The sequence below is a fragment of the Ambystoma mexicanum genome, chromosome 4q, assembly GCF_040938575.1.
Source record: "Ambystoma mexicanum isolate Mex_15411 chromosome 4q, UKY_AmexF1_1, whole genome shotgun sequence".
Lineage (NCBI taxonomy): Eukaryota > Metazoa > Chordata > Amphibia > Caudata > Ambystomatidae > Ambystoma > Ambystoma mexicanum.
In genome coordinates this window covers 867743209-867887387 of record NC_090928.1, presented here as the reverse complement: position 1 = coordinate 867887387, position 144179 = coordinate 867743209, and positions in this window count along the sequence as shown.

Genomic DNA, 144179 nt, shown 5'->3' with positions numbered 1-144179 from the left:
CTGCCTGAGTTTGGGCTGATTCAAGTGGCATTTTTGCATATTTTATCTCCATTACCGTTGGTGTAGGGTCTTTAGATTTTGATTTTACTTCCCTCATCTTAGATCCCTCCTCTCTTTGAAAATAGATAAACTTGTACAGCTTAGTCAACTGTTCAAAAATCCACTTGAAGGATTTTTCTCGGTCAAATTCACAAATTAACAGCGATATAATGGGCCTCGTTACGATTTCGGCTGACGCCGGAGTCTGTTTTGTTCCGGCTCCCGGGAATGGACAAATACTGGGGTATTACAACCCCGGTGGACCCGGCAATTGCCCATTCCCGGGTGCCGGAAATAACTTATCCCCATTCGTGAATAGTGCCGGTGCATCCGACATGGTTTCCTTGCGGGTGTCGGTCCACCCACCAGATCAGACCTGGCAGGCTGAAAGGCACCCGCTGGCAGAATTCGTAGTTTGCCGGTCCGGTAACAATGGTGCCGGTAGCTAACCAGCACCATTGTTACCGGACGAGCAAACTTGTAATGAGGCCCAATGTGTTTTTGGAGACCATAAAAGTATGCAGTCTTACATTCTGCAAAATTAGGACTAAGAAATACATCAAAACGGGAAAATGCTCTTTTTAATTTTTTTTGCGAGGGGACGTGTCTGGCTTCGCTGTCATGGTATACACTGCTTTCTTGGCATCATGCATTGACTGGTAATGTGAGAAATTATGTCTAACCTCTTTTTCAAAGCCTACCCATGACAGGGCTTCTTGTTCATTAAGGCCTGTAATGACATTAACAGTTGCAGAATCAAGAGTTAGGTGAAAATATTGTCTGTATTGTTACCTATGTATCTGAAGAGTTTTAACTCATGCACTGTTTATACGTGGTCTTCTATGCAACTATCACCTCCCTTTTTGAATGGTTTAATCAAAGTTTTGATGGATTTCATTATTTTGATGGGGCTACTTGGCGCAATGTTCGGGTGTGCATTATTCTGTCACTCATTCCTTTTCTCAGGTGGACAGGTTTGATGGTAACCACCGACGGTTGAATCAAATTCCCCCAACGGGCTACAACCAGATTTAGCCACAGGTATAGCTATTGCTACACTGTTTCCTCGGGTGGGGCTAATCTCAACTCCATTCAACATAATGCCCTGTTGTTTTTCTTCTGATTTGAAACCAAATATTTGCTGTTCCAAATCTTTGCACCTTTTATGAAGTCGGTCTGTCTCCTGACAAAGGTTAGAATTTTCATCACTAATCTTATTAATCATGGCTTGCATTTCATTTATTTGCATTTGGCACTGATTAAACTCCCTGTCCTTCCTGTCATTTTCTTCTAACATTTTACCCATTTCTTGTTCTATAGCATGAAATTCGTTTTCTCTCTCCATTTGCATCATTTGCATCTCCAAAATGGTGTCATCCTTGTCCTGTTTTATAGCATCTAACAAATAAAAAGTGAGCCAAAGCCTAATTTCCCCTATGCATCGTAGCAGTGATGGCTTTTGTCAATGATACACAATTGAGAACTCAATGTACAACAAAGAGCTGAAAGAGTACAAAAGGTCAAGACAAGAAACCAAATACAATTTATTTACACTGAAAGTTGAAAGTGTAGCTTATCCCGCAAATGAAAAGTTCAACATAATAAATACATTTGCAACTTGATTTTTTTGAACCTGTTTGATGTCATGGAGCACCAGTTGCTCATTGATCGACTACAGTATCTTGGATTTCTGGGCAAGCACTCCAAGTACCTAAAGTATTACTTCTCTTATCACAGTTAGATTATGGCTAGAAAGGATTTTGTCAGAGGGCTATACCTAATTTGGTGGTATTTTATTACCGTGGTAAAATGGTGGTAAAATGGACTAGCGTTATTATGATATTGCCCTATATGGTGTGACAAGACTCCCCTCTAATACCTCTATTCTATTTAGGGTCAACTCTAAACACAGAATAATAGGCTTCATACACGTGGAAACCCGACAGTGCTGTCACTCCAGCCACATATCTACGAGGCTGGACTACTGCCTTTGACAGATCTGTTCAACTGAAAGCATGCACAGCTGAATACCGAACACACACTCTTTGCCTAACTACTACCTACAAAGCATCACTTTAATGATAGCCTTTCCCCTCTTGCCATTATAAGCAGTTTAAACACAGTGGGCCTCATTACGAGTCACCCGGTCTGGAAATAATGGTGGCGGTAAACCCGCCGCCACCGTTGTTTCCAGACCGGGTGATCTCGAGTTCTGCAGGCGGGAGGTTTCATTCTCGCCAGGTCTGATCACGAGATGGTGCCAGTGTTTCCACTTCCCCATTCCCATTGAATCCTAGGGGGCTCAATGGGAATGGGGATTTACTGAATTCCGCCTCCTGAATTCCTGCGTCACCGGGGTCGTAATGTCCCGGTAATTCCGGGAATCACGGAGGTGGAATGGTAATACGAGGTCGGCGGTAACCTGCCGGAACTTCAGGCACAGTTACCGCCAGACTCGTAATGAGGCCCAGTAACTCAAATGTCACAAAAATGTTTCAGACAAAAACAGTTTTTTCAAAGTATGTTGATCTTGGTGGATAACTTACCACTGGTACGCAGCAATCATTACATGACAACATTCGCTAGTGCGAATGTGAAAAAGCAGTTACAGAAAAAACTGTTTAAAAAATAAACACCATTCAATGATAATGAATTGTAACCAGTTTCCCCTGACCTTGGACCGTGAGACTTGGGATAAGCCATACTAAACCAACTCTGGTGCCTTTTATAAATATATTTGCATGTAACATTGAGCAAATGCACATTGAAACTTCTGGCTGACTAAGGAAAAATGCATTCATTCTCACACATTTTATTGGCATGCTCACCTAGTACACAGAAGATTCTCTCTGTGTCAGCTTGACAGCAAACGCAGTCGACCTCCAGCCCCAGGGAAGATGCAAACTCTATGCCAGAATAACCGCTCCCCCATCTGTTGCCTGGAAATAACCTTTGCTCCTCTCCACTGCCCATCTGCCTGGATGTCTCCCGTTCTTCTCTAAACAACATCTGCCCACACCCTTCTGTCTCCTCAATTTATATGCTTTTCCTGTCAATCTCACTAAAAACCTGCCTCTAACATGACATGCATCATCACCTGATCTGGTTTCTCTGGAAGCAGAGCTTTATGAGTAGATTTGTAACAATAATTTCCTCTGGTACAATGGCGCTTTCTCCAGAGTGCATATTTTCCTTCACAGTGTGTACAATGAAATCACAGCCAGCAAACTGCCTGCACGTTTTGACTCCACTGCCAAAACAGCACATTACTTTTGACATGTCATCTGAATCCTTTTGCACTGCTTTGTTAAAGGTAAATTATCAATTAATGGGAACATGTTAGTTGGTTAGTTTTGCTTAATATGTACATAGTGCAAACTGGACAGATGATCTGTTCACCCTGAAGTGGATCACTTTAAAACGTGCTTACTACCAGAAAGTGCATTTCTGTTTGTAATGTAGGGCAACTATTTGATGTCTGTATTCTGTTTACCGCCTCCTCTGCATATACTGTCATGGCTCACTTACTGCCCCTCATATAAAGTATCCCTAACTCTACAGCATCTCTCCTACTCTCTCCTACATGGCCTACCTCTCTACGAATCATTTTCAATCCATCTGGATGGATTGAAGAACACCCAAAGGGTCTGCAGTTTTGTCTTTACTATTCAACCTTTATATAACACTGATGGACTAGGATTCTACATTTACACTGAAGACACATATTCTTGTCAGGCTTCATGGGGATTTCAAAATCATATCCACAAATTTCCAAGCTTGAATAAAATATATAGATAAATGGATGTGTCTGAATTATTTAATGCTAAATTGAGGAAATCAATGAGATATGCTAAAAATAAAGAGGAAGCACAGGCAATTGATTGCTGCATCCCCCCCCCCACAACTCCCATATAAGCTGTTCCTCAATCCCAGTACTCACAGTGAAAGAAACCTGAGTGCACAATTTTATGTGGCTCTGTCATTCGCACAACAGACTTAAAATATAGCAAAAGTAGAATGTTTCCTCTGTGGCTACTGATACTACACTACCAAAATAGTGAGCATTGTAATCCTACCAAAGGCCTTTGATACCTTTAAACATTGGGTATTTCTGAGCTTCATTGACAAGGTGGACAGTCATGGTCTGTGGAGGAAAGAATTTCCTTCCTCTGTTACTGACTGAATTCAGGCACTTGTTCATTATTTTACACCTGCCTCGTTTGTCATTGGGCCTCATTCGGACTTGGGCAGTATCCCGGTGGGAATTCCACCGAGCGGAATTAGCGTTATCACCGGGACCTGCAACGCAGTTAGTGCTGCATCACAACCTGGCATGAACACACGCACCACTTTGGTGGTAAAGCTAATTCTGTCGCTCTGAAACAAAGCACTCTGGCAAAATAACACCAGCGCAAATAGCGTCATCGCCAGAATCAGGAAGTGTGGCTGTGGCCAAGTTTAAAAACTGAATCCAACCTAAATCACCTTCTTCCTGCAGCCATCCGACCCTAAATGTTACTGGCAACATGTCTCAGGAGCAGACCTGAGGGAAGATGCCAGAAAATCATCTGCGTATGCCAACATTTCGTGAGGGAGAGCTAGTAGTCCTCATAGATGAGGTCGTAGTACACTGCAAGGAGCTGTATGGGAGCAGACAGCACATCACCTCAGGCCATTGCTATACCGCCATCTGACTGGAAATAAGCCAGAAGCTAACTGTGGTAGGCAGTGTCCCTCATGATGCAGCGGACTGCCACGAGAGATAGAATGTCCTAAAGGTCAGGGTGCAGGGACTCCTCTCCTAACACTGACAGGGGGCCATGGCAACAGAAGGCGGCACCACTGAGCCCCTAGCCCTGACACCATAGAAGGAGAAGTGCAGCAGTATCCTTGACATGGAGGGTATTGAAGGAGTCGGTGGAGTAGAGGTGGGTGCCAGTAGCCAGGAAGCAGGAGATGAGTCACCTCCCCAATCCACGCAGAAAATGACTATCCGTAAATGTTAGCCTAGCACTAAATGATGTAGTGGACACCGACACATGCCAGCTGGCCCAGCAGCTGGCATGTCATTTGGCCCCTACAGGCACTCAGGCAGCTCTGGAAGAATCAGAGGAGGATGAGGGGGTAGGCCAGTCTGCAACTGGTGCCTCCAGGCCCTCAAGGTCTACTACTACCCCTGAAGGGCAGACATATGCAAGGCCAAAGAGCAAATCCCAATAAACCACACCTGGCCCCAGCAACACCAAGCCTTCTGGTGGCAGCACAGGCCCTGCACCAACCCCACATGCCACCAGGAGCACCTCCACAACAACTGCCCCCACACAGCCAGCTGTAGTAGCTGTCAGTGAGGACACACCTGCTGGCAGGAGTTCTGATGGCTCCCAGGAGGAATCCAGCCAAGTGCCACAGAGTGATCTAGGGACACACAGCCCTGACAGCATTCTTCACCGCCAGCGTGCCCAAACACCCGAGCCTGGCATGAACACATATGGCTCTCTGTGCTAGAGCTGTGACTCTCTGCGGAGCCCCCAACCCATTCACCACCCACCAACAAGCCATTCCATCCGTGACAATGTGAGATGGAAGCCTTTGCCAACACTCACTCCCTACATTTCCAGGCCATATGTGACTGTATGCAGGGAGCCACCCACAAGATTGCCAGGTCAATGGAGCGCAACCGGGCACAGGTGGCTGCAAGTACTGACGCACTGACAGTCTATGGCCAGCGAGTGAGGGAGCTGACCAAAGGGATATCAGCATTTGCATAGTCCATGCAACAAACCCTTGAACTCACTCTGCAGCACATCTGGGGGCCATGGTCCATACCCTCAAGTTCAGCTACACCCTCTAAGGGGTCATTGCCCGGCACACCAAGGTGTCGGTCTGAGTGTCATCTTGGTCCAAATTCACTTGGGGCAGAGGCCACGCAAGCGGCAGTGACAAACTTGTTGCCCACAGTAGGCGTGCCGGGATGTTAGTGGGGGGGGCAGTAGGGATAGTGTGTTGGGGTGGCGGTGGAGGCTGAAGGGAGGCAGAATAGTTTGTGCACTTCAAAACATTAAACATAGTTACACTCACTCAGTCACCAAAGGAATATCACAATTTTTTGTATCTACATTATGACACTTGGCCTTACAGGAGTTTGCTGCAAATCCACGCGTGTTTTATTTTTCTTAAAGTGTCAAAATATATGTACATAAAATAGTCATATAACTGAGCCCCCACTTGACAAAATCCATTTAGGTTGGGTCTATAAGTTTTCTGAAAACTTTGGCCACATTCATCAAATGGCAACAAAGTATAATCCATCAAAAAATTTTGAGACCTCCTCGCTATTTTTGCCCCCTCTTGACAAAATCCCACCAAACATTGCAAAAACATTTATATCCAGGTCTAAAATCGTTTTGCAAACTTTTGTGCATTTCATCAAATGGCACCACATTTATCAGCCTTTCAAATATGTTGGCACCCCCCTCTTATTTTGTTCCCTCTTGACAAAACAGCACCACACTTTGCAAAACCATTCAGAGTCAGTTTCATTGAGTGGCGCCAACGTTATAAGCTATCGAAAAACTGCTTTTCACCAACCTTCAATGCAGAAATAGGCATAGATGTCCCTGAACATCTCAGATGTTGCCGAACATCACAGGACTGCCCCGGGCATCCGGACTGTTCACGGATGCCAGAGTTGAAAAGAAACCTGTTTTTTGGTCTTTTTAAGGCCATAGCCCATGCCATCCTCATGACCCCCTCACCTCCCCAGAGATTGTTTCATTAGTGTGAAAAGTTCAATGTTTTGTTTTTTAATATGTTTTCACCGCAGTGTTCGCGTACAGCGGCGGCTATCCGCAAATCCAACGTGGTGGCCATTTCAGAAAATATGACGCACCTAATGTTTTTTATTGACCAATCAGCAGGCACGTCTGATGTCCGCAGACACCACGCCATCGTCTGGACCAATCGGGACCAAGCCACCGCTCCTGCTGCAAATTTGGTGAAAATCTGTCCAGCGGTTTGGGCTGTAGGTGTGAGGAAAATCTTTTTTCTATTGTGTCTTTGGGAAAAGCCAGACATTTTGGGACCCCCCTATGATTTTGCGCCCCTCCATGAAACCTCACCAAACTTTGCAGAATCAATCTGACGGGCCATATACATTTTGCAAACTTTCATGAAGATTCGTCCAAGGGGGGCAAAGTTATAAGCCTCCCAAAAAGCGTTCTTCCTATGGGTTGAGCAACTTAACCATAACTACACGCCCGCTACCGCAGGCCATGTAATGTATGTCTTTTTATAAGTATAGCTTTCCATTCTGTAAAACAAAGGGTTGCGGTTGCAATAAATACAATGATTATTTATATCTACCAAATGTTTTACGTCTAATCATTTCAAACATGTCTAGATATGCAGGTTTTTAAAATGTAAAATAAATAAAATACAATTAAAAAAAGACTGATAAAGGCTTTTTGTTTAAAATCGCAAAATGTTTTTATTTCGACATGTACACAACTTTAGGGTGTGGTAACAAGGGTGCATTTCTGACAAGAACCAAAGACATTTACAGCATGTATGGGGTAAATGTTCTAGTTCACAAAAGCAGCCACCATCAGATCATTTTGCATGCAATCTAGTGAATAGGTTTGCATAACCTCCAACAGAGAATGTTTCTCAAACATTTTAAATACAAAGTAGAAGGAGTGATGCCCACACTTCACGGTTTCAGGATGTTGCTCCTGTGTTCTATTATAATGTATTACGGGTGCAATATGTTTAATATAGTCCAATATTGCACCTCTGTATATTGGGTGGCTTGGGAAAGACTGTTATTGCACCATTGTCTATAAACATTGCTATCCAGTGGGTGCCTTCCTGATCCTGGGGATCGATGTGCACCACAAGGCTGACGGGTCGCTCGCTACCTCTACCTCTTGAAAGGTTATCACATGAATACACACCCCTGAATGTTTTCTTAGCATGTTTGTCTTTACTCAGGAAATGTTTGATCTGGTAGTCCATGTAACTATAGGATTCATGGTGTTTGGTAAATTTGCAGCAAAACGTACCTTGGTGCGTAGATTACCATTCCGAATGAGATTATGATGGCCAGATGGTACTAGATCTGGTCTTAAATCAAAGGCCAACAGCGTGTAACCCCCCCTCATAGTCATCACACGGTATCACAAAAACTTTATCACTTAAGTGTTTACCACCGATGGAGACAAGACCCAAACACTCCCTAATTGTATTTTTGAGTTCAAAACTGGGGTTATAGGCTTTGGACGGTATAACGACCCCATCCCTATAAAAAGAGGCATAGTTGATGTTGTAGTGTTTAAAATTAAAAGGGTTGTTGTTGTAATCCCCAGAAAAAGCACTGTCGTCCACAAAACCAATGATAATTATTTTAGGTAGTTGCCCCAAGAATAAGTCATCTTGACTGGGAACACGGCTACCAGCGGGTACACTGAAGATTTTCAAGGATGTCCTCTCCACAGGGTATTTTTTTTATTGTACAGCATCTGCGTGACAGTGAGGGACACAGTGACCATCTTAATAAATAAACTTGCTGATACTATTACCAGTTTATAGGCTTCTGTGTCATCGCTGTTAAGGCAGAAGGCATCTTTATATCAAGAGAGTTTGATTTTCAGATCAACGCCGTTCACCATAATGTTCTCCTGGAAGAATAGATCGGAGTGTAGACGTCCTAGTAAATCAAATTGTCTGCTCCCTCTCGCATATGCTGCTCTCTTTATAAACTCTGTGTTAGACCATCTAGAGCATAATCCTCCTCTGCCCTGCTGAGTCCTTATAAAAAAGCCCTGCTGTGAGCAGAGGGTCCAAAACATCATTGCTGTAGTTCAGAATGCCTTCTTTGTACGCTCTATAGGAATACATATTGTCACTCTGCATAATCAGGCAGTTGGCTATAGTGCTGTCAACCTGATTAAAAAGGGTGGCCATTGGATAGTCAATCGTGGCTACCTTAGCAGCAGCTGTAATAGCTATCCGTCCGCTTTTGTTATTTTACAGGTCAGGTAAAGTAGAGTGCCATTCAGATCTAAGTACATTTCTATTGAGCCCAATATGAAAAACTCTATGGGAGCTAATGGAGATAGTGCAGCGAGGGGTGAAACCTCCATGAAAAAACAGTTTTCAATGCTCATCTGTGTTGAGGCTATGGCAAACAGGTCTAGTTCGTATTTGGCACAATGGATGAAGGTCAACTTTTAGAAAATATTGCTGGTGGGGCTGTTTTTATTTCTCTTGTTCAGTCTTTTCTTCCGAGTGAGTTTTCTCTTCTGAACTGCTCTTAATCTTTTTTTTTCATGCGGCTTCAGAGGCCCCCACCAGTGTGTTGCTCTCCTTTTTCTTTTTGATGGAGCTTTTCCCACATATACCAGGCCTGAACCCTCCTGCGTTGGTTTGCCGAAACGATTTGTGATGGCGGTTGTTGCACTAGTCACCACATCCTTAGCGATATTTGTAGCTGCGTTTTCCACATGCAGTTTGGCTAATTCAAACCCATTTTGCAGGAAGAGACTTCTAAAAATACTCCCTAAACCTGCTACATATATAACAGGTGCGACTTGCAAGTAGGGTTGATCGCCATTACCGGCTTGCCTATGGTAACAATCCCTAGAGACATATGGCCCCCCCCATAGTTCTTTATGGATACCATGTTTTAGTAGTCTTTCTCTCTCTTCGGGCACACGTGTAGTTGCACTAGGAACTTCATATGTTTAAATTAGACCAGTTCCCCCTGATTGCTCCTTATCTGTATATTCATGGTGTCAAAATGGCACTTACGAATGGGGATATATTCAGGCTTAATGTACTGTATATTAACAATACCATTATTTTCACCTTTGACTAGGGCAGTTCTCATTAGGGGGGTTTATCAGTCGCCAGCCGTTTGTTATTCTACTATATCACTGTAGATCAGGAGGCTGTAAAATTCAACATTAATATCGGCACATGTTCTGTCCAAAGCTTTATTACTCTTCACATGTTGAATGGTTCCCAACAACCTAGAGAGTTTCCCAGTACATATAAACTGTGTGGTAAAATCTGTCGATCTTAGAAATACTTTCCACTGAGTATTATCCAGAAAAAGCTGTGTATCAGAATAGTTCTCGTTGTTTGTGAGTGACTTGTTGATAGCATCTAACAGAATGTTTATGCTGTTGTACAAACCCTGAAAGAAACCCACATGTAACAGTTCAATAGGTCCGTCAAGCTTGATGGTAAACTTTGCCTCACTTCTATCAACGATGTCCCATGTATGTGGTTATTGAATCTCCATCAGGCCCGCTTCCCACAATCCTTGTAAATCAACTGGTTGATCCATCTTAACACAATAGTTTGATATTTCGTTGTTAGGGAATGTATCTAAAGAAGCGTTACTGGGTAAGGTGATGTAAAATGCAGTGTTTTCCATCTTCTCAGGGAGCTCCTAGACATTTTATATCCTTTATAGATGCAGTGCTGACCAAACTGTTACATTTCTCAGGCCAACCCACCCATTTCACGAGGTTTTGTTTCTTAGACCCTTTACCTTTCTTCTGAATAATGTCCTCGACCCTATAAAGATGTTGTGGATTATCTGTAACCCTCTGTAACTCCTTGATATAGCAATTACCGCATACAACTTCCACAGCATCATCAACCAGTTGGTAGATGTATATCCCCTTTTTCACAGAGACTTCAGCCACTATAAACATGTCATTGGTAAAGGATTGGTAATAGCCCTTTGTAAAGACACCTTTTAACTTTGAGACTCTGATGTGGTACCCTAATCGCAAGCATGTTTTCTTGACCTTATCCAATAACCTTTGAGCATACAAGTTTCTCCACACTTCTGATGAATTTTCAAGTATTACAGAATTTCAGAGTCATTTTTATAGACCAGCAATAGCTGTCGTCCATAAAAGGCTGTAATATGTCCACATAATTCATATTATTAGCTCCAGAGATTGTTTTATTAGTTTCACAAGTGCAATATTGTGTTTTTTAGTATAAGTTTACCGCAATGTAAATCATCAGGGCAGGGCGTTTCCCAAAAATATGATACACCTCAAGCTCTTCACCATCCAATCAGCGGATCAACCAGGGAAGTGAGCCTGCAGACCGAACAAAGATATCTCACATTTTTGTTACCTACTTTTGGGCTGTTATTTTAAAAAACTACGGGACAGATTCACACCAAATTTACAAAAGCACACTTTTAGGACCAAGCTGCCGCTCCTGCTGCACATTTGGTGAAAATCTGTCCAGCGGTTTGAGCTGTAAAATGTATTTTCCAATGCGTCTGTGGGATAAACCACACATTTTGGGAACCCTTTTATAACTCTGCCCCCCTGCATGAAACCTCTACAAACCTTGCAATATAAATCTGATGGGCCATACATTTTTTACATTCGTCCGAGGCGGGGTTGGGGGGCAAAGTTATGAGCCGTCCAAAAAGTGCTCTTCTATGGGTTGAGCAACTTAACCATAACTGCAGGGCCTCTACCACAGGCGGCCCTGTAATATATATATATTCTTTTTTGGTTTGAGTTTCCACTCATTAAGGTTTCCAATGAATTGTCAGCAATAAAATGAATAGATTCTCTTATGTTCGCATATTCAGTACCAACTGATAAATATCCACACTGTTTTGAGACTGTGCATATATATGTTAAGACACCTATATACAAGGCCTCGGCTATGTATATTCTGTTTGTGGGTGATACATGACATGCTATGTGCATGTTGATGACTGACGGGCTGTTGGCCTTTTATACCTGGCTTACTGCTAGCACCTTGACATTTTTACCTCTCTATATATCATAAACATGAACTTGTCATTTATCTGAAAGACAAGTTATAATTCTAAATACCTTAACGTATGCATTGTCTCTTTAAGGTAGTCAGTAATTATAATCCTATTAACAAATAAATAAAACATGTATTGTCCCTTTATGCATTCGGTGAGAGTGTGGAATGGTAAGCATGTTATTTTACATCTGCAGCACTCTGGTTCTTGCTTGCTGATAAATCAGCCTGGTTTGTATTGATGCAATGAATTGTATACAAATAATAATCCGTAACCATTACTTTATAGTCTGGTAGAAAATTTGTAAAATAAGTTAATATAGTTGATGATAAAATTATGCCTAAACTTGTAAAGCGCGATTAATACAGGTACTTGTAATCAGAGCAATTGAATCAGCGTACTCCATGAGTATTGTGTGTTTCCTTTTTCCACATGTGTTCACACATTTCTGATTTTCTTGCATGATTATTTATGTGAGAAGTAGCTCTGTTTTAGTTTGTTCGCATGCTTCTTTTTCTCTATGTGGTTACATATAGCTTAATGTTAATTTCTAAGTGTTGCAAATGATTTCACAAGAGAGCTGTAGTCAGTGGTGTTGCTAGATCCAGGGCTACGCTAATGTCGGGACTCAGGGCTAGCTGACCTTTTGGTTGTAGCCCCTTAGCTTCGATCTACAGCTACAGCTAGCTACATCCAAAAAGACCTGGGGGTATAGCCCCCTCAGCCCCTCCCTAGCAACGCCTCTGGCTGTGGTGCTTCTATTTTCCCCAGTTTCATTAATGATACTGTTGAGGGTTCCTCTTAAGGCTTTACAATGGAAAGTCGTTATTTCTCATGCAACCTATTGTGTTGGAGGCTGGGAGTGTGTTCAGTTTGCATGAGGATTTTCCAGTTGTTTAAACCCACAACCCTATTTATTAAGTGGAATCTTTTTTGTCTCTGTCATGTTAAGTGGGATACTTAGATGTCCTGCAGTCAGTTTTGAGGGGAAACCTCTCTGATCTATGCTTATTTGTCTGGGGAACCTTTCCTTAACTGATTTCTGAATACTCTGAATTGTTATTTCTTATGTAGGAAACTGTTGCTTGTGGTTCTTCCTGAATGTGCCTTTCTTGTTTTTCTAAGGTCTAGTGTCTGTTGTTTTGTGACTGCCAATTTATACCTGCACTTAATATTTGCCTCATACTGTTTTGTTATGTTATTTGAACTTTTAAAGCGCGCGTCACCAAAGGTATCTTGGCGTTGAGGAGGAGGTGAGGAAGACAGCCGGAAGAAACCTCATAGAATTAAGAACTGTGTTCTGCACTCTTTCCATTTCAGTACTGAGCCATTTTGGTTCTTCTTCTCTAATGAATGAATGTTCATGAGCGTTCTCAAAATATCATATTTTGAGGTCTCTTCTGACCCTAACAATTCTGAAGTGGACTGAACTGGGTTAAATGCTAGCGGTGCATTTACCAAGGCATTTAGTTGTAGCTCAGGTAAAGTAAATTGATCAGATTGGGCTGTTTGAAGTGTATAGTGTGCTAGAGAAAGTGGATCAGTAATTTTGCAGCTTGGTTGAATTGTTATTACCTGGTTTACGGGCAACCTCTTCTTTGCCAGTGGCCCATTCCAAGCCGCAATGTCTGGGAAATGTACGTTTCTGAATACTCTAGTATTTATATTATACAATCCATCCAGAGGATAATAAATGGTCTTGTTTAGGTCTTTGTTAAGAAATCGTTTTTTTCAAATCTGCCATGCCGTTTGTGGTCAGGTGTTTTAATAAATGTAACATTTGACGTTCAGGTTCCTTCACAGTAGAATAAACTCTTGTGTGACATCAAGCAGTCTAATTCTATCCATGAGTTCAAGAAAAGTCTGAAAACGAACTTGTTCAATCTTGACCCAGACTAGACTACCTTATTACAGATCTGTACAGACCTGTTCAGATTCGACCAGCGTCCTTATCTCCCCCTTTCTCTGCCATATGTCATGTCTGTTTTTTTTTTTTTGTGCGGTTTGAGGCCTGTGGGCGAGTAGCGCTTTATAAAAACTACGAATAAATACATTTAATATGTCCGAATCTAGTCAATCTAGTTTTTTAACCACCTCTCTGAATCTTGTATTTGGGGACTTTAACTTCTCTTAGGAGAAGCCACTTATTGAAGTCTGATAAATGTGCTACTAGCATTTCTGAGATTGGTCAGTTTGAGTCATCATTTCCTTTCTAGAATATACTAGATATTTTGTAGAATACTAGATTATAGTCCACTTGAACAACAGTCCCACACGAGTGACTCAAATATGATGATATGTATCCTAAAAGCCCACATTTTCTCTGTGTAAAAATGTTTCTCTATGAGGTTCTCTAGATTTTAATCATTTAATCTAGATCAGAGATGCTGTGCATTGGGTGACATGTCATGTATTTTCAAAACACTACCCAGTAAGCCGGTCTAATCCTCAATCCAGAAGTGGGCTGGCTGTTCTTCTGGGTTTGCAGCATTTACTTTAAGTCAATAGGGTTATTGTCTTATTCTTTTAATAGGTGTATTCTGTGATTCCCTCTGTGCATAGATTTCATCAGCAATACATTCTCGGTAGGCCTGTGGATTTATCTCTCTTTTAGGAGAACTGGATTTACCATGCCATTTTAGGCATGTGTGAATTCATTTCCATGTAGCATATGAACATGTGTAACAAAACACTTAGTCATGGTCATGCAGGTTTCATTTTGGACCGGTGTGCCTATGATAATGTGTGCCGAGTTCTGAGTCTATTGGGAGTGGGGTGGCGCTCGGGCAAAGATTTTGAAATCATTGTGCTGGATGCCCACAAGTCCTTTGACAGGGTGGATTGGGGCTATCTCTGTGAAGTTTTGGTGTGGTTTGGGTTTGGCCCGGGTGTTTATCAGCTGGGTAATGGCCATCTACCAGCACCAGTTTACATGCCTTAGGGTTAACGGGGCACTGTCATCCAGACTGTCAATTACCAGGTATAAGAGACAGGGCTGTCCGCTGTCTCCGTAGATTTTTGCCTTGTGTATGGAACCGCTTGCTAGCCAAATAAGAGCTAATGAGGCAATAGAAGGCATCCGGGTTGGGGAGATGGAATATAAGGTGTACCTTTATGTAGATGATGTTATGCTCTCCCTAAGTAATCACCATTCTTCTCTTGCTGAGGTGCTGCAGGAATTGGGTGGTTTTGGCTGGATATCTGGGTTCAAGGTAAACTATGACAAATCACATGGGCTGGATGTTTCTTTAAAGCCCCAAGATAGGAGTTTGATTGGGACTCTTGCCCCAATACAATGGCCCTGGTAGTCTACCCCCTATCTGGGGATACGTATCCCGAGGGGGATCTCAGAGGTTTTTCAGGCTAATTTCCCATTGCTCTTTCAGGAACTGGCTGAAGACTTATTCAGGTGGGGGCGCTAGGAGATATCTTGGTTTGATTGTATCGCGGTGGTCCGAATGAATCTGGTCCCGAGTTTGCTCTATCTGTGCTCGGCGTTGCCAGTAAGGATCCCTGACTCAGATCTCTGTACACTTCAGGGGAAGATCTTCAAATTTATTTCGGGGAACAAGCGTGCCAGGATATCTAGGAAAGTGCTGATGAGGCCAGTGGCTGTGGGTGGCTTGGGGGTACCCGATGTTTTTCGCTATAACCTAGCTGCACAGCTTTCTCATGTTTTTACCTGTGGTGAGACCGATTTGCAGCCAAAATGGAAACTAATCGAGCAAGCCCAGTCAGTGGTCAGCTTGACTCAGCCACCCTACATGGAGAGAGATACACGAGTCAGGAGTGGGGATTATCTTTGCTCGCAAGAACCAAATGAACACTATTATATGGGGAAGGCTCTCTGCAGATGGGGGGTGTCAATGGGAATGGGGCCTTTCACACCCATATGGGACATTCCAGGTTTTCAGCCTGGCCGTGACTGGGTGGTCTTTGGGAAATGGGTAGTGGGTGGCTGGTCGAACCTACAGCAGCTTTACAAGGATAATCGCCTAATGACGTTTGATTAATGTAAATGCGCCTTTACTCTTACGGAAACCAAACGGTTCCACTATGCACAGCTGCTGCATTGGACTTCTCACCCATTTACAAAGAAGCAGGGCAATAGGTCACTGTCTGCCCTTGTGCTATCAATACAGGGGGGTTTGTCATGGGGTCGGATCTCGAAGCTATACAAGTTATTGGACACAGGGGACCCTGTTGTGCGCCTACCATATATGGCTAAATGGGAAGCTGACCTGGGGGGGCCCATTGAGGATGTGGCATGGCTCAGAATATGGGGCAGGATGCTCAAGTCCTCCAGATATGTCACAGACGGGGAATACTCCTATACATTTTGTTACACGTGGTATCTCACCCTGGAAAGTTTGCATCACATTGTGAGACTATTCTCTGGCCTGTGGGCGAGGGTGTGACACTGTGGGTTCTCTTCTTCTATGGTGTGGTCTTTTCTGAAGGTAAGCCTTTACTGGAAGGAGTGCTCTCTAAAATAAAGGATAATACAGGACTGTCACTCCACATGGATCCACTGGTGGTAATCCTGGGTGATACGGGTTATGGACGATTCCCACTCACTGATGCAATGGCCATCCTAAATGGGCATTTTCTCCTTGCAATGAAACTGACCATCTCCCGAAACTGGAAATCGGTAGATTGGCCCGTGATTCAGATGTGGTGGGTTGAGATTTGGGACCTTTTGGTTGCTGACAAAATGACTGTGTTGTGTGAAGGACACTATGCCATGTATATCTCTATCTGTTGCACATTCATTGACTTTGCAGAGACTTATCCTGCGATCATTACCAAGCCCTACTTGTTGCAGCACTTTTCATCATTGTAAGACCTCTTGATACTTGGAGTGGGGAATGGGTTGGCATTGTGGGCATTGGAAGTTGGGCCTTACTTTACTATTGTGCTATATCTGTTTTGCATATTACTTTGTCGCCAAAAGTCTCTGAATTGTGCTTGTCATTCATATTTCTTTCTGTACCCACAGTACATTAAATACGTTTTTTGAGAAGAAAAAAAACACAGTCATTGATTTCTGATTTGGCATTTATTGAGTTAAAAATCCACATTGTGTGTCTTCATTTTTGTTCTGAATTTAGAAAGCTGTACATGATATGATAAGTCATTTATAATGCGCCTGTACACAAGTGTTTTTAGGTGTGACAAGAAAAGGAAGGGAGGACAGAGGGAGGACAAAACAACAATATTACTAGGCATTGTGTAATTCAGATCGCGCAAGTGCGAGGATCGGGAGGGGGAGAAGTGCCCGGGGAGGAGGGGAGTGCAGGTAGTTCAAATATGCTGCCGGTAAGTGGCTCATAAGTGCAGAGAATCAAGGGACTGTAGGGTAGCAGATACAGACCCATAAGTGCAAGGGAGGGCTGGAGGCAGTGCAAAGGCAACTGGACAAACAGGAGCCTGGACCCGAGTTCAGTGGGTGGCCTGGAGACCAGAGTGAATAGCAGTCATGGACATCAGCAAGGGAGAGGGAGAGAGAAAGCGGAAGTGAAGAGGAAGGTCTTCAGTTGCTTCTGGAACCGTAGGTGGTCCTGCCCAAGTATGAGAGAGGCAGTGAGGCTGTTCTAGAGGAAAGCCCCAGTAGAGGAAAGAGATCTACATCCCACCCTCTGTCTGGAGAATCGTCTGACCCTCAGAGAGTTGGAGGTGGATGATCGGAGGGATCTAGAAGGAAGATGCTTAGGAAGAGGAAGGAGGAGGAAGTGTGGTCCCCGACCCCAGAAAGCCTTGTGGACAATGCAAAGAGTCTTGAACTTGATCCTTGCAGTCACAGGGAGCCAGTGGAGAGATTTCAGTGCTGGAGAGATACGATCCCTGGGCTTGAGGCCAAGGATAGGTCTTGCAGTCCTGTTCTGGATAAGTTGTAAAGGGCGAAGAGTAGAGGCGGGTAGATTTAGAAAGAGCCTAGAGGGGACCAGGGCTCTGGAGACAGTGAGCTTCTGGTGGAAAAAGAGAAAAGGAAGAATACCTCTGAGGAGGTGCAGCTGATAGTGTGACTTCTTAGCGACGTCAGAGATGTAAGGAGGGAAGGAGTGGATGGAGTCGAAGATTATCCCAAGGTTCTTCGTCTCACCGGAAGGAGCAGGTAGAGGGCCCAGGGTGGGCGGCCAAAGTGAGAGAAGAAAGGAGGGAACAGGTGTCCCAATGAGGAGGATCTCTGCCTTAATGCCAGTAAGGCAGAGATCATTGGAGGCACACCATTCTTGAATTGCAGACAGGCAGTCTGGTATGAGAGAAGGAACAGAAGTGGATGAGGGGAGCCTGAAGGAGAGCTGGGTGTCATCCGCATAACACTGAAAGTTAGAGCAGAAGGTAGAGATGCGGTGGGCAAGAGGTGTCAGATAGTGCTTGAAAAGCCACGGAGAGAGGTATACCCCTGGGGAACAACACAAGTAGAAAGAGGGATAGAAGAGTGCAAAGACTCAAGTTGGATCTGGGACGGTCGATCAGTGAGAAAGGAGGTCAACCAAGCCAGGGCCTGACCAGAGATACCCAGGTTGTCGCAGAGGCAATAGAGCAGGATGGCGTGGTTGACTGTGTTGAAAGGAGAGGATAGATCAAGGGCAATGATGATGAAAGGAATGTTAGAGTCAAAATTAGAGAGCAAGTCATCACAGGTGTTAAGGAGAGCAGTTTCCATGCTTTTGGCTGCTCTGAAGCCAGACTGGTGGTCATGGAGATAACCAACAGATTCAGTATGTAGATTAAGCTGGGAGATGTCCAGCTTTTGCAGGAGCTTGCCCAGAAAAGGAGTGATAGAGATTGGGCGATAGTTTGCCGGAGATGAAGGATGAGCAGAGAGCTTCTTAAGAAGGGGGTCACAAGGGAGTGCTTAAGGGGGGAAGGGAAGGTTCCAGTGGCAAACAAGTGATTGCAGAAATCGGCCAAGGTTGGAGGAAGGGTGTTGATGTGGTCCCTGATGGTTCTGGAAAAGCAGGGGAGCAACTGCTTTGACAAGACTTTCATAGATCGGACTTGTCTAGAAACCTTGTCGGAGGGAACAGGGGAAAGGAAGAGAAAGGAGTAGGAGAGATGGACAAAGAGGGGACTGGGCTGGTAGAGGGAGAGGAAGGGAAAGTGGACAGGATGTCCTGGGTTTTAGTGGTGAAATAATAATAATAATAATAATAATTAGGCTTTTATATAGCGCTACAAACCCTCAGGTATCTGAGCGCTGCTTATTATTACCCACGGTGTGTGGTGCTCATTTATCGACCTCGGAAGGATGAAAGGCTGAGTTTGGCCCCGCCGGGATTCGAACCTGCGTTAACAGGCTCTGCACGGGTGTCAAAGCGGGCGCTCTACTCGCTGTGCCACTTGACCGGCTAGAGCCAGATGAGAAGCCAGAGCTGTACAGAGGGCCTGGGAGTGAACAGGAGAGGTAGAGACTGCAACAGAATTGGCCAGTTCCTTGCAGATTTTTAAAAGTTCGGCCGAGTGTTTAGAGGCTGCCAAGACGCGGGCTTGGATGTAGGCTCTCTTCTTCGAGAGGACAGAGAGTCTGTAATACCTTTGGAGCAAGCGGCAGGCCAGTTCGTCAGAGGGTATGCTTGATTCCCTCCACTTCCTCTCAGCCACCCTACACATGCGCTTAATGGTGGTGAGGTCGGAATCGTACCAAGAGTTGCACTTGGATGCAGGCTTCAAACAGATCCTCAGGACAGGGGCAAGGATTTCAAACGTGCTAGAGATGGAGAGATGAAGGTTGGAGAGGGCTGTATCATAGTGTGAGCTAGCTAAAGGTGTAGGAGGAAAGTGGTGGCAAAAGCCTCAACTGACACACGCTGACACACGATTCATGGGCTGGATGACCGAGAATGTGGGTGGCAGTGCTGGGAATGGCTTAACCTGAGGGGTAGAGAGACAAAGGTGGGAGGAAAGAAGAAAGTGGTCACCCCAAGAGATAGGAGTGGTGAGAGGGATCGAGAGGGGGACGTCTGAGGAGATCAGAGCATCCAGGGTGTGCACTGCAGAGTGAGTTAGAGCAGAGGGAAGAATAAAGAGAGAGAGAGCAAGAGTCGCAGAGGTTGTGAAAGAGCCCTGAAGAGGGGCTAATAGCATCAAGGGTGATGTTCAGGTCTCTGAGGAGGAGAGGTCAGCCCACTCAGAGAGGAAGAGGGCAACCTGGCCAGCTACCCTGTAGATAGTGGCCACAGTGACAGAGAGGCCAGGAGAGATAGAGAAAAGAGGAGTAGTCCAGCATTGGAATGACAGAAGCAGGGATCCACTCTGGGAAAATCAGGGTTATACCCCCGCCGGGACTGTTGGTTCTGGGTTCAGAGAGGATTGTGTTGCCATCAGGAAGGAGAGTGTCAGAACACGTGACAGAGCTAGCCATGAACCAAGTCTCAGTGAGACCAAGTACATCCAACTCAAGCTCTTCCAGGAGACGGCAGATGTCAGAGGAGTGTTTGACAGCGGAGCAAGAGCTAAGAGTAGCAATGTGGTACAGATTGCCACCTTTGCAGGATGTCCGTGGATCGGTAGGTACGAGGTAAGCCCTGCGGAAGTGTTAGAGGTGCCTGATAATGGGCAGGGGGGAAGGAAGAGATGGCGGGTAGTCAGAGAGGAAGAAGAGAGTGCTAGAGAGGTGGCTGAGGAGGAGTCAACAGGGCAATCAAAGAAGCAGCACCGGGTGGCAGAGAGGTGGCAGAGGAAGGGGGCAACATGGCGGCCAAAGAAGCAGTGTAGGGTGCCAGAGCGGTGGCGGAGGAAGGAGGTGGCAGAGGGGCCAGAGAGGGGTAAATAGGAATAGCAGGAGAAGAAAGGAAGTTGATAAATCATGTGACACGTCTATCGAAAAGAAGGATATTGGCCTGAGCGCCCTGCACCAAGACGGTATCATTTAAGTAGACATTAATGATGGTCTTAGAGGAGTGGAAAGGGGGATAGGAGGGCCTCCCACCGGGTGCCACCATTAATGGGAGAGGAGGAAAAAGGAGAGAGAACAGAGACCGTATGGGAGGTCCATAGTCCTGGAGAGAGAACGACAAAGTGGATGACAGTAAGGGTCTGTCATGATGAAGCACTGGTGTAGGTTTCAGTGATAGGGAGGCCTGGGTTGGAGACCAGGATGTCTCTTTTGAGCTTCTTCCTGACAGACTTAGTGAGAGGGATAGGATAGTCGCTAGAATAGCAGTTAGAGAATATAGGGGAGACAGAGAGCACCATAGAGGGTGCGGACGGAAGTAGGGGTCATCGGGGGATCCTGAGAAAGGGGGAGTCACACACAAGGGGCACACAGGAGGGAGGCATACAGGGAGACACAAACAGTGAGGGGAAACAGGTAGTATTCCACAGAACAAGAAACACTGGGGTAAGCCAGGTCCTGACGAGGGTAGAGGGACAATGCAAGCAACAATGACAGTACAGAAACCCGCTGGTGATCAGATGGCCGTACTGGGAAGAAGAGAATGCAGGCAATACAGCACGTGTTCAAAACAGCAGTAACACAACAAAATACAATACATGGCATATGATTTCTGAATGTTTTTCTCCTCTTCCTTCTAAATATGTTTACATGCGTAGAATCATTCAATTAAAAACCCTGTTAATTTCACGGCTTTAAAAACATTTTCTAAAATGAAGGTTGTCCCTTTCTTTAATAAGTGTTTGCTATTGTAAAGAGAATGTAACAATAACGCACAGCACATGGGCCATTAGCTTACTATATAAAACCACTTTCAGAAAGAGAAGAAATAGAGCGGAAAAAGGGGAGCGTTCAACTTTATTTCAGGAGCATGCTATTGAAAGGTGTGCCGAGCTATTTTCCCTGTTTCAGCGACCCAAGGAAGAGGGCCATTTTGTTTCATTTAAGAACAAACCCTTTATTTACGAAAGGCACTGTTCTCTAATTAGATAAGGAAAGTAAGGGTGAGAGACAGTGCTTATGCAAATGGCATGATGCTGACGATTTACTGCATTTTATGCAACTGTGCCCCGTCAATGCCGTTTTAAGATGGAAATATATGTTCCTAATGTTAAGAAACTTTGGGATGAGGCATTTGTACGTAACTTTTAATATGATCCTATCGCTGCCTGAGGCGAAATGTGCATGTAATATTTGGAACTAAGAGCATATTTGTTGCAGCTTAAATAGTTTTCAACTTTTTTAACATTTACATTTTGTATTAGTCTTGGTTGGATCTTTTTTTAAGCATTTATGGCCCTGTCAATGTTGTTGCCGTAATGTATAATTAATTATTTTCAATGGTTGTATTATTATCTTTTACGGGAATATCGTTCCTGAAATAAAGAACCTTCTTCTTCTTTCACATTATCTTTTAAAATATCTTCATGTATAAAAGTGGTATCCTTTCATTTTAAACTAACATTGTTCCTTTCAAAAACAGGTGTGTGTGTCTCTGTAACCAATGCATTGACATTGGAAAGAAAGAGTAAGACAAAGTCACAGGTGCTTGATCACTCACTATTAATATATCAATATATTAATGCAAATGGCAATGCTCCTATCTGAGATCGTGTGTATCTTAAACTGACAAACTGGGTTTTCAAAGCCATTCTCAACTATTTTGTGATGGCGGCAGAGAGTTACATGGTATGTTGGAGGATAATACTGTTGGTCCATTTTAGGATTTAAAAAAATATAATGTTACGTTTAGAATTGGTGTAGGGGGATGCTGATGGTCTGTGCTTTCGTTTTTAGTTTTCATATTATTAATCCTAGTTTTAATTGTTTCACTTTTTTGAATGGTCATTGGTTTACATGTTATTGATCTAGAAGATCTGTTGTCCGAAGCCACAAGTCTCTGGATTTCCAGACTGGGAGCATCATACTCGGCTTCCGCCGTGGGCATAGTGCTCTTGACTTTTGATTTTTCAGCTGCACCCTTCCACATCCAATTAGGTTTCTGGTACTCCTGAGGAAGGTCCAACATTTATTGTATTAAGGAATGAAACATGTAGGGTCAGGCTAATGCAAATAGGGCATTATTTCAATCAATCAATCAGGACATTGGTTGTTATTTTATGTGGGATTATTATTTGCACTAGTGTTTCAGGGTGCGATTTTTATGTTACGTTACCTGGTCTGTGGATTTTGTTGTTGCTTTAATAAAATGGTGTCGTTATTCACATATTGGGGCTGATTCATGGAATTATTTGCACCGAAAAACAGGGATTTGTGTGCCTTTCTGCCCACAAATCCCTGTTTGTGAAACAGGGATTTGCGGGCAGAATGGCGCTTAAATCCCGTTTTTTTTCAGCGCCAATAATCCATGAATTGTGTTTATGATTATAAATTGGTAATAATGTTTTCAAGTGTTTGATAAAGTATATTTTATATTTTTTTAAATATCTCTGCACCATATTTCACACTCTCTCCCCAGTTCTCCCCTTTGTTGTTTTGTAGTATCTTAAACTGACAGCATGACTAAAATGTAAGATAAAGTGGCAAATTAAGCGTAACCATTTATAAAGTACTGCTGTCTATCAGAAGCATATTTCAGCGAAATATGCATCATATTACAGTTGCTTTTATGTGCATGTGCTCTAATAAACACACTGTTTAAAACCATATTTGGAGATATTATGCAATTTTTTTCAATCTGCTGACAATCTTTCTTGAGCAGCTTAACTAAAATGAACAATAATCATATTTACCATTCATTCTTCAGCATGAAGAAACACAAAAAATTAGTTAAGGAATTAAGTCTTTTAATTTTAGTTAAGATTATTTCACTTTTTTATATTTCACTATCCAATAATGAATCAATTATATTTTAATTCAATATAATGATTAAACTCACAATACAAAGACACGCAAAATGAATAAATCCAACATCACAGGAATAGCTACAAAAAATGAAATCAAATTCACAATAATACAAAGAAGGATTCATCCTGACATCAGGTGTATTCCTCCTCCAAGAGACCGGAATGATGGATTTACTCCCTGGATGTGTTCCAGACAATCAGAGGAAGGCTGTACAACCTAATAGAAGAAGGCCCTCTGGGGGGCTACTCACAGGGCTTAAAAACCATTTTCCAATGAAAGAGTTTAAACTGAAGAAAAAAAAACTCAACATCTTGGCTGCTACCATAACTTTGCCCAGGGTTAATAAGCTGGAACACCTTTGCCTTCTTAATATATATAATCCACTAGGACAAGTATGTTTGGTTGCAATAATAAACATCTTGGAGGGAATTATCGCAGACTGGCTCTTAAAATGACCTAACACAGCCTACAGTACTGCAGGGAACCTAAAATGCCAGCTGTTGCATGGAAGTAAAAAGAGCACAACTATATGCTATAACATTCTTTTTAATCAATATGATATGAATGGTATAGAGCATATTCAGAATGTTTCCCCTTGTGGAGAAGGCCTATGGCACAAATTCCTTGCTACACAAGACCTGGTTCAACTCACTGGGATAACTATGGATCTGAAGTTCCCACTTTTACCTGGACTGATGGAAATAGAACCTCCTGGATAGACTTTGGGCCTCATTGTAAGTTTACCGGTATGGAAACAAGGGTGCTGGTAAGCTCACCGGCACCCTTGTTTCCGAACCGGCAAACTATGTGTTTGCCTGCCATGGCCGCTGTGCCCGGCAGGTCTGACCCTGCTGTACGCAGCAGCCATGGTAGGCAAACACTTCACGGAAGCGCCAGCACCGTTAGCAACGGTGCCAGCATTTCCATGCCCCCACTCCCATAGAGTCCCACAGGACTCTATGGGAAAGGGGACTTTCAATTTACAGGCACCTGACTTCCCGGGCCACCTGACTCATAATGAGCCAGTGGCACCGGGAAGTCATGTGCCAGTAAATTATTACGGGTCCGGCTGCAAGCTACCGGCAGGGTTACCGCCGGAGTCGTAATGAAGCCCGATATCTTGGTATGAGAAGGCTTACTGGAAAGTATTATGGATTTTCAGTTGGTTCTTAGTGATATCAGTAATCACAAAATCTTACAGTTTGGGATTTACCTGGACCAATATATAGAATATGATAAATTAGGGGGAAATATCCATGTCAACGAAGCGGGGAATCCAATTATATGAACTCAGAGCAATCTGACTGCCTTTAACGCTTGATGGTTTGATGGTAACATCTTTGACAATTTCCCCATTTTCGCTGAGATTAGTAAATATGAGCACATGATTGATACGGTGATGTATATCGCTGATATTGCTCAGTAATACTTTTTCACTGTAGATTGCAGGCTGGAAGAATGAACTATATGGCCATTGTAGAAAGGGAAAAGCAGTTGAAGATGGCCATTAAAGAAATAAAACAAATGCCTGCCTGTGAGCTTGAATGGTGAGCTTGCCCAATGCAAGACTGTGCATGAGAATGGATCCGTGCCCATAAATGTTATGTTGCCTCTGGCAGATTATCTTCCAGGCCCTTAGAAACACAAACTCAAAACAATTCTGGTCCCTCATAAAACAACAGACTTCTTCTGTCCTTTGAAAAGGGGAATTGACACCCATTCCAGAAACAACTTGGATTACTTATGTACAAGAGAAGTATTTTCAGGATATTCATGAATCAGAAGTTCCTATTTGTATGTATACTTTGTAGATGGGGACCTATCAGGTTCTACCATTGAGGATGTTGAATACAAAATAAACTCAATAATATTGTCCAGGACACCTGGTCCGGTTGGCCTGGCCAACGCTATAAAAAAAAGATCCTAGCAACTGGGCTATATTTCTGTATAAAATATCCTCTCTGGTAATTAAGACAGGAGATATACCCTTGAGTTGGAGGAAATCCATACTCATTGTGGTCCATAAGAGCAGTCCAAGGGAAAGATATTAGCTATGGTGGACCCAATGGCTGAGATATTCTCCACGCTCCTTTTTGACACACTTCATGGATTCATGGAACAAACGTGCGCCGAAAATCTTCGCGCAAGCAGGCGCAAGCAGGCGCAAGCAGGCGCAAGCGGAAAAAAACAGGCGCACGCGCACGTGTGCGATTCATGGAAGTCCCTGCGTGTGTACACCTCGGGATGTGCGCCAAACCCGTGCATGGCGCACAAGTCACTGCAACATCCCGAAAGGCGTGCGCGACGCGCACAGTGAAAGCGCACAACCTCGGCGCATACACCAGAAAGTGGGCGGGACACGGGGCGTAACGCGCGGAATGGGGAACAACGCGCGAAAATAAGGGCGTAACTGGGAAGCAGACGGAACGCCCACACGCACTCGAACCACACGTATTCATGGAATCGAATAGGGCAAAGCCACGCACAGCCAAAGGCACGCACAAGCAGAAACACGTCCGCCACACGAAGGCAGGCGGTAGAGTCCCAGCGCATCACAAAAGTGGCTACATACAGCAATTGGGCCTGTGCGAGCGGGGTACGTGTATTTCGGGGGCGCGCGGGAAGTTACAGACGCGATTGAGCGGGGTACGTGTATTTCGGGGGTGCGCGGGAAGTTACACACGCGATTGAGCGGGGTACATGTATTTCGGGGGCGCGCTGGAAGTTACACACGCGATTGAGCGGGGTATGTGTATTTCGGGGGTGCGCGGGAAGTTACACACGCGATTGAGCGGAGTACGTGTATTTCGGGGGCGCGCAGGAAGTTACACACGCGATTGAGCGGGGTACGTGTATTTCGTGGGCGCGCGGGAAGTCACACACGCGATTGAGTGGGGTACGTGTATTTCGGGGGCACGCGGGAAGTTCCACACGCGATTTCCACAGGGTACGTGTATTTCAGGGGTGTGCGAGAAGTTCCACACGCGATTTCAGCAGGGTACGTATATTTCAGGGTACGGGGGACGTTCCACACGCGATTTCAGCATGGTACGTGCATTTCAGGGGTGCACGGGAATTACCACACGCGATTGGGCCCGTGCGACCAGGGTACGCGTATCTCAGGGGTGCGCGGGAAGTGCCACACGCGATTTCAGCAGGCTACGTGTATTACAGGGGTGCGTGGGGAGCACCACACGTGAATTGCACAGGGGCCTACCCTGCACATGTCCTGCAGGCACCCCATCCACCATGGCCATGCCCCCCAGCCAACCCACATGTCAACTTGCACTACTGCCCACCAACGCATGTCCCCCTGCACCCCCAGTCACCAGGGGCAGCCTCCACCAGGCCCCCACCCATGTCTCCCACCCCCCCACCCACCAGCACTGTGGGGCAACTGCCACCAGGCCCCCACCCATGTCCAACGCATGTTCCCCACCACCCCCACCCCCCAGCAGTGCAGGGGCAGCCACCACCAGGCCCCCACCCATGTCTCCCAGCACCCCCACCCCCCAGCCACTAGGGGCAGCCTCCATCAGGCCCCCACCCATGTCCAACCCATGTTCCCCACCACCCCCACCCCCCAGCACTGTGGGGCACCTGCCAGCAGGCCCCCACCCATGTTCAACTCATGTTCCCCACCACCCCCACCCCCCAGCACTGTGGGGCACCTGCCACCAGGCCCCCACCCATGTCTCCCAGCACCCCCACCCCCCAGCCACCAGGGGCAGCCTCCACCAGGCCCCCACCCATGTCCAACTCATGTTCCCCACCACCCCCACCCCCCAGCACTGTGGGGCACCTGTCAGCAGGCCCCCACCCATGTCCAACTCATGTTCCCCACCACCCCCACCCCCCAGCACTGTGGGGCACCTGCCACCAGGCCCCCACCCATGTGCAACTCATGTCTCCCACCCCCCCACCCCCAGCCACCAGGGGCACCCTCCACCAGGCCCCCACCCACGTCTCCCACCCCCCCACCCCCCAGCACTGTGGGGCACCTGCCAGCAGGCCCCCACCCATGTCCAACTCATGTTCCCCACCACCCCCACCCCCCAGCACTGTGGGGCACCTGCCACCAGGCCCCCACCCATGTCCAACGCATGTTCCCCACCACCCCCAACCCCCAGCACTGTGGGGCACCTGCCAGCAGGCCCCCACCCATGTCCAACGCATGTTCCCCACCACCCCCACCCTCCAGCACTGTGGGGCACCTGCCAGCAGGCCCCACCCATGTGCAACTCATGTCTCCAACCACCCCCACCCCCAGCCACCAGGGGCACCCTCCACCAGGCCCCCACCCATGTCTCCCACCCCCCCACCCCCCAGCACTGTGGGGCACCTGCCAGCAGGCCCCCACCCATGTCCAACTCATGTTCCCCACCACCCCCACCCCCCAGCACTGTGGGGCACCTGCCAGCAGGCCCCCACCCATGTCCAACTCATGTTCCCCACCACCCCCACCTCCCAGCACTGTGGGGCACCTGCCACCAGGCCCCCACCCATGTCCAACGCATGTTCCCCACCACCCCCACCCCCCAGCACTGTGGGGCACCTGCCAGCAGGCCCCCACCCATGTGCAACTCATGTTCCCCAGCCAACATGTCATCACAATCTAGATCCCTGGTCCCTATGGTCAGCCTCCAAATGCAAAACACCCACCCGAGTATTGCATCCACCCACTCATAATTTGCAATTACATCACAGAACACCAATTGCAAGTTCCGAAACAAACACATTTCCCTCACATACACCCAATGGGTGTCAGTGAATCTCAAAACACATATCATGAAATGCATGAAACCAATGAGATACCACACATTGAAGTTCACCAAAAAAAATATGTATTAAAGGAAACATAAATAGAATAAAAAATGAACAGAAACGTGAATGTACAAAAATGAAAAGAAGCATGTCCGTTAAAAAAAGCAAAACCAAAAATAAAATTCCAAAGTAATGTTGTCCAAAGTCAATGTCCACAAAACAAAATCCAATGGGAAATAAAAAAGAAAGCCATTGCTCCATGGTTAAAAAGTGAAAAAAAAATACAATCCAAATGTGAACTATGTACATGGGAACAAGCCAGGGTCCATTATCCCAACAAAATAAAGGAAACCTATCTAACTACACTAACTAATAACATAAACTATATACAAAAATGTGGCCAATGTCCGAAAGGTCCAAATAAAATAAAAACAAAAATGAAACCTAACACTACCTACATAACTATGTACAAGGGCAGCGGGCTAGTTTCACGGCTCACTTGTGGATGTCCCGGGCCAGGGCATCATCGAACTCCCCCTCAATGTCCCGGAGGCGGTCCTCCTCCATGGCCCCGAGGGTCCGCAGGGCCGTCGACGTCTCCACCTCCAAACCCCTGCGGATTGCCTCGAGGCACTCGGCCCGCCTCAGGGCCCTCCGCATGGAGTTCTCCGCCCTGACCATTGTGAGCCGTGCCTCTTCCGCCCGCTGCCGCTCTGCATCTATGGCGTGGCCCAACCGCTGCCACACGGAAGACACTCTCTGTCCTGGGTCCTCCTGCCCTCCGGCCGATGCCTGCCCCTCCGATGTTGAAGGCCCCGAGCCTTTGTCGGGGGGAAATTCTGCCGGGGTCGGCCGGGCCGTCCGTAGACCTCGGGGCAGGGAGGCCCCAACTCCTCCCGTATATCCCAAAAGAGATAGAGTATGAGACACACGCAAGAAGCAAGGTGATTCTGCTGTTTATTAGACAAAACGGCAGGGATGGGTCAAGGATCGTACGCGTCCGTCCTGACACACACACAATCGTGGGGCTCGCAGGCCCTTTTTACCTTAGTATGACGCGCTACTTGCGTCACCTTAGAAAGTTTAGCAAAAAACCTATTTCCACTCTGGATTGGTTACTCGAGTGGTAGGGTTAGTATAGCATACATATAGAGAACGGTGTTAGTGGTTGAGGGTTAGTCAGGTGATATACTTGGGCTGTCCCTTCAATTTGATACATGAAAATTGTTACATGAAGACCTCTGAGGATTGGTCAATGTTAATGGCGTCAGTGATAAGAGCCCCATGTTCTGATTGGTCCGCTCGCGAGCCTCCCAGTCTGGGACTATCGCTGTTCCCAGCTCGCGGTGCACCTGTCATTTGCAACAATGTTTTACTATGGGTAGGTGTAAACAATGTGAGGATTTATTCATATATTGGGAGGTCGACTACTCCCACTGCTGCAGATGTCCAATGAGTCTTTTAATTGTATCTGCCTGTGTCTTGAAACATGGGATTCAGGCGTCTCCTTCCTCCTGGGCTTGGCATCCTGTCAGGTTTAGCTTTGTCACGTGAGGTGGGACCGTGTTTGAGGCAAAATTCAGCACAATTAATATTGTTTTTCCCACTGTGTGCCTGGTTTATCTTGCAGGTGCGACCTTGGCGTCGGCTTGCAGCGTGCGAGATTGCAACATCGTGCCCTTGGCTGTGTGCTTTCGCCGGGCTCATTCTGCAGGGTCAGCAACCGAGCTCTTGCTCATTCAATGTTCATGGAAGCTTTTGCTTGCGGCCTACTTGGGCTTGGTGCATAGGTGGAACCGTTTGATGCAGAGCGCTTTAGGTTACGGTATCATATTGCTCTATCCTCAGTATCGTGTCTCCGTTATATTCTTCATTATGGTACATGGTTCTTAGAAGAAGCGTGAGCAAGCCTTTTTAGATAAGTTCATTATGCATCTTGCGTTTCTGCATTTTGAGAGCCTATGTGGAAAATTATAAAGATGCACGTCCGTGGGTATGTCTGTCGCCTACGTCATAGCACTGAGTATGTTCTTCGTGTGGATTGGTGTGGGAGTGTCCGGTGTGCATGTTTGCACAGGTGTGCTGACCGTTGGCTAGGTCGTCATGGCATCTCTAACGACGTGTAGGTTTAGTCGAGTTGATCCATGCCGCAGGTGTCGGCATGGGCAGGGCGGGCTGCTGGGCAGGTAGGTGGGCACATGCATATGTTCCTGTACCAGGGTATTTGGTCGTCTGGTAGATAGGCAAACTCCTCTCGTGGCGGGTGTCTAGGCCGTGATCCTCTAGGCCAAACGCGAGAGGGGAAGGGCGGGAGCCTGTTCTTCCATTCTCCCACTTCAGTCCCCCCTCTGGTCGACTTGTCGACCACAAACATATCCTTTTCTTTATCTGCTCTCACTCTCCATATTTTAGTTATTCCTCCCAAATGTCCATAGTGGTTAACATGGTCTTCAAATGACCAATACATATATGCACAGGTTCCTCCAGGAGTGCAGTATACCCATTTCCCTATGTAGCTCCTTGGGTTTCTTGGGTTTTCGAGCTTCACAGATGGTGGGTCCAGGTGGTTGGTGATGATCTGGTTGCGCAACTTCTCTCTCTCTTTTATGATTGTGCCTGTGTGTTGGCCGTCATCTGTTGGCATCAAGAGGTGCATACCAACCATTTCGATCATCTCGTCTGTGGTACGTGCCTTCCGGGCCTTCCAAAATCTTATTATGATCAGTGTAGCTCCAGCCAAAATAGTACATCCAACTATAATCTTCAGTCCATCTGACAGCCAAGATGGCATCCATGACCATAATATTGAAAACCAGCTCTCATCCTTTTTCACACCTTTACTTTCATCCATCATTTTTGAGTGCATCTGGGCCAATTGTAAAACTGCTTCTGTCAGTGTACCATTGTCAGCATCGTTGGCAGGGATGAATGTGCAGCATGATTGTCCTATCTTAGCGCAAACTCCTCCTTCCATTGCTGTGAGGAGGTCCAGTACATATCTGTTCTGAAGTGCTACCATCCTCACAGCTCGCAGTTCCTCTTTTATTGCGTTGAATCCATTTACCGTAGAATTAATAGTCATCATTAGTTCCCATCGAGTTGTCTGGAGCCATTTTGCGTTTGCGTAAGCCTGTAGTCCTGGATGTATTATTGAGGAGAAGAACATTGCTGCTCTGCTGAATAGTCTGTGTTCTGGTGGAATTGAAGTGAGTGCTGTTTCCGACCTTCCCCATAGGTAATTTCCTGTCAGAGGTTCTCCTTGTCTTTTCTTTCTATTCAGGACAGTATTATTGCCGTCGGTTTTGCTCTCTGGCCCCTTCTGAGGTTGTACAGATCTCTTCTTCCTCTTGTTCCCTTCATCCATTTTGGGGAATTTCGCCACATTGACATGTTTCTGGGGTACCACTAGTGATGGTACATTAACGTGCACCATTGTGCATATACCATTCCACAGAGGGGGCAGTGTGTGGTATGCCTTTTTTCCACAGGCCCAGTAATGGTCCATTACTACTGCTGTTCCTGCTCCCCCCTCAGGTAACTCCATCACGCTTTCACAGTTGGTGTTGTATCCTACGTCCACTTCCCCTTTATGTTGGTAGCATACCTTAGGCGCAGTTAGCGGCAGTATTGTTATTGGGTCTTCATCCTTCTCCATCCACGTGAGCATGGGTACGTACTTGACCCAAGTCGTCCAACATCTATGGTTGTGTCCATCAATAGTTGAAATATTTTCTCTTGTTACCATGTTGCTGCCAACCACTCCTATGTCCCTTTTGTTGTTCATGTACACCTTCCCTGTTATTATCACCAGTGGTCTTTCCCAACATCCGTTTTTACCAGGGACTTCAGTGGCGTACCAATCACATGGTAGGTACTGTAGTGTTACTTTCTTTGTTTCTCCTTTTTCAGGACCACTTGTTATGTATCTGAATCCTTCAGCATGTAAACTGCTCTTGTGGTAACTCAAATAAGTCTTGAGGAAGTTGTTTTCATATGGATATGTATCTCGTGTTTTCCACACCAGTTGCACCACTGTCTCTTGAAATCTTCCTTTCGTCTGGAACAGTGCCAGGTATATTATACATCGTGCTATTTTTTCATCTATCTCCGTGGCAACAAATGTTCGAGAAGCGCTCATGGCGTATGGGATTAATGAGCAAACGTAGCAGCTGTCTTCTGTTGTCTGCTTACCTATGTGGGTCATGTGTTGGTACCATATGTTGTTTGAGATGTGTGCTGAATCTTGTATGTAGTTGTCAATACCTTTATTATCTGAGTATGTGCTGTGTTTAACTCTATTTTCCTTGTGTGGGATTTTACTAGTACCCCCTGACGTAACACCTGTTGCAGCTGGGGGTGGGGGTGTATTAGGTTTGGGTACAGCAATAATATTGATAGCATAGCTGTATGCCATACAGAGGCAGCCAAGAACCCGGTGGTCATTAAAATCCCTATCAATTTTATTACAGATGTTAATTTCACCGGCATTTTGCTCTGACCTTGCAGCAGTCCGGCAGCTTATTCTTGCGACGTTACAGTTGCCCGCCTGAAAATTCTTAATATGCTTGTTATTAGTGTTAGTTATCGTTTTTAAGCTCTCCCTATCAAGTAGTCATTCAGTGCCCAGGCGAAGAGCTGTTCCCACGCCAATCTAAGCGATCTATCTCTTAGGGCAGGCAAGTATGGTTGGAGGTGGGGCATTGAATGTTCTATGGCCAAGAGGAATGCTGTGTAGTAGACACGTACCCTCCTTTTTTTCAGGTACGTTGGCCTTTTTATTTCATATACAAATTGGTGTGACAATTCTTCTGGGTAATTATCGTCTGAGGGTACCATCTACTCCTGGGCAGTGAATTTGTTAGTTATCTACTTTCTTAGTAGTACAATAATACGCTGTACCTGCATGTGCGAGAGAAAAGAAAGAGAACATTCAGGTGTTTACATGTGTATATGTGCAATACAATGTCCTTCAGTTCAGTTATTACTGCAGTGGGTAGGGGGTCAATGGGCAGAGGGTTTGGGGCTCAACTGGCGGAAGTCTCTTTACTCTTTAATCGTGTAACCATGGGGTGGGCGGTATGGGGATCACCCCTTTCTTTTCTAGTAGTTGTCTCTGGGGAATCTGAGGGGTGGCAGGGTATGGGGACACTTAGGCCGTTAGTTGTGGTAGAAGTCTCTTCCTCCGTTGGTGACGCTGTTGTTGTTCTTCCAGTGGCCCTGTCGGTGGCGCTGGGGCGGGTCTGGGTTTTGTAGATCTTTACGTCGTGTAGGTGGTTCCAGGCACGTTTGTCCTGTAGCTTTACTGCTCTCGTTGATACCTCCTCTACCAGATGGGGGCCAGAGAAGTGTGGGCTGTTCCACTTTCTGTTGAAATTGCGAAGTAGTACGTGGTCACCTTTAGCAACTTTGCACAGTCTTTCCTTTTCCAATTCTTTATCCGTGTCTTCTTGTTGATCGCTGTTAGACCCGCCCCGCGTGCGCTCGAGCTGTTGAGACACAAACACTACACTAGTAATCAAAGAAGACACATATTGGTACATTTCATCACCAAGGACATTTGCAGTACTCTCGTGGTCGGTAAATGCTCTTGATGTTGGCGTTAGGGGAAGGCGCATTTGACGTCCGGTAACCACCTCGTGAGGGGTGAGGTGGTGGTCGGAACCTGGTCTATTCCTTAGCTCAAATAGGGCTAGTGGAAGGCAATACAACCAACTCTTCTTTGTTGTTTGCTGTATTTTTGCAATTGCCTCCTTTAATAGGCCATTCAGGCATTCACATACACCGTTGGCCTGTGGGTGGTATGCACATGCAAATTTATGCTTGATGTTCAGTAAGGATGTGATGTGCTGGAACATTTCGTTTGCGAAATGTGGGCCATTATCTGACCGCAGTACCTCGCACACTCCCCACCTGGGGAAGACCTCCCTCACTAGGAATTTAGCTGCTCTGAATGCATCTGGGTGTGAACAGGGCCCTGCTTCAATCCACCTCGAGAATGGGCATACTACTACAATCATATACCTATTTCCTTGACATACGTTGATCATATCAACATAGTCAATATGGAGATGTCGGAAGGGTCCCTCTGGCCGGGGTATAGTACCTCTTATCACCTTCAGAGTGTGACCGGCCGTAAACTGTTGACATGTGAGACAATTGCTGATAAAATTTGACACATGAGAATTTAACTCGAGGCAGAACCAGTCTTCCCTAATTCGTGCTGCAATTACTTCCTTGCCTGTGTGGGCTGGGTGGTGTAGTTGGCTCAGGGCGGTGTTCAATAGTGCCAGTGGTATTACAATCTTTCCAGTGTCACCCTGGCGCCATAGTGCGTCAGTTGGTGACATTGTGCATCCTCTTTTTACCCATATTTCTTTTTCTGCCATTGGTGCAGCCGCTTGTAGCTCCATTATCTGTGTGGCTGGGAGATGGGTGTACCCTTCTCTTATCAACATCTCCTTAGCCATTCCCCTCCCTCTCCCTCTCTTTGACTCTGGGGGGTTCCATATCTCACCAAAATATGCAGCATACTTTGCATGTGCGTCTGCTGCTGCATTCCCTTTTGAAATGTGGTCTTCACCATTGGTGTGTGCGGTGCATTTGGCCAACGCTAATTCTTGGGGGTCATTTATTGCTTCAATTAGTTCAGCCAATAGGAGGGCATGTGCACTGGAGTGCCATCAGCTCTCCTAAACCCTCTTCTTCTCCATTTCGACAGCCCTGAGTGGACAGTGGACGTAACATATGCGCTGTCGGAATATATGGTCACTCGTTTGTCAAAGCTTTCCTTCAACGCCAAGATTAGTGCAATTAATTCTGCTGCTTGAGCGGAATAATGCTGTGGTAGTTGTACACATTTCATTGCCACACACACCGGTACCTCCATCATTTTTACCACTGCTGCCCCAGTCCTCCTTATACCATCCCTTTGGTCGATAGTTGATGACCCATCAATGAACAGGAGCTCACCTCCCTCTAGTGCGTTCTCTTCAATCTTTCTAGTACATGAGTACATTTCAGTGATTTGCGTACAATCGTGTGCATAATCTCCTTCCTCAATTACTTCTGCTAGGAACCTTGCAGGGTTGACCGTGCTACACCTAACAATTGATAGTTCAGCTCTGGATAAGATGATCTCATAACATGATGCCCTTTGCGTGGTTAGGGTGGACTTAGGTTTATTCAATATTGCAAATAGTGCATGTTCCACAAACAGTGTGGTTGGGCACCCCATGGTGATTGCTGATGCTTTCTCTACCGCAAAAGCAGCTGCGGCGAGACCTTGTTCGCAAGGGAAATGACCTAACATCACAGGATCTAAGTGGCCACTGTAAAATGCTACTGGTTTGTAGCCCATGCTTGTTTTTTGAGCCAACACTGCTTTCATTACTGCTGAGTCGCAATGTGAAAATATAAAGAATTGTCGCTCATAGTCTGGGGTTGCCAGTACCGGAGCAGTTGATATTGCATCTTTCAGTTCATCAAAAGCCTCTTTCATTTCCATTGTCCACCCCAACTTTTTCTCCCCTTTATTAGCTTCCTTTAACGCCTCAAGTAGGGGTCCTATGTATGAGCTGTAATCAAATACCCATGCTCTACAGTAGTTGCACAGACCCAGGAACTGCTGCAGTTCCCTCACTGTTTGTGGCACTGGCGTTTTTGAAATGGCCTGTGCTCTTTGTGGTGCAATCTTTCTTCCATGTTGGGATATGAGCTGACCAATGTAAAGTACCTGTTCTTGACAGTACTGTAACTTTTCCATGTCTACCTTGTAACCTTTTTCAGCCAATATTGTCAGCATCTTTAATGAGTCCTCTCTGCATGTTCTTTCGTTTGTACTGCAAATTATTATGTCGTCGACATACTGGAACACTGTGCTTCCCACTTCAATGTTACCCAAATCCATCTGTATTATTCTGTTGAAGATTGAGGGTGATTCGCAGTACCCTTGTGGCAATCTGGTGTGTTTCCACTTTGTGTTTCTGTAAGTGAAGCTTGTCAGATCTTGTGAGTCTGGGTGCAATGGTATTGAGAAAAAAGCATTTTTAAGGTCGATCACTGTAAATCGTGATGCTTCTGCTGGAATGCCAAACAATATTGTGGCCGGGTTTGCGGCTATGGGGTATTCTGCTTCTACTATGTTGTTCAAGGGCCTGAGATCCTGTATGAAGCGCCAAGACCCCCCTCTAGCCTTGCGCACTGGGTATACAGCCGTGTTACATGGTGATTCTGAGGGGACCAATATGCCATTATCTATAAGGGCCGTTATGGTTTCATATATGCCCTCATCTGCCTCTTTTGATAGTGGGTACTGTTTCACTCTGGGGAGTATTGCACCTTTTTTCAATTTTATCCTTACTCCCCCTATACTTTTTATGCACCCCACGTCATAGGGGCTAGTAGTCCATAATGATGTGGGTACTTTTGTCATATCCTCCTCAAAGAAGGGAACTGGGGTGGATGTGGGTGCCTCAAGTGCCATTGCAATTTTCTGTGCCACTTGTTTGTATGCCACTCTCAGCCATATTTCCACACTCATAATAAACACCATTTCACCTTCCTCCTTTTCTTCTGAGAACAGCTCCTCATCTGACACCTGGGTGAGTCTACATCCTTCTGCTAGTGCTATCACTGCCCTCCATGCTCTTCCTTCTCTGTCTTGGGCATGTACCGCAATGTAATCAGCTGTTGCTATAATGCTCTCAATGTCCACTGGAACCACCTTTCCTTCTGGTTCATTGGCTGGTGTTTCTGGTCTGAACAAATAGGCTGCTGGCCTCCTCCAGATCTTTCCCTCTATCCCTGGCATCCATGCAAATGCCATGTCTGTCCCGTACTGGAATAGTTCGCCATCTACTGGCTCAGCCCTAATCGCTGTCTGTCCGCAGTATGCTTGCATAATCTGTCGTGCTGTGAGCATGTTAATTCCTGGAGTAGAGCAAATTATGCGTCCTCCGTAAAGGAGATCGTCATATTCAACCTGTTCATGATGTCTCTCCCCAGTATATTTACTGGTGAGGTACTATAATATAAAAGTGGGACTGACATGTCATAATCTCCTACAGATAAGGGAATGTTATCAGTAAAGGGAACCAACCCTTTAGCCCCAGAGAATCCTTGGGTGTTCATGGCTTCGCCCGACATCTTAAATTTACCTTCCCTTATGCAAGACCGGGTCGCCCAGGTGTCAACAAGGAATGATCATTTTTTGTCACCTATCGTTACCTCTATGCGTGGTTCCTCCGCACTATTAGGTGTTACTGACAGGATGGGACACACCAAGGCCGTCTGTGGGCTGTCCTATTGAGGGTACAACGATTGACCATTTCCTGTGTAAGGGTTGTGTCCCAGGACCGTCACCCTACCCAGTTGTGTTTGTTGTGCTTGGGGTTGTTGTGTTATCGCTACCTGTTGTTGTGGCAGTGAATATGTCTGTGGCTGTTGTTGTGTTATTAGTTGTTGCTGTTCATTTCCCTGTTGCAACGTCTGCTGTTGCTGTTTGCCCTGCTGTTCCTGTGTGGGCCTTGGTTGTCCCTGTTCGCTCCATGATGGTGTTCCTGGTCTTACTCTACACGTGCGTGACATGTGCCCTACTAATCCACAACTCCAACACACCGGTGGTTCCCTACTCTGCCATGGAAAGCTTCCTGTGTTGTCTTGGTATACTGGTTGCCCAGTGGGGTAGGAATTTCTAAGTCCTCCCACCTGCTGTTGTGTGTTATATCTGTATCCTCTCCCTCTCATAATTCCTCCTCTTCCCCTGTTATAATTATAATACCCAGCTCTTGGCATTGAGTATCCTCCTCCCATGTTGGTCGTGTATGGTTGGAGTGGCGGCACCTGTTGTGTTATAGTCTGTGAGGGTGGTATTTGGGAGGGATCTTGTGCAGCCACTACTTGTGTGGGGCTTTGGGTCATTGTTGTAGGTGTAGTTATTAGTGCCCCTTCCATTGTGTATTTAGTAAGTTTTTTCTGTACTAGTTTAGCCTCTTCCGTTTTCCTGTCCTCTTCCTTTTGTTTCATTTTTCCTTGCCATGTCCTGCAATGATGCACTATTGTCAGTTGTATTTCTGGCCATGCTTTTTCTTCCATTCCCACTACTTTCTTCAGTTGTTTCTGAACTCCTTCTGGGAGCCCTTGTACTAGTATATGATAAAATATTGCTGGTGTTTTGTCCCATTGTTCTCTAGTTTCCATGCGCCACTTCTCTTGGATTTCCTGGATATAATCAACAGGATCTTCGTCCTCACGCATCTTGCGTGAGGTGATTGCTCCTATGTCTGATGTGTCTGGGTACTGTACCCTCAGTGCCTGCCATAGTGCATGTCTGCAGTATGCGAATGGTGCCCCATCGTGCGATGTGTTTGCTATTGTTACCCCAGTGAATCCCGCTCTCTTCCAAATGTCATCCGCTGCATTCCCTAATATTGATATTAGAAGGCCCTTTACATCTCCTACTGCCAGTTTCTGTCCTGCGGTGTGTTTTTCCATTTCATATATCCATTTACCCGCACCTCCACTTAATGATGGGAGCCTGCACTTTATATTTTCTTTGTCTGTATGCTTCCAAGGGACGTATTGTGGTCTAACCCCTCCCCTCTCCAGAAGTGGCATTAAGTTGTGTCTCGTTTTACCCCTTGGGTTCCATAAAATCGAGTCCTCACACCCCTCCTCTTCTTCCCTCTCTCCTACATCGTCAATTTCGTCCATATTTCCCCTGCTCGTAACTCTTTCTTCTCCATCTTTTCCCCTTCTTCCATCATTTCCTGTATTTAATGTGGGCGTGTGTATTCGTCCTTCCTGCCTGCGTCTAGGGAGGTCTCTAAGCCTACCCGCATAGGGTGTCAGTTCGTTTGTGAAGGGCACGAGTTTGATTGTACGTAATGAGCGTGAGGTGGTTGAGCATGTAGGGTGGGATGGGAGAGGGTGTGATGGTGACGGTGTGGCTTCATGTGTCTGTCTTTCCGCTATTCCTTGCTCTTCCTCCTCACTTCTCTCCAGTTCATCCTTTCTCCTACAGATCCATGGTGAGTCTGTATTGGTCCGGGTGGTGTATAGTTTATCTAGGCTTTCCCTTTCACTGTTTCTTCCTTCCTTCTCCATTCCTTCTTCTTCCTCACTACAAAAGTCATTCGTAAATGGCAGCCCCCACTCTGTCTTTTTCCCCTTGATTGTTACTGTTTTTAAGTCGATTAGGTCCGGTTCTCCCTTTTCTCCTTTACCAACCGCTCCCCTTTGCGCTGATGTTGTTGCTACTTCTGTGTCTCTATATACATACCCCCTTACTTCACTCTCCCCTCTCCTATCTTCTCTTTCCCCTTCATTTCTCTCCTCCATCTCTCTACCAATTTCCTCCCTTTTCCTTTTTAATTCCTCCATTACTTCACTACTCATCTTTTCCAATATCCTTTCATCCTCTTTCTTCCTTTCCCATCTCACCCTCTCCCTTTCTAATATACTCCCTATCACCCTCCCTTCTTCGTATTTCTTAGTCGTTTCTGATAGTAATCTCTTCTTCGAAATTTCCATTTCTTTTTCTTTCTCTTCCTCTTCCTTTTTCCTCTCTCGTAGTACTGCTCTTGATACCCTTTCTGCTGCTGCTTTTACCCTTTCAGCTTCTCTCCTTTGCTCCTCAGTTCGTTCCCTTATTTTTTCCAATTTGTTCTTACCTTCTTTCCTTTCCCTCGCTCTCTCTCTTTCCTCCCTCTCGAGCTGTTTGATCAGTTCATTCTGCTCATCCCTTAACTCTGCTAGTCGTTCCTCCAAAATCTCTTCCTTTTGTCGTAACAGCTCTTCCCCTCTCATTCCACTCTCCCTGGTATTATCCTCGTCTATTTTCCTTACTACCTCCTTCTCTTCTCCTGTTAATGAACCTCGTAATTTTAATAGTATCTGCGCAGCTACCCACTCATCATGTCCTATTTCCACAGTTTGTTCTTCTCCAGTCCTCCCCTCCCCTGCTGGCATCTTCCTATGAGCCACATATGGTGGCGGGCTGTATGCCGGGTTCGAGTACCCCTCAGCCGCACTTAACTGTCCTCTTTCTATTTCTCCTAATTCTCTTAAAGGGTACAGCCCCCCTCCCTCTGTTTTCACTACCTTTGCTAGGGGTATATCGTTGCTCTGTTCCTTTTTTATTTCATTTTCTTTTGAGTTATTATTCTTTTCTCCTCTCTCTTGTCCGTTCCCCGTGTTCTTTGGGTCTTCACTCCCCTTTTCCCCATTCTCTCCTTCCTCCTTAATCTCTTTTTCTTCCGGTATTTCCCCCACAGTGAACATTCCATTTGGTCCTGGTCGGGACCCTTGGAACATCCTCCATAAGTTAAACACCTCCACGTGGTGTGTCAACTTCTTCCCTTTGTATGTATTATGCAGATGGTTTAATAGTGAATGTTGGGTATATGGATCGCAGCTACCATTAGGCGGCCATGGTGTTATCATTTTGTTGTCCGTCCCCTGTGTCCATTCTATGCTATACTTGATCAGTTTCTCCCTATGGGGTGACAATGTTGTACATATGTGTTGTAGTGGGGTAGTGAGGGTGTTCCCCCACCCTCCCGATCCTGTCCCGTATGACATAGTAGCGCTTCACTTGTTATCCTTCCCCTATTTGGTAGCTATTATCTTACTAACACTTACAATACACAGCCTTATACCTTTACCTGGCCCCGTAAATTTGGGGACTTGCGATAGTCCGCTAAGGAAAATTATTAAAATATAGTATTTACATTTTGTATATTTTCTTCTTTCTTTCTTGCTTTACACAACACCCTTACGGCCCCCTGCGGCCGAGGCGCACGTAGCCCCCTGCGGCTGCGTACCCCTTGTGACGTTCTTATACAGTCGTCCTATTTTCATTTGCTCCTCCTCCTTCTTCTACACTTGCCGTGGCCGGCGTTCTCCGTGCGCAGCCACGTCCCCCGCTTCGCCTTTCCCCGATCAACTCATTACCGTTTATCTCCGTTTCCACTCCCTTTCCACACTTCTCTTCCCCACCACTCTCAGAAAGAAAGATGCCTTGTGCTCGGGATATCCTATGAAAGCCCTACTGGTGACGTCACCGATCTCTTCGAACAACTGGTAAGTTCTTCATATATTTTTTAAGTCCAAAATACACTTGCAATCTACCCCCGTTAACCTCACAGCTGTCTTCCTGTCACTCCTGGAACAAGGTAATCAATAATATAATCGGACTGCACACGCTGCGTCACCTCGCGTGTGATACGCCCCTCGACAGGAGGGCTTAACGAGCCAATTATCTTCCGTATTGAGCAACTAACTAGCTACCGCCTACAGGGAAACGTCATCTACCTATCGAGTTTCTTGCTCGAACAATAGGGATTCTCATCTACTCATTGATCAATAAATGCCAAATCGTAGGAAACCACACACACACACCCTTACACGTAGTCGCGACCTAGGCCAATCAGTGTCTACGAGCGGCCGCACGTGATGTTTTCGTGCTCCACCCCGCTCTCTCGCGTAACGTAGCCGACTGCTCTCGCACTCGTTCGGCTACCATTCATTTCATTGCCAACACTAAATTGTCAAACCTTCGCCGCGCACCTGTGCAACACCTCCCACCTCCCGTATTTAATTCCTCCCCCCTCCCTCACAATTTCACATTGCTTGTTGTGCGTGGCATGCTCACCAAGTTCTCTTGATGCGGGGCCGCTCGACTGCGTGCACCCCTCCAAGCGGCTCGCCACCTCCCCTCGTCTGGACCACGTCTGGACACTCGCCAACTGCGGGCGGGATACTTCTCAACCGGCTCCCGAAGGCCAATATCCGGATTGCGCTGTCGGGTCTTCTCGCAGTTCCGCGATGGTCCTGTAGTCCTCAGAAGGGGGCAACGGCAGAGGGGGCCGCGCTGCCGGGCCTCCTCGCAACGGGAGTACCTGGAAAAATAAAAATAAAAAGCAGATCTTAAACAGATCTCAGCAGTGCCTCCAACTTGTCGGGGGGAAATTCTGCCAGGGTCGGCCGGGCCGTCCGTAGACCTCCGGGCAGGGAGGCCCCAACTCCTCCCGTATATCCCAAAAGAGATAGAGTATGAGACACACGCAAGAAGCAAGGTGATTCTGCTGTTTATTAGACAAAACGGCAGGGATGGGTCAAGGATCGTACGCGTCCGTCCTGACACACACACAATCGTGGGGCTCGCAGGCCCTTTTTACCTTAGTATGACGCGCTACTTGCGTCACCTTAGAAAGTTTAGCAAAAAACCTATTTCCACTCTGGATTGGTTACTCGAGTGGTAGGGTTAGTATAGCATACATATAGAGAACGGTGTTAGTGGTTGAGGGTTAGTCAGGTGATATACTTGGGCTGTCCCTTCAATTTGATACATGAAAATTGTTACATGAAGACCTCTGAGGATTGGTCAATGTTAATGGCGTCAGTGATAAGAGCCCTATGTTCTGATTGGCCCGCTCGCGAGCCTCCCAGTCTGGGACTATCGCTGTTCCCAGCTCGCGGTGCACCTGTCATTTGCAACAATGTTTTACTATGGGTAGGTGTAAACAATGTGAGGATGTATTCATATATTGGGAGGTCGACTACTCCCACTGATGCAGATGTCCAATGAGTCTTTTAAATGTATCTGCCTGTGTCTTGAAACGTGAGATTCAGGCGTCTCCTTCCTCCTGGGCTTGGCATCCTGTCAGGTTTGGCTTTGTCACGTGAGGTGGGACCGTGTTTGAGGCAAAATTCAGCACAATTAATATTGTTTTTCCCACTGTGTGCCTGGTTGATCTTGCAGGTGCGACCTTGGCGTCGGCTTGCAGCGTGCGAGATTGCAACATCGTGCCCTTGGCTGTGTGCTTTCGCCGGGCTCATTCTGCAGGGTCAGCAACCGAGCTCTTGCTCATTCAATGTTCATGGAAGCTTTTGCTTGCGGCCTACTTGGGCCTGGTGCATAGGTGGAACCGTTTGATACAGAGCGCTTTAGGTTACGGTATCATATTGCTCTATCCTCAGTATCGTGTCTCCGTTATATTCTTCATTATGGTACATGGTTCTTAGAAGAAGTGTGAGCAAGCCTTTTTAGATAAGTTCATTATGCGTCTTGCGTTTCTGCATTTTGAGAGCCTATGTGGAAAATAATAAAGATGCACGTCCGTGGGTATGTCTGTCGCCTACGTCATAGCACTGAGTATGTTCTTCGTGTGGATTGGTGTGGGAGTGTCCGGTGTGCATGTTTGCACAGGTGTGCTGACCATTGGCTAGGTCGTCATGGCATCTCTAACGACGTGTAGGTTTAGTCGAGTTGATCCATGCCGCAGGTGTCGGCATGGGCAGGGCGGGCTGCTGGGCAGGTAGGTGGGCACATGCGTATGTTCCTGTACCAGGGTATTTGGTCGTCTGGTAGATAGGCAAACTCCTCTCGTGGCGGGTGTCTAGGCCGTGATCCTCTAGGCCAAGCGCGAGAGGGGAAGGGCGGGAGCCTGTTCTTCCATTCTCCCACTTCACCTTCATGGCTCCCACCACGTTGCTGCTGCTGCTGTGCCTCTGCCCGTGCACTGCCTCCTGCTGCCTGCACATCCTCCACCGGCTGGGGTGCAGTCGTTGATGTGGCCACCCCTGCTGGACGTCCGACTCCCGACTGTGGCAGGGATGCCTCCTCCACCAGCCTGGCCGCACCGTCAGAGGCAGCTCCACAGGGCACCCAGGTGACTGATGGGTGGGAAGATGGCACAGAGGACGACTGGCGCGTAGGGGGTCCAGTTGAGGAGGGAGTCAGAGCAAGCCCCATCAGAAGGAGGAATCCGGGAATCCGGCCTGGGTGACCTGTCCCAGCAGGCTGACGTGGTCAACTAGCCATTCAAGATGACGTGCAGTCTCTTCATGAAAAGACTGCAGGTCACCTCGCATGGCCCGTTGACGCAACGCCACACCAGCCAGGACAGGCTCAACCCGGACCTGGATAGCCACGTCCGTAGGCAGAGGAAGGCCAGTTGACGTGAGCTCATCCCCTGCCTGAAAACGGGTCTGGACGTAGGCATCCCTGCTGGTGCAAGATGATGCAGGGACAGGATCAGGGACAGGATTGCACACAGGCACCTCCGCGGCGGCCTGTGCTGCCTCCTGTCCCTGGTCCTGCACTGCACCACTAGCACCAGTGGGATCCCCACCTCCAGACCCCGTCTCCGATGCTTGCACGGCCTCCTCCTCCACCAAACCCCCCACCAACCTGGATGACTCCGTGCCATCTTCCCCTGTTGGGCCCTGTGGGGTCCCAGCTGCCCCTTCTGCTGCCGAGGAGTCCAACTCCAACCTCCGCCTCTTGGACCTCCCCCCGGCAGCTGCGGCCTGGGACGCGGCACCGGACTCCTCACTCCCCGACGAGATGACAACATGGGAGGGGAGCCGGGCCTTGCGTCTCCGGCTGGCGGTGGGATCCCCGCCGCTGTGCTCCCCAGCACCTTCTCCGCCCTCTTCATCAGTTGACGCTGCAGACAGGGAGAAACAAAACACAGGCATCAGGGCACTGTACAATGGACACATACACACATGACAGTTGTACATGAGTGGCATTGGCAAACCTCAGACATGTCATCACAATCCCCAACACACATGTCATTACAACTCGCACACATGAGCCATACCACAGCCATATCGCAACTGCCACCACCATCCATACACATACAACAGCATGAGCAGCCAAAGGTGAGCGAGACATCACATGCAACACAGGAAGTGCACCACACATGTACACACACCACCACACTTGCATGCATGTGTACACCTCTGCCAAGTGTCGCAGTGTTCAGACGGGCATCCATGTCACATCTGCCAATCAGGCTTCCACATACCGCTGTCACATGCATCCATGTTGCATCACTGTTGCACCCTTGCAAATACACACACATGCACATGTACACAGTGCTGCTACATGCAGCCAAAAACAAGATACATGCGTGACATCACGGACATGTCTACTTAAATACACATTCATTCAAACATGTGTGCCCACACAACTGCATTTGGCATGCAAGCCTACACACACAAGCACCATCCATGACTCACACATTACAGCCCTCGCATGTGTCAGCCCCACGGCCCTGTACAACCCCACCCATACTCGACCCCATACAAACAGATGTGCAACCTGCACACTACTGAATATTCACCACACGCACTGCTCACAATCAGGATGCATGTACACTCACCGCTCGACTCCAGACGGGTCTGCTTCTCAAGGACCTGGACTTGGAGCGCTGGGGATATGCGTTCCAGGACCCTCATCTGTTCTTCCGACAAGTGGCCCCGGCGCCCCTTGGCATCCGCTGCCTTCAAGAGGCACCGGGCCTTGTTCAGGGTCCTGGACCTGAAGTCCTCCCAGCGCTTCTTGACATGTTGTAAGTCGCGGACTGCCACCCCCTCCACGTTGATGGCAGTCACGATGTCAGTCCAGATCTGAGTCCGTCCTTCCTTGTCGGCGCGGGAACTTCCGAAGAGGGCATCATACTGCCCCAGGACTTGCTCCAGCAGGACACCAACTTCGGTGGCACTGAAGCTGGTGCCCCTCTGCCTCTCTGGCCGGGGGTTGTCAGTGGTCCCAGATGGTATTTGCCCCGATATGACAACCCCAAAGGCAGGAGTGGGTGGGAAACTGGGTCCTGGGGCTGGGCTGTGGAGCGATGGAATCCCAGTCGGGAGTCTTCGGTTCCAGCAGGGGTGGTCACAGCAACAGCACCCCTGGCTGATGTGCAGGCAGCAAATGGCAGGGCACGTGGGCAGCAGGCAGTCAGGCAGCAGCAGATGGCAGGTGGGAGCGTGCTCGGGGCTCTGGGGGGCAGTAGTTCGGCCTTCTGGGCAGGAGCGTGGTCTTCCGTGTGCTTACGCGTGGCCAGCTTGATACTGAGTGATTTGGCACGTGAAAAATCTGCACGTCAGCGTGTAATTCGAGGAAAGGCCCTTAGCGCGTAAGCGCGTCTGCACGCATACGCATTTTCATTGGACCGAAGGCCCCTAGCGCGTGAGCGCCCCTGTGACGTGACGTGTACAGACGTGCATGGGCATTTCAGCGCGCGTGAAAAACTGCACGTTCACGTGTAATACGAGGAAAGGGCCCATGCGCGTAAGCGCGCGTGAAAAACTGCACGTCCGCGTGTAATACGAGGAAAGGGTCCATGCGTGTAAGCGCGCGTGAAAAACTGCACGTCCGCGTGTAATACGAGGAAAGGCCCCATGCGCGTAAGCGCGCGTGAAAAACTGCACATCCGCGTGTAATACGAGGAAAGGGCCCATGCGCGTAAGTAACGTGACGCGCGCGTGCGTTTCCCTCAGCACGGGTTAAAGGTGAGAGGGCCCAGCAGTTCGCTGTACGTGCCTTTCGTGGAGACCGACGTGTGTTGCTGCTTCCTGTTGTTTCGCGCGCCATCACAACTTCACAGCTATCAAGGACGTATCTCTTCTTTTGGCGGGGGTATTGGCTACGCGTGTTTTTCTGCATCGCGCTAGTCAGACGGTGAGTCGCACACACTCTTTTTCCCACTGCGGGTGCCCCTGTGTATCGCACCCATTTTCGATGTCATAGTAGCCTGCGTGTCCCACGCGACGCGTTATTCGTGTTACTGGGTGCCACCGCGTACTGCGGGAGGTTGAATCCACGCACGTAGGCTGCAGGGTTGCGTGCATGGTTTTACTGCAGTTTTGGGGTGCCTGAGCGTTGCGTGACCCGTCACCACATCACCGGGGTCACATACAGCCTTGCAGGTGCAGGGGGGCTGTTAACATCTTGCTTCCCACCCCCTTCACCCCAATTGCCCAGGTCAATTGTGGTGTACACCTCCCATTGGCACCACTCCATCTGTGCCAGCACTACTACATCTGTGCCATGGTTGGGAGGCCACCAAAGGTGAGGTGAGGGGCGCCTCAGCTGGGCGTACTCCTCGTGGCGGGCGTGGTCGGGGACGTGGCCGTGGTGACCAGGGAGTAGGGGGACTCCAGGGTGTCCAGGGCAGCCACAGAGGGGGAAGAGGCAGGGGTGCGCCACTTGAGCACAATGTTGTGCCATGTGTCGGTGCAGCCATGCCACCACCCCCTGTGGTTCCGGGGGATGCAGCTCCTGCATCTGGCACTGGCACCCATATGACCCGGCAGTCCGTTCCATCGACTGCCACGGGCCCAAGGGTAGTGGTAGCTGCAGGTGCAGCTGTGGACACCGCAACCCAGGCTCAGGGTCTGCCAGCGCAGGCTGCGTTGGCACTTGAAGAGCCCTTGGTAGATCTCCAACAGGCCAGGGGGGAAACCATAGGGGCAGGCCGGGCTGCTCAGACCAAGACACGTGTCCCTGGGGCAGTCATGTCATCTGCTGCCCCGAACAGCCGGGTGTTGGCAAGTGCAGGGGCAGATGCAACCAACAGCACCCCGGTTGTGAGTCTGCCAACCAGGACCGTTGCGGTCAAAGACCCTGCCACAGCTGATGTTGCTGCGCAGGGTCCATTAGTGGGAACCCAGCTGCCACTGACACAAGTCAGGCCTTTGGTCATCCCTCCACCTGCCACTCCCTTGGCTCAATCCACCAAACCCACTGCCCATACTGGTCAGGGCGGCATTAGCCAGCCAGGGTCTGCGCCACAGTCCAAGAGGAGGAAGGTTGCACCTGCAGCACAGGCTGGGACCCCACACACAGCCACGACCTCCTGCACATCGAGGAAGAAGCCTTTCTGTAAGCAGGAACTGGACTTCCTCGTGGACTATGTGCGGGGCCACAGCCGTGACATGCTAGTGGGTGCCAATAGTCAGACTACGGCTGCCCAACGTGACACCCACTGGAAGCATGTTGCGGAACATGTCAGTTCATTCGGCCATGAGGTGCGCACGGTGCAGGAGTGCAAAAAGCGTTGGAATGACATCAAGCGCAGCACTAAGGCCAAGCGTGCCTCAAATTACAACTGGACTCCGGTGACTGGCGGTGGGCCTGCACCAGAGGAGGAAGAACTCACTCCGCATGAGGCTCTCGTTGCGGAGTTCATACCACCTGAATTGGTCGGAGTGGGAGAGAAGCTGGACTTTGATGCCCAGTCCAGTGAGTGTTGATGCGTGTTTGTTGAGGACGTGTGTGTTGCACTTGTGGGATGTGTTGTGCATGATTGCTGCTACATGTGACGTGTACATGGTTCTGATGTGTAAGTAATGCAATGCTACCGTCATGCATGTCTCCTCTGCCTGCATGCGGGACTCAATGTAGGCATGCTCCCTTGCCCCTCCTCCACCACTCTGCACCCCAGTTCCACCTTTGCACTGGTCTGCTTCAATCTTGCCAATGTGTACTTTCTTGTTCATGTGTCCTGTGTAGATGCTAACTTCCAGCGTAGAATCTGCCAGACATATGCCGTGTGGTACAGCCTTAGTACTCGATGCAGGGTATCTCACTTGTACTGTGCATGGGTCAGATGTCCCGCAGGGACATGAGTGCCCATTCATGCTCCATGTGCATTGCACGCATGCCCCTATGTGTCCTTGACTGGATGATCACTGTAATATAAGTCCTTGGTTACATACATTGCCTGCCATCTCATCAGCCTTCCCATGTCAACTGTGGCTCAGTCCTGCGTTGCACACATGTTTACGCTCTGACAATCTGTGTGGCTCACAGGCCTCAGCCTGTTCAATGGCCAATGACTCTGTCCAACTCTTGTTGTGTCTACTTCACACGTGGGCGGCCTCCGGAGTTTCCATCATGTGTCCTGCCCACTGTCCCAGCATCATTTGTAGTGTTGTAATTTGAATCACATTAAGCTGTTGATGCCAGTCAACACTGCCTGTCAATACACAGGTGTATGGTCAGCCTTTTGATACCATGCTAGGCATCCCTGCTTTGGTACTGGGGTGGAGGGGTGCTTGGCTTCTAGACATGGTACACATTGAATGCACAATGCACGTGATGTCTGAATTTGACATTGCACTGCCTTCACATTTCCTGGCACACACCATGTAGTGCTTGTACATGTAGGTAGTGAGTGGCGTACACATTTTCTGCACCGCATAGACCCACTTCCATGGAAACTGCCACCTTTCAACAGGTCTGATCACAGAAGCTATTCAAAGTATACCCAGCATGCATGCCAGGTCATATGTTGTGTGTCACATGTCTGCTGGATGCCTTTGCTGTCGGTGTGTGTGTGTGTCGTGTGCTTCTGACATGTGTATTGACCTTTTTCTCTCTATTTTTCAGGTGATGACGCAATGGAGGCGGAGGATGGTGTTGTCATGCCAGACACAGGGTTGGTAACACCACATCAATCCAGCACTAGTGGGGGTCGTGGGGTGGTAGGCCACGAAAACCCACAAGTGCTGCAGTCCATCTTGTCTCTGGCTGCCTATGAGTCCAGCCTTGATGACGACTCTGACGTCCATGTTGAGTTGGATGAGCATCAAGTCCATGTGTCAGGGGTGAGTGATTCTGATGTGGACACTCCTCTGTCTGCGACACCTGCACTGAGGGATCAGACAGTCTTGGTTCCTCCGCCCGTGGTGGATCGGGACGAAGGGTCACCCTCCATACCAGTCACTGATGTGCCTGGGACATCACGTCGACGGGGGCATGTAGTCGTGCCGCCGCAGGCGGTGCCAACAGAGCGAGGACCCCCGGTCCTTGGGTCCCGCAGCGGTCATGCCCGGCAACGCGGTCGCCGCGCACAACCGCTGTATACTTAGTGGGAGCAAGACATGACTGCCAATTCCGAACGGCAGGGGGCAGCAATGGAGAACATCGCTGAGAGCATGGAGCGTGTGGCCCGATCTGTGCTCCCCACTGCTAGGCAGGTGCTTCTCCAGCAGCAGGCGGCACGGTCCACGGCACGCTCGCTCAGGCTGGTCATGGCGGCCTCAGACAGGGCACACCAGGCTGAAATGTCATCGCTGCGTCAAGCAATCGCTGCTCACGCAGAGGCGCACATGGATGCCCTGAGGGAGGAGTATGCTTCCCTCAGATCCACTCTGGGTGTCCTTATGATGTCCCAGAGGCAGCAGGCAGAGGAGAGGTTTGCACAGCTTGAGCGTACCATCTCGGCTGAGCTACAGGCTTGCCGGGAGGTGCAGCGGTTGTCCAGCCAGGCCTTGCAGGAGGAACTCCGTGTTACACGTGCTACCTTGCAAGAGGAAGCATGTGTATCACGTGAGGTTCTGCATGCAGACCTACGTCACATCGCCACACAGAACCAGGCTCACCCGTCCGGCAGACTTGCTGCTGACGAGGGGCAAGCTGCGGCTAGGCGTGGCCAGGCTACTGTGCCACGTCCTCCTTTCCAGGATGAGCCAGACTCGGACGACCATCTATCTCCCACATAGGTCGTGCTGTGCAGGCATTGAGCCCATGGAGGATTTTTTTTTTGGCTCAGCATCATCGCATGTGGATGTTGAGCAGCACCCTGTACCTCCCCCCTCCTGGGTGCCTCGCCTCCCCCCCGGGTCGTATGTGGCCATTTTTGATTTTTCTTCTAGTTTAGTTAGTTAAGTTTCTGTTTGATAGTTAGTTTAAATAGGTAATGTAGGTTTTCCATAGTTAGTGTAATTAGTTAATAGTTGATTTAGTTTAAAATTGCTAGTCTATTGTGCTTTCATGTGACGGTGCAGTGCTTTGTGGCTTTTGAAGGCATCCACTGTCTGTTCCAGCTGGGCCCTTCATGGTTGTCTTGTGTATGTGTTTGCTGCTTGGGGTCCTTTACTCACATATGCCACTCCTGCCTCCCTTATCCATGGGCTCGCAAGGATGGTTCGGTGTTACAGCATTTTACACAAGGGCATTGGACTGTCATATCTGTGGCATGTCTGGTGCTGTGTGACTTGTGTTGACACTCCTAGTGGGGATGATTTAGGTGTCATTGTCCACTGTTCAGCTTTTGCTAGATGGGGTGTGTCATGATTAATGTGGACATTGATTGATATGCATTGTGTAGTATGTTTCATATCTTTCCTGTACATGTGCTTGTTGCAATTCATGCTGTAGATAGTGTTCCACACTTTGGAGGTGAAAGACGGACTGATGGTGTGATTTGTGATGTGACTCTCTGACATGGTCAAGTAATGAGATGCCTGATGAGACACACACAGATGACTTTGAAGCATTAATCATGTGTTTCATGCCCTTTCTGCAGGGGGATGAGCCTCCAGAGCACCTTTGCCAGCAGACATGGCCCATTGGACGACAGAATTCTGGACCCGTTTGTTGGTGCCCACATGCACATGTGTGCACAAGCAGAGGCACAGTGATTGCAGACCCACATCCTAGAACTGCTGACATGTTCCAAGGAACTCCAGGCAAGGTGAGCATCACAGGGGGGCCACGACACAGCAAAGCTTGCACCAGGCGAGTTGCACATGCAGGCTTAGTCACAGCACTGAGGGTGAGCTTAGACGAATATTGGTGTTGAAGCACACAATGCAGCTCAGATGTGTTTGTGGACTGATGGCTGTTGATAGTAGGGTTGTCTGGGACACATGCAGGGGCAGTGGCACATACCCTCCGGTACACCAAGGTCCATTGAGGCACTTGTATCAACCATGTAGCCTTCCGAGACATGGAAAGGGGCAGCTCACAGGGACATACAGCAAGGGACATACTCGGGTGCAGTGCATGTCTTTTCCACGTACTTCATGATAAATGCACTGCCAACTTTGTTCCGGTCATGGTGGTACGCAACTTGCTCTGTAGTCATGGCTTGCTACATGGGTCTGTCTGCTTACCCAGGGAACATTGCATGTTGTGTGAATTGTGACACATTGGTGTTCCATTTGCCACGCACCCACCAGCGGCTGCCTTACTGCATTGACTGTGTATGACCCGTCACAGGGGTGATGTTATATATGGGTACGAAGCATCAACCACAGATCTGTGTTGTGTTTTTGTGTAATTGGCACGTACAGGTTGTTGACTGTGGCTCTCTTTGCAGCATTGCAGTGCTCCTGTAACCGGACCTGAGAGTGCGCAGGCAGGAGGCCAGCACTCAAAACCAGAGCTAAGTGTCTTGTTGTTTTTCTTACGAACTGCTCTGAGAGAGCACTGATGCATGGATGTCTGTGTGGTTCAATTTGGTATGTTTTTTTTCTCCCTAATCACCCGTGATCCTATGCAATTTTGAAACCTGTACCCTCTACCCGGTGTTCCTGCTTCCCGTGCCTATCCAAGCAACGTTCCCTGACCCTCTTTCCCCACTGGGGTTGCGGATGCCTGTGTAAGCCCCGAACTTGCAGGCGCCAAAACCCTAGAGGGGGTGGTTGGTTCGTACCACTCCTGAGCCTGGACTACAGAAGGCCATGACAATGATGTCCAAGTTTGTTTGGATTGTGCATGTGTTCATGCAGGTTGTACATTTTCGTGCATTCCCTAGTTTCATGTGTCATTCCTCCTCCCCTCTCCTGCCACTCATTCCAGTCATCCAGTGTGTCAACACCTGTCCCGACTGCATATCCCTGAACCTCATTCCCCACCAGGGTCTCAGGGGCCTGTGTGAGTTTGACCTTGCAGGCACCCGGGACATGGTGGGGGTGGTTGTTTCGTGACACTCCCGCGCCTGTACAGGGGACCTGTGACAGTACACATCCATTCATGGTGCATCATCCTATGTCATGTACCACACATGTCTCACATCCTGTCGTGACATTGTTTTGCTGTGCTACCTTGGTTGTTGCATCATTGTGGTAGTACTTGGCCTTTGTGAGGTACTGCTACATCAAGTCATCTACTGGAGGGTGTTCGGGTTCGTTTTTATGCCTTGGATTTTGTGATTTTGGAAATGAGTGTGGATTCCGAGGGTTCAGGCATCTTTTTACACACAAGGTGGGAGATGGTGACGAAGGGTAAAGGTGATCCTGTGGCCAGGTGGAATTCAGGTTTGGAGGCTCCATGACCCAGGTGCAGTTGTTCAGTGGGTCATGGTCATTTGTGAGGGAGGGGGGGGGTTGTTGTTGATAGTTGCCTTGCCCTGCAGTGTGATGGGAACTCCGACATAGTAATGGTGGTATCCTATGTACATGTTGTGTTCTGCTGATCAATGCCTGTTCATGTGTTGTGTTTTCCTTTCAGGTGCGAGGGGATAGTTGTGGTTTGACATGCTGGGGTGTACACATGGTTGATGTTCACATGTGATGTGTAGGGAACACTGATGGTCACTTGAGTGCACATGCATATGTGGAGTGCATGTCCTTGCAGAACCACACACTTGCTCTCTGATGCACTACATGTACTCCCACCCTTGCATATCCACGTGTACACTGTTTGCCTTCTGGTGCCCACTGTGTCCCGGCAGCACATGTTCTGTGACCGATCATGGATCCAGTACATGCCTAATTTGATGTTTGACGTGGTCTGTCACTTAGATGTGATGCTCAGGGTGTGCATCACACACAATGGCTGTTCACTGTGCTGTGCGCTGAGCAGTGTGATGCAGGAGTAGGACACTGCACACATGAGCTGCAGTGTTGATTTTGCAATGCATAATGTGCATGTAGACAGGCATTCATTGTGATGTTACGTCTACGACTGTTGTAATGCATTTGGAAATGACTTATTTTGGGTGGGAGATTTTGTTGATCTGTCATTTCATCTGATTCCGGGTCAGGCAGCAGTGTCCGATGCCACTGTACATTTAGGACATGGCAATGTGTACCTTATCGTTACTGCATTGGTGTATGGGTATTGCTTGCCCTGTCATGTTGATGTTTGGGAGGGTTTGAGTGACATGACAGTGATGGCCATGGCCTGTTTTGCAGGTGTGTGTGATGCACACCTTGCATGTCCGGGTCATCCGCTTCTCAGAGCAACTAGCTGGGGGTAGATTTCTCTCCGCAGCAGGGCCCTCCCCCTGGAACAGACTTCCGGCCTGACTTGAACTTGAGGGGTACCATCTCCAGTTCTGGAAGCACCTCAAGACCTTCCTCTTTGCTTCTGCTTACTGTCTGCCTCTCCCTTGCAGAATTCTCCACTGGAACTGCACAGGAGCTGCAACTGGGCCACTCTCACCGACCTCGGTCCCTGGCCCAGCCACTCTCCACTTGCACTGCCTCCCTGGCAACCCCTGCACTGCAGTACTGTCTCTCTATCCCTACAGCCCTCCCTTCCCAGCACTTGTCTGCACTTACCTTTGTAGTTGCCACCAGGCGACCTATGTATTATTTTTTTGGGCTACTTCCCCTGTACTGGACTCCTCCCCACCCTTCCCCTTGCACTTTTCCCATTCCCCCTACCCCTGCACTTGCACGATCTCAATGACACCTGGCCTAGTAGTACCGTTCTCTGTGTTCCCTTGTTCCCCCCTCCCTGCCTCATTGCGCCTTGGAATACTTGTGTATGGCCCATATCATGTCATATGTCATATGTGTGCCTTTTGGTCACACAGGATAGCTTGTGTTTAAGTAGCTAGGGATGCAGACGATGTGGCACTTCCATGGCAACTATCTCAGGGTGGTAGGGTTGTGACAGTTGACTGTCTCTTTGTCATCATCGATTGTCACCTGGTATGTGCCAGGCCTGTGTGCAATCCGCAGGGGTGGGAGTTTAGGTGAAAAATGTGGCCACAAGCTGGGTCCGGGCTTCCTCGCCACGTGCCCTGTCCCCTCCCATGGGCAGCGCCTGTGTCTGTGGTTGGGGATGTGTGGGCACCACCATGTCCACCGGGACGCCCTGCCGTGTTGCAACATTGTGCAGGACACATGCTGCCACAATGATCCTGCACACTACTGGTGGTGCATAGAGTAGTTGCCCACCAGAGCGGTCAAGGGAGCGGAAACGTGACTTGAGCACTCCGAATGTGCACTCCACTATGCACCTGGTTGCAATATGGGCGGCGTTGTATCTTACCTGGGGTGGTGTGGTGGGGTTCCGGATTGGCGTCATCATGTGGTTGCTCAGAGGGTAGGCACTGTCCCCTGGGGAGGTGATAATAGTTGAGATTATTAGGGTTTGGATATTTGTCTGTGTGTGACTTGCATGCATGTGCAAGGGCATTTGTACTGACCTAGGAGCCATGTGTCGCCATGCTGCCCAGCTTCCAGGGCCCGGCTCAGGGCGGACATTCTGTATATGAAACTGTCATGGGTGGAGCCAGGGTAGTTTGCATAGACAGAGGTGATGATTCCCTTTGCATCACATACCACCTGTACATTGATGGAATGCCAGTGCTTGCGGTTTCGGTAGATGTGCTCAATGGCCCTAGGTGGACGTAGGGCCACATGGGTGCAATCTATGGCACCGAGCACTTTGGGGAAGTGTGCCACCCTGAAAAAATCCAGGACAACGGCCTGCCTTTCTGCGGGTGTGCCTGCGGACTGAGGGGCGCGCTGTCATGATTGCCAGTACATTGGTGTAGGCAGCTTGACTGCGTGGCCTGTGAGACCCCCCCCAATATGGCAGTGGTCCGCTGAAATGACCCAGTGGCCAAAAAATGCAGGACATTGAGCAGCTTCTCCAAGGAGCTCAATGCTTGGGAGCAAAGGGTGGGGGATGTGAGGTCATCTTCCCACTCCCTGACCAGGTCTAGGATGATATGGGGTGGAAACCTATACCTGCCATAGACCTGGTCGTCAGGCATCCCAAAAAGGCTTGTCCGTGGTGCAAAAATGCGTGCCCTGGCTATTCTCCTCCTCCTGCGGTGTCCCACGATCAGTGCAGCGACAAATGGGGCATTCATCGTAGCTGTATATACGCGTTTGTTGTTTGCGTGCACTTTTATGCTGTGTGCGGGGACGGCTCCGCCTGCTTTTGTGTGGGCGGATGCGTTGACGCCTGTGCCCGTCTTTTGCCATGCGCGGGTTTCCCGTATTCGGATACGGTCCGAGTGTCATCGCGTGTGATCGGAGGGGAGTGAGCGTACACGCAACTGGCCTGGGTACGTGTGTTTTGGGGTGCCGGGAACTTTCACACGCGATTGGTGGAAATCCACGTGTGTTCTGTCATCACGTGCAATGAGGGAAACACCTGTGCGCATCACGTCACAGACGCGCTCACGCGCTAGGGGCCTTTGGTCCAATGAAAATGCGTATGCGTGCAGACGCGCTTACGCGCTAAGGGCCTTTCCTCGAATTACACGCTGACGTGCAGATTTTTCACGTGCCAAATCACTCCGTATCAAGCTGGCCACGCTTAAGCACACGGAAGACCACGCTCCTGCCCAGAAGGCCGAACTACTGACCCCCAGAGCCCCGAGCACGCTCCCACCTGCCATCTGCTGCTGCCTGACTGCCTGCTGCCCACGTGCCCTGCCATTGGCTGCCTGCACATCAGCCAGGGGTGCTGTTGCTGTGACCACCCCTGCTGGAACCGAAGACTCCCGACTGGGATTCCATCGCTCCACAGCCCAGCCCCAGGACCCAGTTGCCCACCCACTCCTGCCTCTGGGGTTGTCATGCCGGGGCACACAACATCTGGGACCACTGACAACCCCCGGCCAGAGAGGCAGAGGGGCACCAGCTTCTGTGCCACCGAAGTTGGTGTCCTGGTGGAGCAAGTCCTGGGGCAGTATGATGCCCTCTTCGGAAGTTCCCGCGCTGACAAGGAAGGACGGACTTGGATCTGGACTGACATCGTGACTGCCATCAACGCGGAGGGGGTGGCAGTCCGCGACTTACAACATGTCAAGAAGCGCTGGGAGGACTTCACGTCCAGGACCCTGAACAAGGCCCGGCGCCTCTTGAAGGCAGCGGATGCCAAGGGGCGCAGGGGCCACTTGTCGGAAGAACAGATGTGGGTCCTGGAACGCATATCCCCAGCGCTCCACGTCCAGGTCCTTGAGAAGCAGACCCGTCTGGAGTCGAGCGGTGAGTGTACATGCATCCTGATTGTGAGCAGTGCGTGTGGTGATTATTCAGTAGTGTGCAGGTTGCACATCTGTTTGTATGGGGTCGAGTATGGGTGGGGGTGTACAGGGCCGTGGGGCTGACACATGCGAGGGCTGTAATGTGTGAGTCATGGATGGTGCTTGTGTGTGTAGGCTTGCATGCCAAATGCAGTTGTGTGGGCACACATGTTTGGATGAATGTGTATGTAAGTAGACATGTCAGTGATGTCACGCATGTATCTTGTTTTTGGCTGCATGTATCAGCACTGTGTACATGTGCATGTGTGTGTATTTGACAAGGGTGCAACAGTGATGCAACATGGATGCATGTGACAGCGGTATGTGGAAGCCTGATTGGCAGATGTGACATGGATGCCCGTCTGAACACTGCGACACTTGGCAGAGGTGTACACATGCATGCAAGTGTGGTGGTGTGTGTACATGTGTGGTACACTTCCTGTGTTGCATGTGATGTCTGGCTCACCTTTGGCTGCTCATGCTGTTGTATGTGTATGGATGGTGGTAGCAGTTGCGATATGGCTGTGGTATGGCTCATGTGTGCGAGTTGTAATGACATGTGTGTTGGGGATTGTGATGACATGTCTGAGGTTTGCCAATGCCACTCATGTACAACTGTCATGTGTGTATGTGTCCATTGTACAGTGCCCTGATGCCTGTGTTTTGTTTCTCCCTGTCTGCAGCGTCAACTGATGAAGAGGGCAGAGAAGGTGCTGTGGAGCACAACGGCGGGGATCCCACCGCCAGCCGGAGACGCAAGGCCCGGCTCCCCTCCCATGTTGTCATCTCGTCGGGGAGTGAGGAGTCCGGTGCCGAGTCCCAGGCCGCAGCTGCCGGGGGGAGGTCCAAGAGGCGGAGGTTGGAGTTGGACTCCTCGGCAGCAGAAGGGGCAGCTGGGACCCCACAGGGCCCAACAGGGGAAGATGGCACGGAGTCATCCAGGTTGGTGGGGGGTTTGGTGGAGGAGGAGGCCGTGCAAGCACCGGAGACGGGGTCTGGAGGTGGGGATCCCACTGGTGCTAGTGGTGCAGTGCAGGACCAGGGACAGGAGGCAGCACAGGCCGCCGCGGAGGTGCCTGTGTGCAATCCTGTCCCTGATCCTGTCCCTGCATCATCTTGCACCAGCAGGGATGCCTACGTCCAGACCCGTTTTCAGGCAGGGGATGAGCTCACGTCAACTGGCCTTCCTCTGCCTGCGGACGTGGCTATCCAGGTCCGGGTTGAGCCTGTCCTGGCTGGTGTGGCGTTGCGTCAACGGGCCATGCAAGGTGACCTGCAGTCTTTTCATGAAGAGACTGCACGTCATCTCGAATGGCTCGTTGACCACGTCAGCCTGCTGGGACAGGTCACCCAGGCCGGATTCCTCCGTCTGATGGGGCTTGCTCCGACCCCCTCCTCAACTGGACCCCCTACGCGCCAGTCGTCCTCTGTGCCATCTTCCCACCCATCAGTCACCTGGGTGCCCTGTGGAGCTGCTTCTGACGGTGCGGCCAGGCTGGTGGAGGAGGCATCCCTGCCACAGTCGGGAGTCGGACGTCCAGCAGGGGTGGCCACATCAACGACTGCACCCCAGCCGGCGGAGGATGTGCAGGCAGCAGGAGGCAGTGCACGGGCAGAGGCACAGTAGCAGCAGCAACGTGGTGGGAGCCATGAAGGCTCGGGGCCTTCAACATCGGAGGGGCAGGCATCGGCCGGAGGGCAGGAGGACCCAGGACAGAGAGTGTGTTCCGTGTGGCAGCGGTTGGGCCACGCCATAGATGCGGAGCGGCAGCGGGCGGAAGAGGCACGGCTCACAATGGTCAGGGCGGAGAACTCCATGCGGAGGGCCCTGAGGCGGGCCGAGTGCCTCGAGGCAATCCGCAGGGGTTTGGAGGTGGAGACGTTGACGGCCCTGCGGACCCTCGGGGCCATGGAGGAGGACCGCCTCCGGGACATTGCAGAGGAGTTCGATGATGCCCTGGCCCGGGACATCCACAAGTGAGCCGTGAAACTAGCCTGCTGCCCTTGTACATAGTTATGTAGGTAGTGTTAGGTTTCATTTTTGTTTTTATTTTATTTGGACCTTTCGGACATTGGCCACATTTTTGTATATAGTTTATTTTATTAGTTAGTGTAGTTAGATAGGTTTCCTTTATTTTGTTGGGATGATGGACCCTGGCTTGTTCCCATGTACATAGTTTACAGTTGGATTGTATTATTTTTTTCACTTTTTAACCATGGAGCAATGGCTTTCTTTTTTGTTTCCCATTGGATTTTGTTTTGTGGACATTGACTTTGGACAACATTACTTTGGAATTTTATTTTTGGTTTTGCTTTTTTTAACGGACATGCTTCTTTTCATTTTTGTACATTCACGTTTCAGTTTCTTCATTTTTTATTCTATTTATGTTTCCTTTAATACATATTTTTTTTTGGTGAACTTCAATGTGTGGTATCTCATTGGTTTCATGCATTTCATGATATGTGTTTTGAGATTCACTGACACCCATTGGGTGTATGTGAGGGAAATGTGTTTGTTTCGGAACTTGCAATTGGTGTTCTGTGATGTAATTGCAAATTATGAGTGGGTGGATGCAATACTCGGGTGGGTGTTTTGGATTTGGAGGCTGACCATAGGGACCAGGGATCTAGATTGTGATGACATGTTGGCTGGGGAACATGAGTTGCACATGGGTGGGGGCCTGCTGGCAGGTGCCCCACAGTGCTGGGGGGTGGGGGTGGTGGGGAACATGAGTTGGACATGGGTGGGGGCCTGCTGGCAGGTGCCCCACAGTGCTGGGGGGTGGGGGTGCTGGGAGACATGGGTGGGGGCCTGGTGGAGGCTGCCCCTGGTGGCTGGGGGGTGGGGGTGGTGGGAGACATGGGTGGGGGCCTGGTGGTGGGTGCCCCTGGTGACTGGGGGGGGTGCTGGGAGACATGGGTGGGGGCCTGGTGGTGGGTGCCCCTGCACTGCTGGGGGGTGGGGTGGTGGGAGACATGGGTGGGGGCCTGGTGGCAGGTGCCCCACAGTGCTGGGGGGTGGGGGTGCTGGGAGACATGGGTGGGGGCCTGGTGGAGGCTGCCCCTGGTGACTGGGGGGTGGGGGTGGTGGGAGACATGGGTGGGGGCCTGGTGGCAGGTGCCCCACAGTGCTGGGGGGTGGGGGTGGTGGGAGACATGGGTGGGGGCCTGGTGGAGGGTGCCCCTGGTGGCTGGGGGGTGGGGGTGCTGGGAGACATGGGTGGGGGCCTGGTGGAGGCTGCCCCTGGTGACTGGGGGGGTGGGGGTGCTGGGAGACATGGGTGGGGGCCTGGTGGAGGGTGCCCCTGGTGGCTGGGGGTGGGGGTGGTGGGAGACATGGGTGGGGGCCTGGTGGAGGCTGCCCCTGGTGGCTGGGGGGTGGGGGTGCTGGGAGACATGGGTGGGGGCCTGGTGGTGGGTGCCCCTGCACTGCTGGGGGGTGGGGGTGGTGGGAGACATGGGTGGGGGCCTGGTGGAGGCTGCCCCTGGTGACTGGGGGGGTGGGGGTGCTGGGAGACATGGGTGGGGGCCTGGTGGAGGCTGCCCCTGCACTGCTGGGGGGTGGGGGTGCTGGGAGACATGGGTGGGGGCCTGGTGGAGGCTGCCCCTGGTGGCTGGGGGGTGGGGGTGCTGGGAGACATGGGTGGGGGCCTGGTGGTGGGTGCCCCTGCACTGCTGGGGGGTGGGGGTGGTGGGAGACATGAGTGGGGGCCTGGTGGAGGCTGCCCCTGGTGACTGGGGGGTGGGGGTGGTGGGAGACATGGGTGGGGGCCTGGTGGCAGCTGCCCCACAGTGCTGGGGGGTGGGGGTGGTGGGGAACATGAGTTGGACATGGGTGGGGGTCTGGTGGAGGCTGCCCCTGCACTGCTGGGGGGTGGGGGTGGTGGGAGACATGGGTGGGGGCCTGGTGGAGGCTGCCCCTGGTGGCTGGGGGGTGGGGGTGCTGGGAGACATGGGTGGGGGCCTGGCGGTGGGTGCCCCTGCACTGCTGGGGGGTGGGGGTGGTGGGAGACATGGGTGAGGGCCTGGTGGAGGCTGCCCCTGGTGACTGGGGGGTGGGGGTGGTGGGAGACATGGGTGGGTGCCTGGTGGAGGCTGCCCCTGGTGACTGGGGGGGTGGGGGCCTGGTGGCAGGTGCCCCACAGTGCTGGGGGGTGGGGGTGGTGGGGAACATGAGTTGGACATGGGTGGGGACCTGGTGGAGGCTGCCCCTGCACTGCTGGGGGGTGGGGGTGGTGGGAGACATGGGTGGGGGCCTGGTGGAGGCTGCCCCTGGTGGCTGGGGGGTGGGGGTGCTGGGAGACATGGGTGGGGGCCTGGTGGAGGCTGCCCCTGCACTGCTGGGGGGTGGGGGTGGTGGGAGACATGGGTCGGGGCCTGGTGGAGGCTGCCCCTGGTGACTGGGGGCGTGGGGGTGGTGGGAGACATGGGTGGGGGCCTGGTGGCAGGTGCCCCACAGAGCTGGGGGGTGGGGGTGGTGGGGAACATGAGTTGGACATGGGTAGGGGCCTGCTGGCAGGTGCCCCACAGTGCTGGGGGGTGGGGGTGGTGGGAGACATGGGTGGGGGCCTGGTGGAGGCTGCCCCTGGTGGCTGGGGGGTGGGGTGGTGGGAGACATGGGTGGGGGCCTGGTGGAGGCTGCCCCTGCACTGCTGGGGGGTGGGGGTGCTGGGAGACATGGGTGGGGGCCTGGTGGAGGCTGCCCCTGGTGGCTGGGGGGTGGGGGTGCTGGGAGACATGGGTGGGGGCCTGGTGGAGGCTGGCCCTGGTGACTGGGGGGGGTGGGGGCCTGGTGGAGGGTGCCCCTGGTGGCTGGGGGGTGGGGGTGGTGGGAGACATGGGTGGGGGCCTGGTGGAGGCTGCCCCTGGTGACTGGGGGGGTGGGGGTGCTGGGAGACATGGGTGGGGGCCTGGTGGAGGCTGCCCCTGGTGGCTGGGGGTGGGGGTGGTGGGAGACATGGGTGGGGGCCTGGTGGAGGCTGCCCCTGGTGGCTGGGGGGTGGGGGTGCTGGGAGACATGGGTGGGGGCCTGGTGGTGGGTGCCCCTGCACTGCTGGGGGGTGGGGGTGGTGGGAGACATGGGTGGGGGCCTGGTGGAGGCTGCCCCAGGTGACTGGTGGATGGGGGTGGTGGGAGACATGGGTGGGGGCCTGGTGGAGGCTGCCCCTGCACTGCTGGGGGGTGGGGGTGCTGGGTGACATGGGTGGGGGCCTGGTGGAGGCTGCCCCTGGTGGCTGGGGGGTGGGGGTGCTGGGAGACATGGGTGGGGGCCTGGTGGAGGCTGCCCCTGGTGACTGGGGGGGTGGGGGTGCTGGGAGACATGGGTGGGGGCCTGGTGGAGGGTGCCCCTAGTGGCTGGGGGTGGGGATGGTGGGAGACATGAGTTTCACATGGGTGGGGGCCTGCTGGCAGGTGCCCCACAGTGCTGGGGGGTGGGGGTGGTGGGAGACATGGGTGGGGGCCTGGTGGAGGCTGCCCCTGGTGGCTGGGGGTGGGGGTGGTGGAAGACATGGGTGGGGGCCTGGTGGAGGCAGCCCCTGCACTGCAGGGGGGTGGGGGTGCTGGGAGACATGGGTGGGGGCCTGGTGTAGGCTGCCCCTGGTGGCTGGGGGGTGGGGGTGCTGGGAGACATGGGTGGGGGCCTGGTGGAGGCTGCCCCTGGTGACTGGGGGGGTGGGGGTGCTGGGAGACATGGGTGGGGGCCTGGTGGAGGGTGCCCCTGGTGGCTGGGGGTGGGGGTGGTGGGAGACATGAGTTGGACATGGGTGGGGGCATGCTGGCAGGTGCCCCACAGTGCTGCGGGGTGGGGGGGTGGGGAACATGAGTTGGACATGGGTGGGGGCCTGGTGGAGGGTGCCCCTGTACTGCTGGGGGGTGGGGGGGGTGTGAGACATGAGTGGGGGCCTGGTGGAGGGTGCCCCTAGTGGCTGGGGGTGCAGGGGGACATGCGTTGGTGGGCAGTAGTGCAAGTTGACATGTGGGTTGGCTGGGGGGCATGGCCATGGTGGATGGGGTGCCTGCAGGACATGTGCAGGGTAGGCCCCTGTGCAATTCACGTGTGGTGCTCCCCGCGCACCCCTGTAATGCACGTAGCCTGATGGAATCGCGTGTGGAACTTCCCCTGCACCCTGAAATACACGTACCCTGCTGATATCGCGTGTGGAACTTCACGCGCACCCCGAAATACACGTACCCTGATGGAATCGCGTGTGGAACTTCCCGCGCACCCCTGGAATACACGTACCCTGCTGTAATCGCGTGTGTAACTTCCCCTGCACCCTGAAATACACATACCCTGCTGATATTGCGTGTGGAACTTCACGCGCACCCCTGAAATACACGTACCCTGCGGAAATCGCGTGTGTAACTTCCCATGCACCCTGAAATACACGTACCCTGCTGATATCGCGCGTGGAACTTCACGCGCACCCCGAAATACACGTACCCTGATGGAATCGCGTGAGGTACTTCCCGCGCACCCCAGTGATACACGTAGCCCGCTTGCTGTGCTGGTACAGGGATAGCGCAGCCCTTTGCGCTGGATTGGGTATATTGATGGCTTTTCCCTACGCGAGAGGCGTTCTTGGGGGCGTAACTGGCGCTGCTGCAGGGTCGCTGCGCCACTGTGCGCCACGGCTGGTTTTGGTGGCTGGAATCCATGAATACGCTGTGCGCGGAATTGGATTTTAGCGCACGCGGCTGGCGCAGGGATTCGCACGCGCACACTGTGCGCCAGCCGCGTGCGCCACTTGTGCGCTGGATTCTATGAATTACCCCCTTAATAACTGGATCAAAGAATACAAGTTACTCAGCAATCATCAGATAGGGTTCCCAAAAGGGTTGGGCACTTTGGCCTGCCTTTGGACTCTGAGGTACTTGAAACATAGGACCATGGAGGATAGGTTGTCCTCACTGTATATCTGCTTTATAGATTACAGAAAAGAATTGACTCTGTGACTCGGTGGAATAAGCTGGAGGTTCTGGGTATCCAACCCCAAATTCTGCTTTTCATCAGAATCCTTTATACCAACACCACTGCTCAGGTTAGGTTTACTCAAGAATGGCCATCTTAGCCAAACTATCCATACTAACCATGGCCTAAAGTAGGGGTGTACTTTAGCTCCTATGATATTTAATTTGTACACCTCTGATTTGAAGATCACCATGGCTAAGTGTAGGAATTTTGTTGTGCTTGGTTAGCCTAAGCAGATGACCTCCTGATTTTGGATACCACCCTCATTGGTCTTCATATGAGCCTTACGACAATAACTGAACATGCAGAGACCAATTACCCACTGGAAAAAAGGGATCACAAATTAATGTGGAAAATCAAAGATAAAGTCATCGAACGAGTTGAGAAATACATCTATATGTGTATCCCCATTACTGTTTTTTGTGATAGTAAATTGCCAATTGATACCACCAGGAAAATACTTTAAAAATTCAATGTAATAAAAAGGTTTTTCGCATATATGGGTGGCTTCTCCACCTAGGGTATGGTAAGGTCATACAAAAGCGGGTCCATACCGAGTGGCTTTTATGGGATGGAGACATTTAATAATGAGGAGGTTAAGTGGCTTCTGAAGCAGGAGGGTAGAGTTTTGCATGCCACACTGGGGCTGTCTCATCAATTCCTATTGAAGCAGTCTAGTGTGAATTAGGCCTTATATCTCTTTTCATGCAAAAAAAGATAGCCATGACCATCTTTTATCTAAAGATGGTTGTTGAAAGTTTGCTCCATACTTCCATCTATAACAACTTGAAAAGCTGCTTGATCTAAATACCACCCATAAGACATTAAAGAAATGGTTGGGAGACATTAAGATATTTTTCGATTTGATCAGTTTATAGATTATTTATCCCATTAACATCCCGGTTCCAGCCAAAGAAATAAAAAGTAAAGTGACCACTTGGGATAGAGACAGCAACATGAGAGAATTAGGGAACAAATCTCCTTTTGTTAACTATGTTAAACAAGGCCTCACAATACATGCTCGAGCCAAGTACATTATTAACATTAAAGAATTTAAATATTTTTTTTAGGGCAAGAAGATTCATCCATCAGCTCAGGGTGGAACAGCTACCTATTTGGTCTCAGTTGGGTGCCTGGCAGGGCCTTCCCAAACAGGAAAGGTTATGTAGATGATGCCGTCCAGAGATAGAGACCCCTAAACATCTTGTAACAGGCTGCCCTAATCTGACCAGAATGTACAGCAAACAGTATGGTGGTTTCGAGGGAATTGGTAATATTTGGTGTATATTTATTCAGGAAAAATGTACATCTAAGCTGCAATTTATATTATATGTGGCAACGTTTGACTAAAAGATTGATTAATTGAATATTTGATTTTAGGAAATCTTTTAAATGCTGAATTACGAATGCAATGTTTTAGCTAACAGGATTTTAATATTTAGTTTGAAGATTAACTAATTGCCATGAATTATTGCTTAGTGTATAAAGATAATATGTTTCCTTTTATATGTCTGTCCATGTAGTGTTTGAGGGTTTTGATTTTTAACCACAAACACTTTAATTACAAAAAGAAGGATTCTATGATCTCCACAAATTCATGAAGCAAAGAACACATATGTTTTGATGGAAATAAGGATGTGGGAAAATAACATAAGGTCAAGGAAATTATATGGATTACTAAAATCCCTCCTTGCCAAGGTTGCTTCTGTATCTTTGGATCTAAACAATTAAATTAGTGTTTTTCAAGTCATAATTGGGAGTGTGTAACCTACAAAATCAGAAAACATACTACCTAATGCAATGCGTTTTGTTCAACATAAGACATTATTAATTTGTCTAAAAAAAATTTAATGCCACTATTCAGCAGAACACAGAGAGTCATCAACCCACTTGCCATAATGAATCAAGCACCCATATTGAAAAATAATTCTAGAAAACAAAATACGACAAGGCAAGGAACAAAATGCTCACTTAAAGAACATCTCAAATTCGTGAACATGGATAGTCATGGTTACTATCTTCCAGGCAAATGGCAGAATTCAGAATGCTGGAAAAAAATACCAATTAATGTCACCTTTAGTTGTTAATTAGATGTTTCATGGCACCATTTGGAGGTAGCTCGCTAATATCTAGAGCACGGAACACAATGGCACACTAGCTCTTACCTAGTAGCAATCTCTGAATAACATTCCAGTTTGCAGTTTCAAAATAATCGCATATGTACATTTTCTACTCTTTTTAGTCCCAACACATGCTTGGAAAAAGAAAATAGGATAGAAATGCAAATGAACCCAATTACCTCGGACTGCTCATCTCAAATTGCAGACAATAATTCTGCAAGAAGGCCCAAATGAAGACAGCATGTACATCGGCAGTCGCCATGTTGTTCCATATATATATATAACGTAACGTGCATGTAGAGTAATCACGTAATAGCAACATCACCGTCATCATGTCCCGTGTTCTGTTTCGCGAATTTTGCAACAAAATGAAAGAAAACAAGAAGAAAGAATGGTCTTCCTTGTAGACCAGTGATATAGGAAAGTGCCCAATACAAGTCACTGATAACACAGGACAGATTCATAATAATCAAAATAGGTTATGAAAGGAAAGTTCCTAATAGAGAAAGGCAATATTGCATAGCAATAGTTTCCTGGTGTGGTGCCTTGCTTGGTCACGTGGTGTAATCATGTGCGGCATCTTAGAGATCAAGTTCAAGCATTCTCCTCTTTAGCAAGGTTGGGTGCATTGGAGTACAACGAAATTAATCTGATTGTTACAGTTTCTCTGCTTGTGCAGGTTCCAAAAGCAAAACAGTCCAGCGGAAGCAGAATGTTTTATTTTTCTCTTTGCAGGTAGCAGTCTCCATTTGCTAAACCAGTATCAAAAAATTACACCTCTAACTGCTAGTATGTAAATAGCTGGTGCATCACGAATTCAACATAAAATAAGGATCTTAACTCGTATGTTCCCCATGTCTATGTCTGACAAGTACAAGTTTATATGTATATTCAGTGAAAAAACTTTGTTAAAGTAACGTTATGGTTAAATTGCACTACGAAAAACCTATGAAATTCAGTAAAAAAACGTTGTTAAGGGACGTTATGGTTCAAAGTAAAACTGAAAAACCCCTGAAATTCAGCAGTTATGGTAAAATAAGCAACCATAACTCGCGCCACCGTGCACTGCTAACACTAACACCCAGGACATCAAAGATGACATCACAAATGTCATTGATGACATCACTGATGACATCACATGTGCATTTACTTTTCATGAAAACTCTGTACAAGGGATTCTTATAATGCTGACCACAAACTGTCAAGGATCATTGGGATAAATAACATGAGCTAATTAGTGCATTAAGCAATGCATTGATATAAATAGCATTCTGTTATGAAGTTCTATACAGTATACTAAACTACTCATGCAGAAACATAGGCAGTGTGTGCAGCATACATGATGAAGGTGCAATATTCATAATCTTGTCATGTTGAATAGTGAAATGATAACTGCTTTCTTATTAGAGTTTTGCGTACTGTGAAACATGTAATAAGTAGATAATAAAACCCACTTAATTCATAATTATTACAGACAAAACACAAAGAGACAACAACACATACAAATATGAGTATATACAGGGACAGTGAAGTAAACAAAAAAGCAGAAGTAGTAGCAGAAAGAGTTCATAACCTAACTGATTGTCTTTATGCAGAGAAACTATTGCTCTGTTTCAAAGCTGCTACTTACCATATGTATGTGTATCACATGATGTGACTGCACCCAAAGGAAAGGAGAGTGAGTACAATGTATACAAATATGAGCATATACAGGGAAGCTAGAGTAATAAAAATAAAACTATGAGAAAGTGCTGATAACCCTAATGATTATCTTCATGCACAGAAAGGATTGCTCTCTTTCAAGCCTGTGTCTTCCGCTATGTATATGTTTCATATGATGTGACTTGACCCTAAGTCTACAAATATAGTACCTTTTCAATTTTTACTTCCTGACTGTTACTGAAGAAAACTATGTGGCCTAGATATGTCAGTAAAGGGAAAAAAGGGAGAGCCAGACATGTGATGTCATCAGTGATGTCATCAATGACATTTGTGATGTCATCTTTGATGTCCTGGGTGTTAGTGTTAGCAGTGCACGGTGGCACGAGTTATGGTTGCTTATTTTACCATAACTGCCGAATTTCAGGGGTTTTTCGGTTTTACTTTGAACCAAAACGTCCCTTTAACAACGTTTTTTTTACTGAATTTCATAGGTTTTTCGTAGTGCAACTTAACCATAACATCCCTTTAACAAAGTTTTTTCACTGAATTTCATAGGTTTTTCGTAGCGCAACTTAACCATAACGTCCCTTTAACAAAGTTTTTTCACTGAATTTCATAGGTTTTTAGTAGCACAACTTAACCATAATATCCCTGACTTCATATACATGTAACATCGAACATATTGAACCCCCACGTAGTGATTTTGATGTCTGCGGGCTACCGCCATGTCCGCGGACATATCGAGAATCTGAGCGTGGTGAATGTAAATTTAAATAGTGTGCCCCATTTCCCCTTTGAAGTTGGCTCTGAAAAGAGCCGTTTTTTTGTTTTTTTTACAGATGCTTGACAGACACATGTTATTTTGTATTTTTTTTCTTGTTTTTTTTTCTTACTTTACTCCTAAAATCTTCACATAACCTTCTCCAAAGCAACCCTTACATTCCAAAATAGAAAGGCATTTCCCGTAAAAGATAAAGAGATGCCATCTTCTTTAAAATTAACAGTATTACTGGCATCAATATTCTCATTATTACAGAGGAACATACCAGCTCTAAGCATGAAGGCACACATGCCTCGGTTGATGACACATCTAGCAATGTTTTGCTGAGGACAAAAAACTGAACTATTGTCTCATATTGCCCTAGGTAGTAATCCAGAAAAAATTACGTTCGCATTTGGAAGGATCTTCATTACGGCTTGAACCAAACGTTCCAAATCAGCCAACAAAGTAGGGGCACTGACGTTGCCCAAATGGAAAGCACCATAGTGCAAAACCACCACATGCAGACTGTTCATCGTGGCCATATCCTCACAAACTTGTACAATTCCCTGTACATTGCAATCAGACACAGTGCTCCACACCACCTCCACTCCTTTCACATCAAAGTTCTTTTCAACATGCCTGCATCGAGCGTACTGTTGTAAACCATGCACAAACATATCTCCAAGCACCAACACCCTGACTTTCTCTACTTCTGCCATCTTCACCACACACAGTCTCTTTCAACACAAATCCACAACCTCGACATCTGATTGGCTAATCCGTACAGTCCTCTTTCCATGTTGTATTTGCTGGAAAACCCTGTATGTAGCACGCCCTGTCCACGGACAGCCGCAGTGTCCGCGGACCGCGTAACTCTTCGACACCCCTTCTACCATTTCCACTTTACTCTCTGTGCCATTCCCTCATTGCATACAGATAAGCAGTCACACAATACGAAGAACGTCCTCAGAACACCCCCATTTCGTTTATTTTTGAACATTTCAGGACAATTATCATTTCATTATTCAACATATTAACATTACAAATATTATACTTGCATCTTGTACGATGCACACAATGCTTTGTTTCTCCATTAGTAGCTCAGTATACTAGATAGAACCCAATAATACAATGCTATTTATATCAATGCATCGTTCAAAGCACTAATTACGGTATGATATTTATTGCAATGATCCTTGACACTTTTTTCGAAACATTATAATAAAAATCCCTAGTACACAAATTTCATGAAAAGTAAATGCACATGTGATGTCATCAGTGATGTCATCAATGACATTTGCGATGTCATCTTTGATGTCCTGGGTGTTAGTCTTAGCAGTGCACGATGGTGGCGCGAGTTATGGTTGCTTAGCTTACCATAACTGGCGAATTTCAAGGGTTTTTCGGCTTTACTTGGAACCATAACGTCCCTTAAACAAACTTTTTTTATTAGCACGCAAACAATATACAAAGATGTAGTGTAAACAGCAAGTTCTCACAGATGGCTTTACACAGAATGTTGCAAAGTAAGCATTTATGCTTCACAGTGAAGGTCAGCTGCTTCCATTTTTTTCTCGCGGCCCGGAGAGGTCCACGACTCCCAGTATAAGGTTCTATTTTTTTTTACCTTGACAGACAGAGATTGTGCTGAAAGACTTCTTTTGAAGAAGTGTAGCAGAAACGTAAGACACGATAAAGATGACATTTCTGAAACGAAACCACTTTTGTATATTATATCACTTTGAGAAAGATCGTTGGCACACGCAGAGTCGTATTTTGGGACTGCACTACACTTGGACAATGGAAAATGCAATTATAATATAAGCAACCCTTTAGATTATTTTATACCGGAATATAATAACAATAGCGTGGCATTAAAGCCCCGTCAAGTTGTACTTGTTCGTTCAATGTGGCATATTGTTTTCTACCGCGCACTATCACCGCCGAATTGATCCCCTGTCATTTAGAGGGCTCTGAAAAAGGCAGACGACACAGGATGGGTTAATAGAAATAATGTAACCAGTCAAACGCTCTACTCGCTGTGCCACTTCACTGTAGCCGGTCAAGTGGCACAGCGAGTAGAGCGCTCGCTTTGACATCCGTGCACAGCTTGCTAACACATGTTCAAATCCCGGCACGGCCAAACTCAGCCTTTCATCCTTCCGAGGTCGATAAATGAGCACCACACACCGTGGGTAATAATAAGCAGCGCTGAGATACCTGATGGTTCTTAGCGCTATATAAATGCAAAAATATTATTATTTTATTATTAACATACTCTGTTGCACTATCTTCGCTAGCAAATAGTTTCCCGCCCTAATAAATAAAATGAATATTTTTAATAAAGATCAGCTGGTGAGACTAATTTATGTTTTTTAAAACAGGTATGTTGCCCCATTTTGCCAATGTCACGATTTTCAGACTCCAGCGGATAGATTGTTCAACTGCCAGGTGCAGCTCCATGTAAGCAACTTCATGACCCTCACCATTTTATGGAACAATCGCCAAGGACCAATATGCCCTTACGCAGTACCAGCGGCTAGAAGCAACATACCAACCATTATGGTGGTCTAATGCCTCATTGTTGGAGCAACCTTCCGATTATCAGTGCGACCATTTACTGCTTTTATCATAAACCAAGCAGCCTATCTACCCCAAAGTAACAGCGCGTGGCTGAAAATAAACTTTTGCTGATCGACAGCAGAGACAATTGCAAATCGCTGAATATTCACTAAACATTTCATGTGAAATAAATGTACTTTACAAAATTTAAAATCTTGCGGTTTGCTTTTAAATCACAATTTCATATTCCGAATTGTGGCACGCTGTGTTGTGACATAATGTGTGTTGTCTTCCGGGTTCTGTGTAAAGTCGCGTAGGACTGGAGACGACTGGGCGCGTTTGATGACGCACCCTGTAACGTCACAGAGAGAGGCGGGGAATATGAATGCTTTCATAATGTCAGGCTTAGGGGCGGGAGATATGATTTAGTGTCACAAAAGCAAGTCAGCCAGGTCAATAGCGCCAGTCATAGGATTATCACATAATGTCGGCGCACACCATCCTGATTTATCGTTTCTTTAGTGGACAAAAAGTCGGGTGAGGCCCATAGGAAATTGTACTATAAGCGGACAAAAGGAGGGTTCGTAGAACACTTTCAACCTGACAACGAACAATACAAACAACGTTCTCAGAACACCCCCATTTTGTGTAATTGCAACCAATTCGGGACACCGCGAGTGTTCTTAGAACACATTCAACTTGACAGATTACAATACGGACAGCGTCCTCAGGACACCCCCAGTTTGTGTACTTACGAACATTTAAATACAACGCAAGTGTTTTTAGCTCAATTTTACCTTCCTTGCGAACAAAAAGGACACATACTCCGTCCTCTGAACACCCCACATTTAGTTTATTTACAAAATGTCAGAACAGCCGTGTTCTCCGCGGACAAATCGAACACAACAAAAGCGTATAGCACATAAAAAAACAAAACATTGAACCTATCTCATACTCCCCCACCCTCACCAAACATTCTTACACACCAACACACTCCACTAAATACAATTTTTAATCCAAGTTTCACCGCGCTGTCCGCGGTCGACGGCAAATACAAGATGGCGGGCGCCACAGAAAATCTGACGCACTCCACGCCCCACGCCGTCCAATCAGCAAACACATCGCATGTCCGCGGACATGACGAAAGCCCATGGGCCAATCGGGGTGCTGTTCGCGGAGCGAACAGGGAAGTCCGTCCGCGAAGCGAACACAGATATTACTAATTTTTTTGCCTTACATTTTGGTCATTTTTTTAAAAAACTACTGGACGGATTTACACCAAATTTGCAAAAGCATGCTTTCGGGACCAAGCCGCCGCTCCTGCCGCAAATTTGGTGTAAATCCGTCCAGCGGTTCGGGCTGTAGCCGTGCGCAAAGTTTTTTCCCGTTATGTCTATAGGAAAAAACAAAAATTTTGGGACCCCCCTATAACTTTGCCCCCCCTGGACCAAACCTCTCCAAACTTTGCAAAAATTCAGACTGGGCCATATACTTTGTTTGCAAAGTTTGGTGAGGATTCGTCCAGAGGGAGCGAAGTTATAAGCCACCCAAAAAGTGCTCTTCCTATGGAAAACCAACTTAACCATAACTACATGGACGCTCCCGCGTCCATGTAATGTTCATAACGTTCTAGTTGACAACATGGCATCAGCATGTTGCACTAGAGGTCCACACATTAGAAACACACTATGACACCTACTCTCCCTTGTCCTGTAGATTACTGCAGCCTGTCACACTGGCCATTTATTCTGAGAACAGCGAGACAGGCACTGCCATTTAAATCATTTTTGCACAGAGGTTTCAAGGTGGACCTCCCTTGTATTGCTCTATGTCTGTGCTTAGATGTTTCATCTGTGCTGCTTGAAATATCGCAGATTCCAAGTGACCATAGAATGGTTGTGCAACATATCTCAGTGTTAACAGCTCGTCCCTTATTTTATAAGTTTAATGTAGTGAAATAAATGCACAGAGGCAAACCTAACTCTATTCTTATGGAATGCAATGGACCAAAGTGAAGCAGCCCATTTTCTTGTTAAAATCAGCCTTTGGATCAAGAATGTAAATTCACTGGAATTCCAAGTTCAGTGGCAACAGGTTCAAATGGCGTGCAATGCACCTTACAAGGTTGTCACCCTTGTAAAATGCATTGCATGCCAGTTGCACCACCCTGTGATATCACAGGACATGGTGCGACACGTGTTTTAATCTTAATGCCACCACAGGAAGAGAAGTCAATGAAGTACCAACCATATATAAACTACTTTGCTGCAGTGATATGTCATTGATACAGTCGCAATATGACGATGCTTATTTAGCATTGCCAAAATAGGCTGCAAAACAGAGGCACTGCTTCAATAGTCCTATATAACACCATAGGGACAGTTACTCTCGCATTATAACATTCATAGCCACGCATGGAATCCTCTTATGCTACATAATTCTTCACATACCATATGCAGCCATAATATGCCAAGTGCATGCCACATACTGTACCTGGGAGTGGCATTTGATATCTCTCCCTTTTTTTTAAAACAGCACTTTCATTCACATTTATCATCACGATTTTAATTCTTAAATCACCCCAGAATGCCGCTGCGACAGCGACATGAGTCACTGTCTATTGCCACGATGTATCTTCTTGTGATTCAGCTTGGGTCATCGTGCCTGCACATGTTCACAAATTGTACAGGCACACGAACTCAGGCACATAAGTGCACATAAGCTCATCACAGCCAGAACTTTGGTGGGCTAGAGTTTAAAACATTCACCCTATAAAGAGAGCAACCATGAGTGCTCAGTTTGAGACTCATCAACAATGCACTTTTTTACTTTGTTCTAGTTCACTATTTGACCAGTTTGGTAAAGAGCTGCATGTTAAGAGCAATATTCTGATTATTAAAACGTATTGAACAGTTGGCACCTACAACCTGATGTGCAGATTCGGACTGGGCATTGGTAGTCTAGGTTAACTGATTCTTTAGAGGGTCAACATCAATCCAAACTCACAAATAGCTCACTAATTTATAGGGAATCTACACACGTGGGTAACAAGTGGCATTCATATATTTATTTCATGTTCAAAATGCGACACGGCGGGGTGCCCTGAAGAAACTCTGGCACTTACCTAGTTCGATCCCTCTACGTGACCAATGTTTGTAAAGCGGATCACGTTGTAAGGGGGCTGCAGGAAAATAGAGAACGCCATCATTAATCTAAATAAATAAATAAGCCATGTTCAAAACCCCCCATCCTAGCAACCAATGACACTTTCAAGATAGCAACAAAACATTCCATTCACTTAATGAATGTCACTGATCCAACAATACAGAGATAACAATGCAAGAGCCTTTCTTGATCATACCTATTTGTCTGGTGTTCTTAGGTTGAGACTTGTACATCAGCCCCAGTGAAATGTTGCAGCTGATATTGAGGTCCACTCCTCTCATGTCTTACATCAAAGACACTGCCCAGCTGTGAGCAGTGCAGTTAAAGACACGTGGAGATGGTGACCTTCATATTATCAATGCTTTATGGTGGGTCCGCTCTGCTTTCAATCTTGTGTTACCAACTATGAAGGTAGCATTGCACTTCAGGTGGTGGTGATTGTGCTCGAGACCTTAACATGCTGCCAACTTCTCCCAAGTACTGTAGACACTGTGGACAGGAGGGAGGTCAGTGTGAGGAATTCAACCATCCGCACAGGGAGTGGGTGCTCGCCTGGGCTATTTGATGCTTTGTTTAAAAGAATGAACGATGGGAGATCAACCTTAGGATAATATGTGGGGCCATTCCCCACATATTCCATGCTCACTGCACAGCAGAAAAATAGTAATGTACTCTGGGAGGACACCACTTACCAGCACCACCCTCACCTGTCATGTGTAGCTGACACCTGACAGCTGTGGGTACATCAAAAGCCTCTGGCTGTGGGCAGCATGATTACCATTTCAAGGCACGATGGATTAGAATCTGCATTGTTACACCTTGTTGGTGACAGCAAATACTGATTAATGTTAATTAGCAGGCCTCAAGGAGGCCTGGGTGCAGGGAGTGACAATGGAGACCAGCGACCAACAACTCTTTGTAATGCAATGTGTCAACTTGGTATTAACACCCCTCCTTGGTGTGAAAGGGCAGTAAATGTCCTGTCTTTAACCACTCCTTTCAGAGAAAGGAACTAAGTGAATTGTAGGAGATGAAGGTCTGCCTGCAACCCCCTACTTTAAAGGAGGCCCATATTGTGACAAGTACCGCATAGGGCTCAGTTAATTAGGGAGACACTTTGATGTACACCAGACAGGAAAATGGGTAGGACTTATAAGTATATGTTGTCATCTTTCCCCTGTCTGTGGCCAAGTGCCCTGATTCTGACCTGAAGCATCACTGAAGATTGTTGGTGGGAACCCAGGATTGGTTCATTAAGGCGGGCTTAGCCTACACCAATCACTGGGGCCCGTTTGGCTCTAAAAGAGGGCTGGGCCCCTCAATGATCAGATCATCTGAAGACTTCACAAGGAGTAAACATCTCCCAGGGAACAGTGGGAGATACCGGACTCTGAGGAACCGTTCAGCAGCTCCAGAACCAGTACCCAGCCAGCACACATCATGCCCTGCTAGGTTCTGACAGCAAGCTTCCTAGGTGGGAAGTGCCGGAGAGTCTCTGGACAAAGGACAAGGCCGTTTCCTGCTAACACCCTCCTGAGCAAGGACACAAGCCCTGCGAAGATGCTAGGAGGAGTGCCACACAAGTATCATCCAGCATTCATCTTAAGGACAATTTTGTGACAGTCGAGTCCTCGAACCACATCTGGCTGCACTGTTGACTGTTGTCACGCTGCAGTAACCAGAGCCGCCTGTGATGCCTCAACCAGCATTCCCGATCTGCCTACCGGCACAGAGACAACGATTCTTGGTCCCGAGCTGCTGCACCAGAAAGCCTGCAGATGTCTGTCCACCCTTGCTTGCCAAACTGCTTGCCACCTGATACCCGCCGCTTTCTCCCGCCACAAACTCTGTTTTGTGGGCTGCGACACTCCCTGGAACCCCCTTGGTGCTGTCGAGCACGAAGAACTTCTTCAGCACCAGGTACATTGTGGTTCTACCCCCCTGGTCCTTCTCTGAAGGTCCCTAGAGACAGTTATGTACCTTAGCCCCTTTGGTGCTGAAACCAAATAATCTTGAACTAGAAGACTGATTACTTTACCAACTACCCTCCTGTCAGTATCCAGAGTATATCTCTTTCCTTTGTGAAACTGGCTGTCCTCTGTGTCCCTTTATAGTGTGGGTTGTAATTGTAGTGTTCTAGTACTGTCTGTTGTAGTAATAATAGATTAGACATTTCTATACAACCTTGACTGGACAGTCCCTTTTATCATTGGGTAATAATTATATTTTCGCTGTGCTGCAACTAACCAACAATCCACGACCTTGCGGAGATAAGCCTGCCGTTCCATTTACATTACCAAAATTGGACAAGGAGGTCTTATAATTTATTTGTATTCCAATCTGTTAGGATCCCTACTGGTGCACTCGAGATGTGGGGTTTATTGATGGTTTAGAAACCGATATTCATCCCTGGACCAGTTGTGCCCCGAAAGTTATTTCGTCACGGTCAGTCCACCTGTTGTTGAAAAATTATATACAATTGTACTATCGACAGATGGATGGAACGTTTCTAATGAATAAGAGGCATAGGCATTGTTCTGGGCAACCCTATAAACTATTGTGTTTCAGCCTCCGGTGCCAGGGGAGAAGGGGAAAACCAAATGCCAACGAGGTTTGGTGCCACTCCTAAAGGAATGACTCTGATCATTTCAAACGTTTCTGCCATCACTCTTTATTGTTGCACAGGTGACCCACAAGCGATGGTTTTGCGCCCAGACATGGATACCAAGCTTGCAGTGCCTAGAGTGCCAAGCTTGAAGATTGTGAGCTATCAGTTCTGGCTAGACGACTCCTTTTGGTATCCGGCCAAGACTGGTTTTCATATTGTTTCTCCTTTATGGTCTGCCTCGGCAGGCTGACACATCATGGTTTGGAAGGATGACCAGAGCAATTCCAGTAATTATAATCCATTAAAAACCTTCCAAACATTGCTTTTCACTTATTCAAATAAAGTGCAATAGTCTGTTCTGTACAGTCTTGGGAGGATAGCTCAGGGGCAAAGCGCTCGTCTTGGAAGCAAAACGACGCACAGCAACACAGGTCCGATCCCCAGGTCCACGCTTAGAAACCTCTTGGTATTAAGCGCATTTTAAATAACCAATTACAATTACTTAACTTCAAACAAATGAGTCTGCAACACAGCTCTGTGAACCACACATGACTGCTGGTGTACCAAGTACTCCAACCGCCACTGCCAACAAAGCCTCCTGGATTATTGCTGTCACTGTCTGTGAACAAAAACAATGCACTCGTCACTATCGGGAATGGAGATCCCCGTAGTGCAATTGTTTCTATACCTAGGGGTATGTGTCAACTCAAGGAAGGTTGACACCGCCCGGCTTCAAATACTAAAAAAGAAAGTAATAAACTTTACAGGCTTAGGAAAAATCATCTTGAGACGTTACTGTGGCTTCAGCTTAATTCCACTAATCAAATTTTATAAGGCAAAGGTGATTCCAATCCTCACTTACGGTGCCGAAACTTCCTTTAATTTCAAAATCAAAAATTGGACAGCTCTAGAAGGTAATTTTTGGAAAAACACTCTCCGCCTTCCTAAAGCTACGCCAATACAAGCAATACGTAGAGAGCTCGGTTTAACCTCCATTCTAGCAATGGTAGAGTGGAAGATACTCTCATTCTACAGAAAGTGCAAAGAGGAAAACCCCAAAGGTGGCTTTCAATGTATCAAAAAAGCACTTATGTAAGAACAAGATCCGATATTGACCCTATGGCAAACAGAGTGCCGAAGCCTACTTGAAACTACAGGAGAGCAAGCTGAAACTCTGATTAACAACCCGGACAAGGTTAAAAAAAAGCTCTACTCCTGTGATTGGTTTAGAACTGAAAAAGAATGGTCAACATGCAACACATATGGCAAACCGTGGGAGGACAACAAAAAAACAAATTCTCTGCCCAGCTACTTAAGATTGTTTCCTCATTGGTACTTTAGAGATCAATTTCTCAGATTTCGGCTCAATCTAATTAAAACAAGAGAAACCATCTGGCCGCGGAACCACGTAGCTGGCCCTTCGACTTGCAGATTATGCAAAAATCCCAAGTCAATCGAAAATTTGCATCACCTGATGATGGTCTGTCCAATTTTATCGCCGCAAATGAACACTTTCATGATTCCCATCATTACAAAATACGGACACAGATCTCAAGATCTATGCTGGAAGATGCTGCAATCAGGAGAAAAAACGGCAATAACCTTGGCTGTCATCAAATTCTCCATTGCCATACAGAAGCAACTGTCTGTGCTTGAAGATTTGTAAATCTTATTTCAACAGAAAAGGTAAACTTTGGAAAACTGTTCTTAATTGAAAAATGTGATAAAAGTTTGTCAATTGTATAACCATATATCATAAATAAAAAAATTAAAAAAATAAGTACACTTTTACAAAAGTAATCAAGGCCGAGTTGTCCTTATGGTTGCATCTCAAGTGCATAGCACTTACACTTCCTTTGTAATAGTATGTTTTTGCAAATCTCATTGTGCGCTATAAATAAAACAAAATCAAGCTGTCCATTATTAACTGTGACACCTTTGTATACAGTTCAGAATCATCAAAGGCGCCATGCTTGCCAGGCATTGTGTGCTCCCACCTGACAAGAGGGGCTGCCCTGTGAAAAATAAAGTACCTGTTACTTGACTTCACTGGAGCAATATACACCCAGTTTGTGCCACTGCCCAAAACATCCCTGCCAACTCACTCTGCCCCCTCTCTGGTGCACTCTGTAAAGTAGCTGCTTGCAACATGTTTAAAACAATGAGAAGCACTACACATCTACAGCAGTCAGGGCACTGCACTTTCACTGAGGCACAGTGAGGGAACCACTTAAAAACCCCAAATCTGCCCATGGACAATATGGGGTCTGTTTGTCTAATGTGATGAGGGATACGGTATGACCAATCAAGTGCTGTGCAAGTAGATTGGTATATCAGTGCACTGTACTCCAATGCAGCGTTTGGACACCCAGGAGACTCAGGTAGATGGGTGATCCAGGGGCATTAGCGAATGGGGTCTCTCTGAAGGACCAGGCACTCCAACAGACCAGCAATGGCATGGATGACAAGCTTGATTTTTCCATAGATGACTATGCACTAGCTCGACCACACCCAGAAGCCAACCTAGTATTTTATAAAAAAGACGGTACAGACAGGAGGACTTAATAATGGTGATATCTGTATCTTATGTCACTCTTCTGCATGTAAATTGCATGTCAACTGTGTGTCAGCCATCGAGGCAGGTGTCCTGCACATTATGTACAGCAGAGCCCTCAACTGTAGACAGTTGCCCTGGGGATCGACAGGCTTCTTACATCATCCTTGCCCTCTCTTGCACTGCAACCCATAGAATACAGCTGAGTTCCATGACAGATTCGGTCCAGCTGTCACATAGTCACTGACACAGCACTCTTCACTATGCCTTTCCAATATGCGCTGCATGAAAATGGATTGAACATCGTCATCTCTGCCTATCGCCGGTTTGGAAATAATGTTCACGGGCATTGTACAGCTCTTCTCATTTACATATCTGCTGAAACCACAGTCTTCGAAGGGTGTACCCCCACTGCCATTGTTATTGCGTTCAGCAGTAGGTGCTATGCAAATATCAAATAACATAACCTATGTCATTGCCACGTATGGCAAAGCTGCAGCATAAGCAGCACAGCATTGCATATCTGTAAAATTCCAAAAATCAGTTTGAGAAAGGAGAGTCCGTGAACAGTGTTGGTATGTCCAATATAATTAAGCAGCACACCTCTGCCATGTGAGAAAGATAAATACTTTTATTCGGTTTTCACCTTTTACATGAAACAAAGTAAAATACTCTACAGTACAAAATACAAAGAGGTCAACATTGTAAACTTTTAACACATTTTTATTGCATATTTGAACATGCTTTTTTTAAAATTATGAATTGTATTTTCCTTGGGGGTAATCGTGACCTCTTTGTATTTTGTACTATATTTTACTTTGTTTCATGTAAATGGTGAAAACGGGAGAAAAGAAATTCAAACAGAGCTCTCACGGAGAGGGCCAAATTCAGCTCCAACGGCGTCTCCATTTTTTAAAGTCGCGTGTGCACTATACGACTGGTTAGGAAGAAGATACTAGCGTGTATATGCACAGGGGGCTATCTTGGGGATGGCATGCAGTGTCTGCACTGCATGACAGCAGTTCATTCAATACAGTGGGTCAGGGGAGCCGACTTATGAATTTGCGGGGGGGGGCAAATTCAGGAAGTGACATCACTGGCAGTTATAGGACCGCAAATTAGCATGTAGTCGCCAACTTGGTGCAACGGCGCGCGGAGGGGAGGGAGCTGCACGCAGCACAGAACAGTGGAAACATTGGCTAGCATGTACTGCATATACTAAAGTAAGAAGGAGATTTAAGCCTTCGAGTTGCATTCCAGTAGGCCATCACTGCCCCTACTCCACCCCTCTATAATCATCCAGGTTGTAGTAGCCCTCAAAAGGCAGAGCAACACAACTAGGATGGGAGAACGAAATGCCGTCCCATCCTGTGAGTGTGTCAAACATCAGAGAAAAGACTGTGCATGTGCCTCCTACCTTGGAGCACAATCTCATTAATTTGGTGCAAATCTCAGTAGTGGGAGCATGGGAATCCCCGCGTGTGTGTGGGCTGCAGACCCCGGATCACATGCTCACTTCTTCAGTGTGAAATTCTGGCCAAGGCTCTTTGGGCAAGCATTCAGGATGGGTCTCACACCTATAAACAGTGTGATATATTGAGTAGGCACCTCACTCCTTGGAGCATAGTATCAACCGTTGCTGGTAATCTCACAACTGAATGTACAGTTTCACTCTTGGTCATCTCAGTGACCCCATGTATATTAATGGAGCCAGTCTCCCATCTGGGAAGACAATTATATTTCTGTTAAAACACTCTGAATTGTCACTCCAGTTTTCTCAATCTATACATCCATACCATATTCATTCAGTGTGTGTGCAGGGATGATAACTTGTGGCTGAGAGAGCTCATTCTTTCATTCAGGAGAGATAAAGGGGTAACAACCCCCTGTATGTGGGATCAGGCTAATTTTGCCCCAAGGCCCCTCCAGAAGGAGTGAGCAGGTGTTAAGACCCTGCAGATTCTGCTATGTGACAGGCTTGAGCCTTCTATCCCTTGCCCCATCACGGCTCCCAACATCCTGAGTGGCAGCTTATGGACAGCAGGCAGCTCCGGACATGCCTGTTGCCAATTGAATGTAGCAGATCTACTATTTAGACACTGGGAGAGAGCCATGAATCCACATTGGTGGTGAAGAAGCACTCAACATACAGAACACAATGGTATAGTGTTGCAGTCCTGCTGAGAAATGACAATTCTGAGCATGTGAGCAGTAGGCTGCCCCATAAAAGGCGTAGAAGCCTCTGTGAGAAGTAACAGTACTGTCCCAACGGTGAGAAGTGTAGTATTTTCACATTAACTATGCTTAAGAACTTTGGGTTATTGAATAGTGCTGCTACATTCTGAGTAATTCCATCCCTTTAAATATATAAGCTCTTGTATAACCACAACAGTGTTAAGTTATTCTGATGATGACAGACTTGCTCAATAGTTCTGGTTCTGTATCATTAAATGTACTTCAGATCTCTAGAGTATCGGAAGGATAGCTCAGGGGCAACGTTCTCGCCTTGGAAGCAAGACGACACAGAGCAACACAGGTTCGATCCCTCGGTCCGCGCAACACAGGTTCGATCCCTCGGTCCGCGCAACACAGGTTCGCTCCCGCGGTCCGCGCAACACAGGTTCGCTCCCTCAGTCCGCGCTTAGAAACCTCTGGGTAGTACACACAATATAAATAACCAATTAAAATAAAAAGAAATACATCTGTTGAGAAGTGTTGGGGCCTTGTTAATAAGAGTGTAGCAGCTCAACTGAGAAGTGCTGATGTTGTCCCATCAAAAGTATAGCAGCCCCACTAAGATGAACTAAGCATAGTATTATCGCTGAGAAGATTCAACAATTATAGAAGCCATGTTACAGCAGTACTATCCCATCAAGAGTATAGCGAGCTAACAGAGGAGTACCAGCATTTCCCCATTTCAAATATGGCAGCTCTACTAGAAAGTGCTAGCTCATACGCCTCTGCTCCCCACCCATAGCATTCACCCTCACCACGTGCACACTCAGAGACATGCAAACATTCTCATTTGCCCTCTCCCTCCCCACTCCCTCGCTTTGCATCTGTACCTCCAATTTTTTTAAATCCTTCTGGGTTGGGTGTATCTCTACATCTGTTCACCCCTCTTGCCAAGAGGGGTGCACAGATGTACAAATACACCAAACCCAAAACGATGTTTAGAAATTGAGAGACAGACCTGTTTTGCATCTGTGCCTCCATTTCTAAAAATCGTTTTGGGTTGGGTGTACCTCTACATATGTGCACCCCTCTTGTCAACATGGGTGCACAGATGTACAAATACACCAAACCCAAACGATTTTTAGAAATTGAGGGACAGACTTGTTTTGCATCTGTGCCTCCATTTCTAAAAATCGTTTTGGGTTGGGTGTACCTCTACATCTGTGCACCCCTCTTGCCAACAGAGGTGCACAGATGTACAAATACACCAAACCCAAAACGATTTTTAGAAATTGAGGGACAGGCTTGTTTTGCATCTGTGCCTCCATTTCTAAAAATCGTTTTGGGTTGGGTGTACCTCTACATCTGTGCACCCCTCTTGCCAACAGAGGTGCACAGATGTAGAAGTATACCCAACCCAAAACGATTTTTAGAAATTGAGGGACAGATGCAAAGCACGAGCCTCTTGCTTTGTATCTGTCCCACAATTTCTAAACATCGTTTTTCCCCGGCTTTTTACCCGGGCCTCCAGAGAGAGACACAGTATGGATGGAACAAAGGGCCATCCATACTGCGTCTCTTCTCTCCGGCCGGGGTGGGTTTTGGGCTCGGCCCCGACTTCATTCTCCCGCAGCCCCCCACTCCTCCTGCAGTGGGCATTGCAAAGCCTAAAGCATTGGGAAGCGTGGTGCGTGCCTATCGCCACAGCGCCGAGAGAGTGGATCCGTGAAGTTGGCTTTCTTTTAGGCAGAGCAAAGAAAAGGAACACATCAATACATGTGTAGGCGATGGATTGTGAAGATGCAGGCTATTGGTATTGCGTCTGCAAATGGAACATTACATGTTACCTAATGTTACAAATGTCCATTTCAAGTACTTTAAATACAGGTTCTGCCACATACGCCTCCGCCAGACATTGTTTTCTATGTTAAGTGATTGACTGTCATGTTATACTGTTACTTGGTCTTAATATAGATCAGCTTGAGTGCTGCAAGAAAAAAGGATGGGTTCGTGGGCATGAAGCGGCATAGCACAGGCTTCTACTTGATGTTCTATGTGTGTCAGATGGGAAACTACTGTTGCCTGTGTGTAGGTGAGCATGGTTGCTTGTGTGATGTGTGTTCAAATGTCCTAGCTATGGTTTTCAGCAGGTTGGAACCCGATTGCCTGCATGTAAGTGAAGTTAGGGTGCGTGGCTGATGTCATGACGCTGTCGCTTGGTGTCGGTTCCCGGCAGGCGGGATCCCTTTACCTGCATGTGGACTGGTGGAGCAGTAAGTGAGGTCGGAGAGGCAGTGTGTGAGTGAGCACTTCCTGTATGTGGTTCATGTTGCAGTGTAGGTGAAAGAGTTTGGTGATGCATAACAGAGCACGGGTTACTAACATCATCTGCCAGCTGTAGCCATACATTTCTTAATGCTGCCATCATATGCCAAATGCAACCTAAAATGCCCAGGTACTGTCATCTTAAGCCAGATAAAGCCTCATGTGCCAGAAAGAGTAATCATATGTAAAGTACCATCTCACATATCCAGGTGTTTCCATCATCTGCCACGTGCATCATTAAATACCTAACTACTGCCATCTTCTCACAGATATAGGAGTTTATGCCTCTGATCCCCTTTAAGCTTAGAAGATGTCTGCAACCTGTGGCTCTCCAGATCGTTTGGACTACAACTCCCATGATCTCACACAGTTTAATATGCTGGATAGGGCTGATGGAAGTTGTAGTCCACAACATTTGGAGAGCCAAAGGTTGCAGACCCCTTAAGGGGGAGCCCTTAGATCTAGTATTCTGTAGGAGCTAGGAAGGATAGGCTCTAAAGAGCTGTTTGTCACTGAGCATTGCCACCCTCAGTTTGAGTTAGAGGGAGCATGAAGTCCATTGCATGCTGCCTCATCCCATTTGAATGGAGGAAGCCTTCAGAAGATGCATGGCATGTTACAGCATGCAATATGAACAGGTACCAGGCAGTTAACAGGGGGGCCGAGTAGTCCTGCTGCTCCTCTCCGCACTTGCCCCTTCCCACACACACTACATAAACAAATTCCTCTAACAGTGCTAGGGTGATATGATATGATTTGGTATGTATAACGCACCTGTACACAAGTGTTTCTAGGCACCACAAGACAAGGAAGGGGAGACAGAAGTAAGACGAGACAAACGATCCTACCAGGCCTTGTGTCATTCGGATTGTGCAAGTGAGACCAGAAGTGCAGGGGAAGGGAGGGGGAAGTGCAGTCAGGGAAACATGGCTCTGAGTAAGTGCCGCCAGGGCAGCGCAGGTCTGGGTAAGTGCAAGGAGTCAGGGGGGCTGTAGGAGTTGCAGTTACAGCCCCTAAGTGTGCAGTAGGTCAGGAGGCAATGAAAGGTTGACTGGTCATGGACAAGCCTGGTTACCAGTGAGGTTCTGAGGGTACCAAGCAACCAGTTCAGGAGAGCAGACAGGTAGGTTAGCAAGGAAGTGAGAGAGGGAAGGCAGAAGAGAGAAGTAAGGTCTTGAGCCGCTTCTGGAATTTCAAGTGGTCTGTCTCAAGTCTGAGAGGGGCAGGGTGGCCATTCCAGAGGGAGGCTCCTGCAGAGGAGAGAGATCTATCCCTGACTCTCTGCTTGGAGAAGCGTCTGGACCTCAGAGAGTTAGAGGTAGCTGAGCAAAGGTGTCTAGAGGGAAGGAATTTAGGCAGAGAGATTTGGATATAGGGAGGACCCTGGCCCCAGAGAACCTTGTGGATGATGCAGAGGGTCTTGAACCTGATCCTTGCAGCCACTGGGAGCCAGTGGACAGATTTCAGGGCTGTAGAGAGGTGGTCCCTGGGCTTCAGGTTAAATATACATCTTGCAGTCCTGTTCTGGATTAATTGCAGGGGGCGAAGAGTAGAGTTAGGCAGATTGAGAAACAGGCTGTTACAGTAGTCCAGCCTGGTGAGAACGAGAGCTCTGGAGACAGTGAGCTTCTGGAGGAAGGTGAGAAAGGGTAGAATGCCTATGAGGATGTGCAGCTGGAAGTGGGTCTTCTTGGCAAGGTCCATGATATGAGGAGAGAAGGAGAGAGTGGAGTCAAAGATGACACCAATGGTTTTTGCCTCACCGGAAGACGAGAGTACAGGGCCCAAGGAGGGCAGCCAGAGTGAGAGAGGGAAAGCAAGATCAGGGGTCCCAATGAGAAGGATCTAAGTCTTACTGGCATTGAGGAAGAGATCGTTGAAGGCGCACCATTCTTGAATCGCGGATAGACAGTCAGGAATGAGCGATGAAGGAGAGGAGGCTGAGGGAAGCCTGTAGGAGAGCTGAATGTCATCCTCATAGCACTGAAAGTTAGAAGAGAAGGTGAAGATGAGGTGGGCCAAAGGGGCCAGATAGATATTGAAGATCCAGGGTGAGGGGATAGAGCCCTGGGGGACACCACATGTGGAGAGAGAGGTGGTGGAGAAAAATAACCCAAATTGGACCTGGGAGGGCTGGTCCAGGAGGAAGGAGGTCAGCCAAGCCAGAGCCTAATCCGTGATGCCCACGTTCTCACAGAGTCAATTGATCAGGATGGCATGATTGGCCATGTCAAAAGCAGAGGAAAGGTCAAGGAGGATGAGAACAGGGGGAGAGCTGGAATCAAGATTAGAGAGCAGATATTCACGGGTGTTCAGGAGAGCAGTTTCCATGCTTCTGACTGCTCTGACACCAGACTGATTGTCATGGAGACAACCAACAGATTCAGTGTGACGTTTAAACTGGGAAATGGTCAGCTTTTCCATGAGTTTGGCCAGGAATGGAGTGATAGGAATTGAGTGAAAGTTTGCCAGACAGGTAGGATTGGCAGAAGGCTTTTTTAGGAGTGCTTGAGTAGAGAGAGGTAAGATCCAATGGCGAAAGATTGATTACAGAAATCGGCCAAGGCTGGAACGAGGGCTGCAATGTGGTCCTTAATAGTACTGGAAGAGCAAGGGAGCACCTATTTTGATGACACTTTCATAGATCGGACTTGTCTCAAAACATCGTCAGGGTTTTCGGAGAGAGGGAGGAAAGAGGGCGAGGAGAGTGAGATATGGCCAAAGGGAGCCTGGGAGAGATAGAGAGAGACAGAGGAAGAGGAAAGCGAGGACCGCATGTCCTCGGTTTTAGTGGTGAAATGAGAAGCCAATGCCATACAGAGGGCCAGGAAGGGAACAGGAGAGGTGGAGACTGCAGTAGGATTGGCCAGCTCCTAGTTTGGCTGTGTTATTAGAGGCTGCAGAGATGCAGGCATGAATACAGACCCTCTTCTTGGAGAAGACAGAGAGTCTGTATTGCCTTTGGAGCAGGCATCAGGCCAGTTTGTCAGAGGATGAGCCCAATGCCCTACACTTCCTCTCAGCAACCCTGCACTTGCATTTCAGTGCAGCAAAGTCAGAGTCATACCAAGAGTTGCACTTGGAGATAGGCTTCAGACAGATCCCCATGACAGGGGCAAGGATGTCCGAGGTGTTGTAGATAGAAAGATGCAGTTTAGAGAGGGCTGTGTCAGATTGGGTGTCAGTCGCAGGAGTAGGAGGCACAGAGAAAGTAGAGGCAAAGGTGTCCACTGACATTCACTTCATGGGCTGATTGACTGAGAAGGAAGGTGGCAGTGCTGGGGTGTGCTTTGCCTGAGGGACGTTTCAGGTGGGAAGACAGCAGAAAGTGGTCAGTCCAAGAGAGAAGAGTAGTGAGAGGGTTAGAGAGGTGGATGTCTGAGGAGTTAAGAGCATCCAGGGTCTGCCCAGCAGAGTGCATCAGACCAGAGGGTAGAATTGTGAGGGATATAGAGTCACAGGGGTAGCGTAAGAGCCCAGAGGAGGGGTTTGAAGCATCAAGGTGGATGTAAACTCTGCGAGGAGAAGTTGAGAGGTAGAGGCAAAGAGAGAAAAGTAGAGGTCAGCTCATTCTGAGAGGAAGAGGGTAACCCTGCCAGGTGGCCTGTAGATGGTGGCCACAGTCAGGGAGAGGCCAGGAGAGATAGAGAGCCTGCAGACCAGGCATTCAAAGGAGGAATAAACCTGCTTAGGAATGACAGAAGCAGGGACCCATTCTGTAAAGATCAGGACCACTCCATCTCCGGACCGTTTGGTTCTGGGCTTGGATAGGATCTTGTAGCCCTCAAGGAGGAGAGTGTCAAGACACATGACAAAGCTGGCCGTGAACCATGTCCCAGTGAGAGCTAGGACATCCAGGTCAAGATCTTCGAGGAGATGGCAGATGTCAGAGGAGTGTCTGACAGCAGAGCAAGAGTTGAGAGTATCTATGTGGTGCAGATTGCCACATTTGAAAGACTTCCGGAGTGGGGTACAGGAGTGAGGTACACCCAACGGAATCATCTGAGGGGCCCAAGAGTGGGCAGAGGCAGTAGACGGAGGTGGCATAGGGACCAGAGAGGAGGAGGAGGGGGTGCCAGAGAGGAGGCGGAGGCAGAGGATAGAGGTGGCAGAGGGGCCAGAGAAGTGGTAGAAGTGGTATCAGGAGAAGGGAGGAAGTTGATAAAATGTGGACGATGCATATCAATAAGGAGGAGATTGGGCTGAGAGCCCTGGACCATCATGGTACCATTAAGATAGACATTTATGATGGCTTTGGAGGAATGGATGGAGGTCAAGAGGACCTCCCATCGGGTGCCACCAATAATAGGAGAGGAGAAGGAGTGAGAACAGAGACCATATGAGAGGTTCATAAGTTTGGAGAGGGAACGACAAAGAGGATGTTGGTGAGAGTCTGGAGGAAGAGCTGATGTAGGTATCAGTGCTAGGAAGGCCTGGGTTGGAGACCAGGATGTCCCTCTTGAATGTTTTCCTTTCAGACTTAGTGAGAGGAATAGAATAGTAAGAGTAGGAGTTAGAGAAGATGGGGGCAATTGAGATCACCATAGAGGGTGCGAGGAGGAAGGAGGAGGGAGTGCGGGAGAGAAGAGGGAGAGAGAGAGGAGCACAGCCCAGTGATGTGCAATGTAGGAAGCACAGGAGGGAGAGATAACAACAGTGGGGACACAACAGAAGAAGCACAAGCAGGTAACACACCACAAGAGGAACACAGCAAAGACTAAGAACAAGGGGGGGGACTGAACAACCTAGGCGGGGGAATCAAGTGGATATAGCAGCAACCAACAGTAACCAACAGAAGAGTGGGAACCTAGAGAGGGGACAGAGCCTAGTGGAACTGTAGAAGTACAGTAACCAACATTAGAGTGGGAACCTAGAGAGTGGGAGAAAGCCTAGTGGAACAGCAGAAACACAGTAACCAACAATAACCAACAATAGAGTTTAAACCTAAAGGGGAAAGAAACGACCTAAAAAACACAACAGTTAGCAGTGTAGCAGCACAGCAGCCCCAGAACACAACAGAGACTCAGAAAACACAAAGTACGGCTAACCGCAAGAAGGGAAAGTGTAAGATTGCACAGAGAAAGAGCATGTTAATCCAGTCAGTAAGTAGAAGTACGCGGAAAAGCCAGGCATTTTAGTAGAGAGCAGTAGGGGCTGCTTCCTCTGCCTGCACCTTTTTTACCTTATGGTCGCTGCTGGTCAATGGCTGGACAGAATGCTCGCACTCTGCGCCGCTACTCCTTTGTCGCCAAACACCTCCGGCGCACAACACTGCGGCCTTGTCCTGCACGGGCTTTGCAGCAGAGGGTCCGATCCACAGCTCTTAAGGGATCGGTAACATGTACGTAGCGCAACATGCTACGTGTCGATGGGAGGCATCTCCTGTGGACCTGCAGCACACAACACTGCTGTCGTGTCCTGCGCAAGCTTTGCCCAAAAGGGTCTGATCCACAGCTCTTACGGGATCTGTAGCGTGTACGTAGCGCAACGTTCTACATGTCGACGGCAGCATCTCTTACAGACCTGCGGCGCACATGCATCCTTGTCTTGCACAGGCTTTTGGGTAAGAAAAGTATCCACTACTTAACCCTCTTTAGCTAGCAGCAAACAGAAGGCTGCAGCAGGTGTAAGGGTGGGTCAAAGGGCAGGAACAATAGTATTTTATCATGGTTCTCTGCTGATGGAATTGCTTATGAGACCAGAGATCACAGATTGCTCTAAGATTCATGTGCTATCCCCTGTTACCCCCAATACATGCCTCTACTCTCATCTCACAACCTCTTACCATCAGAGTTATCTCTGGCCTTTTGATGTTCCAACGGACATTCAACACGTATTCTTCATTAACGGTCGTTTGTTTGTTGTATGGAATGTAATGGTACGATTTCATCACCCGGACGCCATTTCCATTGCAAACTTTAAGTTTTGCAAGTAGACATAGCACACAAGTAGCCTCAACAGGAAATCACTACTGTGCAAAAACTGCAGCATGCAGTATTCAAAACCAGCACGTCATCGTGCTGAGTAACAAGTATGGCCGAGTTGGGCTTTTGTCACTTAAGTTACTTATAGTGCCATGAAGCGTTAAGATTACAACCCTGGCGTTAAGGAGTTAACGGCGCCGTAAAAGGCTGCGGCGCCGTTAAACCCTTAACGCCCGATTCACACTTTAACGCCTGCTTTTTGCAGGCGTTAAAGTCCAACCCGCTAAGGGACCTTGGTGCTAATTACGGCACCGTAATTTACGGTGCCGTAATTAGCGCCTTCCCCATTCCCATTGAGCCCTATGGGCCAAAAATGGGAATGGGGAAGGGGCCATGGTGAATGGGGATTTACCGCCCGCCAACCTTGGAATGGGGCGGTAAATCCGCCATCCACCATGGCGGAATCCGGCATGGACCATGGTGCTAATAGCACCATGGTCCAAACGCCAGGGTTGTAATGAGGCCCAAAGCCAGCAAGCGCTCTACGAACGGAATGGAACTTCTAGCGTCAGAATCTGCACTTCACTGGTTCATCAACCCGTGCAAGTGTAAAACCAGCCTGCTTTGCTTTTGAATCAATGTGTTTTTTGAATGAACGTAACGTTGGTGAGATGTGCCAGGTTGGCAGCAATGGCACCAACTGTCAGGCGTCAATGCCAAGTTTGACTCACGTGGCTGTGCCCAGGAGGTGCTTCCCTGCCACGAGAGAGCTGTGAGTCAGAGAATGAACACCTAGGCTTTGTTCTCATACTGATGATGGATGTTTGCTACTGTCAGAGCGCCGCTCCTCCTTATTTTGACACATCTGTTCCAGGTATGCAGAAGGTGCCAACATCGCCCATTGGTATTTTCTCCAGGCATTACAAGAAGCTGCTCTTTCATGAAGGGCCTGTAATGCTGCCAAGTGCCATGATCATCACCCCTGCAGGTCACGTACGCCTCATTCTTAAAGCATTGGTTGGCACACTGGCTCAACATGGATGACTTTCCCATGCTTAAACTCTTCTTAGGCCCTTTGCAGTCTCGGGCGAGGTCAAGGAGCCTGCAGTGAACTTAGTCAAAGAGGACCCTACCTCCATCCAGAATTACCAAGTGTCATGTTAGTACCGGAGGCCTGTTAGCCTTATTATGTGGGAGGGGCCAGTCGGGGTGCAGGGTGGAGAGAGGAAGTGACGAGGATTACTGCCGAAGTGGGTCAGTTGTTAAGAATAAAGTGCAGTGAGAAGTCACTGTGCCTCCTGCTCCAGTTGGTCACTTGCTCAACAACTGAACTACCCACAGACACCCACTCAGAGATGCAGGGATAGGCTGCCACACTTGCAATGAACAGTTTGAAATTGAAGATGTGGACTGATTTACATAGGAACATAGAGCAAAACATGTGTCAAACATTTTGTCCAGCAGAGCAACATCACCTGTTATGGCAAATTCAATGAAATCTGGTTTATTTGATATGACGTTAGAGCAATGATTTTGTGAAAGTGTTGGCTAATAACGGCCAATAGTTAGCCAATTTAGGTGCACACTGTACCTAAGTGATTTACTATTGCTATTAGTATGCTTGCTTTGATTTGATGCACTTGTATACAAGTGAACGTGCATGGGTACACTTATATTAAAGTAACCTGGTGATAATTACATGGGTACACATATAAGGGTATTGACGTGATAATATGCTTGGATTTTCATAAACATGTATCCCGGTGTTAATGTGAATGCGTACATGCATGACGGTATTGGCATGGATACCCATAGAGGTATTCAGTTGATAATGTGAATGGGTATGTATATGAAGATATCCTGATAATGGGCGTGGGTACACACATGAGGTTATCCTGGTGATAAATATGCATGGGTAATGACGGTATCCTGATGATCCTATGCCTGCACATAGAAATATATATGGATCAATTACCTTTACCCTCACATCCCAGTTTTTGCTTCCAGATTGGGTATCCACTTTCGTGTGTTTTACATTACCTTTTCTTGTATTAAGTCTATAACCAGAGCCGCATTTGCTAGTTCAAAATGAATACGAACCATGATTGGTATAGTCTATATCAGTTTGGTACTGGAAATAAATTTAATTATGAAACAAATACGTATTCTGGATGGACCAGTTGCCATGGTTGATGGATCAACATAGATGCCACAAGCCTTCAGCTCCTAAATGAACCTTTAAATCATTCATTACGCCCAGACCACTAATTTGACCCTTTGGCCCAAATCACCCACTAAGCCAACACGTGATTCACCTGTCTAGGTTTTCTCAAGGTGATAGTGATGATTCTTGTGTCTTAAATATGCGATTGCATAACATATTATTTGTCGCAATATTGCTTGTTAAGAGTAAGAACAATGTTGTACATTGCAAAATAGCTTAGGTGTACAAAGTTTTGTGATACATCTTGAATGCAAAGAAGGAAAATAAATTGTTTCCCCAATTTGTGATGGGCATTTAGTAATTATGATCTTGAAATGTTGGGTGTTGTCATTTCTGATAGATTTGGAGTGCCCTCAATCCTGTGAATAGGGGCAATCTGTGAACATGATTGTGTGAAATGTGATTTGGCCTCCAACGTCACACAGGACGTTAAGAATCCCTTCATTATCTCATGACCAATTCATACAATGAGGATCTCAATATAAAATTGATCAAGCAATGTAGCGATATTCACTTGTTGTAACGTGATAGGTTCAGGTTTTCCAAGCACCTGCTGTGTCATAAAAGTGTGCTCAATAATGCACTCACTCACTTTTGTGGCTCAACAAACTGTGAGTCTCCAAATTCCCTGAAGCTGTAACACAACTATAAAAGCCGGAATACCTAAAAAAGGATTAACATACTATGTAACCAAAGAATAATACAATACAAGGAGGATAAAAACAAAAAATATACCTAATTGTAAATTAATGGGTGTTATACCGCCCAACTGAATTACCGTTACTGCCACTTGGTCCGGGGGAATTATTGCCGGATTACAAGTAGCAGTAGCAGAGCTGATCCCCATTTTTTCAGAGTCCATTGGAGTCTATGAGGCTTTTTTGGCGGTATTACCGTCGCATTAATACCGCTGATTTTGCTGATTTTTAGTTGGACAGTGGGAGGATTTGCTTCCTGCATGTCCTGGAGGTATATCCCCCACTCCAGGGCCATACTCAGAAAAAGTGGTTGTAATTGCGTTACCGCCAATTTTTTCCCACACTGCCATACTTGTAAGGTGCCATTGTACTCACAGCAGGATCCACTAGTTATGTGCCTGGAAAAGTATAGGTATGTTTAAGACTTGTGAAACACAATAAGAGAGGCAGCTACATGGATGTCCAACACAAGAGAGTGCCGTTTTCTTGGTGCAGTGGCAGAAACAGAGCTTGAACTGAGAGCCCAAAGATCCTATACCCAGGGGAGTTCACTCTGTGGACATCGGCACTCCTTGTAATTCTTTAATCCTGCCATAACCCCTGCTCAAAGGCATTAATTTACCAGCTAAGTACTCAAGTACTGCCTGAGCAAGTGTCCTGAAAGGAGCACAGCATGTATTGGAAACCCGTTGAAAGTAAATGGGGAGCAAGTGAAGTGGGGGCGGGGGAATAGGAGTAAAGAGTTTGTATTTGTGAGAAGCATGATCCAACTGGACTGCTGAGTTGATATGGGTCCAGGAGGGGTCAGAGTAGAGGCTGCAAGGTCAATTGGCATAGCATTGTCACCAACCAATCAGCATAGTACTAATCATTGCAGAGCTGACTAGAGATGCCTGGGGGAGTAAAAGACATGTTAACTAAGGCTAAAGTTTGTGCTTCAACAGCTACATGGGGTGCTATTTTTGTGGACATTTCCATGTGTTGCTCAATTAAAAAACTGTATATTTGCAATACCTAGAGCTGACTGTATTTCAATATTCTGTAATGCCTATTACGAGCTAAAATTAAGATTACAGTGAAAGGTTTAACACTTTTTGAAAACAAAGGAATGTATATATTTCCTGAAGTTGAGTGAAATGGAGTTCCAGAACTCGGATACCAAAAATCTAAAAGGCCTGCCACCAATGCAGGATTTCTTACAATTAGGTCTGAACAGTCGAAGGACGGTGGGGGGTAATCGGCATCCTAGGGGGATACAGTGTTGCAAATTGTTCACTAAAAATGTGACCCACGTCCATAGAAGGTGTGGGGAACGGTGTCAGGGATCTTGAAATTAAATGTGACTTATCAGATCTTGAAAAAAGCAAATAAATACTCTGCAATTTGGGATGTTTTCAATGATTTGTACATTTGAAGTGTCCAACCCCTTTTTTTTCTTTCCTTTCTTCCTCTCTTTCCTTTTCTTCTTTCTCTTCTTTTTCTGTTGTTCTTCTATTTGTAGAAAATTGCTCACAGTGGATAATGTTTTGTTGTTGGTATTATTTTACTTATTTGTTCAGATTTATATTGGTCCTGTTTGCTTTACACTGAAAACTTAATAAAGACATTTCCAAAATTAACTTGTGAAGAGGCCAGATGCAGTGTAAGGTGTCGAGGATGGCGATGATGTGATCCCAATGGTTAATACACAACATTTCCAATCCTGTCGCATTCTGTAGTTGCTGCAGATGGATTGGGAGAGGCAGGGCGCCCAAATAGAAGACTGTTAGCATAATGGAGCCTAGAAAGGACCAGTGCCACCATTTTTTGGTCCCAGCCCAATAAAGGAAATAACACCATAAAGGTACGGAGATGCCAAAAGACTGCCTCAACTCCAGTGGTACACTGGGTAATTAGAGATATGTTGCTCACAAGAATACATCCCATTTCTTTCACATGGTTGGCTCGGAGAGGTTATGTGTCAAATTCTATGCGCAGAATGACAGGTGCCAGATTTAGGGCTTCAAGCCCGGTAATAAGAATTCTGACTGCAATGCGTTAAGTTTTGAGAGGTTGTAGCTCATGTAGGTATGTGTTGGATTGGAATGTTTTAGGATCATTTGCAAGTCATGGGCATGGTTAAAACTGAAATATGTACTAGAAGTGCACAACTGTGTAGAAAAATGTTCTTATTTATTGAAGGTAAACCTATGTTGTATCAACTCGGGGTGTGGCGGAGAGTGGAATAACCCTGGCAAACGGTAGGCTAATACAGAAAGGAAGGAAAGAGTCCTAGATTTGAGGACCTTTGTGTCCCCTACACAACACTGTACTGAATCAATTAGTCAATAATGTATGTTAGCACCATGGTGGTGGGAACCAGCCAATCAAGTGGCAAGGAACGCAAGCTTGAACTGCCAGTGAAAGCCCACGTTACCCCGCTGCCATCTTTCCTCACCCTCTGTTCTTTTTTTGTTTTTTCTCACCCCCCACTTACCATATTTTTAAAGCGGCGAGTTCCTGCCCCCACGGCAGCCAATCCTTCTCTTCGACTCTGGCTGGCCACCATGAAAAGGGAAGAGGGGGCACCGTATGGAGCCCTGCCTTCCCTTTCCATGGTGGCCATCTTGGAAAAGTATTTTTGCACCCCGGGTTTCCTCCTTGGCAACCCGGGGTGCTAACAGTCTCAATCCCCTATTCCAAGGGATGGAACGGGGGTAATGACCCCGGCCCTCGTTCTTCACCCTTGCTTTGCTCAGGCCAATAATGTGGGCTGCCGGGCTTTTACCCCCGTTCCATCCTTTGGAACGGGGTATCAACGCCATAAAATGTAAGGTATAAATACTAATTTAGGAATAAGTTGTAAGAGAAAAAGAATTCAAAATATAAAATTATTTTAATAAAACAAAATGTTGTTAAAGGTCGGGATTATTGCTCTATGAGTCTTGGGATACCACCCTTCGTCAGGAGCAAGTGTTTTACATCATTATTCCAGAATCTTATATTCATCATCTACAAAATAAACAAAATATTGAGAAAAATGTATAATCTTTTTGGTCACTCATTTTGGACTCAATTACACTCTAGCTGCATGGTTAGATATAGAAATATTCTCTCATGGTAGAGAGTTATAATTCAACTGGATTGTAACAATATATTGGGATACCACGCTTAACATACGGTGCCCCCCCAACTTAAGAGAGCCCACAACACACCATTGATTGGGATTCAACACACCCTACCTGACTCAGATAAAGCCACGGAGATCCCTCCATCTGTGCTAACAATGGGACAAGAACCAGGCAGGGGCATAGTGTAGAGGAGGAGCCAAGTACCCCAACTACACCGTCCCCGCCTACATTACCTGAAAAGTATGAACCAAAGTATGTGACATATACTGCTCCAATAAGAAAGCAAGAAGAAGAGGAACGACTCTGTGCAGTACCCATAAGAATACCTATACCTAAGAGAATATGGGAAGTAAAGTACCCATTGAGGAAACCATACCTACATACAAGAAAATATGATGGCCATTTGAATGCGATTCCTGATGAAACAAAGAAACTGAATGACCAGGATGAATGGTGACGTCATACGAAAGTGAATCGACTCCATATAGAAGATAACTAGACCAGAGAGGCAGACGATTTATGAAGTACAAATAAGTAGCAATGGTAAGGGACATCTTGTGATCAAGATAAAGAGACTTATGCCACAAACCTGATGAAGAAAGTTAGTTTAAATGTGTACAGATGCAATGAAATGCAAGCAGCGATGCAATCATGAAGCTAGCCACATGCTTTTAATTGTGAATAGACTGCGGCAAGTGCCAATATATACATCTATACCTCAGAGATACATATGGATTGAATAAAGAATGAATGTTGCACTACGTATAAAGCAGTCTTGAGCAACGAGGAAGGCCTCAATTCAGTGTCGCAGTTACAAAAGCAATTGAATTAAACAGAATATAGTGCAGGTAAGAAGTTGGCTGAGCCAAGAAAGCCAAGGTCTTATCAGAACTAGAAATTGGCTGACATTGGATACAATTAACGTGAAAAAACAGAAGCTCCTGTTCAAGAAGGTCAACTGAAAACAAAAAACGTCAGAGGACTATTGGAGAATAAAATCAAATACCTAAAAAATGCTCAAATCGTGGTATCCAGTCACGTGATGGAAGAATGTTGGACACATGAGAAGATCACACCTACGTATCGAAGCCAGACAGTACCCATACTCCTTAAAAAATCCCAGACAACAGTACAGACTCAAGGCCAACTATAAAACACTAATTGACACTGAACCATTGAGGTGATGATGGAGTGTACTTTTAATTGGTGGGAAGCTGGTATCAAGACAAGCTTGCCCACACCTGGTTCAGTCTGCGTGCTGCTCACGTAGGTGGAAAGTTATTGATGAGGGTTAGTAGCCAACCAATTGAAGAGGACCACTTAGTTGGGGGTCCTATAGTTTGTGTAGCCAATGGGACGTCATACATTTAGTGACGTTCATAGTGGCCATTTTGAAGGGAGGGCTTAGTCGCCCCACCTGATGTTGACTATCCAATTACCTCTTTTTGTTACTCTATACAGATATATCACCTATGCTTAGTTATTCATTTAGAGCCAATCCTGCATCCCGATAGGTTTGAGAAGTTTGCCACATAGGATGATGTTGGTAATGACGCAGGTCAGCACATCAGCTATGACCAATTTTGGGTTTAAGCACCCAGCTTTTTTATGAAATGTGGAGAGAGTTGAGTATTCAGTGATTGCTGATGTTCGTTGTACTCCCTGTTTTAGTTACTTGCATTAAAACAGACAAACTCTTGCCAAGCTATTTGTGTCATCTGAATTATTGATGTTTGATTAAAATCTGCATCCCCATCCATCTCCAGGGTATTGCTACTCATCTTAAAGCACTGGAAGCCTCCAGTTCGCTTGGTAGCAGAGATTATTGGTTAGATAAGATACCATCGGCCGTCGACATAAGTAACTTTAGAGTCTCTGCAATATCACACGACCTTTGCCTTTCAGCTGACAGGACGTGAAGCTCCCAGTAGATCGTGGTTAGAATAGGACAAAATCCTTACAAGGATGGTGTGACGGGATCCCTAATTTCAATAGAAACCCCTCCCACATCTACGCGAAGCGCATCAGAAAGCAGCTTGAAGAGGTGGTAACGAAGACGTTGATCCCGAGGGTCCGAAGATGAAAAACATGGGAACGGTGAGTGAATAAGACCAAATAGCGTGGAAAAAGGGATGCATGCGTAGTAAATAACGTAGAGTAACGGAGGGAGGCAGGATAAAATATAATGCAAGAGTAAGAGTGTAATATATATATGTATATGGGAAAAGATATTGACTTGAGGGTTGCCAAGTAATATATGAGGAAAATAGTCGTGAGGTGTAGCCACGCTATGAGGATACACCCTGTTCCTAGACTTTAAAGAGTGCTAGCAGAAGCTTTAATTCAGAACCCCCTTTACGAGGGACATATAGGAGACGAGATAAGTTTAAAGACTTTCTTAAGGGAATTAAGCAGCAGATTTTAGAGAGTAAGATGAATCCTAAGAGAGGATTTTGAGGTGCACATACATGTTTTATGTGGTTGTAAAGTGTGATGATGTCAGAGTTGAAAAAAAAAATGTTGTAAGTAATAGAGAAACGTGAAGTTAAGACGCCAAAAGTGATTATTTTAAGATTAAACTTTGATTGTTGTTTTTTAGCAAGATTAAAGTAAAAAATGGCATTGTGACGGAATTGGAGCTTGCAACGATTGGGGCTCGCTCATAAGTGTATGGTGATTGAGACATAAAATTGAAAACTGTAACTAAAGCATAAGCGAAGTGGTAGTAAAAGGAGAAGTAAAAGTTAGAAATGGAAGAAGTCACGCCATTAGTGCATCTTTGCAAACAGCTACCAAAGCACACGCTTAAACTTAAACAATACAGTGCAGAATGGGTTAAAGGGACCCCAGACAAAATGCTTGTGCCATGGCCACAAGACGGATCATTATCGAGAGCAATTCTACAGCGGATGACGACATATTTGCATGCTGCGTATACAGGAAAAAAGTTAGAAAAGCACATAGTGAGTCTACAGCTTTGGAAAATGTATGAACAAGAAAAGGAGGAGGAGCCTCCTTTAGATTGGATACTCAATATATGGAAAGAGGGGAGCGAAGAGCCTTCTGCTCCGCCCGCCCAGTCTGAAATGAAAGATGAGATTAAGAAAGACGAAGGATTATACCAATTCAGAGAACCTAAAGCAGCAAAGGGATATAGCAATCCGTCGTACGAGTCACCTACGCAAAGTAGTGACGAGGGCCCAGAGAAAGATACTGAGAAAGATATAACCTCCAAAGTCCCGGGGGACAAGGAGAGACACGATAAGGAGAGAAGTGATCAAGCAAGTACATCTCTAGACATAAGCAGATAAATAAAGAGATGGAAAGGAGACAAGGACAAATCTGACAAGCTATCGCTCATCCACAATGAATGGTTGGGAGGTCAGATTTTACTTAAACTTGAATGTAAAGGCATCGAAGATGTAAGACAAAGGGACGAATGATTGAAAGATGAAGTAGCGAAGAGAAAGGATAGACAAAGACGAGAACAGTTATATCAAGATGAGCAAGCTAAAAAACAAGAGAGAGCAGAAGAGCAAACAAAGCGTAATAATAAAAGAAGAAGAGCCAATGAAAAAGAAAGGCTGAAGGAGAAAAGAATAGAAGCTGATGAACAGGAAAGGATAAGAGAGAAAGGAATACAAAGACAAAGAGATGAAGAAATACGAAGGGCATATGAACAAAGGGATATGAAAAAGAAAGAGGAAGATAGAATAAGAGAAGAAGCGAGAAAGCGCAGAGAAGTCGATGACGACATGGAACGCAAAAGGAGACAGAGAGCATGAGATCTCGAGCATTTGGAAAGGAAAGTAAGAGATCTCTATCCATGAGTAGCATGGGAAGACATAGATTAATTCTTTCCCGAGTCATTACCAGGCACATCTAGAGTAAATCTAGAAGATGAATCTGACTCGAAAAGCATTGGGGAAACGATCTATAAAGTATACCATGAAAAGCCCAGAAAGAAGCACAAAGGAAGGAAAAAAATGATTGTCTTGAGAGTACTAAGTTGTATGACACAGAGGAAGCCTCAGGTAGTATGAGACTTTAGACAGATTAACATTAAATAGAGATGATGATGAGAGGAGTTGCACGAGTTGTGCACAAGAAATATCGGACGAAGAAAGGGAAACCTATTCGAGGGAGGATAGGAGTGATATATGTGATCTAGAAGAACATCCGGCTTTGGTTAAGGAAGTAAGATTGTCAGATTTAAAGATACCTATGTCCAAGGCATCAGAGCCACTGACACAGTCAGACCAACATAAGGGGCAACCCCATGGTCAGAGGGAGGAGTCCCCGCCCTATGTAAGCAGGCTAATGTCATTGCCAGGTAGACGACGATGTGGGAATATTACTCCAGCAGTAGATAGACAAATGATGACAGATGAGAATGAGTTTAGAGCATCACAGTTCCCCTTATTAGAAAAGGGAGGGGCCAGGCCACAGTATATACCATGGCCCCAGATGGACAGGGAAAACTTAAAATGTAAACTCCCAAATTTAACTTCCGGCGCTGGAAAATGGAGAAATGAGTAAGAAAAAATGACGGGAGGGAATGCATTAGCTATAGGGGATATTACATGTCTTCTTATTGCCATACTTGGTGGGATAGCTAATGGCATATGGACACGGGCAGGTTACCCTGGTGTGACTACAGTCAACAGTGCGCATGATGGAGCACCATTTAACAATTGTAGAGCAGCAATTTGGAAAGCGCTTCGAGTACTATATCCGGATACCTCCGATATGGGAGCTATAATGACAAGAAAAATGAAAGAAGGAGAGAACCCGTTGCTTTATATTCAAAATGTTCAAGATGCATTGGCGCTTGAAACGCGTGAGGCTTGGGGGAAGTCTATACCTGTATTCATCATATATTATATTAAGGGCTGCCAGAGCGGGTGCAGAAACAGCTCAAGAAATTAGTCAGAATAGAAGCAAAACCATGGTCGGAAATTCGGTTAACCTTTGCACATTATTGAAAAGAATTGCAAAAAAGACGATGCACGAAAAGTCGAAGAAGCAAAGTTAGTGCAAAAAAAGTTATCCAAGTATGCCATTGAAGGAGCAATGTTAACTAAGGTGGGTGGATCAAACTCACAGCAGGCAGTACCTATGCCACAAGTATATAACCAAAGACAGTTTGATCAGACAAATAATGGATATACTCCAAGAGGAAGGGGATATCGAGGGAGAGATTGGCAAGTTAATCAAGGGTATTGGCAGACTAATCAGGGAAGTTATCAGAAAAACCAGCAAGGGTTTCAGAATAGTAATCAAAACATGCAATATGGGCAGATGGGGAGACAACCTCTTGTATGTTGGACATGTGGAATGACAGGACACATAGCTTGTATGTGTAGAAGCCAAGGGATGATTCAGAACGCTCAGTTTTCAAAACAGGGAATGCCAAGTCCACCTGCATATTCGCAGCAGAGTTGAAATGGAGTTGTGCAAGATCAAACTGTGCAGCAGCAAGCGCAGAGAGTGCAGCAAAGCTTGCAACCACAGCAAGTGACAGGTAATCAACTGCAAGGACAATCGCAGCAACCTCCTATGCAACTTCAGCAGAACACAAACACAGAGCAACCTATGACGCGTAGAATAGGAAGTGTCACTGTTGATGGAGGAAATCCATTCACGAGTGATGGAGTGAGGCTGTACCCTCAATAGGACAGCTCACTGGGAGACCTGATGTGTTCAGTCCTATCTATTACGCAGAATCCTCATGAGAAGCCAAGGGTAGACGTAATTGTAGGAGGCAAAGATTTTTGCTTCTTAGTGGACACGGGTGCAACACGCTTGTGTATATGTGGGGCCAAATCACTGATGAGGCCCAACAAGGCTGAAACACGTGTATGGGGTTGCTGGTGGTACTCTTGTTCAGAGAGGAATTACAATAGCATTTCGGTGCTGGACTGCCCATGTGGGCGGGACAAAGACTGATATGCAAATGGATATTTCCCATCTGTGAAAGTTACAGTGAGCAAAAAGCATGTGCTGCAAACTCTCATCTCAGAACAGGTTATCATGCCATGTTCTTTCTGGAGAGGAGCGCCTGCTACCTTTTTAAAAATATTTGCAAGGAACTTGGGGTTGGTCACCCTGTAACGCTCACCTGGCTCCCACGGAGGCACTGGTCTGGTCAGGGTTGCTGTGGCCTCTTCAAGCGTGATGCGCAGAATTCGATTGAAAAGGACCCCCAAATCTTGCTTGTCTGGCACGTAGGAATATCCTTCTGCAGATGTGAAAGGGGATTAACTGTCTGCTGAATAGTGTGCTTGCTCCCCCCTTTCCCCCTTCGTTCTTCTCTGACTTCCTCCAAAACCCCCGGTTTAAGCTCACCTTATGGTTTGGAAGGATGAACTCTCCTTCCTGCTTCTGGTGCAGGGGCGCGCGTTCGTCCAGTTACTTCACTGGTTTTCAGAATGGCGCTGGCAAATCCACTTGACTTTTCTGAGCGATACGCCGTAAGTATGAAGATGCAAAAGTTCAAGTGTGAGCCTCCTTTTATGTTGTTTTTCCTTACCCGTGATCTGTCCTTTATTTCAGGTGCAGAGCAAAGGCGATGCGTTGAGGGGTTAAATTGCCGGTGGTAAAATCAGGTGAGTTAGTGATGAGGGCGACCCCTCTAAATGTCTTTATAATTCCCCAGTAATGCCTTTTGTCCTTTCCCCATAGGGGCCGGGGTGCGGTACCTGCCAAAGATGCAGCGCCGACCCGAGATGTGGAATGGTTCACCAAGAAAAGCCGGTAAGTAATATGACTGAAAATTCGGCTTTCCTCTTGTGTTCCCTTGCTCACCTTTTGTCTCTTCTTCTCTCCCCTAGGTGCAGAGATGTGGCGACCGGTGCTGAGAGCCGCGATGGAGCCGGGCGGCGTCTCGGGAACAGGTGAGTGAAGCGCGGCGCTGCAGCGAGCAACGCAGTGCTTTTAAATGGAAGTCTTCCTTCAGGAATGCTGGCGTGAAGATTCCGGATGCAGGTAAGAAGGTTGAATAAGTTCTTGGTTTTCACCTTTCTCTTCTCTTCTTTCCTTACAGGTGTTCCAGGTTCGAGGCGGGCGTGGCTGGAGTCCAGGTACAGGAGCAGACACGGTGAGCGTTCAGCTGCTGGGATGCAGAACAACGCGAAGCACGTGTGGCTGTCCGGGCGTGGCTTAAATAGCCTTGGAAGAATTTCCAGGTGAGTATTCTTCCACAGCCCCACCCAAGTAACAAAATAGTTCCTTCAGAAAAATAGTCCCTCCTAAGCCTCATTTGGCTTGGTTCTTCATGCAGCATGGTCTGCATCAGGTGAGTGTGCAGCATGGTCTGCTTCAGGTAAGTGCACCAAACACTTCCCCTTATGAGCCTGGCACCTATGGCGCCAGGACTGATGTCCAACATGAGCCTGGCGCCAACGGCGCCAGGACAGAGTCCAAAGAGCCCCTATAAAGGGCCGCTGGGCTTTTACCCGGGGGCGTGATGACTGCTCCCGGGGGTGCTGGGCCTGGCCTGGTGCTCCGGGGGTAGGCATCATGACACACCCTGAGTTACCTGGGGGCAACCAGACGTGGACTCCCTGCTCACTGTGCTCAGAGAGGCACAGCTTCACCTCACTGATGAGGCCCAACAAGGCTGAAACACGTGTATGGGGTTGCTGGTGGTACTCTTGTTCAGAGAGGAATTGCCATAGCATTTCGGGGCTGGACTGCCCATGTGGGTGGGACAAAGACTGATATGCAAATGGATATTTCCCATCTGTGAAAGGTACAGTGAGCAAAAAAGCGTGTGCTGCAAACTCTCATCTCAGAACAGGTTATCATGCCATGTTCTTTCTGGAGAGGAGCGCCTGCTACCTTTTAAAAAAAAAAATGTTTTAACTATTATAGAAATAATAATAAAATGATTACAGTCTTTTTTTTTAAAACAATGTTTTCTCTTGGTTGATCTGTTGTGTCTGTTTTGGGTGCTATTTCATTATAGTCTGTTTTTTCCTCATGCATTAAGTTGTATTGTTCCGCTTGACATGACCACTGTTTGAATAATATCTGGACTGTAGCAGATTCGAGGCATCGATTGGGAACTGGTTAATGAAGCAGAATTTATAGAAGCTCGCACAAATCATTTTTTTTCACGATAAAGGTACATTTGCACCACGACTGGTGAAGGAATTTGTTCCAGAAAGTAGTTAGTTGATCGAGGACGAAGGCTGAAGAAGACAACAAGTTTCCAGAAGCAATCTAAAAATGAAGTGTCATTAAGAAGTGTTTTTCATTCCTTAGCATCAAATGATCGAGATGGGGAATCAAAGCAGCAACTTTGTGTTGTCCCAAGAGGACAGACGAGCAAATTGTCCCAGAAGCAGATGCTGTAGGATCACCTACCACTGCATTGTTTACAGATGTATTGTATTCATACTCATATTGCTTTCAGTGGCAGTTAGAAATGCTTTTTATATAGAAGCACATGATGCAAAGATTCCTGTATATGTTTCTGAGTAGAAGAAAAAGGTAAATGTGGCGACTAGAAAGAAACCCAGGCCATTCATAGTCATTCCGATCCCTAGAAAAAATTGACAGAAATCTGAGATTGAAATGGATGTTATTAGTAATACATCACACACAGCACTTGTTTCAAACACTACTTTTGAACGCCGGAGACAGGATCGACGGAACAGGCAAAATAAGAGGTTGACAAAGGTTGGGCCCATACAGATAATACATGCAGACACACCTGGTCCAGTGACACGAAGCACAAGCACAAGTCTCACAGAAAAATCTAATGCTGAGATGATAGCAGAATCAATATGGCCATTCTTAGCCATTGCAAGAAATAAGCAGAGGGATAAAGAAAGACTTGCCGAACTTTCTTCTACGCAGATAACTCGGATGAATGTTCCTGCAAATCAACCAGCCAGAAGAAGTTATACCGATGTATTCAGAGGTGTGGTTATAGAAAATGACATGAGGACTTTGAGAATTAAAAGAAGCACGCAAGAAGACAATTATGAGCTGAGTGATTATCTAGACAGCATAGCACACTTGGGAAACAACATATGGTACCAACACATGAAATAAGTTGGTGGAAGGACGTCAGATGAAGAATGCTTCGTATATGCACTCGTGCCATACAGCATGGGGAAGTCAAAGATATTCATAGCAATTGAAATTGATGTCCAGACAGCTCATTGCCTTTCGCACATAGCACTTTGCAAAACAAGAGGTCAATTTATGGGAAGCGATGCTTCTCCTAACTTGGCAACTGAAAAGACAGATCCAGATGAAGATGACTACAAACATGATATAAAGACAAGAAACAGAGCCCATACGTGAAATCATGTGATCAGATATGAGAAAGCAGGAGTGAAAGGAGCTGGCATTAGATGGGAAGTGAACAAAAAACTTGATGTCAAAGGAAAATCTGCAGAAGACACTCGAAGCTGGAAAAACAGAGGACAAATGCAAATTTGGGACACAGTACTGTCACCAGACAGATGGGAAAAATGAGTGGTGATCTGCAGAGCATGTATGATCATTGGATACTACAAAGAAAATCGAACAAAGAGAGAGAACTACTTCTATGCTAAATCAATAGAAGCCTTTGATGCTATGCCGTATGAACACATGCTGTTCAGCCAGACCTCATCAGTATTCACAATGATCTTTATGCCAAGAATGCAGGTTGGAGCAAAAACCAAGTGGTTACAAATCACCAGATGGGAATTGCTGCAGACAATTAACACAACTATAAAAGGATTCCATGCAATCTCAGAGAAGAACTGAGAGCTGTAAGACTAATGGCTCTCCAGAACAGATACGTCTTTGACGTGATCACAGTAATGGATGGAGGTGTTTGTGTCAAAATTGGAGAATCATGTTGCACATTCATACCTTCTCACGATGACGAGAATGGAACTTTGACAGAGGCCATAGACATGTTGACGAATCTCCATGGTCAGATAATAGAAGAAGTAGAACATATTGCTGATGACAGCTGGATTGGATCACTCTTCTCATGGGTTCCACAATGGATGGCAGGTATGTTCAAATTTCTTGGAGCTTTGCTATTATTAGTGATGCTTGGATTCTGTGCGATCAAGATAATAATCTCACAATGCAAGAAGACAGCAAAGAAAGCCATAGGAATGAAGATCATGATCGATGTTGAACCATGATGGAAGCCTAAAGACTTGTCTGATGAATCAGAGACTTTGTGCAGTCTAGTATCCATGCACCCGAGGGAACAAAGTTCCTCTATCCAAAGGACCACAAGAAATATGTGGGAAGATGGATCTACTGCAGTCCAAGTGGACAGTGCATGCTCATGACATGGAGCAAGGATGAGCATGTGAAATCAGCCGGATGCCTGAAGGGAGTCATAAAAATATGGGTCCCTAAGAGGCACTTCTTCAGACAAGGATGTCTAAGAATAGAAGACGATGTGAGAGTGGTCAATAAATCGCCCAGTAGGGGGAGTGTAGAGGAGGAGCCAAGTACCCGCAGTTCACCGACCAACCCCGCCTACATTACCTGAAAAATATGAACCAAAGTATGTGACGTATACAGCACCAATAAGAAAGCAAGAAGAAGAGAAACGACTCTGTGCAGTACCCATAAGTATACCTATACATAAGAGAATATGGGAAGTAAAGTACCCATTGAGGAAACCATACCTACATCCAAGACAATATGATGGCCATTTGAATGCGATTCCTGATGAAACAAAGAAACTGAATGACCAGGATGAATGGTGACGTCATACGAAACTGAATCGACTCCATATAGAAGATAACTAGACCAGAGAGGCAGACGATTTATGAAGAACAAAGAAGTACCAAGGATAAGTGACATCTTGGGATCAAGATGAAGAGACTTATATCACAAACCTGATGAAGAAACGTAGTTAGTTTAAACGTATACAGATGCAATGAAACGCAAGCAGCAAAGCAATCATGAAGTTAGCCATATGCTTTTAATAGTAAATAGACAGCGGCAAGTGCCAATATATACATATATACCTCATAGATACATATGGATTGAATAAAGAATGAATGTTCCACTACGTATAAAGCAGCCTTGAGCAATGAATAAGGTCTCAATTCAGTGTTGCAGTTACATAAGCAATTGAATTAAATAGAATATAGTGCAGCTAAGAAGTGGGCTGAGCCAAGAACTAGAAATTGTCTGACATTGGATACATTTAAAGTGAAAGAACAGAAGCTCCTGTTCAAGAAGGTCAAGTGAAATCAAAAGACGTCAGAGGGCTATTGGAGAATAAAATCAAATACACGAAAAGGCTCAAATCGTGGTGTCTAGTCACGTGATGGAAGAAAGTTGGACGCATGAGAAGATCACACCTACGCATTGGAAGACAGACAGTACCCATACTCTTTAAAAAATCCCAGAGAACAGTACAGACTCAAGGCCAACTTGAAAACACTAATTGGCACTGAATCAATGAGGTGATGATGGAGTGTACTTTTAATTGGTGGGAAGCTTGTATCAAGACCAGGTCGCCCGCACCTGGTTTTTCAGTCTTCGTGCTGCTCACGAAGGTGGAAAGTTACTGACGGGGGTTAGTAGCCAACCAATTGTAGAGGACCACATAGTTGGGGGTCCTATAGTTTGTCTAGCCAATGGGACGTCATACATTTAGTGACGTTCATAGTGGCCATTTTGAAGGCAGGGCTTAGTCGCCCCACCTGATGTTGACTATCCAATTACCTCTTTTTGTTACTCTATACAAATATAACACCTATGCTTAGTTATTCACTTAGAATCAATCCCACATCCCGATAGGTTTTAGACGTTTGCCACGTAGGATGACGTTGGTAATGACGCAGGTCAGCACGTCAGCTATGACCAATTTTGGGTTTAAGAACCCAGCTTTTTTATGAAATGTGGAGAGAGTTGAGTATCGAACGATTACTGATGTTCATTGTACTCCCTGTTTTAATTACTTGCATTAAAACAGACCAACTTTTGCCAAGCTATTGTGTCTTCTGAATTATTGATGTTTGATTAAAATATGCATCCCCATCCATCTCCAGGGTTTTGCTACTCATCTTAAAGGGCTGGAAGCCTCCAGTTTAATAGAAAGAAAATATATTTATAATTTATGTTTAATAGATCTTTACTTGTGACACACACCACCTTCTCTGTGGCACCAACAAAACTTCAACAGTAAACAGGTAAATAGTTCTTCATAAAATTAACAGATTAACAACAGATTAACAACAAAGCACTGTTTTTAGTTTATTTTTTTAAACAGATCACACATCACAGGTATAATCCTTGATAGATGGGGCTTCTCTGCATACTTGCTAAATGCTGGCAGTTTTGAAAACACTGATTAGTAAAAATGCATGTGGCAAATAGCACAATGTTTCCTTTTCATGTTCACCAGCAGGAGAGAGTGTATATTGTTCAATGGAAATTACAGTAATTTCTCTTAGCAAAGCACTTATCCCTCCACCACCCAATGACCCAGGCATCAGTGATAGGCAGCACCCCTTTGTTTAAAGTCCAGATCTAGGGAGTGGGGACAGTTCAGGAATTTTGTTTGAGGCTAAGGGCACCCCTTTGTTTAATTCAATGTTTAAGCATGGTGACCATTGGGAACTTCGTTTTTGAAAAAACCCTTTTTATGTAAATACAATGTTTAAGGAGTGGTTTAAGGAGTGGTAACAATTGAGAATTTTGTTTTAGGGACAAGGACCTATCTGTTTAAATACAATGTTTAAGGCAAGGTTTGGGAATGAAACAAATACCTATTTATTTTAAAGGCAAAGTTTGGGAATGGTGACAATTACAAATTTTGTTTTTGTGGGCAGGACACCCCAGTTGCTTTATGTGACTGTAATATTGTTCCCGCTAGGAGCAAAGGTTTAAGTTTCAAACTCTTCCGAGCTCCACCCTGACTCAATCTGTTTGGGAGTTAATTAATATACAGTCAAATATTTTAAGGGTCTACATAATTTGCCCCCACCCACTATGAAGGGACGATAGTGAGGCAAGCAGATCCTCCACACTTAGTTTTGTTTTGAGCAAGTTACTTGCATGGGATTTCTCTAAGTTTGGTGCACATGAAAGTTAGCCAGGTTCGAGGACCCTCTCTGGTGGGAACTCAGGGATCTGGTCCTGATACTTCAGTCAAAGGTAGGCAGCAGCTTCTCCTCTATTGGCTCCCCTCAGCTTTAGGCCTCCCTTATAGCTGTCCTCCAAGGCAATAGTTAAATCTCCATTCAGATTACAGAGCCTTCAGGTGATTTTAGGCATGTGTCCCTAGATGATTTGAGCTCCTGTCTTCTGATGTTTTAATCTTCTAGGCAGCTTTTCTCCATGTCTGATCCCCAAATTACTAATGCTATCTTTCTCAATGGAGGATCATTCTCTCTTCCTCCTCTCAAGGATGCACCCCTCCCTGCGGATAGGCTATTGGAGTTCTGGGATCCAAGTGAAGTGGAGAGATTCATCCCTTTGTCATCTGCACATTTCTTTAGTTGTGAGCTTTTTACCCGAAAAAATCCCTACATTGCAAAATGTTGTAATTTTCCAATACGTGCCATGTTGTATAGTTATTAATATTCCCCTCCCCATGACGGACCAGTAAAGGTTATTTTTATTTCGGCATGCTATATCACGGGCGTGCTATGGTTTTTTGCCCTTTACACAAAAAGTATAATATGAATATGAAATTTAATATCAGGTACCTAAGTTAACATGCCATCGGCCTGCCAATTTTCATATCCAGGACATTTACAAGGTAAGCTAAAAACACATTTTAGGTGGTAGCTGAAATTCCCCCAAATGACACAAGAGTGACAATTATATCAATATCACCACCTTCAAATTAGCTTCAAAATGAAACCGGAATGAACTTGGTGTGACGTATTGTTGCTAAATAAATCATCAGTTATGATAGTCCATTTAAACTAATGGGAAATCTTCAACATGTATGCAAATCTTAACTCCTATTTTGCATATAGGTTTCATTTCTCTTGAAATGCTCCCCCGAGCTCTGTGGCCTCATTGTTGGTTCAGCCTGCAATAAACCCATCAGCTTTCTTCTCTTGAGGGTTGATAGGCTGAGGAGATTCTTTTCATACACCAGATGGTCTCTGAAATCAGGAGGCCTTGCTGGCATCTCCCCTTTTGTCCTGTAATCTTAAATTGACCACAATTTTGATCTAATACTCAGTAATTCCAAGCATTTTCACCCACCTAGGCCTGGGTCTGTGTTGATCTGGCACTGTCGTAAATACTTGGTGTACATCAGCTTCTCAGAGATTTCCTTTCCAGATAAGCAGTCAGGCAGGCCTGCAATAGGGGAGGGTACTTGAGAATCTGTCCAACAATAAGAAGCATTTGCCTGCATATGAAAGAAAATACATTTTTCAATGAGTGCCTGCTTTTCTCAGTCGCCACATTTTATGTCACAAACTGAAAGTAAAGGGCTGCTACAGTTCATTTTGGTCACTCACAGTGTGCATTTCCATTTTTAAACTTGCAATCTAATTTTACTTTTCCACATACTTTGTGTTTCAACTGCAAAAAGACATGCACTTTCCTTCATATACTGTTCCTTGTGTCATCTTCCAGCAAGACACATATTTTCATAATTCACCAGGCCCTTTCGCTGTGTTAAGGTTTGGGCTGGCAAGCATATTTCAGTGTGTCTTTTCCCATTAGAACAATGTAGTTCAATTCAGAGGCCTAACACTGCCTTTCAGTTATGTCATTCTGGCTGTCAGTAAACCCACATATACCCACCCAGCTCTTTCCTGCTGATCGTTTGTGAGAAAGAGTAGGGGAGAGTGGGATTTTTCTCTGAAGTCTGACTCCATGGATGCGACAGGTAACCGGTACTGTTTCACAAATACTGGAGCCATCTCAGGGTCTGTTGGTATGTTTGTTTAATAAATGGATGTGTATCCACAGTTGTATGCGTCCACTTAAAAGATATCTTGGAATTCCAGGAAGACCTGATTCAGCTTTTGTCTTTGCTCCTTGGTCTTGCAGGCATCAGCAAGAATGATTCTTTCTTCGACCATCTGCTTGAAACCTGTAAAGACCTTGGGCTTGGCAATTTCAGCGATATCCTCCAGTTGGGTGGAGAGATCTCTTTTGATGGTGTTGACCTGGACAGGAGCTTTCAGGGATTCGAGGTAGTAGTTTTTGACTCTGAATACTATCTCATCCCTCTTGATGTCACAGGTCTCCTGTTCCACCCCATAAAGGCAGGAAGAGTACACCAAGAAATTCCCCCCATGCCTGGTCAAAATCTCTTCTGTAACATAGCTGAGATGTCGGAACAGTCATTTATGATTGGTCCAATGATTTAGTTACCTAAATCAATAGAATAATGTTGGCCATCAACCGCCAGATTGTCAGAGGTGTCAGATTTAAAGACAAACATTGGTGTTGGAAATGGGAACTCAAATTTATATGGGTGTACTGATATTTGAGGGTATGTCCTCACTTAATTTGGAGGGGAATTGTGAATTGTCGCACCTGTCATGGGATGGTAACCTCTTCTCGCACTTGAACTACAACCACGTAAAGCAACAATTGAGCTGACCGGAATGCTTTTTCGGTGCTGTCAAAGCCCATGGGGTTATCCCCGAGTCGTGATCAGGCTTTAATATTAATTAGATCCAAATTGATTGTGAATCGGTTGAGAGTGTCACTGCCTAATTAAAAGACGGAAGGGACATCTCTCATGACCCAACAATTATGCTCTGTGCGTTTTTGCCAATGGACATTTTTAGCATACGCCTGCTAGGTAGGAACTGTTTGGAATTTTGAGATTCCAGACCTACTTCCTCTTTGTTAATTAATTTAAATGTGGGAATGGTCTGATCTTTTGGGAGTTTCATGAATAATCCTTCGCTGATGAATGCGTCTTCCATCATTCAAACATACTCTGGCAAGCACAGGCTCCTCCCCCTCATTTATCTGAATGGGGAAAAACAACTGTTTGGCCTTTTTCTGAATGTCTGTCAGGCTTTGAGCCGGTTCTTCATTGTTTTTTTTCACAGGACTCAAGGTTTCTTTTAAGACTTTGGACTGGTGTAACATTTCAGAGTGTTCCCTTCTAGTGTGGAATGCTTCTTAAATCGGGGAGGAAGGTTGATTTTCAAGAATGGAAAAGGGTTCCCATCACCAGCTTGTTTTCCTACTGAGATGACGGGGATGTCTGGGACCTGGTTATTCTTGAAATGGAATTGTACGTTCTTGAACCGTTGGTCAATTAAATGGCAGGTACCATTCATGCTGACATAATGTGTACTCATTTTTTGTTTGATAGGCTGGTTACTCTGTGTCCAGAAGACCTTGTTTACACAGTCAATCAGAGGTGATAACCTTCTCAGGAGATCGTTCCCCAGTAAACAAGGTGTGCCCGCTGGAGTCACGACTATCACCAGGTGCTTCAACCAGTGTTGCACAATTTTTATTTCCAGATTTGCAGTCCCTTTGACAGAAATGAATTGTCCGGGAAGTGGTGTGAGGGGATTTTGGTGACCCTCCCCCGTCCTGAGTTTAGTTGGTCACAGGCCTTTTTGAACAGGAGGGTAGCTTGGGATCCAGTGTCCACCAGAGCTGATAATTCACACTGACACTGCACCTTGACTGGCATATCAAATCTGCCTTTTTTCTCCCCCACAGTGCAGAGAAAGTCTGAGTAATTTGCCAGCCCGGTGGCAATTTTCTTAATATTGAACTCTGACACTGTGTGATATTGGGTGATATTTTGTGTTGGAGAGCATGAATCTGTAAGAAAAGCTTTACAACTAACAATGGGTTGTTTTGGGAAATCCTCTTTCTCCCCTGATTCTTTGCTGTCCCCCTTTATCTGGAGACAGTTCTCAGAACCCGTTTTGAGAAGGATGCCTCCTCTGTTTTTATTCTGTCTGGATCACATATTTGGGGTTGAATAGTTTCTTGTTCTGGGTCAGTCTCCCTAGTTACCCTGTCCAACTCAGGATCTTTTGGGACCCATTTTCTTTTGGGTGGATCACCCCGTTCCTGAAAGAGAAGGTTAGCTTACTGAATCCTATAGGTACTCTTCTCTTTCAAAGGGGATGATCCTAAGTTCTTCCACAAAGCGGGTTCTTATTTGGCCTCTCCTCTTACTCTTTGCTCTTTGGATTCTAACTTCCTGGGGGTAGAAGAATGACTTTCAGGCTGAGAGGTTTCCAGGGGTTTTATCTGGGTGAGAAAGGGAGCTTCCTCTAGGGCTGGGCATCTCCCCTACACCGGCCCCCCTCCTCTGGAACCTGTGACTTGTGAGCCGTTTCCTCCCCAGAGCATAAGAACTGGGTTTTGGGGAATTCTGGGAAGCAGTATTAGTTTGAGAGTTGGACTGAGCCCTCAGCATGTGCCCCAGACCGTCATTCAGTAGCTGGACCTGTCGCTCCAGTGCAAGACATTTTCTGGATTATATGGAGATCTTGAGTCATACCTCTCCTGCTCCCGAAAAGGGTAACTGTCTCTTCTCCCGGAGTAGCTTTGGTACTGGAAATTTCCCCCATAATTTTCCATCCTGAGTCTCCCTTCTCCTGTGTTCAGGGATCTATTTTCCTGGAACCGGGTAGCGAGAGGAAGATTGCTCTAGAAGTTATCATTTGCGGAGTATCTGTGGAAGAAGTCCATATTGGGTGTTGGAGTGATACTTCTCTCCTGAGGGAAGATTGGAGGGATGTTTCCTAGGGCGTTACTTACCTGTTTGTGTCCCCCCTTGGGCCGGGGGAGTGTATACATAGCCCAGGATCAGTTTGGCACCTTTATACCTAGGGCTTACAAAGGTGGCAGGGTCAGAGGGATCATTGTTCTGGACCCCTGCCTGATGTAAGGAACGCATGGTGGCAGCAGTAAAGACAAACACAAGTGATCACAGTACAAGGGAGTTTATTAAACGGTAAATGTGGGTTGGAAAAATGCCTAATTTAAACCTCAATCTAAGATGGGAGCAAGCTACAACCATCAATTAATAATAATAAGGCAGTCCTTGTGGTGTCTTGTCAAAATAAAAGTGCCTGTACTAAGAAAAGACCTATTGCCAATCCTTATGATAAATACACACAAAGAGTGCGGGATGAGGTTCATAAAGAAAGAAAAAAGTGTTCACAAATGATAAGTTAGGATGTGTTAGCCCGGGGTCTCCCTTCCCCACATTTTGAGCACAGAGCAAGGTGGGATTCAGGAGTACACCACATGCTCAAGCTTTCCCACCACAAGCCAACAGTTCTGCTCTCATCTATCAGAGTCTTTGGTGGTTAAGTCTCTTTTCTACAAAAAGTCTCTTGCCTCAGAGGACCTGATGTATTCCAAAATAATAAACAAAAGTTCCTTTCTGCTTGTAGATTGGGTGACGCCTTTTCACCCTTGGATCCCCCTCTTCCGGGCTCAGACTGCTCTCGAATATCAGCCTCCCTCCATTGGGTTCACCCTGGCTTGTATTCAAAAGATTTCTCTGTTACTTTGACATGTCAGTGGGGTGATGGCTTTGTCAAACCGGATATTAAATTATGCCTCTTATTACAAACGATTTGTATGTATATTGGCCTACGCAAAGTTTCTTAAAATTGTACGCGAATAACTCTCTGCGGCAAGGTCTTGACCTTTTGGGGTTTTTACAAAGTCACCCTGTAATCTAAAATGGCCGTCTCGTGTGTCCTTGTTCTTGCCTTAACCTCTCCAACCTCTGTAGGGGAGTTAATGTCCAACCTGCCCTCAGGCTCCATGTTAGGGTCATGTAGACCTTGTCCTTTGTTGACCTCGGGAGCAGGGGATTACTTGAATTAGCAATGTTAAACTACAAGTATACAAGAACAGTAATGCTATCTGAATATAATATGCGAAACATTGTGTGGCCTGTATTAAAACAATATGTAAAGAGTGTAAATGTTAAAGTAAAGAATAATGGAGTGTGTTAGTAAATGTATTGAAAAAGTAAACCATAAGCACAGGATATGTAAATTAGGAAAATGAACCTGGCGCGACCCTAGCCCAGTGCATGATTAACCTGTAAAGGGGCTGGACATCATTTTACAAATTGTATAAATGCATTGATGTCCAGCTAGGAAACTATCTCACTGCTCACATTGAACCCTGCTGGTGGTCTCTGTGATCTATTGACAGCCAAATAGCTATTTGTGTACTTTGTTGAATACTGTTCAGTTTTGTAATAAAGATTCTGGGAATCTTTATCAGCCCGTGTCGGTGTATTTTCCTTTGCTCGGTGTAACAGCTGTAATATTGTATTTTTTCTGATTCCACAGATGGCGCCCGAATAGGGACCCTCAAGATTGACTTCATCTCGTTGAAGGTTGGCTCGGCTATCGGACCGGGATCGGACGGTGCCAACAGAACCGGCCACTCTAAGACGAGAAGTGAATTCTTCTACGAAAATTGCACGATCCGATACCTGGACGGTGAGCTGTAGCCCGAGATGACGTCTTGACGAGGGTCCATATATTTGAGGTGGGTAAATTTGCCGAAAATCACCAGACACGTGGGTCCTTTGCAGTGTCCTTAGTAACCCGATCGGGCCTCCCAGTCCTTTGGTCAGGTGAATCGTGTCCCGATTCTTAATTTAACCCTGACAAATTTGAATTTGGAGTATTGTACTCGCGAGCACAATTATTTAACCAGGTAACACCAGAACTTTGATATGCCTGGGAAATTGTCTGCCTGCTTTAGGGCATTTTTCCACAGTGACAGACAATCTTTGGAAGATAGCCGTCCCGCACCACAGGAGGGGTCGCCGGCATGTACTATGTACTGTAAGAAAGGCTTTGGTAGTATAGCATTTAATGACATTTGGCACAGACAAACCAGACATAATTCTAATCTTCGGTGGCCAACCAATGGTAGTTTTGAAATCCCTCGTATAGAATATTTAGAGTCTGTACTAGTAAAGAAAAGGCTAGGCCTGCAGCATTTGACGCGTTGCACAGTTGGAAAACAGAAGATTTGCAGCAACAAAAGAGTAGAGAGAAACACATGCGTCAACATATGACGAGTGTCGAAAAGGCACGGTTATATGATCAAAATAAACAATTGGAGTCAGTTAGGAACACGGACAGGGCATTTCAATTAGACATTCAGAAAATCTACCCTTCAAAAGATTTTCATACGTCAGACAAATTGATTAATAAACTCTTGCATGAACGAAGGCCTGATGCCTCCGCGCCACCTCCATATGTCCCTCCTCCTGGCGCTTTGCCCCTTCCTGTTGTAGTTCCCCCTCCTATGGTTCCTCCGGTCCTCCCTGTTGTTCTTCCTGTTGTTCTTCCAGCCGTCGCCCCTTTGCCTGCCCCCTTACCTTCACCTGTTGTTATTCAGAATGTACCTACTCTTCCTCTTCCAAGTGATCCTGCATCGCTTGTAGTAGACCAGGGAACAAGACCAAGGGTTTTGACTCGTAATACTGTGTCACCAGACAAGAGGAGTAAATTGACTGCTTGGGCTAAACATTGTATGGAGAAGGGTGAACAAGCTGATGTTTTTTCCACACTAGAAAATGTAAAAGATATTCCTTAGAAAAAAGTTTTTATCGAAGGATTAGGGACTCATTTAAGTATAATGTGGAATAGACTAAATGATGTAGATTTCCCACAAGGGTTACGGGATTTGAACGCCTTAGCGTTGTCCAAAGATACTGCAGAGAAGGTATATGAGCATGTTGAGAGGATTTTTGAGTATAGGAAGGAGTTGGAAGAGTTACAGAACGAGGAAGTAGATGGTGATAGTTTAGGTATTATGTACTTACAGAAATGGTTTTCTCCTCGTCGAGAATTAAAAGGTGAGGAAGCACGAATTTGTACAAAGGACGCGATAAGATGGATTTCAGATATGTCGATAACTCCAGATGAAGTATATGACACATACAGTCAATATACGTTAGAAATGCAAAAGAAAGTGATACAGGTGATGGTAGAGCACCTCCAGAATGAGTGTGTAAGAAGAAAGATTTGTTGTCCCGCAGAATTGTTGAGTGTTTATAAGAGAGCTTTTTCGATTGATACTTCTTCGACTGCCTTAGCGCTTGATTTGGCTCTGTTGCTTAATAAGCGTTCGGAGCTGCCTACTTCTCAGTTGCCTATGAGAGAGGTCCCTCTGACATTTGTCCCAAAAGTTGAGATTGCTGCTGATGCTGCACGAGGTATAGTAGCCGGAGAAATTCCTGCACATTACGTTTCACAGTTTGTTCACATCCCGTTTTCAAGACAGGAAGTGAACACCATAAAGCAATCTATTCCTGATATATGAAAAAATCCGACCGGATTCTATAAAGAAATAGAGTCGGTCTTACAGTCGTCGGTATTCACTCTAAGTGATATTGACCTATTATTTCCCGTACTCCTGCCAGTTGATTTGTGGAAGCAGATTAGGACTATAGATGACATACCTGGGTTGGGAGATACATGGGATAACATGACTAGGCTAGACAGAGAAAGACCAGCTGGCGAACGACCACCTCAAGTGATATTAACCTTGCCTGATAGAATTATTGTAAAATTGAAAACTATGGTTCCAGAAAAAAGAATCATATGGGACAAGCTTACGGCCTGTGTCCAAGGAAAGTCTGAGGGTGCTACCGATTTTTTCAATCGGTCCGAGCATGTATTCTCGGATTTCAGTGGACAAGACTTGGGCACAGAGCCAGGGAAAAGGTTGTTTGTCGACAAATTTGTACGTGGATTGCTGCCTGACATCCAGTTACAGATTATGTCCTCTGAAAGCACTTGGCAGGCGAAGTCCCAATTAGAAGTATTGCATATGGCTCAGTATTATGAAAACCGTGTAAATACTGAAAAAGAGAAACTTGAGAAAAAAAAGGATGACTTGAAAACTAAAGTTTTATTGCAGCAAATTGTTAGAAACCCTAGAGGGGGTAATCAATTTAGAGGTCAGTACATTCCATAGGGAAGTACGCCCTTGGCTCCGGTAACCATTAACCAGTGTGCCTATTGCCGGCAGGAAGGGCACTGGCGCGCACAATGTCCGACCTTACAGCAAAGGTCATTTGGGAACATGGGTAGACGATCCAGAGGTCACCCAGGTGCAGGGGGCCCTGGCAGAGGTCAGTTTGCAGCAGACTCACAGCAACCTTCTTCACAAGATAAGCAAGATTCGAATGTGGATAATAGAAACATTTTTGATCACCCTTCTGCCGCATACCTCTCTGAAGAGCTTCCTTTTGATAATATTTTGTTCCGCTAGGATTGCCCGAAACAGGATTTGGAACCTACGCCTATTCCCGTTCATCAGAAAGGCCCTTACGTTGAGATGGCGGTGGGAAATAGGAAGCATCTATTTTTAGTAGATACGGGAGCACAGAAATGTTCCATTGACCATTCACGGGTTCCAAATATTCCCCTGTCAGGGCAATCCAACGTTTCCATAGGGTTTTCAGGCACACCTGCAGTTTGTCCGGTTTCTTTGCCGGTACCGATAACACTGGGTCCCTTCACGGAACAGTGTCCATTCCTACTTACCACAAACTGTGGGGAGAACTTGCTGGGGCTAAATTTGTTGAAGGCATTACACGCAGTAATTCATTGTTCTCTGGATGGAATTCGGCTAACAATTTCACCCCAGCAATCACTCGCCTCTCAGTTTTTGACTCGACCTTTACCGCCAGAATTTAGTAATGTTCCAGAATGCTTATGGGCAATTGATGATAATGATGTTGGCATTCTCCAGATTGAACCTGTTAAAATTATTTTGAAACATGGAGTAAAATTGCCTTGCATCCCGCAATATAAGATCTCAGTTGAAGGCGAACAGGCTTTGAAACGTATAGTTTCTGATTTTGTACATCGTGGAGTAATTGAGGAGATTACGGGTAGCATATGTAACAGCCCCATTTTGCCAGTATACAAAAAAGGTGATAATGCGTTTCCCTTTCGTTTTATAATTGATTTACGCGCTATTAACAAAATTGTGGCTCCTCAATTTCCTATTTTACCTGATGTTACAACGATATTAACCATGATTCCGGCTTCTGCCACTCACTTTAGCGTTGTTGATCTTAAAAACACGTTTTTCAGTATTTCCATACACAAGGATAGCAGGTATTTGTTTGCGTTTACCCTAGGTGGACGCTCGTTTACATTTACTCGTGCACCACAAGGGTACACTGAGAGTCCAAGTATTTGTAGTAGGGCATTGAAAGAGCAGCTTGATACCCTCGAGTTGCCTACTACTTGCACGTTACTACAATACGTAGATGACCTCCTCTTGGCTGCTGATTCTGAGAGTGCCTGTAAAGAAGGCACCGTGTTGTTGCTTTGTCATCTAGCAAAACATGGCCACAAAGCTTCACTTAAGAAATTCCAATATTGTTGCCAGGAGGTTGCCTATTTAGGCTATCTCCTGTAAAAGGAGGGAAGACGGTTGACACCTGAACGAATAACGACCATTTCTGGTATGCCTGTCCCAAATACGCAAAAGGAAGTTAGAGCCTTGATAGGTATGGCTTCTTATTGTAGATTGTGGATCCCGAATTTTTCGTTAACGATTAAACCAATGTTGGCTTTGACAAAGAAGGGCATTTCTTTGCCATTGCCATGGACCTTGGAACACCAGACAGCATTCGATTTGCTCAAATCTGCGCTGTGTTCGGCGCCGGTTTTAGGAACTCCGAATTATGATAAGGCCTTTGTATTGTTTGTGCATGAACGTGATGGATGTGCTTTGGCTGTGTTAACACAGGAACATGGAGGGAAGAATAGGCCGTGCGGCTACTATTCCTCTGCCCATGATCCTGTAGCATGCGCTTTGCCAAGATGTTTGCGCGCTGTTTCTGCTGCTGCTGCGTCTGTAAAACAGAGTGAGGGAATGGTCCTGGGTCATGCGTTAACCCTAATGGTACCTCACTCTGTAGATATTCTATTGAATAGAACTCAAACGCAACACCTCACTTCTGCACGATTGACAAGATATGAACTGATCTTGTTTGCCCCCCACATTCAAATTCGGAGGTGTTGCGTATTAAATCCGGCTGAACTTTTACCTGCCTCACAAAATACTGTTGATGATGACGATACGTCACACGATTGCCCTTATATGACAGAACAAGAGACTAAAGGCAGAATCGATTTGAAAGACACACCTTTGAATAGCCCTCAAGGAGAGCTATTTTGTGATGGCTCTTGTTTTAAACTTCCAGACGGAACATCCACGGCTGCTTATGCTCTCACTACTTTAAGCACGTTTGTGGAAACTAAAAGAATTATGCATAACTCTGCGCAGGCCGCAGAAATTATAGCGTTAACTCGGGCTTGTGAGCTTTCTGAAGGGCGTACAGTGAATATATATACTGACAGTCAGTATGCCTTTGGGGCGGCCCACAATTTCGGTAGACTTTGGAAAGAACAAGGTTTCTTGACCTTGCACGGAACGAAAATCCAGCACGGCACTTTAATAGTGCAATTACTTTCAGCACTTGCACTCCCTGTTCAGTTAGCTATCATAAAATGTTCAGCACATCAAAAAGTTACAGATGATATAGGAAAAGGGAATGCCTTCGCTGATCAGATAGCTAAACAGACTGCCACTGAATGCAGTTCAGAAATGTACACTTTAAAAGAAGTTGTAAATGTTTGCACTTTGGGAGAAAGTATCGATGTTGTAAAAGATATTCAAGCAGATGCTACCATAGAGGAAACTAAGAGATGGATCGAGGGTGCAGGGAGATTGGATGATGATGGGTGTTGGATAGACAATTTTGAAGGGAAATGGTTACTTCCTGACGCCTACATTACAATGATGGTTATTATGGCTCATGGTCCGACACATGTGTGTGCGCGGACGTTAACAAAAATGCTACACAGTGTATGGGCCAATGATAAGATTTTCAAAATTGTGGAGCGTTTTGTCCAGAACTGCATGGTTTGCTTGCAGCACAATGTAGGAAAAGGTACCTCGACTCCTAGAGGAAGTTTCGCTCCACCTTCTGTCCCGTTTGAGGTTATTCACTTTGATTTTATTGAAATGGAACGGTGTTACAATCTTAAATATGTATTGGTTGTTATTTGCGCCTTTAGTAAGTGGGTTGAGGCCTTTCCGGTTAAAGATGCAACGGCCATAACCACGGCAAAAACTCTGTTGAAAGAGTTTTTTCCTAGGTTCGGGCTGCCGAGAGTCATCTGGTCTGATAATGGGCCACACTTTATTGCCACTGTAATCCTGCAAATTTGCAAAGGATTACAGATTGACAAGCGGTTCCATTCAGCTAGACATGCCCAGAGTGCCAGATTAGTGGAAAGGCACAATGGCATTATAAAGAACAAACTCGCTAAGACGTGTGCTGGCACCAAGCTAAAATGGCCGGACGCCTTACCGATCGTGTTACTATCGATGAGAACGACCCCTCAAACTAAGACTGGGCTCTTTCCCTTTGAGGTGGTAATGGGGAGACCTGCTAATATTTGGGGTATGCCAAAAAGTCGCTCATTACGGGATATAGAAAATGTGCTTCTTTCAGACTACTGTAACCAGTTGACTAAAAATCTGTTTTCAATTTATCACCAGGTACGAGAGGCATTACCTGTGCACTACAAGGGTCCCGGTCACAGTCTACGACCGGGGGACTGGATCCTCACGAAGGTTTTTGAGAGGTCATCTTGCCTTGCACCTCGGTGGAGGGGTCCCTACCAAGTCCTGCTCGTCACCCAGACTGCCGTGCGGGTAGCGGGTCGTAAACACTGGATCCATGCGATGCACAACAAACGGATCCCACAGCCAGTGCCATACGATACAGAAGATACAGAATCTCTTCCCAATCCTTTCTTGATCCCATTTCCGTCCGTTCGCCACTTCCAGGAGGAAGTGACAACACTTTGTTCCCACCAGAAACTACAAAATATAATTTGCGCCAAAAGAAATAAATGTACAGCATGCTCTGACTGTGCGACTGAAAAAAATCATTTGAGGGCTTATCTTTTGGCCCGATTGTATGAAAAATTCTGTTGGCTAAGGGTTGTGGGAAAGACATTAAGAAGACGCGCGACTGGAGTCGCCAGCAAACGAACAATTGGTGTTTTTTCGATTGAAGACCACGATGCCTGCACCCGCCACCGCTCATACTGAACTTTTAGATAAAAATGTGACTAGCAGAGACAATGATCAAGTATGTAAGGGACCCCCAAAGTGTATTGTTGCCTTCTCGTACTCATTTCTGGAATTGTAATGATTTTTGGGTTTGGGTTATGATATCTGGAAGAAGCATATCCGTTGGAGGACTTTTTTCCTATTGAAAATGTATCTGTGATTCCCACTCCCTCTGTGCAATTGCATACTTTGTCGCCTAGAGATTCTTTACATAGACGGAATTATCAGAATAATACCCTTTTGTTAATAATGAATGCCACTCATGCAATTTTTAATAAGACCAATTGCTGGATCTGTACACATCTACCGCAACATGGGGATAAGGGGCTAGGTTGGTATATTTACCCTTTGCCTCTGACAACTGCCTGTTACACTTCTCTTAGAGCACGATTTTTTGGTCAATGGAATGACAGCATCTCAGGGAACTTTGATGGTACAAATTTAAATAGTTTTGAAAAGAATGTTTTGATGCCCCTGGGATGCTCACTTTTTGCAAATAGAAGTAAGCCAAATGTTGCTTCTGTTAGGCCCTCTGATAGATTGTCTCGTCCTTTTCAGTCTTTAATCTCTTTCAGAATGGCTCCTATAGGCAATAAGGATGCCACTCCTCCATCTTATTCTGTTAATCACAGCCCCGATTCAGTATCCTTCTGCATACAGAGGAATGGAACACGGTCAATGGGTAATTTTAGAAAGTGCGCCAACGTTGTGAATTTGACTAGTGAAAACAGACCTCTGTACATAGGCGAACCTGTCTATTTCGTTTGCGGTAATGTGGCATTTCCGTGGTTGCCCAGGGATTGGCAAGGAACCTGTTATTTTGGGATTCTATTACCTGGGGTATTTATTGCCAGTACTACAGAAATTCCAAAGACTCGTCCACGACGAGGTGTAAAAGGGGATACTCCAGCACAAACTTTAGGAGATATTATGAAATCCTTTGTGCCATTTGTTGGGCAAATTACGAATTCAGAGGATATTAGGGGACTAGCGAGAGTATTGGAGAGAACCATCAATCGGACCACTGACATACTCTATAATGTGACGTTAGAGCAGAGAGCGATAAGATTAGAGGCTCTTCAGAACCGGATGGCATTAGATGTCATCCTGGCAGGGCGAGGAGGAGTATGTAAATTAGTGGGGTCTGCGTGCTGCGTTTACGTTCCAGACTCCTCTCCAACGATCTTTAGGGCGATCCAAAATCCACATGTTCTTAGTTCAGAAGTACATGTTCCTGAGGGAAATTGGGAACTTGGTACATGGTTTTGGGACCTCCTATGGTCATGGGGATGGAAGTTGTTCTCTGCCCTACTGATTATCTTTGGAAGTTTCCTGTTTCTTTGTTGTTGTTTACAGTGTCTCCCTGGTATATGCTCAGTATTAGGGGGATGTTGCGCGCAAGCAACAAATGTATTAGGGAATAAAAAATATGCCCCAAAGGAGCTCTCCAAAGAGTATGTGTTGAAAGAAACTCTGGTATCAGACCTAATGCCGATAGATATGTCCAACAATGATTCGGGGTGTATGGACGATGACGCATGGAGTTATTAGCAAGCAAATCAGAGGTAGTATTAGCACTTGGCATAGGCCAAAAGGAGGGTTTGTCAAAACGGATATTAAATTATGCCTCTTATTACAAACGATTTGTATGTATATTGGCCTACGCCAAGTTGATTAAAATTGTACGCGAATACCTCTCTGCGGCAAGGTCTTGACCTTAGAAATTGATGTAAGCCGCCATCTTGAATCAAGCCTCCATTTTAGGTTAGAAACCGCCATTCTGGGGTTTTTACAAAGTCACCCTGTAATCTAAAATGGCTGTCTCGTGTGTCCTTGTTCTTGCCTTAACCTCTCCAACCTCTGTAGGGGAGTTAATGTCCAACCTGCCCTCAGGCTACATGTTAGAGTCATGTAGACCTTGTCCTTTGTTGACCTCGGGAGCAGGGGATTACTTGAATTAGCAATGTTAAACTACAAGTATACAAGAACAGTAATGCTATCCGAATATAATATGCGAAACGTTGTGTGGTCTGTATTAAAACAATATGTAAAGAGTGTAAATGTTAATTAAAGAATAATGGAGTGTGTTAGCAAATGTATTGAAAAAGTAAACCACAAGCACGGGATATGTAAATTAGGAAAATAAACCTGGCGCGACCCTAGCCCAGTGCATGATTAACCTGTAAAGGGGCTGGACATCATTTTACAAATTGTATAAATGCGTCGATGTCCAGCTAGGAAACTCTCTCACTTCTTACATTGAACCCTGCTGGTGGTCTCTGTGATCTATTGACAGCCAAATAGCTATTTGTGTACTTTGTTGAATACTGTTCAGTTTTGTAATAAAGATTCTGGGAATCTTTATAAGTCTGTGTTGGTGTATTTTCCTTTGCTCGGTGTAACAGCCGTAATATTGTATTTTTTCTGATTCCACAGCTTCTCACCCCTGGATCCCCCTCTTCCGGGCTCAGACCCCTCTCAACTGTTTTCCTTCCCTCCATCGGGTTCAATACGGCTTTCAACACAATCTCATCTCTGATATTCATAAGTCTGAATGCATTTTTAAACAGTTAACTGTGGACATCCCTCTGCTGGTTTCACTCTTGTCAACACACTATTCATTGGGACTTTTGGCTTCACCCCCTCTTTATCAGTATCCCTCTGTTGGGTTCACACCCGCCAACATTGCCAGTTACACAGTTTCTTGAACAGTTGTTATGATGTGGGATTCACTTGACTTAGCTTCACAATCATCTGTCGGTCAAAGGCTTTGGACTGTACAGAGGATTTTACTAGACCCCTGTATGACCACTTTGACCGCTTTTACGCCTTTCCCAAGGCCTTCTGGTAACGGAAGTTTCAACAACAGTATAGTCGCACAGAGTTTCCTGAGTGAGCACCCACATGGTGCTGACTAAACTGAAGCGGGTTTTCCCCTGCTGTATCAATGGTTCTTTGTAGTTTCTTCAATTAGCCGCTTGCTACTTTCGTTCAACACAGTTTAGTTTCTTATCGGTTTGTCCCTCGACTCACCAGCTGCGAGGCTGGTACCACGGTGGCAAACGTCTCTACCAGGCCTGTTTATCAGCGGAGGAGGGCCCCATGTACCGTTGACATCTGCAGCAACACACGTTGGCTATTGTTTGCGGTCGTACAATTCCTTCCATGGAGGATTCACAGGCCTTCTCTCCTTATCACCCTCTCAATTTGCACCGTCTTTCTCCTTCGCTTGAAATGCGGTGTTGAGTTCGCTCTCTCGTCGTGCAGTCTGCCTTGCTCGTATTGTGCTCTCATGCTCCACCTTTTATCGCTGTGGGGTAGGGAAAGGGCCGTCAAGTGTGTGTGATTCTGGTCAATTGCCAGACTTTGCCTGACCCTTCTGGTGGGATATGGCAGGTAAACGGCTCTGGTGTTTGTCCATCTTCTTTCTTGGTGTGCAAAAGTGTTCGTGTCGGAAAAGGGGTGGGGGTATAGTGTCTGAGTATCCTACGGGATAGGATGGGGAAAAGGTGTTATAAGAAGGGGGCTACCATGTCTCATCCGCCAGTGTCCCACTTCCACTCGCAAGGACCCCCCCATCCAGGTGATTCTCTCACACTGGTCCACCCCCAGAAACTGGATCCAATAGTGATATGTCCTGGCCACTTGGATGACAGATCCCCGGGGACTAGCAAGTGAGACACCTTCAGGTTTCTCAGACTGACTACCCTTTGATTGGGCTGGGGCGTGTGGTCCCTTCTGTCTTCCATTTTGCTTGCTGGTAGGAGGGCTATTTTTAGCCCCCATCTCCAGGTCCAAAGGAGGGGTAATTCTCACCTTTGCCACCTTCGCAGCAGCAGGTGTGTTAGATGGCTTAGGCATTTTGGGGGTGTTTTTGGGGCTTCTGGACCTCATAGATCCTGGTGGCTAATATCCTGGTGGCTGATATCTCCCACACTCATAGGATCTGGACTCCTATCACCTGGACGGCAGTAAACTCTCAGGTTCACATTCCCTGTAGTTACATTTAGGGCCATGATAGAACACAGTTTAATCATCCCTCCTTCCCGGGAGTCTGGGGACATCCGCCATTCCCCTGAATGTATGGCGGTTTTTAGTATGCCCTTCCTAGGCTTAAGCTCTGGCTTTTCTTGTCCAGAAAAGAGGGCTGGTTGGTCCCTTTGTAATATCATCTTCAGCCAATCTAACTCCCTGATTTTCAAATCAGGAGTTTTCGTGGTCTCACTGTATTCCTTTTTCATCTCCCAGGACACGCTAGTCTGGCCCCTTCCCTTCTGTGTCGTAGAGATGAATACTCATCAATATCAGACAAGGACTGGCCTTCTGGATCAGTTAAGCCTGGGGAAGTCCAACTGCCTCATGTTCCCCTGTTTATCGGTGGCATTCATGAGGTCAGTTGCCATTTGTGCATGGGAACTGGTGAATATTTGACCTGATGTCCTTAATAGCAGGGGCATCTCTCCTAGATCAGAAGGCCCTACCCCATATCCAGATTAGTCAGGGTGCCTCAAGGCCTGTTTATATTTTTCAATTTCCTGTTGGTCTTCAGAGAGCTGGCTTTTTAATTCTGACACCATGGAGTGACTAGTCTCTAGCACCCTGCTCTGAGCCACCAATTGACCCTTCATTTGCTGCAATTCCTCCTGAAATGGTTCCTTTTCTTTCTGGGAGTCTTGTATGTGTATTCTTTTTTTTTATATACATTTTTTTTATTGTTTTATAGGTGCAAACAAACCTAACATTGACTAATGAACACTTAGTCAATACATTAAACACACAGGTATACACTTCTTCACAAAGCTTGAATTCTTTCTCCTTTCCTTTTATACTGTAGATCTGTTATGCTCGATGGCTTTTAGGATCCTGTATGTGTATTCTTGATGCTTGTACTAATCTCTACCTCCAACGTGCCCATTCAATTTGCTAACCAGTGAAAGGTCAGCTTCTGCTTGCTTCACATGCTCCATGTCTTCCGCTCATTTTCTAGTCAGTTCCTGAGAGCCTGACAGTTCCTTTTCTGCATCATGGTCTTTGATTAGCTGTAAATGCTGTTGCTTCAGAATATTTACATTCTGACGCATTTCATCACACTCCTGCTGGGAGTCCATCCCTTTTATGATGAACTGACTGTTTTCCTTTTCGTTTTGATTTGTTGTTTAAGGGCCATAATATCATCTAACAGCCCTCTGTTGTGACCAATCTGGTCATTCAATTTGCAGTGCAACTGGTTTACAGTTTCTGCACTCTTTTTGCATGTGTCATGCAGCGCAGCAAAACATATGTCTCGCTCTGCACTAGCATGTTGGTGTTTTTCCCCTCATTTTGTAATTGTTCAATGAGGTGTTGTTGTTTTACTTCACAAATCTGACTCTGTTGTGCTTTGCCTTCTAACTGTCTGATTTCTTTCTGGGCCTGTTTATATTTGTCAATCTGGCTCAGCACACAAGCCTCCATATTTTGCACTCTTCCACTAACTGCAAGTGGAAATATAAATAAACTGTGAGATGAGCCATTTGTATTAGTTCTCCACAGGCATTCTGGGTCATGGCCTTTAATGCTTCATGAAAAAACCCATATTCCAGTCAAATGTTGGTGCTCACTGAGGTAACCTCCTGCATGATTCTGGTTTGCGAGTTCCCAACATTGCTCTGACTCCATTCTCCTTGAATGAATAGCTTAGCTCGAGGATGCTTTCTGACATCACACACTTCTACAGTAGTCTTTTTAAAATGGCTTTTTACAACTTTGTAAAACTTTCTTTGCGCTGGGACAAAATCACCCTGGTCCTGCTTAATTTCCACACACAAAGCCAAATCACAAATCATTGCTTATCAATCTGCTTCTTGCATTGGTACTCTACACAATCTTATTTTTCTACCCCTATACACCACCCTGTAACTCAGGGTTCAAGTCAGAGTGGTATTTTAACTGAGCAAAAGGAACTTTCTATCCACCTCAATGCAATTACACCAGAATGAATAGTCTGCCACAAAGCACTTGTCATGATTCAAAAGACAATAAGTGAAATCCCAGCAGGAGCCCCCCCCTTTGTAACGATATATTAGGATACCACGCTTAACATAGGGAATTCTACCCCCCACTTAAGAGAGCCAACAACACACCATTGATTGGGATTCAACACACCCTCTCTATGGGCCTCATTATGAGTTTGGCGGTAACCTGGCAGTGCAACCAGTGGCTTGATGTCAACCCGTAACACTGAATCCGACACCACCGGGACAATACAAGTCCCGGCAGTGGGGAAGTCAGGCACTGGCTTCTGTAACTCCCCATTCCCATAGAATCCGACAGCACTCTACATGAGTGTGTAGACAGAAGCACCAACACCGTTGCTAATGGTGCCAGTGCTTCAGTGAAAAGTCTGCCTACCTGGGCACTGCGCCTGGCAGGTCAGACCTGCCAGGTGCAGCGGCCCCGGCAGGCAAACTCATAGTGTGGTGGTCCCTTGTTTCTGGACGGCAACACTCATAATGAGGCCGTATGACTCATATAGAGCCACGTAGATTCCAGCCCCCCATGCTAACAATGAGCCAAGAAACAAGCAGGGGCATAGGCAGAAAATGTATGTATTTATATTTATGTTCAATAAATCTTTACTAGTTACACATGCTGCCTTCTTTGTGACACCAACCAAACTTCAACAATAAACAGGTAAATAGATAAAACATTTTAAACAGGTCAAACATCACAGGTAAAATGGTTGAAACAAGGGGTTTCTCTGCACACTTACTAAATGCTTGCAGTTTTGAAAACACTGATTTATAAAAATGCATGTGGCAAATAGCACACTGTTTCCTTTCCACCCAGCAGCAATGACAAAATCGTTCCAGTGTCAAGGTTACTTACTCACTGTAGGGAGAGAGTGGATATTATTCAATGACAATTACATTTTTTTTTAATTTGAATTTGTGTTAACAATTTTTACAAAAATATAAATATGAAATAACAGTCTTTTCACTCTCCATCCTTCTTCATTCCTACAACTGTGATTTCATTCCAGTTATTAATCGCGGCTTTGGTTGATCCTCCATACTGTGATCACACTGTTATTTATTCCGATTCCAATTGGTGTAAAAAAGTATGTGTCATCGATACGATTGCTATCACCCAGGATGTCTTTTCTCCGCTGACAAGAGCGGCCCAACGGGATTCCTCGTCCATTGTCCTGTGGTTTTCCATCAGGGGGATTAGAAACTTGTTTCTGGAGTCCTGCAGTTCAGCACAATATATCAAGAGATGCTTCATGGTTCCTGGCTGGTTAGGCTCAGTACAGAATCAACAGATGTTGGTTTCTGATTTGTCATGAATTTTGTTGATCTCATTTGTTTTTATCAGATTCAGCCGCATTCTCATGAAGATTGCTCTATAGACTTTGTCAGGACATTTTAAGAGGTAGCTCCTTGTCGCATCAAGCTTGAAGTTACCTGCAGGGAAGTCCTTAGTCAACGTACATTTTGCCGCAGCTTCAAGCGTATTGATCCAATCCTGCTCAAAGAGTTTATTTTTTCACCCTGTCAGGATTCGCTAACAGGATTTCTTCAAAAACAGCCTATGGAATCCTGTTAGCGAGTCAGGATTCGCTAACAGGATTTCTTCAAAAACAGCCTATGGTAACCAGGGTCTCGCGTCTTCTGGCTTAAAGGTAGTAAGATCTTACAGAATAGAGTCAAGCTATTACATTCCACAATGGCAGCCAAGGATGTTAAACACAGTTCTCTACGAATCAGTGCGAATGCTACTGAATTCGGGAGGTTGAAGGTTTTTTGCCATACTAAGCCCTCTAGTTTAGGCCAGGTTTTTGCAGGAACTATTGGGATAGCTTCCATCCTGTACAATAAGGCTGGGATCACATTAGCTCAATAGAATTTTATAGCTGCAGCCACTGAAAACGTCCACATTTCACATACATGAGGTGCATCTGCGTGGCCAATGAAATTTGAAATTACATTAACTTTTCTTTGCAAAGCACTTTTGTCCCGGCACCCAAAGACCGAGGCATCAATGATAAACAGCACCCCTCTGTTTAAAGACCATATCTAGGCAGCGGAGACAGTTAAGGAATTTTGTTTAGGGCCAAGAGCAACCCTTTATTTAAATACAATGTTTAAGTAGTGGTGACAATTGGGAATTTCATTTTAGGAACAAGGACCTTTCTGTTTAAATACAATGTTTAAAGCAAGGTTTGGGAATAGAACAAACATGTTTTTCTTTTAAAGCCAAGGTTTTGGAATGGTGACAATTACACATTTCACTGTGTTGGACAGGACACCCCAATTACTTTAGGTTACTATAACATTATTCTCGCTACGAGAGAATTTGGAAGTTTTGAACTCTTCCAAGCTCCCTCTTGTATCAATCTATTTGAGTGTTACCTAAATTAAAATATCATCAAATATGCTAAGGGTTCACACAATTTGGCCTCCACCCACTATGAAGGAAAGATATTAAGGCAAGCAGATCCCCCACACTTAACTTCGTTTTGAGCATGTTACTTTCATGGGATTTTTCTGGGTTTGGTACAAAGGAAAGTCAAAATCCTCTCTGGTGGGAACTCAGGGATCTGGTCCTGATACTTCAGTCAAAAGTATGAACCATCCCCCCCCTCTCTTTTTTTCACCTTAGCTTTAGGCTTCCCCAATGGCTGTCCTCCTGGAGAAGGGTTAAAGCTCAGTTCAACTTACTGTGCTTTCAGGTGATTTTAGGCAAGTGTCCCTGGAAGATCTGAGCTCCTGTCTTCTGATGTTTTTTTTTTTAGGCAGCTTTTCTCCTTGTCTGATCTCCACATTCTGCTGTGGTCATCCCCAAATTCTGCTGTGTTCATCCTGTCTTTCAAATAGCAAGTGCTTTTTAATGTATAAGCCACCCCTCAGATTATTACAATTAGAAGATGCCAGTTTACGAATGCTAACTTTATCATTGGAGGATCATTCGCTCTTCCTCCTCCCAAGAGCCCACCCATCCCTGTCGATAGGCTAGGGGAGTTCAGTGATAAATGTGAAGTGGAGAGGTACACCCCTTTGTCATTTACACATTTTATTAGCTGTCAGATTTTTACCCAAAAAGTCCCTACATGGCAACATTTTGTAACTTACCAATATATGCCATGATATATAGATATTAATATTCCCCTCCTCATGATGAATCAGTAAAGATTATTTTTGCTTTGTCATGCTATAGCACGGGCACTCTATATTTTTTACACAAAAAGAATAATAGTAATGCCATCAGCTCGCCAATTGTCTGAACAGGGACATTTTTGGGGAAGCTAAAAACACATTTTAGGTGGTCACTGAAATGTCTGAAACCACACATGAATGACAATTATATCAATAACACTACCTTGTAATTAGCTTTAAAATGACACCAGAATAAAATTGGTGCACATAACATCAAATCACCAATGGCTAGCCACTATATGGAAAAAAGGCACAGAGTGGGTCAATTATGCTGTGTTATACTAGAAGTAGTAGGTAGATCCCAGAGAAGAGGCAATCTGAACAAGAAATTGACATAGCGAGCACTGATGTGGATAGATACACTCGATTCCCTGCAACCTACAGGGATGAACAAAGAGTTCTATCTTGGGTCCTTTTTATGAAGAGGTGCTCAGCCATAACAGCCATGTATTACTGTTCTGATATTGAATTTGAATTAACTCCTCTCATGTCTGTAGAACTGTTTCAGAATAACATGTTCATGACGGCTAGGGCAGATGAGAACCATATGTTTCCCTTATGGTACATGATTATACTAAATATTTGAGCTCCAGTGGAAATGGATCGTAATATATGTAAACATATAAAGTCAGCATCTGCTGATTTGTCCCATCCAACTTATGGTTATACAATTGCCTGAAAATAATATGTTATTGACAGCCATGAACACTGAGAATACTATGTTTCAGATTGTATGAGATAGAAATGGACCAAATGATGCACACTGCACGGAGTTAGCATCAGTGGAATGCACAGTTCAAGTCATACTGATAGATTGTGAACATGGCATGGCTGTTCTCATCCAACTGGATTGACAAAAAGATTCATTTAACTATTTACCAGGTTATCCTGAGTTTTAATTGTGGACTGTGCATTAGTGAGTGCTTAGACTATTTTACCTTACCTTGAGTCATAGTGATGGACCATAATATCTAGACCCTAATGTGTTTAATAAAGCCCATCTGTGATGAGAGTAAACCACTGTTATCTGTCAAGGTATACTCCTGTGTAGACAAACTTCTTACCACTCAGAATGACATACATTGAGGCATTGGAATACTGGTAATCCATCTGGTACCCCACTGCTATTTACATAATCCCATATAAACAGCGGATTGGCCCATTAACTATCCCTTATTTATGATATTGTATTATGCATAGATACTTTTGTGATGTAACTCTAGCATATTTACTATAAGATTTATTAAAGGATCATGTAAAGATTCTTATTTGATGTAATTCCAGCATAAAGGATCTTCTTATGAGTGGGGCGCTCTTGCATCCTGCTCTGTTTACATCTGATGTCATCACGTGATGGTGTGATGACGTCAGAGAGCATGCAATTGAAATAGCAGCCGTTTCTGAAACACCAGCTCCCACAATTGTGAGAGATTGGCGTTCCTACAGCTTGCATCAAGCTTCAGGTGAGCTCTTCTCAACCCCATACAATGGAATGCTTGTGGTTCCAGTTTTATGTGGTACATTGTGGACCTGACTCCTCCCTTTGTTTACACTAATTTTCCCTTCTCTGTATATCTTTTTATATACAGAGAAACTCTACAGTAAGGCCCCAATACTGATCCAAAATCAATAAAGTATAGACTACCTGTGGCTCTGATTTTAGGAGGTAATGCTAGACATTTTTCACTACTGTGATATGGAAAAATATAAAGTGAAACATTTAGATATGTAATAGATTCCATAGACCTCTTTGATCTATACTCTCTTTCCTTTCTCTACTTCTCTGTGACATAGATGGAACAGGTTGGCAACCTTGATGTGAAGCCTGATCCTTGCAGGACTGGATCACTACATCATACACTATTGGCAGCCTTTGGCTCCTGTATAAGGACTACATTACTACATTGTATACTATCGGTGGCTGTTGACTCCTATATAAGGAGGTAAGGCATGATCACTTTTTTGCTTTTTGGTTATAAGACTGTGAGTTGCAAGACAGATTCTTTACCCCATTATTAATTTGGCCCTTTTTATTCCTTTCTACCTGTTCTTTTCAGTGTGCATCCTTGATGATTGGATGATATGCTCACTTTACTTAAGGAGTCCATTAGAAATCTGACCCGCAATATAATCCAGGTGAATGATAACTCTTTACCATTGGAGAATATTCGCATATGTAACCATGAAGCAAAAGTGTAATTAAGCCTAACATGAGTGACCAAAAAGATTATACATTTCTCTCAATATTTAGTTTATTTTGTAGATGATGAACATAAGATTCTGGATTGACGAGGTAAAATACTTGCTCCTGGTCAAGGGTGGTATCCCAAAACACTTAGAGCTCTAATCCTGACCTTAAATAACATTTTGTTTGATCAAAATAATTTGATGTTTTTGAAATCTTTTGTCTCTTGAAACGTATTCCTAAATTATTATTTCTACCTTACATTTTATATATTATTGACTGATTCATTCAGTACAGCGGTGTGCAGGGGATGTGAGGGTCCTCAAGTACTTGGTTAGAAAACAATTCAGTGAATCAATTTAATCAAAGGAAGGATATGTATATTACAAAAGATTGAGTAGAGTCCTGACACTGTCGGGCTCCAGAGGTGAGAAGATGAAATTGTAAAAATGAAAGCGGCAAGGAAATGGCTAAGGACTGATCCACAATTAATTAACTAACAGGTTATGCTCAACACACCTAGAGAGCCCAATCTGTGCAGAGGAAGGGTATGGTCCTTTATCTGGATCAACCGCATTATTTGATTAACAGACTCCAGCTACTGCAGAACGCGGTTGCCAGATCTATACTTCGCCCCCCTTTTGGATCTCACATGTCTCCTCTGCTAAAGAAAGTGCACTGGCTTCCCATTGCTAATTACATTTTCTTTAAATCCATGTGCATTGTGCACCGTGCTTTCTATGGCATGGGAGCTGGGTACTTGCAGGCCAAATTTGGTGACCGCAAAACCTGGAATGATCTCCCTCTGGCCTTACGGGGAACTGTGGATCATCTCCTCTTCCGCAGATTACTGAAAACTACTGTTTTAGAATTGGTTTGAAGTCTGTTATATTAAAATTCACCTACTCACGCGACAGCGCCAAGATGCCCTCGGGCGTATGTGTGCTTTACCAAGTTCATTTAACATAACATAACATAACCTGGCCCACTGTATCAAATTCTGCACTCAGATCTAGGAAGACAAGGACAGTGGTTTCTGTCCATTTGGAATCTAACTTTTTTACAAAGCACTGAATATTTATTCTGGGGTAAGCATATTAAAGCATTTCACTCACCAGCAAAGAAAGCCCTCAATAGCATCTGCGACACTTGTGTCCCAGTCTGGAGGAAGCAGGTGGGTGGCAAGAAAATAACAGATCAGGGTGGGAGATGTGTTTTCAAATGAGTCATTAACAATTGCATGAGGGTTGTTCTGATCTGATCAAGATTATTCTTATCCAAAAGGATAGTAAAGTGGTCTGAGAAGGCAAGTGCATGGCTACTCAGCGAGCAGAAGATGCCATCCCTTGAGAAGATGCCATCTAAGACGTGCCCTTTTTCCTGGGTAGGATCACATATTATTACTTATGTTTCAGGATAGCAATTTGTCTAGCGGCTGCTGTGCAGATGAGTTGGCCTGGTACAATTGTTTACATCAGCTAAAAGATACTGGTGGGGGTATAAGACACTGATTTCTGACGTGTGGTCAGCCAACCATTTGCACACCCACCTGAAGAACCAGGCACACAGTTAGATATGTGAGAGTGACATACACTTTTAATGTTATGTTATGTTGACTTATACCATGCACCACTACCATTTTTATGCTCTCCAGGTGCTCACATGGAAAGAGAATGCGGTAGGTTAGTGAAGGAAGAAGGATAAGATAGAGGTTGTGCTCTTCTGTTGATGCTTGCAGAACCAGGAGAAACTGGCATCTGTATGTGTCTGTTTTCTGAGTGTGCTTTGAATTGTGTGCACTGGCTGGTTGTTTCCAGAGGGGTAAGACCCAGTGTCTGGGTTGTTTATTGTTTGCAGATGTTTGTTGTGGTGGATTTGTGTTTTGTGTGTAGTGTGGCTGGCCCTTTAGTGCTTGTGTGGTTCTTGGGAGGCATGCTGGAGAGGAGTCGGAGCAAGGGTGGTGAGTACAGAATAGTGCACTGTCAACATAGATTTACAATACAGTGGTTACACTCAAAAACTCAGCTAAATGTAATACAGTGGCTACACTCACAATTCAGCTAAATGCAGTAATGTGGCCACATTCAAAATTCAGCTAAATGCAATACAGTGGCTACACTGAAAATTCAGCTAAATGCAAAACAGTGGCTAGCTTTGGAGCACCACAAGTTTCAACACAGTGGCAAGAATTGCATGGTAGCAATAAAGTAATGGAGTGGTTACAGGGTTTCAGAAGCACAGTGCTGGCTGTGCTCCCAACTCCTACCACCTTACCTGGTAGTTGCAGTAGACAGCTGTGTAAGGCGCCCATGGTGAACAGGCAATGGGGATGTGCCTAAGGGAGGTGCCCTTTGCGATGGCCCTTCACCAGCTGCCTCAGCAAGGCTGCCCTTGGGATCTCTGTTAAAAGTGATGTGCTTCCTGGAAGCAAACAACCTATCAGGGAGGGGATGGGTGTGTTAAGGAAGGGGGATCAGGAGGAGGTACAGGGAAGGCACAGGTAGCGCGGGCAGCACAGTGAAAATGGGGAAAAGTAAAAAAAGAGATGCAGGCAAATCGGCTCGGAGGGCACAGCCACAGGCCTTACCTTAGGAGGTTGGGGTCCTAGGTCACACAAGGCTCTGGATGCAAATTGGAGAAGGCTCCTGCAACAAACCAAAAATCTGTTTCTTGGAAGCAAACAGCCAATCTGGGAGGGGGTGGGGCATGTTAGAGCAGAGTGTGAGCAGGGGGAGGAACAGAGAAGGCATGAGAAGCGCAAGCATCACAGTGAAAAAATGGGGAAACAAAAAAGAGATGCTGTGTACGCAATGCGGCTCAGCGGGCACAGGCACAGGCTTTACCTTAGAAGGTTACCTTGGGTCCAATTGGTATTGATGCATGTGGTGACATGCCAGTCTGGTGGTTATAATCCATTTATATTTAGGTGGGGGCATCTTGGCTTTTGCTGCAGCACAATGATCTGAAAGCTATGATATCATAATTAATAATAAAGCCAATTTACTGCATTAATGAGGTTGGAGATCTCAGCCCTGTGTTTACCCGCAGTTCAGGCATTATTGAGCATTCACTAAATCCTGTTTGGGGTGCTTTGATTGCTCAAGAGGTGGTTGCAGGTTTGGCTGCTAGTTTGATTTGTTTAGTGTGTTTCCAATACAAGCGCTCCTGATAGAATAATTTCAACCAAAATTGAGAAGCTGTATAGTTTAATGTACATACCTTGCTGCCTCACAAAATATTTCTCATCATTCATAGGATAAAGAATATTACAGTTATGTCGCAATACCCTGCTATATTCATTTGTATTCTGTTGGAGCATTCAGACAAAGACCATTACTCAACTAGTTCCCAACTCATATTACTTCATGACACTGTTGTAAAACCTTGCTTGAGGCCGTGGTTCATAACACATTCTCCATTTTGAAACACTATTGTGAGCTTTAGGCAAAGGCCGACTGCATGCCCATTGAAGAGGGAAGATGAGAACATGCCCTGCATCCCGGAAGACCCTCTAACAGAAAGAAGCATTTGCGACAATATGGCCGTCGTTCATATGAACTTACACCCATTCCCACTGCTCCCACGATGGATAGTTATCGTGAGAGATACCCCTGCAGCAGATCCTACAACCCTGCAGCAGTATGGACTTTACCCCGAGTGACTGCAGGGACACAAGACAGAGCTGGAGACAGTTACATGGTTAGACTCGACTAAGCACTAAGAAACCAAGCTACTTGTTGTTAGAGACACCACAACGACTTAGCTACGTCAGACATGAAGCACAGATGCTATCCGCGTGCACACACACACTTAACAACACAAAGAACACAAGAATAGAGTTCTATTAGTTAGAGGACAGTGATATATACGCACTGTCAGCACGTTTATTATTTTGCCATTAGGCCTGCTACAGCACCGCAGTGAAGCAAGAAAAGATTGTGCACATGCTTGCAGACACTTATATGCAAATAACCCCATGGGGTGGCAGGAGTACTCAAGAGACCTGACAGCCATAACGTACTAACCTACAGACTATAAGAAGATCTGTACAGAAGCCAGACTTAGGAAATCTACTAGGCCACAATCGACTCAGAAAGGGACCCCAAGCATCACAGAATGCTGTGCAAACAGAACCACTGTGGCAGGAGTGAAGCCGCCACCAAGGTCGCGATGTTGCAAATGACATTGCTCACTCTGAACCAAAGTAACATTGGCTGCAGGAGAGGAACGCTCTCTGACAAAATACAGAATAATTCAAAGATCCTAGGCTCACAAACATGGTCTCCAAGCACGTGATCTGGCCAGTTGGGGTCCGAGAAGAGCAACCATTTCTGCCATCCAGACAATAGCTGCAACAAAATTGTTACATCCACGCTACAGTTCTGAGTTGGGAAACAAGGCGGGCTCATGCAGCTATGGGCTACAAGCAGTTGTGATACTGACACATAGTTGCACCTTGCAGATACATAATTGCACAAGGTGCCATTCACAGGTATTCCGCTGGCTGGGAACAGAGTTTTTCCTAGGCTTGGGGCTCGTTGCTCATACAATCACAAACAATGACAGTGGGGGTCACCGACCAATCACGGGGCTTGCTCAATGTAACAAATTCCAAGTAACATCTTTTTGGGAATGGCCATGCATACCAACTGACACTACCTCGTCCAATAACAACGCACATCTATAGGCTCCTATATGGGACCTACTACTAAATGGCCTATCCCGAGTGAAGATAGGTTTTTGAGACAGTTCCCAGGAATGACACCAATTGTGACGTCAGATGTTACCAAAACTGGCCTGTGATCCAGTGTTCACTGAGAGATGCGTGGACATCCTTCCATGTATGTGATCTCTGTGGTGCTTTGGCTGTAATAAACCGCAGTAATTCCTTGTGTGGACCTGGCATTCTTGATTGGGCAGGGGGAAGGAGTTAGGCCTTTCACAAATTGACACCTGCAGGCTCCCAGAGTGGCTCGGCCAGACCGGGGGTCCTCCCCTAACAAGTTGGAGGTCCCACCGAGATTGTTTGTGGCGTCAGCCCAGCTGGAAGCTGCCTCCTTAGCCATCAGACCCAGAAAGCTGCAGGACCCTCGCAGGATGTGAGATAACCAGACAGCGCAAACCAGAGATAGGACATTGGGAGCCGCCTTAAGAAATCTATCCCACCCGCAGTCAGTGAGGTGTCCATGCAGTCCAGAGGGGGGTGACGAGTGGTTAACGAGGAGACAGTAGCCAAACTGCATCATCGAACACAAGAGAACGTAAGTGTGGTCCACATAACAGGCAATGTGTTGTGTGGGTGGGTTTCATGTATGCGGGAGGAGGGAGGTGTAACTTGTGATTAATATTGGTGCTGGAGTAGCTCTAGAATGTGCATGGTGGTAGGGACCTGAGCGAAGGTAGTAGTCCCTTTTCTGTGTTTGTTCGAGTACTGTGGTGGCAGGCTCTGGTGATGAGCAAGGACTGTAGGCTCAGTAGGCACAGACTGTGAAAATATGTATTTATTTGGTATTCCTATGTTTTGGACGTTTTAGATTGGGGCATAGATGTCGGATTCCCGTAAGGGCTAGCTCGAGCTATCCCAGATTGCGGAAGGTGTTTTGTCTGGTTAAGCCTCCCAGGGAGAAAGAGGTGTTTCAGCCTTAAGGCAACCCATCGGTTGCAGCAAAACATGAGAAGTAAAGAGAATACTCCCACGTGGAGAGGTGGGAAAACAGCTGTGGGGTGAATTTTGGTTTGGGCATATTGGCGGCGAGTGGAGAAAACGGGTATTCATCTTATGCTCACAATTGTCTCTTAATTTGTTTGAACTCTAGCTTGGTGACGTCACCCATCGGTTGGTGCATAGGACGGTGTGTGTTGTAAAGGCGAGAGTTGGTGTTGTGAAATTGGGTTTGAAGGACAGGTGAACATGTGGCAGTGCACAAAAGACACCTGCACACGGTTGAGGTGGTGTGCTGTACAGCGGTAGCGCTGGTGAAGGTAGGGCTGTATTTGGGGCCTGCTGTGTAAGGAGCAGGGCCGCGGAGGCTCGTAGTGAAAAACATTGATAAACAGTGTACTAATAACCTTTTCCCTCCCTTGACGGCGGACATTGAAAACCTCGACTAGAGGTCAGGTAAAAAGGTTGCCATGTATTTGTATGGTGGGACGGGGTCCATGTATAGTTCTACGGTAAGTCCCATACAAAATCTCTGCAAAACCCTGCCCCATAAAAGGACAAGATAGTGAAATACATCATACAATGGTCTAAAAGCACTGATGGGAAAATAGCGAGGCCATGGCCGCCTAACACCAGTTTCTCCAAAGACGTGCTGCAATCACTTTTGACCCGTATACAGAGTGCATGAAAGGGGAAGAAATTAGCTAAACGAATGGAAATATTAGAACTGTGGCATATGTTCCAGGAGGACAGGCCATGGATGATGAGCTTATGGGAGGTGAAGGAAGAGGGTTCGGATCCCTCTGCTCTCCCTCCTGCACTGCCGAGTGTAGTGTCTGATGACGCAGAAGAGGAATAAGGCCTATGTCCATTAAGGAAACTAAAAGCAGCACCGGGATACTCACACCCCACATATAAACCAGCCCTATTTGCCCAAACTGATCAACCGCAGGGAATAGGACAGGCAGCCAACAGCCCCGATCCCAACGAGGAGGGGCTGCGGTGTGGAAAAAAACAAGGTTGCAGATATAGGACCAGAAGAGTGGATAGCTGCACAGATACTATTAAAATAAAAAGGAGCCACAACGGGGGAAGCAGAGGTTGCAATGAAGGCAATAGAAAGTTTGGAGCTGGGACACGGGTGCCGTGGAAGGTCAGATAGGTTAGGGAAAGAGGGAAATGAACAATTTCAAGAGGGTGAAGAAGCAAAATTAGAAAGGGAAGATAAAGTACGGAAGCGAGAATTGGCAAATGAGTTGGAGCTGTGAGAGCAGAGTAGGAGAGAGCATTTGGTACTATTCGAAAAGAAATGAAAGGACATGGCAGAGAGAGAGGTGAAGGAAGAGAGACAACAGGAGGAGATGGGAAGGAAGTGGGAAGAAATAGAGAAGATGTTGGAGGAGGAAAAGGAAGACAAAGGATGTGTCAATTTGGGCCAATTTAAAGAGGAATAGAAATGTTTGCATAGTTAATGGAGTATTGGGGGGGGCGATATCCCACTGCAACATACTTGGCACCGAGAAGAGTGTAAAGCACAATTGACTACATGTATGTTGACCAAAGGTTATTTCACAAAACTCGCACATTTGAAGTAATAAGTCAAACGCAAAGTGACCATCATCTGTTAGCCTTGCACATAAAGTGGGCAGGAGTCAAACCAACCCAACCGTGGATTTCCCAACAGGTTATTGTTAATACTGCTAAAATGAGATTGAAATGGACACAAGCTAAATTGGTTGAATTTTCAAGGCAAATTAGCCGGTATAGTAATTCTCCCGCTCTGATCCAATACACACAATTTGTGGAACCCTTCAAAAACACTATTATACCTCTGCATGGTCGTAAGAACCATATTGATGGGTTTGACATTGAAATTAAACATCGAAACGCAGTGTACCGCAGGGAAAGAAGAGTGATAATGGCCACTAATATAAGTAATATCTCGCAGGCTTTGAGATCGGCCAAATGTAGATATCTCAATTGGATCAGAGGCCGACGGTCACTGACCTATCAACGTGACAGTGAATACATGTTGATAGCCATGGCTACGAAAAACTTGGCATCGATTTGGGGGCTCTTGAACTATCAAGCTGATTGGAAACAAGCCAATGGTCAGGAAGAACCCACAAAGGGAACTCGCAGTAGGGCGGTAAGGGTTTAACGGCACCGGTCTCGTTACCGGTGACCGTTAACCCTTACCGCCCTACTCGGAATGAGGCCCATTGAATGTTCTGTAGAAACCTTCAAAGAAATGTTCAAAGAATTGAGCTCTTCTAGAGCAGCTGGCCCCGATGGTCTCCACAATTCCCTGTTCAAAGAAGATCCACAATATTGGGCAAAAACCCTGATGAACATTTTCAAACAAATCATGGCAAGACGTAGTTTACCAGATTCATGGAAAACCTCCATTATAGTCCCCGTATACAAAAAGCAAGACCGTACTATTCCTCAAAACTACCGCCAAATTAATTTTGCGCGATTTTAATACGTGGACAAAGTCGGTTCAGTTGAGAGACCCACAACAGACAGGGTTTGTTGCTGGCCTAGGAACCAATGTCAACCTCCTCTCCCTCAATGCAATAAAACCACAATGTCATACAACCAAAGAATCAGTCTTTCTTGCCTTTGTGGATTTACACGCAGCGTTTGATTCAATCTCCCGTGTTCTACTTATGGCTAAATTAAAGAGAGATGGATGTCCACCGGTAGTACAGGACATCATTCATGCTTTTCATTGAAATACCTCAATCCGTATCTGTCTTACTTTGGATGGGCTATTATCTGTTCCAATCAAGACAGCTCGTGGTTTCAAACAAGGCTGCCTATTAGCCTCAGCAATGTTTAATTATTTTATGCATGATTTGCAAAACATCTTCCTACATATTTTGTCTGACTCACCAATGTTAAATGGTAATATTATCACAAACCTAAAATATGCAGATGATATTGTCCTCATCTCTAAAACCCCAGTGGGACTGCAAAAAATGCTTGTGGAATTCAATTCATATTTAGAGCCAAATCAACTAACTATCAATACTAACAAAACTCAAATAGTGAGGTATTCTGCCTATAAGAACAATAGGGACAAGTACGTGTGGTCTATCAATCAGACCAAGCTTGAGATAGTTGGACAATACACCTACCTTGAAATTATCATTGAGGGTGGGATTAACCCAAAGGGGCAGATGGAAAGCATCGAAGAGACATTAAATACGGCAATATCACAGGCAAAAATCATACTTTTTTGTTATGGTAAGTTCATAATCAAACCAGCAATTCTTTACTGGAATCTTAAAGCAATCCCCTCAATTCTAAATGTTACTGAAATGCTACCAATCTGTCAAATACCAAATTTGGGAAAATTAGAAGCCAAGTATTGGCAAGCAGTTTTGCATTTGCCACAGTGTGTGCCGAGCTTGTGGCTGCGCTACAAGCTTGGACACATTTTGCTTCATGCTTTCTATCTTTGGCCCCTTTGTTCCCTTTTTCGAAAATGTCTTGTGGCAACTGAGTCAACTAAAATGATGAATGTGATTGCGACTTATATGTTTTCCTCATGTACCAAATTTGCCAAACTATGGGTAGATAAAATGTATGCAATTCTAGCGGATGCCAGCATATCGATTGATATGCTGATCACAAATCCAGAAAATCCACTTATCTATAGATGCGACTGGATAGTCACGAGAACGCAATGTCTAAAATATCGCCAGCAGTGTCGATATAGATTTTGGCCAAAACATCTGAAAGTGACAGAACTGTAACTGCTGAAATCCCCATCTGTGGCTTTTAGAGCAGCCTTCTTAACAGTGTGCTTTGACTTATGGGCAACTAGGCAAGTACAGGCAAGAAGGAAAATAATATCTAGCTCTTTGAGTTTCTGTAGATTTTGTGAAAACCAGAATGTAGTTGAATCACTTGAACATCTCCTTTGCCAGTGTCCAAAGTTAAATAATGTAAGAAAAACTCATTTTGAAAAAGCTGTCTCAATATTAGAACAGATGGATCAGGATGGAGCAGGATCTCTATTGGTTGTATCTTTTATGTTCGGGTAAGAACATAATACAGTGGGCGACTGTACATTTTATGCAATCTCTGAATTTAGATAGTATTAACTCAGATGCTCAGATAACATAAAGAAGACAGTAGGAGCAATTTAAAGTGTTTGATTAGCTAATGTGTGTCCTCATAATTTGTGCACATTTAATTTTGCATGTTTCCCTCTTGTTTTACCAGTGTTTGGACTCAGAAAATTGTGATTGGATTTGAAATGTGTTGCTCATGATTGTGTTGGTATTGTTAATATGGATATTGCATTTTTTAAATTGACTCATGACATTTTATACAGGAAGTTTCTACAGGAATAGTTTTATTTTAAAGTGATTGTAAAGTTCATATTGATTGAAAATCATGTTTGTTAATTTTGGAAGTATACGTTTTTATGATTGTTGTATTATATTGAAAAGCTGTTTAATTTCAGCTAATACAATTAAAAAAAAAGAGATGGAGATGGCATTGTGAAGAAAGAAAATATTAATGCAGGAATCACGTAAGTACGGGGAAAAACGACTGAAGTAGTTGAGGATGGAAAGGTGGGAAAGGGAACGATGTAGGAAGGATGAGGGAGCACGGGTGACCAAATTAAAGCAGAAATAACAAGAAAAAGAAGAGATGAGGAGAACCAAAATGACGAGGATAACACAGGTGAGTACAACAGAGGGACAGGTGGGCATGGCGCTGGATGCCTAGGAGTGCGAGAGGAGGAGGAGGATATATGTAAGTTAACAGACATCGATCTTAATGTACTGCACGACCCTAGCCTAGTAACACGGAAATTGAGCTTCTCCACTAGTTTTTGTAGTAACATGGATGATGAATATGACAACGACGATGACCAGAGTGACGAGGCGAGGGAAGGGTCTAACAAACTCCATCTCACGAGGACTGGTGGAGGGAACTCGTGGGAGTGTAGAACACAT